The 144,179-nt window shown below is 42.4% G+C and overlaps 6 protein-coding genes across 7 annotated transcripts in view; 5 read left to right on the top strand and 1 right to left on the bottom strand.

Moving 5' to 3' along the window:
* Window positions 1-16,313, bottom strand: part of LOC306966520 (large proline-rich protein BAG6-like) — a 17,380-nt gene extending 1,067 nt beyond the window's left edge. Inside the window, exons 1-24 of one of the 2 annotated variants that reach the window (XM_079561296.1) lie at window positions 16,177-16,313; window positions 14,993-15,080; window positions 14,524-14,641; window positions 14,062-14,276; window positions 13,569-13,640; window positions 12,305-12,427; window positions 11,541-11,707; window positions 10,882-11,014; window positions 10,590-10,802; window positions 9,378-9,600; window positions 8,551-8,601; window positions 7,157-7,464; window positions 6,158-6,230; window positions 5,499-5,806; window positions 5,162-5,420; window positions 4,233-4,402; window positions 4,055-4,108; window positions 3,864-3,972; window positions 2,930-3,054; window positions 2,718-2,852; window positions 2,107-2,151; window positions 1,792-2,034; window positions 744-851; window positions 466-612 (exon numbers count right to left, since the gene is read on the bottom strand). In XM_079561296.1, coding sequence (XP_079417422.1) covers window positions 466-612; window positions 744-851; window positions 1,792-2,034; window positions 2,107-2,151; window positions 2,718-2,852; window positions 2,930-3,054; window positions 3,864-3,972; window positions 4,055-4,108; window positions 4,233-4,402; window positions 5,162-5,420; window positions 5,499-5,806; window positions 6,158-6,230; window positions 7,157-7,464; window positions 8,551-8,601; window positions 9,378-9,600; window positions 10,590-10,802; window positions 10,882-11,014; window positions 11,541-11,707; window positions 12,305-12,427; window positions 13,569-13,640; window positions 14,062-14,276; window positions 14,524-14,641; window positions 14,993-15,073 — 3,480 coding nt within the window. In that variant the 5' untranslated portion in view covers window positions 15,074-15,080; window positions 16,177-16,313. The remainder of the gene's footprint in view (window positions 1-465; window positions 613-743; window positions 852-1,791; window positions 2,035-2,106; window positions 2,152-2,717; window positions 2,853-2,929; window positions 3,055-3,863; window positions 3,973-4,054; window positions 4,109-4,232; window positions 4,403-5,161; window positions 5,421-5,498; window positions 5,807-6,157; window positions 6,231-7,156; window positions 7,465-8,550; window positions 8,602-9,377; window positions 9,601-10,589; window positions 10,803-10,881; window positions 11,015-11,540; window positions 11,708-12,304; window positions 12,428-13,568; window positions 13,641-14,061; window positions 14,277-14,523; window positions 14,642-14,992; window positions 15,081-16,176) is intronic. The other variant, XM_079561297.1, reaches the window with a different exon arrangement.
* glrx3 (glutaredoxin 3) lies at window positions 16,272-21,275 on the top strand. The gene is made up of 2 exons (XM_079561366.1): window positions 16,272-16,653; window positions 20,114-21,275. The coding sequence occupies exons 1-2, from the start codon at window positions 16,348-16,350 to the stop codon at window positions 20,777-20,779; spliced, it is 972 nt and encodes a 323-aa protein (XP_079417492.1). The 5' UTR covers window positions 16,272-16,347; the 3' UTR covers window positions 20,780-21,275.
* A 43,244-nt stretch (window positions 21,276-64,519) lies between these two features.
* Window positions 64,520-73,623, top strand: LOC306966536 (uncharacterized protein). Its single transcript, XM_079561329.1, has 13 exons — window positions 64,520-64,614; window positions 64,849-64,979; window positions 66,780-66,945; window positions 67,064-67,429; window positions 68,810-69,169; window positions 69,247-69,600; window positions 69,757-69,771; window positions 69,867-69,927; window positions 70,218-70,261; window positions 70,622-70,772; window positions 72,638-72,760; window positions 73,389-73,456; window positions 73,530-73,623. The coding sequence occupies exons 1-13, from the start codon at window positions 64,534-64,536 to the stop codon at window positions 73,551-73,553; spliced, it is 1,944 nt and encodes a 647-aa protein (XP_079417455.1). The 5' UTR covers window positions 64,520-64,533; the 3' UTR covers window positions 73,554-73,623.
* A 3,358-nt stretch (window positions 73,624-76,981) lies between these two features.
* LOC306966812 (uncharacterized protein) lies at window positions 76,982-83,155 on the top strand (the record flags this gene model as incomplete). The annotated part of the gene is made up of 8 exons (XM_079561628.1): window positions 76,982-77,068; window positions 77,282-77,412; window positions 79,791-79,956; window positions 80,076-80,441; window positions 80,843-81,253; window positions 82,811-82,825; window positions 82,907-82,967; window positions 83,049-83,155. Exons 1-8 carry the CDS (start codon window positions 76,988-76,990, stop codon window positions 83,153-83,155), a joined length of 1,338 nt encoding a protein of 445 aa, XP_079417754.1. The 5' UTR covers window positions 76,982-76,987.
* A 1,713-nt stretch (window positions 83,156-84,868) lies between these two features.
* LOC306966589 (uncharacterized protein) lies at window positions 84,869-86,813 on the top strand. The gene is made up of 4 exons (XM_079561392.1): window positions 84,869-84,990; window positions 85,100-85,222; window positions 86,619-86,686; window positions 86,761-86,813. Exons 1-4 carry the CDS (start codon window positions 84,882-84,884, stop codon window positions 86,782-86,784), a joined length of 324 nt encoding a protein of 107 aa, XP_079417518.1. The 5' UTR covers window positions 84,869-84,881; the 3' UTR covers window positions 86,785-86,813.
* A 1,747-nt stretch (window positions 86,814-88,560) lies between these two features.
* LOC306966811 (uncharacterized protein) lies at window positions 88,561-137,932 on the top strand (the record flags this gene model as incomplete). The annotated part of the gene is made up of 25 exons (XM_079561627.1): window positions 88,561-88,655; window positions 90,912-91,016; window positions 92,166-92,270; window positions 92,664-92,768; window positions 93,932-94,036; window positions 94,164-94,222; window positions 95,286-97,059; window positions 97,912-98,076; window positions 98,682-98,852; window positions 100,073-100,246; window positions 101,778-101,954; window positions 102,624-102,800; window positions 103,470-103,646; window positions 103,827-104,003; window positions 105,314-105,750; window positions 122,553-123,658; window positions 123,984-124,324; window positions 124,768-124,932; window positions 125,666-125,839; window positions 127,286-127,462; window positions 131,900-132,076; window positions 132,438-132,608; window positions 133,307-133,483; window positions 135,748-135,995; window positions 137,856-137,932. Exons 1-25 carry the CDS (start codon window positions 88,591-88,593, stop codon window positions 137,930-137,932), a joined length of 6,786 nt encoding a protein of 2,261 aa, XP_079417753.1. The 5' UTR covers window positions 88,561-88,590.
* Between the last annotated feature and the right edge of the window lie 6,247 nt (window positions 137,933-144,179).

The raw sequence follows: 144,179 nt of genomic DNA, 5'->3' as shown, positions 1-144,179 counted from the left end.
GCCAAAACCTCTTGCATGTTTATTTAAAAAAAAAAAAAGCATCCACCCACATATATAATGATATACATATTGTATAAAAATTTAATAATACAAAAACTTCATGACGTTGCCGGCTAGTTTTGTAGCATTTCTTATGAAAGTGACCCTGAAAAGTGGCTGTGAACTGAAGAATTGGAACGATACAAATGAGTTTGAAATGAGTTCGGACCACAACTAACATTTGTATGTAGTGGCTTCCTTCGCTTTTTTTTAAATAAAAAAATAAAATAATCAGGTTTAGGGCCGTTACTAGTGGAATGCAGAGACAATCTTCATAATTTAATCTTCATCTTTTTAATGCAAGCAAGAGCTGCCGAGAATAAATGGTTTGCAGGACTTTGGAATTGAAGTGAAGAGGCAGATTATGACTCATGATTCACAGGGAGACACGTGGAGTAGGGTAGGCCTCCAGTGTAATCTCCTCACCTGCTCAGAGTAGGCCTCCCGCAGGTCGTTGGTCTCCAGTTCGTGTTGCAGTCGCTCTGTGGAGGTGATGGGCCTCACTCCCGCGGCGCGAGCGGCCTGAGACACGGCGTCGGAGAGAGACAGGAGGCTGCCACTGCCCTGCCCCGTCTGCAACACAAGAGAAAAACTTAGAACCACTTTTTCTGACATCTGCAGGAACTGGTGCCATCTGGTGGAGTCTCGGCTGTACCGCAGTCTTGTAACTCTCTCTTGTTAGGGATTAAGTGTGGTATGGTTACCTTCCTCCTCTTGGCGGGCATGCCCTGTAGATAGGCGTCGGACATCGGCGGCTGCGACTTCATCTTCCTCTGCGTCATCATGTCACAGCGGATGATGGGCACCCACTCCTGAAACGGCCACACGCAGGGTTTATATGGACATATTTTTGCACCATCATGAGAGTTCACTCTTACGACAGAACAAGTCTCTAAAAACACATCAGATTTGTGTGTAGAAACATTGATAATGCAAAGTTACATCCCTAAAGCAAAGTTACATCCCTAAAGCAAAGTTACATCCCTAAAGCACCCTCACACTGCTGACGGATGCCTAGAGAAGTGCAATTGTCTTGCTTCTGTCAGTCTACCCCAGGGGCTGCTGTGGCTACACTAGTAGCTAACCACCATTGAGTGTATGGTGTGAGTGACTACAGTGGCGTTTTGAGAAAACTTGGTAACACAGGCTTGTAAAGCGAAACACATGTACAAAACAAGTGTAAGTGATTAATATTATTGTCTGCAATAATGTAAACACTTTTGTTCCTTGTTCTGTCAGGCCATTCCTAACGTGTTAGTATTGTATAACAGTAGTATAGTAGTTCATAAAGAGAGCAGCAAGTCAAATCATACTTTTTTATTTTTTATGTGTTATGGGAAGAACATGCAAACTTTCCACACAAAGCCCCCGTCCGGGGATTGAACCCGGGACCTTCTTGCTGTGAAGCACAAGCACTAATCGCTGCTCTTTTAACAACCAAATACTATACTTATAATGCCATAAAGAAAATACTCAAGATTTGAAACTTGCACAAGATTTGGAAACCTTTGAACAAACAGAGGAATGAGGAAACATTTGTATTTGAAGGACTTAGACAGTAAATATAGCCAAGCAAAGTCATTATTTTCAAACAAATGTAGATTTAAAGCCAGTTTGAATCCAATTTAATGCTTTAGTAATGACATTTAAGGCCTTAACTTTGGCACAATGCATCTACAGACCTTCAAGGCGTAGTAGTGTTGTAGTTTAGTAGTAGTGTAGTGTAATGTGTGCTGTAGTGATCCCTCTCACCGGTGGCACGGCGGCGGCCCAGGCCTCCTGCTCCTCTCGGCCTCCCTCTGCTCCGCCAACAGCCCTGTCCCCTCCGAGCGGCGCGGCGCCCCCCAGTGGACCGGCTCCCCCCGACGTGCCCAGGTCGCTCGGTAACTGCCTGTGTTCCCGTGACAACGGTGCTGCAGCAGACATGTTCTCCTCTGTAACGGACATGGCCTCCTCGGCTGTGGTGGCGGCGGCCGGAGACAGGTCGACCTCCGCCTGCAGCAGATGAAGAGAGGAGCGTTAAAGTCACAGAGAGTTCAGTGTCAGAGTCGAGAGGTAAAGTCTCACCGTGGAGCTCTGCACCGGCTCCTCTGACGCTGAAGGCTGATCTCCCTGAAAACATGCAATATTCATGAACATCCAGACACACGAGACGCAACAGCCCAGTGTCAGCGAGAGGGCGGGAGACAGTGTGCCCTCAGGCAAGACACTTAGCGTTTGATGGTTGTCAGAGATGAGTTGAGCAGTTATTTATAATGTTTTTTATCACATTTTTAAATCAATTGAATAACAGCTGCAAAATATATTTCAACATGCAATTGTTATCGCAATAATGGGTCCCACCTTCAGCCTTATCACAAGAAGTGACAGTACTTGTGTGTCAGTGAATCATCAACATCTGAGATGTAAAATGCTTTGATAACATTGCTTAAAACAAAACTAATAATAAATGTTAAAAGATTGTAAAAGTTCAGTTGTAGCCAAGATTTTCTAATTTTGCTCCACTTAAGCCTCGTTTTGGCAAAATCTGATCGCTTATAATACAATGTTCTCTGCTTAGATGGTTTATAATACACCAAATGCTATCGTTATTGCAGTATTGAAGACAGTTATTGAATATTGCATTTGTCCCACTTGTGCCGCTTTCACGGAGCACCATGTTTACACAAATGTCAGACCTGAGTGTGAACGATGTAGGGCTGGATCTGCTCTGCCGGCACTGGGATGTGCTCCAGTATCACCTGCAGCCTCATGGTCATCATACTGGTCATCCAGTTCACCAGGGACGGGCTGATGTCACTGGACATGCGCCTCTGCAAAGCCACACACAAGTTTGACATAACAATATAGTTTGAGGCTATAATTACTATGAGGAGAGAGCAGCACTGACGATGCGGTGGTTGATCACGGCCGTCAGGGCGCGCTGGTCTCCCCTCAGACAGTACAGGTTCAGAGCCAGACACTGGAACAGCGCCTGGTTACACATCTGCAGCAGCCGCGGCCCGAACGAGTCGTCTGCACGAGGAGAGGAAAGAGCTGTTAACAAGCTACAACATAATCACATTTGGCCTCAGTGCTTCTTCAGCAAATAGCCAAAAGGCACTCTCTTTTTGTTTGTCTTTCCTTTCTTCTTTAGTAACTCAAAGGAAACTCGATTTACTCAGTGCCCTGTGCAGGATGTTACAGGATGTGTCTGTAACTGCAGGATGTTACAGGATGTGTCTGTAACTGCAGGATGTTACAGGATGTGTCTGTACCTGTGCAGGATGTTACAGGACATATCTAACTGCAGGATGCTACAGGACCTGTCTAACTGCAGGATGCTACAGGACCTGTCTAACTGCAGGATGTTACAGGACATATCTAACTGCAGGATGCTACAGGACCTGTCTAACTGCAGGATGCTACAGGATGTGTCTGTAACTGTGCAGGATGTAACAGGATGTGTCTGTACCTGTGCAGGATGTTACAGGATGTGTCTGTAACTGCAGGATGTTACAGGATGTGTCTGTACCTGTGCAGGATGTTACAGGATGTGTCTGTAATTGCAGGATGTTACAGGATGTGTCTGTACCTGTGCAGGATGTTACAGGATGTGTCTGTACCTGTGCAGGATGTTACAGGATGTGTCTGTAACTGCAGGATGTTACAGGATGTGTCTGTACCTGTGCAGTGCAGGATGTTACAGGATATGTCTGTAACTGCAAGATACAGACACAGGATGTGTCTGTACCTGTGCAGGATGTTACAGGATGTGTCTGTACCTGTGCAGGATGTTACAGGATGTGTCTGTAACTGCAGGATGTTACAGGATGTGTCTATACCTGTGCAGTGCAGGATGTGCGTAGCAATCTGCCTCAGCTGTTGTCTGAAGAAGGCCATGTTTGTTTGGGTGGCGTCCACTCCCTCCAGCACAGACACTGAAGACTCCCTCTGTGCAGCAATGCATTATGTTGATGGAGCAAATACATCAACACTTTACATAACACTTCTCTTATTAAAATGAATGACTTACAAAGCTCTCCGTGATGTATTCCTCCAGTTCGTTGATTAAACTTTCAGCCGCATCCTGGAAAACACATGACAAACAGTTGCACGTACTGCGAAGTTTGAAAGTTATACAATGTTAGCCACCGCAGGAGTTTTCATATTAGCTTTAGGTTCAGTGATGTTCTATAAGCGGCTGTACGTACTGCGATGTTCTGCTCGGTGGGCTCGCGACCGCTGAGGTAGTTCTGTCGGAAGAACTGTGCGAGCTGTGGCTGGATGCGGCCCAGGGGCTGGTGCTGTCCGTGAAGCAGCAGGACCAGGTCAGACATGGTGAAGGTCTGACACACCAGCATCAGCAGCTCTCCAAAGAAGCCTGTGGACACAAGCAACACAAGGGTCAACAACAACTACAGGCCTTTAAAGACTATGGAGGGCTCACAAGATGAAGTACATTCACCTTTGCAAAAAAATCAACCCACATTCATGCAGTCTTCATGCGTACAAAACCCTGAGCTCTACAAACATGCTCTGAATGCACATGATTCTTGTGTTAGTTAAGCACTTCATCTTCCTGTGCATCTGAATCCTACGACAAAAGCTGTGCAGCTACTGTCAAAAAAGGGGGTGACAAAAAGTCTCATTTGCTAATAGTGAAGCTCAGGCAATTTCTTTGACTGTTGGTTCTGTGCGATGGAAGGACAGGCTTCGCAGGAGATCGGAAGGTGAATAAAGCGTTTGGTGGTTACATAATAACGTGGGAGGAGCTTGGGGTAAACAGGAGGAGCGGGGTATAAGCTGCTGCTTTTGGCTTGACAAATCCTATGATCCACAAAGTACTAAGCTGGACTCACAAAATGTAACCTATATAAGGATTTAGCAGCAGTGCTGTTTTTCATATGACGACGGAGCAGTCTAATGGTTGCTGTGTGCTTGTGATGAGCCATTTAAACGTCTATCAACTGTGTGCAGGTGGGAAATGTAGCAGGATAATGGATCTTGACCCAAATAAAAATGAGATGGGATATTCCTTAAGGACATCACAGTCTACACTTTGAAAACAGCCGATATAAAGACGAAGCATCCTGATATGATGATGGTGTTTATTTTCTAATGGAGGATCAGTTTAAATCACCGGTGGGGTCTTCAGGGCTGATGAAGATGTTGGTGGCCTGGGACAGTCGCTGCATGAACTGCGCGATGCTCTCTGTATCGTTCTGGTTTTGTCCCAAAGAGCCCATCATGGTCCGCAGCACTCCGCCCAGGATCCCTGTGAACAGCTCCGGGTTCAAGGCCTCGGCTCCAGGTCCCTGACCGGGGACACCTCCGGGGGGCGCTGCAGGGGCCGGGCCCGAGGCAGCAGAAGTGGGAGGAGGGGGGAACACCGGTTGGGCCTGCAGAGAGCGAGAACAGAGGATGTGTTTCATGTGACATCGTATTGCAACTAAACTGAGTCTGACTTGGGGTCGTACCTGCTGCATGAACTCGCTGACCCCCTGTAAGAAGGCGGGAACTCCGGACGTGGTCACTGTGATGGAGGGAGCGCCCATGGGCCCTGCGGCTCCTCCGGCCATGCCCATCAGAGAGCCCAGCAGCTGGCCCAGGTCCGGGGGCAGGTCCTGGGGCATAGGTGGTGGCGCAGAGGGGGTGGCGGAGGGTTCGGGCTGGCCCTGAGAAGAGGAAGCGGAGGCGGTGGAAGAAGAGGAAGATGAGGAGGAGGTGAAGGTGGTGGTCGTGGAGAATGAGGTGGGGGTCGAGCTGGAGGTGACGGTTTGACCCGCTGTGGACAAAAGAGACAAGGATTTTCAGATGTAATACAAAATGTGCTGCAGATATAACAAAAAGAACAAAAGGTTTTATGTAATACTGCAGAAAATATTGTAATAACGACAATTCAAGCCAATATTTTCCCCTTATGAGGAAACAACTGCACTATTACAGGAGTCTGCACAAATACAGTCAGGAGATTAACATACAGATCAAGTGCAAAACAGGTATTTACAATATTGAACTGAAATACTGTTCACCTTTCACATATTGAAGTATGTAGTAATTACCTATGGTCGGAATTAGAAGTACTTCAAATAAACTGAAACATACTAAACTCCATAATGGTCTTCATGTTCCTTACCCATTTGTCCGGGCAGCAGCAGCTGTCCCACCAGTCCACTGATCATCTGGTTCAAAGCAGCCGGATTAAAAGCCTGTGGAGATAAAGGCACTGTTCAATATCTGATGACAGGGTCAACATTAGTCTGAAAACCATCTGTTATGTTTTGTGATTGGTATTAGGGATTTGTTAGTAAAAACAAGCTTTAGTTTCTGCAGCAGGAGCCATTTTATTTGGGAGAAAGGATCATATTTGGAAGAGAGATATTTAGATTTCTGAAGAAGTGCATTATATTAGCAAAAAGGGCAAGTTCAACTCCCTGTTTTTCATTTTTAATACTTTTTGTCAGCTTCTTGTCACATGGATCTTAGTTAAGTACTTCTTAGAGCTGGAGTTATCCATCCATCCATCCATCCATCCATCCATCCATGCCTTGTCCCACTAGGACATGCCTGGAACACCTCCTGCGGGAGGCGACCAGAAGGCATCCGGAACAGATGCCCTAGCCACCTCAGCTGGCTCCTTTCGACGTGAAGGAGCAGCGACTCTACTCCGAGCTCCTCACCCAATCTCAAAGGGTGCGCCCAACCACCCTGCGAAGGAAACTCATTTCGGCCGCTTGTATTCGCGATCTTGTCCTTTCGGTCATTACCCACATCTCATGAACATAGGTGAGGGTGGGAGCTGGAGTTATTTTTCAAGCCATTCTTGCATGTCTGAGTAAAATTGCGTAAAGTTGAATCTTTATTGGAGACTATGTAATCCGAGCGTTTTTTCCCTCTTCTTTCTTTTTGAAATCTTTTTTATTGACAGTAACTATGCAGCTTCTGTTGTGAAAAGAAAGGAGGGGCTTAGGGAGTGTGCAGGAAAAGTAGCCGAGGGAGAATGTGTGTAAGCCGTTTCAGATCAGTACTGCATTTTCTAACAAAGTGTAAGATTTTGATCAAGATGTGTTTGAGATTATGATCCAATACCTGAGAAAAGCATTAAAAAACTCTCTTAAAGCAGTTCTAACATTACCTGTCCAGGCTGCTGTCCCGGCATGGCAGCCCTGACGTTGATGGTGGTTCCTCTGGTCCCGAACGGCGGAGGGGGCATGTTGGGAGGGAAGGGTGGTCGTCCGAACACCACCCTGGCCTGAGGCTGTGGTCCCTGGGGGCCGGGTGAAGGAGGTGGAGGGGGTGCGGGGGTGGAGGCGGGAGTGGAGTTGTTCCCTGGAATGCCTGTAGGGGGCACCGCCGGTCCTGTGGCGGCGGAAGTGGCGACGGCGGCGGCGTACTGGCTGATCTGCTGCATCAGGTTTCGCATGAAGTCCTGAGGGACAGGTCCTGGGGAGAGGAGCGCCAAAAGAGACAGAAATTATCACACAACCAGGTCAAAACAGGGATTTAACCAAGCTGACAAGTAAAAGCCTCCTGTTGGATAAAGTACTGCACTTTCAGAAATGGGCCAATTGACCATGTGAAAAACACCAAATGACCAGTTTGGGGGTTGAAAAATAATCGCAATCAATCCGTTATTTCATTTTGTTGACTAAATTCAGACCAAAACTAAATGAAAAGTCATTAATGAGACTAAAACCATGACTAATCTAATCTATCCAGATTTTTAAGCAGTGATGAAATATGTTGCAAGAATATAAATGTAAAGCTGACTAAATCAATTTTGGATTTTTTACACTAAAACATGTTCTTTTTGTTGTTGTTTATTTGGTCGGGACAGTGCATGTTGATGAACATACATGGGTCTCATGCATGTAAACACGCCACACCGGACCATGGGCTAATTTCCACCTGTCGTCCCCCATGCTCACTCTCAAACACACTCTCATTCATCCCGGCCTATTGTACATGTTTTTAGTGGTAGGGGAAACCGGAGTACCCTGAGGAAACCTGCGCAGACACTGGGAGAACATGCAAACTCCACACAGAAAGGCCCCGTCCTGGTGGGAATCGAACCCGGGACCTTCGAGCTGTGAAGCACGAGCACTAACCGCTGTACTACCGAAGTCTTGCCCGAAGTCTTACCTACAACAAAATAACATTGTTGTCAATCGACATTTACATATGTTTTAAAAATTAACACGGTTTCAGATTTTTTTAAAAGCTGAAAGGAAAGCTCTCTTTAAAAAGGTTTTGAAAACAATTCAGTGAATACTAATGAACTTGAGTGTAGGTGCAGCAGCCCGGGGAAAGGGGGAACATGTAGCATAAAAGAAAGACTCGAGGTTTGCGCAGGACAAAAGAGGTCGACAGCTACTGGCTTAGACCTTTAGAGAAATGCTCGCTTCTGGATGTGTTTAAATTCACTGAGAACTGAATCCTGGCTTCAAAAATCCATGTATGAAAAAGAGGTTCTTGATTCCTTGAACTCATCGTTCACAATGTCACAGTGTCAGAAACATGAAAGTTTACCTGGCTGTCCTGGCGCCTGTGGACCTGGTCCCGGCGCGTTCCCACCTGGAGCTGCACAAAGGAAGAGAAAAGGAAGGATTAAAACTCTGAGAGGATTGGCAGGAACACTCAAAGACATTAGATTTTTAACTGTGGTATGGAATGTTTTTTTTTTAACATATTTTTTGAGGGGAAACCTTAGCATCCGGATGAAACTACACAGGAACAGGAAGCACATGTAGCACCACACTGGAAGGCAGAAACTCCTTCTTGCTGAGCTCTATAGTTTGACAAATAGTAACACCAATATTGCTAAGAGCCCCCACACAGAGATTTGATAACTGTGCTTTATGGTCCATTACATTTTTAATTTTTATCAAATTGTGTCAAAACAAGACATTACGAATATTTAATCCGACCAAAACAGGGTACAATGGAAGTGAATTATAAAAATCATGTCAACTCATTGCACATTTTTGCACTTGTGTTTTAACTTTCAGCATTGATAGCAAAAATGTGTGAATCTGTGTCCGATGGAAGACCTCAGGGATGTTGCGAAATATTGAGGCTTCCTGGATATAGCATTGACAACAATGTGGTGATATATTGTGCAGCTCTACTGCACAGAGTTAGAAATGGCCCTGTAAAGATGGTGTGCTGCCTCCTCTTCCTCCACCCACACGCACGCACGCACACACACACAGTGGCTCTGATGTTCTGAGCTACAGGTCACAACAACATTAAACACCATATGGCAATGTAAAAATCTTGGACGACTAAGAGCTAAACTGTAAACACTGTAAAGAGCGTTAAGTTAGTCAGGGCTGGAGCGCCGGCGGACCACACACCGTCCGAGTTCATCTGCATCAGAACCACCGGCACGGCCTGGTGGCTGATCCGGATGACCCGCCCGCCAGCCGGGCCCTGTCCAGCCTGCTGATTCGACGGGGTAGTCTGAGGGGGAGGGACTTGTCCCTGACCTGCCTGCTCCGACTGGCCAGTCCCTGCGGGAGGAGGGGCTTGTCCATCAGTGCTGTTGGAGGCGACAGTCACTGTGGCACCCAAGTTCATCTGCAAAAGAAAAGCACAGGGTGAGGCTGGACAAACATTTCCCTGGAGCAGAGGTTTGTTCCTTTCAAACAGTGGAGGGTAAATTATGTGATGTCACAAATCACATTTGCAATCACTAGCGCATTAAATCCACCCTAAAAGGAGTATCTGAAGGATCCCTAAGGATTTGTTGAGTCATCCCAGGCGGCCAGATAATTCTTTCTGTCATGCTTTATTATGTTCCTATCATAGGTTGATTTTTATACAAGAAAACTGAGCATTTTAGGCTGTGAAAAAGAAAAACTTTCCGAGTTCATTTAGTCAGACACTAAGACACTAAGACACTACTAAGCTTATACGTGGAGTATTTGTCAAAGCATTTTGCTTTGCTTGCTTTGAGGTTAGAAGAGTCAAGATTTAACCTCAGATGCAGAGATGAGAAAGTAATCCCGGCAAGTGTTAATCCGGCAAGAATCCAAATCCGATCTCAACCAATAATGTCCAATTAAAATCTATTTGTCTATATCAATTTGTCAAATAATTTAGTAGGAAATAAACACATCCATAATGTAAATAACTAAGCTGCTTTTAATTTGATTCCATGTTTTTCGATTCCTGTCCGATCCCAAAACTGAGCCAAGACCCAGAGCATGGACACCAAGTACTAGCCCAATACCACGTCAATAACATTAGCTTGCAAAGATGCAAAAGTGCATGGCTACGTATCAATACACAACACTTTATGCCATTTAAAATAATAAATGAAGTCATCAACAGGAAACACAAGTGTATATGCTTTGTGGTTGTAATGTGTAGAGCCTCCAAAGTCATTTTACTTGGCATGTGGTAATGCTTAAATTGTACTGATTCTGGCAAAACAGTTTTAGAGTCACACTGAATAAGATTGTTAGTGACATCTCTATTAAAACAACACCGTTTTTTCTGTTGATCTACAGCATTAAAAACACAGGTGGTTCGTTTTTGCCCGAGTGGAAATGTGTGGTCCGTACTTGCAGCGGGATGTGTGGGTGCATGGCTCCAGGCAGCGGCACGGGCCCGCTGTAGTGACCGCTGTAATGGGAGAAGGGCCGGACCACGTGGAGGTGTCTGGGCACTGGGCTCATCAGGTTCAGTCGGAGGTCGCTCAGAGCCACCAGGGCGTTCCCCAGCAGGCGCAGGCACTCCCAGGTCAACGTGAGCGCCCTCTGGTCCTCCTCCCTCTCCTGCATTGAACACACACAGGGTCCACAGGTAAACAGAGGGGTCGTGTCTGCAGCGTGTTCATGTGAGGAGTGTGCGCACCGTGTTGCTGCTGTACTCTGCATTGGTGGCCGTCTCTAAAATGGTGTGAGCTCTCTGGATGAAGGGCTGCAGCCGCTCCTCCACTCGCCTCAGCTCCGTCAGCATCTCCGCCAGCTCCGCGGGGCTTGGATGGCTACAAAGGGGAGTAGACAGACAGTTGTGACTCAAATTATTACTAGTGGAGCAGACCAGGCAAACAGTGCCTAATTTCACATAAACGATCATCTTTAACACATTGAGTACTGTGCTGTTTTGGGGATTTCGCTTTAGAGTGCCAACAATTCAGACAATTTTTGACTATATTTGTAGCACCACAGCGTATTCTATGTTATAGCTATGGAGTGGACACATGCTACGGTGAGACTCTTAGCTCCCAGTATGTGAAAAGGGTTTAATTCTACATGCCTCTGTTTCTGAGAAATCCTAAGCTAAACAGAGGCTAGTTTTGATCAAAATCACAGTTTTTCCTTCTAGAAACGGAGAAATTGTGTGTTTTATGGAAGACAACTGTCTCCCTCATTTCACTCTCTTCACTGGGCTGTGACTGAAAACAGGGGCTTAAAAGAAGAACATCGACTATTGAGAATGTCTGGGCGGGAGTTTCACCTTGTTTTAAGAGAACATGGAGCTGAAATATTGTGTGAGTGCATGGCTCTTACTTGGGCCCTGGCTGCGGTGTGGGTCCTTCAGAGGCTGCGGTGGATGTGGGGGGAGGAGGGGGGGTGGAGGGCGGAGGAGAGGTGTCCATGGGCTGCACCGACGGCGAAGAGCCTGAGGAGGGCGCTGTGGCTGAGTCTGTCTGAGAGGAGGCGTCGCTGGAGCGGCTCTGAATAAGTCACAATACACAGGACCAGATACAGTTATTTATTTTGGAGAATGATCGTTGTAAATAAGTTTATGATGGCGCTTAACATGTTTGACAGGAAAACTGTTTTCGGCTTCAAGCGGTGTTTGTCCTGTTTTGAAGGTAAATGGAAACGAAAAAGTGTCGCACTGAACCTGATGTAATTAATTTATCAAAAAAAGGCCCAGCCTTTTTAGCATCTTACAAATTTGTTCCCTCGACACAAACCTACCTGGAGACTAGTTGGGGCATGTTCTGACATTAGCTATGCAGGTTTGTTGTAAAGGGGGGCAAGGGAAGGGGGAATAACTAAGGCATACAATAAATTGAATAGGCTTGATCATTGAACTGACTGGACAACACACAATACCCTTTTTAAGTTATACTACAGTAAATGCCAAGGATGAGTAGTATAAAGTGGTTGTAGAAGCCTGAATAATGGATGCTACAGGTCCTTTATTACATATAAATCTAGGAAGAGGTGTTTGGTAAACAGTTGCTTGGTGCTTTGTGTTGTAGAACCTCACACATTGTCCACAGACTGTGTATAAGTCCATGCCAGGTTAAACCCTCTCTCACCTCCATGCGGTTGATCATTTCGTTGACGTCTCGCAGCAGGTTTTCAGCCAGCACCAGCCTCAGCCGTGGCTCGCTTTGCACCGGCTGCTCCATGTCGATGTGCACGTTCACCGAGCCGTTACTCTGGAAACACACACTCAGTTACAGTGTTTTACAACGTCTGAAAAAAGCATCAGACTATCTTCATCCCAGTGTGAGAGCAGCACATTTAACATGTACAGGATAGTAGGGGAAGCGATGCCTCTTAACCTAACCTTTAAAGCAGACCTGGGCAAAGTACGGCCCGCGGGCCACATCCGGCCCGCGAGATGATTCAGTCCGGCCCATAACTTGTAGGGCATAAATTCATAAGCATGTCAAAAAAAAAAGTAAGTCTCTAGCTCATTCCTGTGCGGAGTTATGGTTTTTTTTTTTTTATTACCAGAATGCTCACTCCAGCCACTAGGGGGCAGATTAAATAAGAATAAAAGTAAAGAATTCCACAGGTGTCCAGCAAAGGGCACTGGCATAATAAGATATAAGGATATAAACAACACATTGTGTGACTTGCAAGTGGGATATGGACAGTCTGCCCCTGGGCAGCTGTTGCTACAATAGTAGCTTACTACCACGGAGTGCGGAGTGAATGAATATTGACTACAATGTAGCAGAGACTTGTGACACAGGCTTGTGAAGTGCAATAAGTGTAAGCCGTTTTTATGAGGCCACAGTCCTGCCAGGCTCATCATTATAGATTTATTGAAAAAAAGTCCTCAATGTATTTTCCCAATCAAAACATTTTTTTTATTTTGGAGCTTTTGTTCATGGACCCCGGCGATACACTCCCGATATATTATACTTATATCCCGATATAAGTTTGTGTTATTGTTGGTGCGGCCCTCCGACTCAATTCAGGCTCCTCATGTGGCCCCTTATGAAAATGAATTGCCCACCCCTGCTTTAAAGGGACCATGGAAGTTGTCATTTTTATACTCGCTACTGCCACCTCAGTTTTTACGCGTAACTGCAGTTTCTCTATTAAGCTTGAGCGTGATGGTACTTCGGCCCGAATTAACAACTTTTTGAGTGTTGGGGCAGGCCTTTAGCGGCAGTTGTGGTGAATAAGTCTGGGCTCATTCTACACATGGGACAATACATAATGTTAACATTTTAAAGTCATTTTAACTATTTTGTCTGTGCCTATCTTGAATCAGTTTAAGGAACACCATGATATCTGTATACCAACTCTCCCCGACTAAAAAGAACATTTCCGTGTGGGCTTTACCCCGGTGGAGGTGGTGACTCGGGCGTTCCTGGCGCTCTCCCCCATTCCTGAGACCATCTGCTGCACGGACATCTGGACAAAACACAAACACATCGACAATAATTATACTTAACACACAACCAAAGATCGATAGCCAAAGATCAAATAGAAATCGGAATATATGTATCAGTAACTTATTTTTCAGATTTCTCCTGCTCTAAAACTGTAGAACGCTGAATTAAAAACCGTTGGCCATTGCCCAAACTCGTTTCTAGCTCTCATAAACCAGTGCTTCAGCACTATTGTTCCATGTTTAAGGGTTAGGGTTAGGGATAGAATAAATGTAGATTCCGACAGCTTGAGGAGACCATATTTTTCCAGAAATTGCTGTTTTTTACAATAAAAAAATATTTTACTTGACCAATAAGAAGTGTCTACCTTTGTCCAACTTCTTTCAAGTATCAAATAAATGTCTACTTTCATAAACATGCTTAATCTCTTCCCTTAGGCCCACCTGTATCTGCTGTGGGTCCATGATGTTGACTGGCAGGTTGAACGTCCCAAGCATCACGTAGCTGTTGGCGTTTCGGTCATGAGGAGGACCCTGCGGTGCCCCTGGCTGAGAGGAGGAGGCGCCGCTGTCAACAGGAGAGGCGCCTGAGCCAGAGCCAGGCTGAGAGGCCGGAGGAGGAGCCCGCTCCACCAGGTGAATCACTTTACCCCCGACATCTGAGACACAAATAAAAAATAAGTTGGGACGACTGAGAGATTTTGAAAATAAAAGCCCAGTGACAAGTGCTCAAGACAATTACAGCTCATCCAGCTCACCTATTCTTTGCATTACTGAGCTACTGTGACTAAACTAAGTTCAGTTTCTAAAAATAATGTTTCATCTCAGAAGTATGTCCTGCACTCTCTCTGAAGTGGAGCACAGTACAGGTAGTGTGAGTTCCAGATAAACAGCACATTGACTCACTGTAGTCGCTCAGGGTGCGGTCGTCCTGCAGCACGCGGCCCTGGTAGATCAGCCTCTGTTTGTCGATGGGGATCCCCACAGATGGCGCAATGTGTTCCTTGAACTCCTTGACTGTCAGCTACATAGCAGAGGAAAACCCAACAAATGTAACTATGGTGCCAAGTTTATAATCGGGAAAAAATCTAAAATGATAATGACAGTTTTGCACTAAGTAAAATATAAACTGCTAATTAAAAAAAAAATCAATATAACGTGTCACATACCTAACAACATTTGGCAGCAGTTGTTCTTAGATTGCTTTTTAGCTAATGTAAGTCGATGACCAATTTATACTATTCAATCAAAACATTAAACTCTACTGAGATATGCATTGCTTTTGCAGTGGACGGACAAACAACAGAAAACAAGAAAAAAAATAACGAGAGCCGGCCTTATTTATATAAACAAAGGCATGACAGCGGTTGTTTACCTGTGCTCGGACAGTGTAGGTTCTGCTCTGTGAGTCCAATGTCTTCACGGTCACCTCGATGTCTGTTGGTTGTTCCTCCATTGTGTGTCTAAGAGACAAAAAACGTCTAGTGTGACTATGTAATGACTGTAGCCTCTGTAAGTTAGTAGTTTGACGGTCAATAAACCAATCTTTTTGCTAATTGGGTAAAATCAATGGACAAATGTGATCAAGAAACCAAGCATATGCAGTGAACACTAGAGAGGGTATTAGAAGATGCAGTTGCCTCACACAGCAAGGTTTGATTCCAGGACTGGTCAGTTATTTTCTCTGTGGAGTTTGCATATTGTCTCTGTGTCCCCTACCACAAGATGAATTTGAGAGTGCAAGTGAGATAACAGATGGAAATTAGCCCATGTGTGTTCATTGGCATTTGAACAAAAGAAAAAAGAAAAATCTTTCCCCTGAAGAGCAATTGTTTTATTGTATTTCATTCCTCACCAATTTGCAATGAATACATAATGCACCCCATCCATCACGAATGGTTACTGACACATTATAACCAAAACAAATCAGATTTGTAGATTTGGAGGAAAAGATAAACAAACAAAAACAGAGCCAACGTGACAGAGGTAGAATGTCTGCCTCCATTATGAGACAGAAAAAAAGACCCAGCTTCACTCACCCCAACCAGTGCAAGGTTTATAAACAAAAACCCGATATGTACAATCATTATTTGTTTTTGTTCAGAAGAGCAGAGTGAAATATTACAGAATGCCCCGAAAACGTAGCCAGATATGTTACTATTCATATCTACCTACGTTGTAGTAACGACGCAGAGTTCTGAAAAACGTAGTTATTAACACGATTTTCACATTGATGTAAGGCATAACATCACTACGCTTGATAAAATCACATCACATGATTCTGTCGCTTCAAGTTACCAAACACAACCTACTTTGACAAATAGCGAATACGCACAAATGTAGTTATAAATCTTTGCCAATTCAACAGCAAAGATGTCACTAGTTTGTTATCGCGCATTCATCCATGAGCTTAAACACATGTTTTGAAGTTGTTACAGATGATGCTACCTAGCAGCCGTTAGCTTCCACCGGTTGACGCGCTGAAGCTAACATGAGGCTAATGCTAAAGTATAAAAATGGACACTTATATGAAATATATTGTGTCTTGTCAGTGGTTACCTTGATAGGCTCGTTGTTGTTTGCTGTTATTGTGTTTGCAGCTTGTTCGGATCAAAAACCGAGCAAAAATACGAACATTACTCCCGAGAAGCTAACTGCTAACTACCAGAAGGAGCTAACCGGATGTGACGTCTACCCGGCACCGGAAACAACACAGAGAAGAGGAGGAAAATGGCGAATCTCGTGGAGGCGACGTCCCAGCCGCAGTTTGAGAACATTTTGGCCAAATCTGGAAAATGCCTGACCGTGGTGCACTTCCAGGCGGCGTGGGCTCCTCAATGCGAGCAGATGAACGATGTTATGGCGGTGCTGGCCGGGGAGCACGGCAGCAGCACCTTCGTGAAGCTCGAGGCCGAGGCTGTGCCAGAGGTTTCGGAGAAGTACGAGATCACATCCGTGCCTACGTTCCTGTTCTTCAAAGCGGGGGAGAAAGTGGACCGGTTGGACGGGGCCAACGCTCCGGAGCTCACCAAGAAGGTCCATACACTTCTCAAAGTTAATGAGAGAATCAGACAACAATTGTTGACAAACACTGTCGATTATGCATTATGCCCTAAAAGTTGGCGCTACACTGTGACATTTATTTACCTAGACGTTTGCTATATTGGTCATCTTCATAATTCCAGCCTCTTCTCACATTTTACATTTTAAGTGCATTGTCAGCCAGGTAGCAAACTTTTTGCATACGTCATGATGACTGGACGTGAATAAAGACTAGTTTCTAAAGTATCAAACTATTGCATTGCACACAATCACACTACTACAACATCCAGTACATTAAAAAATATATAGTTATTTGATTGAACTGGCCATGATAAATGATTGCAGGATTATGTGACAAAGGAAGTGAACATAACACACTGTTGCTGTTGTTGTAATAGGGCTGGAGGAGGTGGTACTTTTATTATTATTATTGACCAATCTCGATATAGCCCAGTGTTAATTTCGTCGACTAAATTACTTAGTCATAAATTTAGGGAAAGTCATATTTTTGCTGACTAAAATTAGACTAAAACTAAATTAAAAAAAAATCTGAGACTAAAACTTTAGCTTAAATGTCCAGAGATTTTTGTAGACTAAAATAAGCCTAAGTAAAAATGAAAAGAATTGACTAAAAAAGAAGCTCCATGAAACAGAGAACCTTGTTTAAACACAATTCTAACAAAAATTAAATGACATTTCGTCAATCACTAAAACTAAGTTGATATACGTTGTCAAAATTGACACTGATATAGGTGAGTCAGGAACATAAATAAGACAGACTTTTTACAACAACAAAAAAAACACAGCTAAAAAAACAAAAACAAATGCTTGCCACTTTACTAACCGTCCATAAACCGGAAAAGTACAAAGTGTTGTGACGATTCTTGAGATTGACCAATCTTGAGATTGTGACTTTGATTAAATGTAGAGTAATTGCCCACTGCCTTCAGTTGTAACGTTATCCAACACACATTTTATCTCCCTAGAACAGAGCAGAAGTTCTGTCAGTTGGCTATAGATAAGAAAACAAACATAACAATGTCCTTGGCTCCTTGCTACCTCACGTGTGCAGTATTGTCGTGGCCTTGACCTCACAAGTTCACAATATTTGTATCAGAATTGTACAAAAGCTCTTGGAATAGTAAAAATGCAGGTCTTTCTCTAAAACGCTCTTAAGATGAGTTATTTTTACATGTCGCCTATTTCAGACACTAGGGCTGAATGATATGGACAAAATATCTCGATATTCATGCCAGATATCCCGATATTGATACAATACGATATAACTATTGGTTAGGTGAAAACTAAGTATTTTTCAGAAAAATAAAATCATAATACAAAAGAATGCAGTTTTATTGATTAAAATCCACATCGTTTATATCTTTCTTATTTTAATATTTTGAATGTTCATATCTCGATATCACAATAACAATATATTTTTCTTTTGCAATATTGATATCTTGAATGTTCATGTATCGATATGATAACGATATATCTTTCAGCCCTCTCAGACACACAGCCGGGATCATTATTATTTCTGTAACTTTGATTCATGTATTGTGCTGCTGTGTAGACTTGTATCTTGTCGTAATGCTTTAGTTCAGCATTACAGTTGGAGCTGATCTTAAGTTTATGCTTTGTTTACCCTGGCTCCCTTTTTAGTTCTGATTACCGTATTTTTCGCACCATTAGGCGCACCTGATTATAAGGCGCATTATAAATGATAATGTTTATTTTCATAAATAAGGCGCACCGGAATACAAGGCGCATTACTTAATGCTGCTGGGTTTATGCACAACGACGGCAAGTCACGAATGCCCCTAATGTGAGTGGAATTTGATGACTCGGGTAGAGGTTTCACGCGCCGCCACAAACTGTTGCGACCTGTTACTCTGTTACGATTAAAGGCACGAAATTATTACGCACTGTCACGAATATGCATCCCGCACTGCTGCGTGTCGGAAATCTGTCAAGAATTGGGCGAATGTGGACAAGACCTCCTGCCGCACCTGGGTTGGAGAGCGCTCTCCCCTGACTCATTGGGCTCTTGTCAAATAAAAAAAACAACAAAACCAGCTCAACCCCAAACTACAGTGAAATACCTCTTTGTCCATGATGCCCACTCGTCTGGCCGATCATTAGCTGGAAAAACGTTATCATCCACAAAAACGGGCGTCTGTCTTCACCTGCCCCGCGCCCATCGCCGTACATGTCTAAAGTTGTAAATAAGCCTTAACTTATCCACGGTGCAGCTGCTGTAACCACGCATTGCTGTTTTGGTAAGCGTGGAGATGCATTCAGGGACAGCGGGAAAGGTGCACTTCTTACTGTCCCTTTTTTCCCCCCACAAACGCTGAGAAATCAGGTGGATTCTCCAGCGGGGGGCAATAGGGGTCGCAGGAGTATCTCATTAAAGCCACACCACGTAGAATTTTACCTGATAAATAACATAGAAATTCACACATTTATTTCATGACAGATATTTTCATAATTGAAATATACTTCATAAATGAACAAACAAACATGTGTTTTTGCTGTGAGCGGCTCACCTCTCCAAAGACATGACCTGGGAGTGGGTACGTCTCCAGCTCGTTGCCATGGAGATGTCGACTACAGTCAGCAGAAATGAAGATTTAAACAGGCTCGCTCCTCATCCAGGTCCATTCTTTGCTTACCCACTGCAGTAATAGCATTTTCTGTGTTGAGCTGGTCATAGGAGTATGTTTTATACTGATGGCAACAGCATAGTCCAAAATGTTACACAGTGTCCCTTTAAGATGCATTCAGTCATGTTGCGAACGTCACAAATGATGGAAAAATGCCATTCGTAATCGTGTTTATGCGTAAACCCAGCATAAAAAAAGGCACGATGCAGTAGGAATGAAATTGATACATAGGCAGCACCGGGATATAAGGCGCACTGTTAAAATCAAAGGCTTTTATGTGCACCTTTAAAGGTACACTGCGTAACATTTTGAACTATACTGTTGCGGCAAAACAAAACTTGCTTCTAATGACACAGAAAATGCTGTCACTGCCATGTGTAATAAAAGAATGGACTTGGATGAGAAACTAACCTGTTTAAATCTCAAATTCTACTGCCTTTCGTCACATCTCCATGGAGACGAGCTGGAGACGTACCCACTCCCAGTAAAGTTTACAGTCATATCTTAGGAGGGGTGAGCCACATAAATGTTTGTTTGTACATTTATGAAGTGTTTTTCAATTTTAAAATATCTGTCATAAAATAAATGCTTGTATTTCTATTTTATTTATTGGGTAAAAGTCTACGCAGTGTGGCTTTAATTTGCAAAAAAAATACGATAAATGCATTTCATTGAATGTATTGCGTGGCTTCGGATGGTGACAAATACTACGTGAGACTTTGGATAATGTCAACATTGTTTCAACCTCTTGTGTGACCATGTGCTTGTTTTTTTTCCTTTTACTACAGGTTCAGAAACTGTCGGTTGCCGGCGGCGCCGCAGCTGAACCGGGCCCTGTGGATCTGAACCAGCGGCTGAAGAAACTGCTCAACAGCGCCCCCTGCATGCTGTTCATGAAAGGCGCTCCCCAGGAACCCCGCTGCGGCTTCAGTCGTCAGATTGTGGCACTTTTGAAGGAGCACAGCATCCAGTTCAGCAGCTTCGACATCCTTTCCGACGAGGAGGTGCGGCAAGGCCTGAAAACCTACTCCAACTGGCCCACGTACCCGCAGCTGTACGTGAACGGCGAGCTGGTGGGAGGGCTGGATATCGTCAAAGAACTGGCCGAGTCGGGGGAGCTCGAAACCACGTGCCCCAAAGCGGTTACTTTAGAGCACCGCCTCAAAACCATCATCAACCAAAGCCCGGTGATGCTTTTCATGAAGGGCAACAAGGAAGGGGCGAGGTGCGGCTTCTCTCGGCAGATTCTGGAGATTATGAACGAGGCGGCGGTCGATTACGACACGTTCGACATCCTGCAGGACGAAGAGGTGCGTCAGGGGCTGAAGACGTACTCCAATTGGCCCACGTATCCGCAGGTGTACGTCAAAGGGGAGCTGGTCGGGGGACTGGACATTATCAAAGAGCTGAAGGAAAGCGGAGAGCTAAAGTCAGTGCTGAAAGGAGAGTCATAAAGTGAAAATTATCAAGAGATTGACATGTACATCGTACCGGAAGAAAGACAAGTAGCTACTGATGTGGATTTTGGGACAAGAGGATCAAGCTGTAACCCAAGTGAATTGAAAAGATTTACTATTTGAGACCCAATACAATAATAAAACATGGAAAATTCATAACATTGCGTCTGTCCTGCTTAAAAACCTTCAGGGACATTTGGACTTTAGTTTTGTGCATCGGAAAAGTATGAAGCAGCTAAATGAAACCAAAACTGTTGGTCCAACATGTAAACATCAACATTTATAACACTTGCACAAAATCTTGCACTGATACATTCTGAGAGCTGTGAAAACGGCACAAGTACCTTTTTATGTTTTTAATTTATATGTTTGGACATTTCCATAATTCGGTAGTTTGTTCTCCCGTCGACAACATGATTTGAAGTGTGCCCACTGTTCCAGGGGCACAAAGCAACTAAACTGACTCTAGGAATATCTAATAAAATGTCATGATTATAGCTACCGTTTGTTTGCTCGTTTGTTTATTTGACTTTATCAGACAATAAGAAGAAATATGGAAGTATTAAAGGGATATTTCAGGATTTTTGACATAGGGCCTCACTTCCTAGTTATCCAGAGTGTTGCTGATTTCTGGAGATATGTTTATTGTAATTCATGCAGTTCTTATATTTGAAGAGTTTTGTGGCGCTAGGCTAGTGCAAGGCTAGCACATTTCTATGGTAACAGCTAGCCTGCATTAAAAACAGTCTGACCCGCTCCACAGTGCACCTGAGGCAAATCACTTATAACACCAGACTAACCATATAAATGTTTGTGTCGATAGAGTAATTTGAACCATTTTGCATTTAAAATAACTTATATTTGAGCAGCATCAGCTTTGTGGTTGTATACGATTCGCAGCAGTGGAGTGATCTGCTAGAAAATAGTCCCTCAAAATGCGATCATTCATGTGATGCAAGGTCAGTTATATTCCAAAAATTACTCTACGGACACAAACATTTATATGGTTAGTCTGGCGTTATAAGTGATTTGCCTCAGGTGCTCTGGGGAGCGGGTCAGACTGTTTATAATGCAGGCTAGCTGATACCATAGAAATGTGCTAGCCTAGGACAAGCCTAGCGCCACGTAGCTCTTCAAATATAAGAACTGCATGAATTATTAAAAAAAATATCTCCAGAAATCAACAACACTGGATAACTAGGAAATGAGGCCCTATGTCAAAAATCCTGAAATATCCCTTTAACATCTACTGTGCATAAACAGTAAAAGCATAAACAATATAAAGAGAAAAAATCTTGCTCTGGACACTCGAAGGTTAAACATTGCATTATTAAATTACTCAAAACTCGCCCCCCCAAAAAAATAAAAAGTAAATAAATAATGTGATTTGTTTATAAAAAACTAACTGTGAACTGTAAATACATTTTGGAAATATATATTTATTGTATTTAATTAAAGTACATGAACCTAAACAAAATTGCACGGGGCAGAGAGCTCAAAACATTTTTTTAAAATCAAATCAAATTTTAAATCAAATCAAATTTTTTTCCCAGCCCTACCCTGCAACTAACACCAGCAACATGGGTGACGTGTCTTGCCCAAGGACACAAGGATGACGAACAGGACTGAAAATCACTGTTTAAAAAGGCAGAGAAAGTCTAACAGGAACGTGCAGGTGAAATGAACATTTAAAACTCTGCAAGTGTTCAGGCAAACCAAAGAAAATTGAAATTTAGCTCCAATAACGGCCTATCTAACATTCCTGTTCCGATGATTTCCAGTTGTGCTGCATGTACTTCACTTTAGAATGTCCACCTGCTCACCACTCTGCCACCCTGGAAAATTTCAGTTAAAATGGAAAGCAAAAATATTGGGTTCAGTGTTTATTTTTGTCCCTGACATGCGCAATACTGTCCAAAAAGCAAAAGTGAGATTGTGAAACCGTTGTGGCTACAATGACTTCCCCTCTGGCGCTGTGTGTTGTGCGCTCTATCAGAGGAAGCAATAATTCACTTTCTAAACGTATTTTTTTGCTGGCTTTTCTTTTTGCAATTCACTAGTTCTTGTTCAGACGCGTTTTGTTTTGTCCCACCACCTTTGGACAGTTTATGCTGATTATAAGATTCAAAATAGTAAAAAAAAATGAAGAAAAGCAATTGTTGTACACTCGGGATTTGAGTCTTATTATTGCTAACCTGGCAAACTTTAGCACCGTGAACCATCTGGAAAGACCCTGTTCTCATCTCCAGCTGCACAAAGCGAGCGCTGTGCTCCTCCCAGACGGCACAATTCATACACAAGGCAATTCAAAGTGCTTCACAGTTGCATACCATTACAAGAAAACAGGTCAAATCAATAAAAACATCATCATAAAATGCATCAATTACAGTAAAAGGCAAGAGTGCAGATAAAATGCTTTCAGTTGTCATATGGACTGAACTGTTTTCAGCCTGGATTTGAACATTGTCTCACATCCTCATGAAAAGACTGTTCCAGATTTCAGCTGCATGAAACTGAAAAATTATTGACTCTGGGAACCACCAGGAGGCCCCTCCCTGAAGTTCTCAGGGCCCGAGATGGTTCACACGGCTGTAACATGTCAGAGATTTATTTTAGTGCTAAACCATGAAAAGACTCGTACACAAGCAGAGCTGTTTTAAAGTCTATTCTGTGACAGGAAGCCAGTACAGAGACCGGAGCACTGGACTAATATGGTCATATTTCCTGGTTTCCCTGGATGTTCTGCAGCTCTGACAGTGAGCAGTCGTTACAGTCGTCTAACCTGCTGGAGACAAATGCATGGATAAGTCTCTCTAAGTCTGGTTTTGACACTATTCCTCTGATCTTACCCATGTTTTTCAGATGGTAAAAAGCTGCTGATGTTTTTGCTTTGATGTGGCTGTTGAAGTTCAGGTCTGAGTCCATGATCACTGTGCCAAGATTTCAAACCTGATTTATTGGTTTTAGAGAGAGAGACACAAGGTGACTGATAACACTTTGTCTTTGTGTCTGTGGGCCAAAAGCAATGATCTCAGTTTGTATATTATATTTAACGCCCACACAATAGAGTTGGTGGAATTTGTTTTCGGTAAAGCACATGATGCTCACATCTCCTGAGTCAGTCAGATAGACAAACAATGCAACATTACTACATTTAGTGTCTCTTTGGCAACGGGGAAAAAACTAGTAAATAGTAGACTAATGGGAATTGATGAGTCTCGAAAGTGTGTCTGAGGAAAGTTGCCTTTCACTTTTACAAATGTCAAATAACAGTGAGTTAATAAGGAAAGTGATGAGTGAGCAAATTTGAGGAACATCCAATAACAAAGAAATAATGAAACTAAAATGAAGATGTAAAACTACACATAAAGTCCCTAGGGTGCTCTGGGGGTTAATTTACATTCACCAGACATGCACTTTCTTCGTACTTTACTGATGGTTTTCCAAGATATTTCATTATTATTGTTATCGAGAGGGTCCCAAAACATATTGAGATATTCAGTTTTGAATTTATCATTGTGCGTGCTGCTCCATCTCTCGAGGACCTGTTCATCTCCAGGACCCAGAGGCATGTAGTTCGGGTCACAGCTGGCCCTTCTCACCTGGGACATGGACTATTCAGCCCTATCCCTTCAGGCAGGTGGCTATGGCCATGGAGACCCAATACCATTATTCTTTGTGTCTGAGGAATGTTACCTTTCACTTTTGCAAATGTCAGTAACAGTGAGTTAATAAGGAACACTTGCACACTTGCTCATGTTTTTGAAGGAACGTGGGAGCCAAACCCGATGACTGCACCCTCCGCTAAACAGTAAGAGTACAGGAATTCTTTTAAGTTGGAAAGCAATTAAGTCATGCCAAAATTCCCCCCACACATTGCACAAATAAACGGTAGCAATTTCATGCGATGACTATAACAATGTGCCCTGTCCCAAAAGTTAAGGTGAATCCCATTCAGTGCAAAAACCTGTTCTGCCTGAGTCTGAAGCCACCTGTACACGGGCTATAGGTGGGTGTAACTACTAATGCAGAACATATTACAATTTTAAAGTAAGTTTCCCGACACAAAAAGCCCCTATGGTGCAGCTGGAAGGTCCCAGGTTTGATTCCCACCTGCACAGGGCCTTTCTGTGTGGAGTTTGCATGTTCTCCCTGTGTCTGCGTAGTCTTCCTCCGGGTACTCCGGATTCCCCTTCCACTAAAAACATGTACAATAGGCCAGGATGAATACCAGTGTGATTGAGCATGCAAGGATTCATGCACTGTCCCTACCAAATAAACCAATAAATAAATAAACACTGCACCTCATCAAATTCACACAATACGAATTTGTATATTTCTATATTGTGTAGGTTTTAGCACAGCGACTTGAATACTTGTGTTGAAGAAATTCTCTTTTCCATCCATCCATCCATCCATCCATCCATCCATCCATCCATCCATCCATCCATCCATCCATCCATCCATCCATCCATCCATCCATCCATCCATCCATCCATCCATCCATCTTCTTTAACTTTTCCGTTGCCGGGTCGTGGGGGCAGCCGTCGGAACTGCCCAAATCACATTGCACCAGCCCCTTATGGCTCCTCCTGCAGGTGGTGGGTCCACAGAAGGACGGCCTCACGATTAACCGGGCCTGTTGGTCTCTCATAAAGAGGGTCTGAACTGCTCTTTGTCAGACCCTTCACCTAGGACCTGTTTGCCATGGGAGACCCTATCAGGGGCACGAAGCCCTGACAACAGAGCCCCCAGGATCATTCAGGTGCTCAAACACTCTCCACCACGTTAAGGTGGCGGTTCCAGGGGAGATTTTCTCAGTCTTTACTTTTGTAATACCATGTGGTACCCCAGTGCTACAGACTGGGACAAGCAGGCCCATCTTAATGTACCCATAGGTACACAAAGACCCTAATGCTGCTACTACATGTATCAAAATAAATGTTAAATGACATCTTGCAATGTGTATCAAAATCTTCCAGTCAGAGAATTCTACACTGGAAAAAGCTGACTTATCTGTTTTGTGCATGAAACAGTCTGACTATTGAACTGGCGTTCTACCGCAGACACATCAGCGTCCTTTTTTTGGCAGCATTCTGGTCCCATTTTGGCCCAATATGTACAGACATTTCTTAATTCTGATAGGCCCTTGACTATGGTAGGCCCATGGGCCGGCAAAAGACAGTGAATCAACGGTATGAAATGCATGGGTGTGATGAATGAATGTCTGGACACTGGTGTCGGTAGAGAATGATGTCTCAGGCGGCCGGTCGATGACGTGCCTCGATGAGCGGAGCCCTTTTTGCTGGAATCCACCTCCACTCCTGAACTAGGAACTACTGCTCTTCGTGACCCCCACAATATGCTTCCCAAATTATCCTCCTCAAATGATTTCACTTGATCCAAATAGAGTTACATTATGGGTGCTGTTTTTATAGATTGCTGCAAAGCTTTTGACATGGTCCATCATCAGAATTGGAATCAGAATAGGTTTTATTGCCATTTTTTAAGAACAGGTTTACAAACTAGGAATTTTTCTTGGTGCAGACGTGCCTCATAAAACTCACAACACAGAATTCAGATAAGAATAAGCTATACAATTTTAAACTATAAGGCTATGGGGCATACGTAAAGAATATTAAAATAAATAGATAGATAGGTAGAAGATAAAAAGTAAAATATGGTAAGACGAGCAATGAACAATTTGACACAGAACAACAGCAAGATTGTATTTGCAGATGTGTAGGTGTATAAAGTGATAAAGTGATGAAGTGATATAAAGTGATCACAGAAGCGTGGACACACCACACGGTGCAACAGAGCAGATTACATCTATGAGTCTGTAACTAAGCTATTGGGTCTTGTCAAATTATCCGAAATAAACTTCACTCCCTAAACATTTCTTTACACGCAACTGCTCTAATCAGCTCCTATCTTAAGTGTTATTATTTTAACCTATGGGATTTTCTATGGAAGTCCCACAATGTTGTTTCTCATGTATAGTGTTTCTCATATAAATACAATGGGAACCGGATGTTTTCACACATTAAATACAAAGACACATTGGCCATATTTTTTTTCTCAGTGTCTGACATGAAACCAGAATTAACTTTTTCTTTTTTGGTCAATTAGAATTTTCTAAATTCTTTCTATTTGCTAAATTCCAGGATTTTCCATACACTAAGATTACTATACATTTAAACAGTTTGTTAAAGCTCAGATGATGATGTCATGACCTTCGAAGCACAAGTCTGGTTCATACTTGGGTGCACTATTTCAGGACACTTCAGGTTCAGGTTCATTGATTAAAACAATGATGGAAATGACCAGCTATCATACAGAGCGGAAAGAAGGCGGGTTCTGTGTCCCAGAGATGAACGTGCTGTGTCTGAAATGTGAATATCAACCCAAGAACAGATGCAAAAGACCTGGTGAAGTGAGGGGTGAAGAGTTTGTCATTATCCACAGTGAAACAAGTCCTGTACTGACATGGGCTGAGAGGGAACTCTGCCTGGAAGAACCTGTTACTGGAGTTTGCATATACATATCCTGACATATCCTGTGATTTTTTTTACTTTTTTGCCATAATGATTGTTGTCACGTTTGGAGGAAAAAGGGGAAATCCATCCAGCCTGAGAACACCATCCCAACTTTGAAATATGGGGGAGCAGCATCATGCTGTGGGGTTGTTTTGCTGAGGGAGGGATTGGTATCATGAAGAAAGAACACTGTGTGGAAATATTGGAGCCAGTACAGCAGATCTTCGTCCTGCGTTTTATTAAGTGCTGGTCCCTTCCTCTGAGACAAATCTATCTCTACATCGTTCTAGTCCTACCACTAATTTCTCCTACACGGTAATGCATACGTGCTACAAACATCTCAAGACATTAGCCAGGAAGTTAAAGTTTGGGCACAGACGGGTCTTCCAAATGGACAATGACCCAAAGCCAAATGGCCAAACAGGTTACAAAGTGGCTTAAGGAAAACAAAGTCAATGTTTTGAAGTGGTCATCACAAAGTCCTGATCTCAATCCCTTTGAAAATGTATGGGCAGGGCTGAAAAGGCATGTGAGTGCAAGGTGGCCTACAAGTGTATCTCAGGTACATCAGTTTAGTTTGGATGAATGGGCCAAAATTCTTGCCAACTATTGTAAGAAGCTTGTTGAAGGAAGTCCAAAATATGTAAAGTTTTGGTTTTGTATGAAGTAATTAAATTTTTAAATTCTAATTGACCTAAAAAAGTAAAGGATAATTCTGGTTTCATGTCAGACAATGAATAAAAATGTGTGTATTTTTACATAGAGTATGTAAACATCTGGTTCCCACTGCAAATGATCTCTCACTTGCGGTTAGTAAGTCCCGAGCACTGCAAGACGCGCTCAACTTTGCACGGGAGACTGCAAGACAACAATTTCACCATCAGAAGAATGCATGTTGCCACTCGCCACAATTACTCCTGTTTCCCATCCTCTTGCCATGTCAAATAGAAACTTGTCAGTATGATCAAGCATGCTTGGGGGTAAACTCGACTCACACCTCACATAAGGTGTTCAAGTGCAAAACCTAAGAAGCTAAATCAAAAACGGCTTGTTTACAGCAAAGTAAGCCAGCATCGGCCATAGTTTCAAAAAGATTCTCGCCATTAAATATATTGTTATGTATATTGTACTGTGTTCCTGTTTGGGTGCTGACAAGGAAGGAAGGAAGGAAGGAAGCGCCTTTCACAGACACGGCCACAAAGCGCTTTACACGGGACAAGTTCACATCCACTCCATACTCAAAGAAGGTGAGGCTGTACAACAGATACAAGACCCACCCTGTTTGAGAAATTAACAATGGTGTTCGTGAGGATAGATGAAAAATAGGCAGCATGGATGTCTTACGCAGATGTAGTAATCTACAGTGCACAGGTGCCAGAATAAACTGACGGAGGCTGTGCTACGTTTAAGTCAATTTATTTCATTTGTTTTAAGTGTTTAAAACGTTGGGTGAAGTGCAATAGTTATGTTTGCGTACAGTTAAAAGACAGTACTGTTGAAGGGACCAAATAACAAAAGAATTCAATTCGTAAATCAAACAGTGCACAGCAAACACAGCAACAAAAATATAACCGCCCAAAACAGTACCTCTGTTTCATTAACAGTATAACTAACCAATTTCACAACCCATTTAAAGTGCTTAAGTGATCTTAAAAGTTGGGGCCCAACCTAATGAGTTCATATGGGAAAATGACAACAACCTGGAATTACAGAACATGTTAAGTCTCTCATAGAAGGCCTAAATAAAAATAAATACTAATCACTGGATGTGGATACCTTTTTCAAACGTAGACCTTCACGATTGTGACGTTTATAGATCGTTCAGGACCGCCGCTAAATGGATGACAATTCTAATTAAGAAGATGCATGTAAATAAACAAACAACTGTCCATTGCCAGACGGACAGTTATGGAGGCAAAACATTCAGAGTTTGGACTCTGTTAAACGGCTCGTTAGATTGTTTGATTCACAAGATGTGCTCCGAGTGACAGAGAGGCAAAGGGAGGTGCGTCATCACCCCCCGGAAAATAAATGAATTGATCCTAGTACACAGAAGTTTATTTACCATCGGTGCGGGACCCGGAGACTCGAGACATTGCGCTAATCCTACCATTCATGTCTGTCTATGCTTCCACAGAAAAGGGATAAATACCATCTCAGAGCGTCACACTGACACGCAAGCAAACAGTCAGTGGCTGAGAGTCTGAGCACCACAGTCAAGGCTACGACAGAGATAGTACCACTGCACAGCCTGACCCAGTATGATAAGTAGCGATTTAACACACCCCAGCCTCCCGGTGGGACCCACCACTGCACCTTGCCTTAACTTTCCCGAACTATGCTCTTAGTCATGGGATCAAGCTCTAATTCCATCTGCTGAGCAACTGCCCATCAGTCTCACTGTCTGCTCCGGTTCCCAGACCCAGCTCTGGGACTGAGCGCACGACAGATCCACCACAAACAGAATCTTTACCATACTACACTTCAGAAACAACTACGGTGAGAACTCCCTTTGCTGTGAGCTTACCAGGGCCTGGGACGGGTTTCCCCTGACCATAAGAACTATATAGCCAAGGACTTTTCAAAAAGTCTTGTGAAGTACCTTACTGCGACCACGGGCGCTGAGGCCTCATGCCAGCGCGATCCTCTTTGTGTGCACCTGTGTGTCGTACGTAGTGTGTTGACCTGCTGTGTTTGTTGTTTGTGTTTGCTGCTGAGCTAAATGCAGTTTAATAAAATGATCCCCAGGTTGTCCTCTGCTGTATAGTTATAATGTAAGGAGTAGTTTCCACACGTGAAGCCCCTGCTGAAAAAAAACAACCCCCAGACTCTCGGCGACTGAAGGCGGGCAAAGAGTTATGAGTCAAAGGGACCAAACTGACCACAATGTTTCCTCCTGTAACCTACTAACACCACTGAAGCTTCAGCTGTAAACACAGTGGTGAAAGGAAGTAAACGTGCTCGGCTACTTTTGCTGACTTGTTTGAGTAGGTAACTTTACAACTGTTTATTGCTTTAATCCTGTTTCATTCCTTTTTCATTTCATTTATTCATTTATTCAAATGTGACAGTGCATATATTAATGAACAGAAAACTAGTGCTGTAAATATGCTGGATTTAGCTCAAGGCTAATTTCCATCCACAGTCACATGAGGTAAAAAAAACAAGACAAGAACATACAAAATGTAAAACACATAAACCACAACACACAGCAGTGCATTACAGACAAAACAGGCAACAACTACACAATACATAAACACTTCCCTCGTCCCTCCCACTCACACACCTGTACCTACAAATATTGAAACATATGTTCCAGTCTAATGCCTCTTAATGGTAACACCTTTGTTGGACAAAGAAGCCATTCTTTCAGTTGTCTCTTTAATGAGACGTAGGTGGTAGCTGTAGGTAGCTGTCATAGGAAAGTGTTCCAACTAGAACAAGCCTTAATGGAAAGTACGTTTTCAGAAAACTGAAACTGTACTTCACAGTCCCCCCTGACTGTTGATCGAGTGCTGGTCTCACAATTTCTTCTTTTAATGAATTCCTTAAAGGGGCTAGATGCAAGTTAGCCATTTTATACACACTACTGCCTCCTCAGGTCATACGTGTAACTGCAGCCTCTATATTAAGCTCATGCATGACGGCACTTCGGACCCAATTAACACCTTTTTGAGTGACAGTGCAGGATTTTAGAGGCAGTTGTGGTGAATATGTCTGGGTTCATTCCACACTTTAGGACATTGTTGGAACATGTGGGGGGAGGAAAATACTTAATTTAAACATTTTTAAACTTTGTAGAGTCCCTTTAAAGGCCCTACACCTGATTTTTTATTGCAAACAATGAAAGGGGGAGCCACTAAATTAAAATGTTAGTTGTGGTCCAAACTCATTCATAGCTTTCCTAATGTATTTGTAGTATCCAAGTTCTTTTCAGGGACAAGTTTATAGGCAAATTTCACAACTTGCAGGGTCACTTTCACAAAAATGCTGCAAAAATAGCCTGAAAGTTCATGAAATTGATACAAATGTTTTATAATTTGATGCACGTTGTTTTCCCCACAAACATTTGAGTTTACAATACACTAAAAGAGGATAAAATAATTTTCATCCCATTTCTATAAGTAAAATCAGGTATAGCTCCTTTAAGAGGAGGCGGGGCCAGGTCATGTAGCGCTCTATAAACAAGACAATTCATTTTAAAACATTTTACATTTTCAAAATTTAAAAATGTATATTTGTTAATTAGAGCATATATGTGAAAAGACTCCTTTCCGTTGTCCCTGTGGGGGTAATACAAGTGTTAATGGGATGATTGGAGGGTATTTCATCTCCCCCTGGTGTCTCTGGCCATAAAACCATGTTTGCAACTTTACTGCCACCGGACCGGAGCCACCAATACACACTGAAAGAATCACAAAGAAGAAGCTAACAGGCTAACGGGCGAAGCTAACTGCGGGCCAGCCAAGTTTGAGTGAAAAAAATGATTTCCATTCAATAATTGGATGTACAATATCCCTCTCTCCCTTCGCCTTTTCTGTCAGCGTAGTATTTACTCTCCAAGACAATTCATAGGTTAAAAAATCGCAACTTGCTACGACACCTGCATTTGCGCTTATGGCCTCTAGGGGAAAGAGTTACTTAGTACTGCTTTAATCGCTGTTTTGCGTGGCTTCATGGAAACTGGACTCGAGAAATGTTGTCTAATTGAGCCATTCTGCACTCAAACGATTTTATTAGATGCCCAACTCATATCATAATTATGCAAATATTCTCTTGAACTATTTTACTTGCCCAACAATTCAAGCTGGCTGACTTACACTTGTTTTCCATAATATACAACCATCACTAAAAGTACTCAAAATGATTTTTAAAAAGCCAGAATAAAGAACCTGAAGCACAGAAATGCGGTTCTCCTTCAGTGCAGTCCCAATGGGGGAATTTGACATGTGAAACTGGCAATGTGGAAGAAGGTTTGTGACATTTGTAGGATCCTGTTTGTGTCCTGCCGAGAGCTGTGGGGGCTGTCCCCGAGCTCAGTCCACTGTCCCAGACCCAAACTTTCACTACTTGTTTTTATCATGAAAACAACACCCGTGGAACATGATTCAGTTCGTGAAGAGCGCGGGTCAGCGTGGTCAGGGTGAGAGGGCTGTGGTTAGAAAAAAAAGATTTTGAAAGATTCCCACAGGCGTTTGTACATTTACATCACTGATCTGTTGATTTTAAATGTCCTATTCAAGGTCCTGTCGAATGATAATAACAAAACTTGTAAATGATTGTCAGTGTGTTTAAGATATTTTTGTTTTACTAATGAAAATTGGATTGTTGATGGCACAGGCATATTTCAAGGTGACAATGCAAAGATTCATCAGGCTCACAGTGTGAAAGAGTGGTTCAGGGAGCGCCACCGAGTCCAAATCTTAAAGAAACAGGCCACCGTTTTTCCATACTAAGATATGTTCTGGTCTTTGTGCCCGTGGAAGAGCTTGGTCGCTTCTAACTTCACCCCCGTTTGGAGCTATAGGAAAATGCTGGGAGAGGCCAAATGCTAACAACATCTTTGGTCTTTCTGCGTTACTGAGGGCACCCAGTTCTTCCATACTGAGATATGTTCTTACCTGAGCTTAGACGAGTTGATACGTACCTGTCTGGTCTTGGTGCCCGTGGAAGAGCTTGGTCTCTTCTAACTTGGAGCTATAGCAATACATTGGGAGAGGCCAAATGCTAACAACATCTTTGGTCGTTGTTCTTGACTGAGGGCACGCATAAAGACCAGACAGGTACACATCAACTCGTCTAAGAACATATCTCAGTATGTAAAAACGGTGGCCTGTTCCTTTAGCCCCATTAAGAATCTTTGGGATGTGCTGGAGGAGGCTTTGCACAGTGGTCACAGTCTCAAAAAGCAATGCAACATGGGATCTTTTGACATTGGAGAAGTTTATTGAAACTACACCAAAGTGAATGTAATCAAAGCTAAAGCTCTGACCAAAGATTAGAGCGTGTGACCTGTTGGCCAGGCAGCATAAAGACCTTGACGTAATCCAATCCAAGGCCCTTTTGCTGTGAATACTAAATTCTTTGCCACAGTGTAATTGATGACGGTGACAGTTCCTGTTTGTCTGATGAGGGAAACATCACTGTCCTACACTTCATGCTTTTGATGCTTCCTCTCCTCTCACTCTGCTCTGCAATAAAAGTCCCCTGTGCTGGTGGCTGTTGCTTCACTTTGACCTATAAACGTGGGAATTCACACTCTTGTGTGGCTTTTGTACCAATACAATTAATACAATGTACAATGAACACTGTGTAAGTATGTTCTTCACCCACTGTCAGGGCGATGTAACACATACATCACCGGCTGAATACACTGGTGTGTGAATGAGAGGGTGAATGGGTGACTGGTTCCTTGCTGTAAAGCGCTTTTGGCCTGATCAAGGTAGAAAAGCGTTATATAAGTTCATTTACCATTTAATTAGCAAAACTTCTAAAACTGACATGCCCATAAACCTATTTATTTCTTCTCAAAAGGCTCAAATACAAACAAGACGGTTCCACAAACAGTTTCCTCAAGATACAGCACCAGATGTTTAACCACTCCTACAGGGTCAATACACAGGCAAAGCGGATATAACAGGAGCGTCAGCGAAACAGCCACACTCCAAAATATTACTGACCCATCAGAGGTTGTGAGTAACTGTTGGAAATGTTTGATGTTTTCCAGAGATGTTTTGCAAAGAGAGGCAGGAGACACTGAGACGCTGGATGTCTGACAAAGGAGAAATGTATGAACAAATCAGAACAGGATCCGGAGACACGAACATGGTCTAAGCAAGCTTCCACAGAAGAGGGTTTAATAAGTCCCAGAAGTGGCGTCAAAAGAGAGTCATGAGGCTTGTACGAGACAACTTGGCCAAGTCACTGATTACGTGTAGAAGGCGTCTGTAAGGCTATGTTTTTATAAACACACAAAGATGACGGCGGGCATAGATTGAGTTATTAATGAGGAGTGCCAACAACGGGCACTCCTCATTAATAAGAAATACCTGTTGTTGGTTGTGCAGGAGCTAGAAAATAGTCTAACAGTAACTCTTTCAGATAATCATGATTCTAAAAACAGTTGCCCTGTGTGGTGATAAGATACTTTATGTGATCTCTCAAAGTGTTATGTTAACTTATAAATACACTGTACAAAAAAATATTGAATTAGGGAAGGAAAGGACGTCACTGTGTTTGCACAGCGTCTGTCGCAGACAAAGAGCGGATCTGTGCACCGTGCAATCCATTAATGTGGATGTTGTGGCTGTAGCAAAAACACTAAAGAGCAAAGTAGTTCTTAGAGCCTTTATTTACACAAGAGGACAGCGTGATGACAGTCGCAGGAGAGTTTGCGGGTTTAAAGGAACAGGCCACCGTTTTTGCACACTGAGATATGTTCTTACCTGACTTAGACGAGTTGATGCGTACCTGTCTGGTCTTTGTTGCGTGCTCGTGGAAGAGCATGGTTACTTCAAACTTTACCCTGTTTGGAGCTATAGAAAAATACTGGGAGAGGCCAATGCTAACAACATCTTTGGTCGTTTTGCGTGACTGAGGGCACACTCAAAGACCAGACAGGTACGTATCAACTCATCTAAGCTCAGGTAAGAACATATCTCAGTATGTAAAAACGGTGGCCTGTTCCTTTAACACCCAGCTTATACACCACAGAGGCTGGTTTGCTGGTTTATTAGGTCTACAACAAAGCATTTCACCAGGACACCAAATAGATGTCTTTAAACAGATGCCATGCATACAGCTGTAGCAAGTATACGACTGCAATTGTCTAGCCTGGCATGAGCCAGACTGATCCTCCATGTTAAGAGAGATACAGTCTGGAATTGTGCAATTTGACTCTCGCTGACTTCAGCCAAGCACGGGAGGCGGGAATTAATGGTGCGTCATCTTTCGCACTAGGATTTCCCATCAAACAGGGTTCCTCCGTAACTAAACAGTGAAGATGGCAACAGCAACACAACAATCTTGGACCAGTGCCCTTTCTTCTGTTTTAAATGAACTTGAAACTTAAACTTAAATGAAACTTAAAGCCACCGCAGGGAGCTCGTTCAAACTGCGATCGTTAGCCCCGCCTCCAGTCTCGTTTTGGAAATTGCATCCTATTACAACAATTCCAGACTGTCTTTTATATGTATTTATAAATACATAAATAAAGTCAGTCTGGCTTTATGCCTGCCGAGCAATTATCTGGCTTAGTTTGGTCACTCATGAGATTGTAAACGGACAACTATTATTTTTACACATTAACGAAATATTTACTTCAGTTAGAGCAATGTTACTCAAAAAAAAGTAAAAGGTAGTGAAAGTAGTGAAGTAGTGAAATATGCATTCTCTCAAGTAAAAGTAAAAAAGCAGTTGACGAAACTACTTAAAGGCCCTGTACCTGAATTCTGCAAAATAAATGTAGTGAGGGACGACTGAAATAGGAACTACAAACCTATTAGACAGAGAGATAGGAAGATTTTAGACCTGTATGTTGCCTGTATGTAACTTGTGAACAATGAAAGCATACTTTTAATTTAATTGCACTTCATTTTTCAACATAATGTTAAAGGGACTAAATGGAGTTTAAAAATGGTAAAATCATCTAATTTCCTCCCCTAAATGTTCCAACAATGTCCTAAGGTGTAGAATGAGCCCGGACCTGTTCACCACAACTGCCTCTAAAATCCTGCACTTTCCCTCAAAAAGTTGTCACTTCTGGTCCGAATTGCCGTCATGCACGCGCTTAATATAGAAGGTGCAGTTACACATATGACCTGAGGCGGCAGTAGTGAGTATAAAAGAGCAAACTTGCATCTAGCCCCTTTAAGGAAATGTACAAATGCTTTTGCTTTCATGTTATGTCGAAGAGGATTTTGAAGAAACGAAGCTCTTCGATTCCTCTCATATATTTTAAGCGACTTTCCCCTCCTCTGCTGAAACGAGTGGGCCGCTTTTGTCTCAACCACATCAAACAGTTTCAGACGAAAAGAGCCACTGCATAGATGAAAGTAAGGCGCTAAAAATATAAATAAAACTGTCAGCATTTCGATTTCAAAACACTATGACTCAAACTCATCTCAGGTTTGTCTTTCCATACGTTGTTCCCGAGGGCATTCTGACGCTCCGGGCAACCTCTGTTCCCAAGATTCCGGAGAAAACGAAATGAGTAACTCAATTTGCCGCTCATGATGACGTGTCTAATCAAAAAAAATAAAAAACAACAACCTCTACTTGCAATTGAACTCTAGCAGATGTAGTGTGAAAGATGCACGTTGGATGTGACTCCCTGTCCTTCAATCTCAAAAGGATTATTTTATAGCTGTAATCCAGTAATTTTCCTGCGGTTTGGAATGGAAGCTTTTCACACGACCCCAGTCACCCAAAGCGCATCACGGTGTAGGGGATTTGTCTTCATTCACTCCAAACACTATGGCGGTAAGCCCCTGGGGTAGACGGACTTCATTCTGGCCTGTTGTACATGTTTTTAGTGGTAGGTGTAGTAAAGTGGTATTTTAATAATTAATTTTACCAATCGACCTTGAATGCACCACGCTGCACAGGTGCTGCAAACAGGGAAAGCCTATACAGGTGTGAGTCTACATGGCAGGTGGCATTGTCTGGGGCTGAATAGCGTGCGCAAGTGCTATTTTTAGAGCGCAAGGCCGCGTGACGTCAACAACGTAAACCGGAAGTTATGACTCATGCTAGAACTGCTAGTGTTCTGCCGGTTATCGCTCAGATAATAACATGCCGAGTAAACACTGCTGCTATAGAACTTGCAGCAACGACTCCGGACACTATGAACGTCCACATATGAAGGATGTTTGGAAGCGCTTTAGAATACAGCCCGCGAGTTCCAGGTGTAAGTACGGGTAACAAGAAAGTAATTACACATGTAAGTACAGGTACTCTTACAACGTGCTACAAGGTGGAACAATGTGTGACATGGAAGTACAAAGTGTTACAAGGGGGGACAATGTGTAACAAGGAAGTTAAGGGGCCCGATCTTGTGTCTCAAAACGCAGATGATAGCGTGACATTTTGCGCTCAGTCGGAGCGCACTTTGTGATCTTGCCACTCCAGACTTAGCGCACTTAAGTGGGTGGAGACACACATTTTCCTCCAACCAGATCGACTCCGCGTCCAGGAGAGTGGTTGTGTGGGAGTGGGGGGTGAACATGTGCTTTTGTTTTGCTTCGCGTTCACGCCAAGCGCGGGCCGATCCACGCCACAGCGGACACTGTAGCTCTTTTTCTCTCGAGACATCGTTTAGCTCACGAAGGGGTAAATAAAGTTTTTAGTTTGACCTGTGAGAGCCTAAGGCTTAAGAAAGAACGCAAGACAGCGCAATGTGGTCATACCGCCTTTGCGATGCCCAATCCCATCAGACCTTGGAAGCTAAGCAGGGAAGGGCCTGGTCGGTACTTGGATGGGAGACCGTTTAGTAACACCAGGAAGCCTAGCGAATGTAGTGCGTGAGTGAGTGGTTGGTGGTGGTCGGAGGGGCCCATGGCACAGACTGGTTGCCTCGCTTCCGTCAGTCTACCCCAGGGCAGCTGTGGCTACAATAGTAGCTTACCACCATCGGGTATGGAGTGAATGAATAATGCAATGTAAAGCGTCTTTGAGTGTCCAGAAAAGCACTATATAAAACCGATGCATTATTATTATAAACGAGGAAGTGAATGTCAGCCGTGTTTCCATCAGTGCAGTCACCTCCTCTTGTGATGCCCCCTCACAGGTGGCGGAGGCGAATGGCACATATAGCTCTGCCACTCGGAAAATAATTCGCCAAGAGCCTGCGCCCCTCCATGCGCCGCCACAAGATCTGGCTCACAAAGTGTGTTACAATGTGTGTAACATGGAAGTACAAAGTGTTACAAGGTGAACAATGTGTAACAAGGTAGTATAACGTGCTACAAGGGGGAACAATGTGTAACAAGGTAGTATAACGTACTACAAGGGGGATGTGTAACAAGGAAGTACAAAGTTACACATTGTTCCCCCTTGTAACACTTTGTACTTCCTTGTTGCACATTGTTCCCCCCTTGTTACACATTGTTCCCCCTTGTTACACATAGTTTCCCCTTGTGACACTGTGTACTTCTTTGTTACATATTGTTCCCCCTTGTAGCACTTTGTACTTCTTTGTTACATAGCCTATTGTTCCCCCTTGTAACACTTTGTAAGAGTACCTGTACTTACATGTGTAATTACTTTCCTGTTACCTGTACTTACACCTGGAACTCGCGGGCTGTTTTTCTAAAGCATCACCGGATGTTTTCTTTATTCGTTTCCCGAAACCAAAAAACCCAGAGGGATAAATGTGAACGATGGGTCAACTTCCAAAAGACCAGTTCTACTACAGTTCTACATAGAGCTACTTTGTTAAAACACTCTTATTTAAATATGTAAGACAAGTTCAGCCTCCGGCTTTTTCTAGCAAGCCTGTTCATGCCTACAGGTAGATCCAACAGATTTACTTTCTGTAGTTAGGAAACAGCCTTAGGGGAAGGGTAAAATAATTGAGACAATTGAGATTTGATATTAATTAAAAGTGGAGTGTTGTTGGTTGTGACCAAGTAGCATTAGCGATCGCTAAACATAAAATAAAGAAAGAAAGAATAATGATATAAATAACCCCCAACAACTGTCAGACGTAAGACAACCGCAGGACATAATATATATGACAGACAGGACGTAGGCTGATAAAATATAGCTTGTTGAAACTGCAAAATGTCACTATCAGAGGCGTACGCTGATGTTTTTTGGGGGGAAAATGTTGTTGATAACAATCTACCTCTGGATCAGGTCGGTTCTTTTCCCCGTTTTTTCAGCCCTCTACACTCAAGCCATCTCTTTAATTGAACATTTGTATGTTCTTCTACTTCTATACCAGTGAATCTGGCACCGGGGACAGCATTCTCAGACAGAGTTAGAAGGTTTAGCTCAGTAGACATCTCGTCCGTAAACTATTTACATTCTTCTAGCATGAGTGACAGGCGCGAGTTTGACCCCCCTAGCAACCGTTGCTAGCTTAATGAATATTAATGAGGAAAGGTGATGTATATCGTACGGCATGCTATTAGCATACCGCACGATATATGTCAGTAGTTTGGCATCCGCACAGTAAAGTGAAGATATTACTGCGCGGATTTCGCAATACTCCTGGCATTATTACGCCTTACAATATAGTCCCCCCTTTTATCCGCATAGAAAATCCACATTGTTTAATTATGTGTAATTATACTTTGTAGTGTAACAATTCACGTAACCATATTTTAATATGGAAAACGTGGAAGAGCTTGGTAGCTTCTATCTTGACCTGTTTTGGAGCTATAGTGGAGAGGGGGAGAGGCTAAATGCTAACGCCGTCTGCGCTGTGTTTACGTGATAGAAGGCACGGGGGAAGATCAGACAGGTCCTAAAGAACTCGTCAAAGCTAAGGTAAGAACATATTGCAGTAAGTAAAAACGGCCTATTTCTTTAACACTCGAACTCCCAAAGCCGTCATTTTGACTGTTCTCAATCTTTGATGTGTAATTACTCTGTTTACGTAGATCAATGGTGTTCCCAGCCTTTTGACTTGTCTTGTCCAACTAAGTTAATGTAATAATAAACATTATTCCTTTAACTCCCACACCCCCGTCCCCGGGTTTCCCATAGCAAACAACATTCCACGACGCCATTGGAGAGAAGTTAGAAATAGCCTAGATACATCACACAGCAGGTACTAGAAATGTTACACCAGAGATCTCCAACCTATATGTCTCCAGACCTTTTTTGGTCACGCGCTACATAAGTCACATTTTAAATGTATCTGCTTTTTGTTCTGAACATTTTGAACAGAATCTGCACCAATTTGGCAAATAAAGTAACAGATAGGGACCTGATTTCTCCTCGATTTCACATTTCCTGTCTATTTTGCCCCCAAGAGTTTCTTGAGAGCTGACGGAACAAGTGAATTTCTCCAATGTGAGAGCTGCAAAGTCTTATCTTAAAATTCAAGTCATTTTCTCTCATTTTATTGATATATCTTGGCTACAAACTCTCCAGAGTGTTCGCCTCCCAAGTCGCATGACCAGCAGATTCACATGTGCGCCCCCAGCGGCCAAAGTCCTGCTAAAGTCCCAATTTTTGGAAGAAAATCCTACGGGAGGCCCATGTGAATTTAGATATTGTTACAAGTGTCTTCGACGCATGAGTAGCTCTCTGATGGTTTTGGTGTGTAAAAGTAGCTCAACATATTAAAAAGGTTGGAGACCCCTGTGTTACACAATGTGAGAGAGGCAGATTCGGGATGACGGATGATGATGATGACTGGTCACTGAATGGATCATCTGATTCAGACAGTGACACCAAGAAAGAGCAGCAGCCCCCACTAAGAGGAGCCGTGTTGTCCGCTCCTCAAGAAAAAGCGGTTAGTAATCATTTTAAAGAATGATGTCATTGCCAGAGCGCAACAAGTTAAATTGACTGCTCTGGGAGTTCGAGTAGGGGGGAGAACATTTGCTCCCCTCGAGCTGAGCTAGAATTAGACAGTAAAATTCACAAATTTCCCATTAATTCAGGATGTATCCCAGCTATGGAAATGATTAGCATGTCTTGGTCATGTGTCTCACTTTGGCCCACCCGCGGGGTAAACTGAGACAAACAAGAGAAATCAACGGGGTAAAGTGAATCACTTTAGAAATACCATAATGACAAATGTTGTAACAATAAAAGCTAGACTGACAACCACACATTCCCAGACTAATGTTGGCCTGGTAGCAGAACCATGGGGATTGGTCAAGTAAGCATTTTTTAATCAGAACTAGCCAGTACAGTCTGGGGCCCAGAACATAGGAGCATCAGAACCAGCTAGAAGAGCCTGGGACTCAGGACACAGGCTGGACCCACCTGGATTAGAACATTAGCCTTATACTCTACATGGCCTTCTCTACATCCCAGCCCTCAATGTTACAGGGAAAGGTGAAGAGTTTCTCTCTCCGTGTGGTTCCTCAAGCCCTATTTGGTTGAGGCAGCTTCTTCACCACATCCCCTTTTGGAACATCATGTGCCACAACATTTTCTTTTATAGCAAACAACTCTGGAAACAAGGAGGAACTGTGTGAGTTTTTCATCATCCTCAACTTTCTCAACGTAACAGAGACACGTGCGTTTGGTTTGCAAAGTTAAATAGGACAAAGTCACCCACGTTCAGATCTGTGAGACCTTTTCTCACTTTACCCCATAGCATTTGTCTCACTTTACCCCACAGCCACCAGAAAGAACAACATCTCTACCAATTCAGGCTAATCTTTAACGAGTTTTCATGTTGGAAGTTCATCAACATGTGTGATATAAGTTTTTCTACTAACGTTCTCATACAGGTTGGACAGTGATACAGGTTGGACGTGCCTCTCTCTCTCTCGTGATCATGGCGAGTGTGGGGGTGTGAGGTGTGAGCAGAGTTCAGGGGAATCCCTTCATAAGTAACCACACCAGCTCTTCATTCATTTCACCAGAGCAGAGAGGAGAGAGGAGCAGGCAGCAGCATGGAAAGGTCAGTCCTGAAACACAAGACCACATCACACAAGAAAAAAACTATAGATTTGCTTGCTTTGTAATGTTGATTTAAATTATACATTAGATGAAGTTGATTCATGTGGTTTTAGTTTTAGAGCTGGTTTAGTCCTAGCTCTGCAGTCTAGCCCTGATTGAGTCCAGGTTTAGTCTTGGTTTAGTCTTATTTGAGTCCTGGTGTTCAGCTTTTCCCAAATCTATAAGCTCTTAAAGTCTATAGCTCACTTCTACGCCTCATTTGAAAGCTAAGACCTGCAAAACTGATGGAAACGTTTTTTTTCCCCTCAAATTGTTGCTGTGTTGTCTTTTTTTTTTAATCAAAGAAGTTTCATTGCTTTATTGTCCCCTCTTTTGTGGCTTTTTTGTAACTTTTATTGTCACTTTTTCTGTGCTTTTTCGACACGTTTTTGTCACACGTTTTTGTTGCCTCTTTTCTCAAGAAGCCTTTAGATTTGGGTAAAGCCAAACTGGAGAAAATGTGCTCAGTTCACGGCCGACTTACTCCTGTCATACTTTTGTCCTGGTTTAGCCTTGTTTTAGCGCTGATTCTGCCCTTTTTCAGTCCTTTATTTAATCCTAGTTGTCTCCTTTAGTGCGGGTTGAGTCCTGGTTTAGTCTTTGTCTTCGCTTTGTCCCCCTGCTCGCCTTTTTGTATAATTTTCCGTGTGTCTTTGCATTATTTTTGGGTTTAGTTTGTTCTCTGTGCTCCTTTTTATCATACGGTACTTTCACTTCTTCTTGAGTAAAACTACAATGAAGTATCTGTACTCTTACTCGACTAAATCAATCGGTCACTCTACCAAAATCCAACTCAATAATATATCAAAGAAGAGGAATGAAAAAGAAAGAATGAATAATGATTTGGATGTTTGAACCACTGAAATAGCTGTCAAAATTAATAGGGAAGCCAGGCGCAATATTGAAGTATGGCGAGGTGTGTTTTGTCAGTTTCTTGGCATTTATATAAGCTCTGTGGTTTATATATTATCTACTCTGGTGTATGAATGAGAGTGTGAGTGGGTGACTGGTTCCTTACTGTAAAGTGCTTTGATTGCCTAATGTAGGTGAGACCGTTTACCATTTATATAATTGCTGTGGTTTAACTGTATATCAGTAATGGGGGAAAAGGCAGAATATGATTCAGTATTTGGCTCGTGTTGGACACTTGTATTATGCTAATTTGTATTTTAAGTAAAATCCCAAAAGGTCTGTACACTCATTATTGATTTCTGACTACACTTTTACATCACCCGTGTTAATTTTGATAAGACATTTTAATTTGGTAGGTCATTTTATTTAGTCATTTGATTATGTATGTTATTGATTAAATTATTGGCCTTTCCCAAAAGGCCCACCCACGCAGTTACCGTCGATGCTGGAGTGACTTGTGTGTTCACGTTTTAGAATGTGATGATGTCATAATGTCAGATGGAGGGCAGCGCCAATAGATACAGACGGCATCTCTGTAATCACCCATATATGGTCATGTTTGAAATCAGTTAAGGGGGAAAACAATTTGGAGAAAAATCTAAACTTTCTCTAATTATTCAAAAACTACTTTAGCAAATGCTTAATCATGGTTATAGTTTTCTACTAAATAAAGATACAAATACATGGGGAGGAGCAAAGTGGTTCAACAGCCCATAAATACATAAATGACAGAGAATGCTCACTTAATGCTACATGTTAGCATCAGGCTAATGCTAACGGTTAGCTTGCGCTAGCTACGACTGCCGTTTTTTCACTTTTACTGAACAATCTGCTGTGAGAAAATATCCATATGGGCTCGATTTACACTTGACTTTATTTATGTGTGATAAATAAATTCATATTCCACCAGAAAAAGGCAAAAAACTGTGGAAAATTGTGTTACTCTAAAGATTCTATTTTCCCCTCGGCAAAGCCACGCCCCCTTCTATGACGAGATGCCGTCTGTATCTATGGGATACCGGTCTGATAGCTGCGTGCTGACACCACCGTGTGCTGAAACTTTAGCCATGTAGTCGACTTCCTTCATTTTTTAAAGTAACCCGGAGGTCTAGCAATCTACTCTTACTGAACTTTTTACGCACTAAAGTGGACACACTTGCTTTTCAACTCCAGCTCCTCAACTGCAAGGAAATCAACACATGTCTTGCTACAACGCCAGATGAAAGAGAAACGGAGGAGAAGCAAAGGGAAGCCCGACCACCGACAGCCACAAAACCCACCAAACCCAGGTGAGAGCCCGGAGACGAGAAGCCGGGATACGGTGGAGGTATTCAGGGGAAAATGGCCCTTTCACTTGATCAAGTCCACGAAGACATTATTAAGACACTCAATGCGTGCACTGACAGTCTACTTTCCAAAATGGAAAAGAACGCAGAATCAATTAAAGATGTGGATGAGAAACTGAAGCGCTTGTTTGCCGACATGGATGAAATGAAAGAGAATGTTCCAAGCTATTAAACTTGACGCTACTGAGCAGGAAAAACGCATTTGCAACCCTGGAACCTGCGCTTGTGTGGCGTAAAAGAAGAGCAAGGAGAGACACGGGAAACTGTGAAACGTCAGGTTATTGACATCCGTGGCGCTGTGGCACCGGAGGAAGCCCGCACACCGCACATCCACCTGGACGCACACTGCACATCCACCTGGACGCGCACTGCACATCCACCTGGACGCGCACTGCACATCCACCTGGACGCACACCGCACATCCACCTGGACGCACACCGCACATCCACCTGGACGCACACCGCACATCCACCTGGACGCACACTGCACATCCACCTGGACGCACACTGCACATCCACCTGGACGCACACTGCACATCCACCTGGACGCACACTGCACATCCACCTGGACGCGCACCGCACATCCACCTGGACGCACACTGCACATCCACCTGGACGCGCACTGCACATCCACCTGGACGCACACTGCACATCCACCTGGACGCACACTGCACATCCACCGCACATCCACCTGGACGCGCACCGCACATCCACCTGGACGCACACTGCACATCCACCTGGACGCACACTGCACATCCAGCTGGACGCACACTGCACATCCACCTGGACGTCTGCCACAGAGTCGGGATCCGCCAGGAGGGGAGAACCAGGCCGATAATCATCCGCTTCTGCTCCAGGGACGTGAAGGAGGCGACATGGAGCGCTACAAAAGACTCAGACTTTTTGCAAGCCCGGAGATTCCGATTCGCCCTTGACTTGACCACGAAAGACAAGGAGACGCGCGTGATTCTGTGGCCTCAAGTCGCTGCTGCGAGGAAGGCAGGTAAAAGAGCCTTCTTTGTCGGTCATGTATGTGGTTGTGATAATGTGTAACCCAAGCTTCATCTAAGAGCTCTGACGGAGCTTAAATGTGATGAAAGGAAAAGAAGAAAAAGATAACGAGAAAGTTTAATTTAGTTTATTCTAAATACAATTAAATAAAGTACTGCTATTGTTCAGCACTCTTTGTTTTTTGTTTTGTAGGTTTACTCTAAATTCCCAGTTGTTTTTTCTTCAGCCTTAATTTCAAAATTGATATAAACTTTGGTTCTTTGAGACTTATTTCTTGAAATGTACGAGGCATAAGAGATACTACAAAGAGGAAATCTGTTTTTCTATTTAGCAGAAGGCAAAATGATGAAATAATTTCCTACAAGAGACACACGCGAGGACAGTGTTGGGAAAGTTCATTTTCTACATGAACTAGTTCAAAGTTCAGTTCACAAATTTCAAAATGAACTAGTTCGTTCATAGTTCATAATTGTTTATAGTAAATAGTTCGTTCATAGTTCCAAAAATGAACTAGTTCATAGGTCTTTTTTTTAATTTATTTTTTTGCGAGCTATTATTCAGGCATGAAAACGGATCAAGGGTGAAAAAGGTAAGAAGTTATTTCCCCTCTCAGGGAAATATTTCTAAATTCCATATCTTAAAGAAACAGTCTGATGTATTTTGAGATGTATTTTTGCCAACCTTGGGAGAGCTGGAGAAAGTTGACTTCAGCCACGAGTCAAAAATATTATGGCCTCCTCACTTATATGCAGCTCTTTCATGTCAGCCTGTCACTTAGTGGAAAATGAAGCTACGAATACTCAATTGCGTTTGTGTTAATTTGGTAAATTAATCATGTGAATAAAATTGTTTTAGGAGCTATTTTGAAGCCTGGTTAAAAATCTCCACATTTTATGCAAATGAGTGGCACCGCGGAGCAGAGGAGTTTGGAGCGTGACACGGGGGAAACTCGCTTCTTAACCTCACTCTGTGGCTGCTGCGGGTACCGTGTGGACCCCGCTGGTTGCCGGTTTGCCAGGGCCGTAAACAGCAGAGTTCACCGCCACATACCTGGACACAGTCGGGCCGTTGGCGCGGGGGCAGAGCGGAGCTCGCGCGAGCTACACCCTGGACCCACCAGAGTTTAGTATAAAGCAGCTGGTAAACTGACGGCGCAGCGAGGGTTTATAATTACATTCCCTGATCCGCGGTCTTACCTTAGTCATAAAACAAGGCAACCATACTTATATTACTTGCAATCTTTATAGTTATAATAACATCCCTCTTGCGAGAAATTTGTTTGTGCAACTTTGCTCCAAAATTGAACAGTATCAGACCAAATTCCCAAGCTCTTCTGTAGTTATTGGAGGAGACTTCAACGATGCACCAGACGACCTGATGGATAGAGTCCCACCTAAAGCCAACCCACAATCTAGATTTAAAAGTACACTCTACACTATAGGTAAATTGAATGTTATAGATGTTTGGCGGTTCCTAAACCCCAATTGTAGCGAATTCACCTGGAGTAATGTCAACAAATCTCTCTGCTTTTCACAACTTGTAAGGGCACTTTCACAAAAATGCAAGACAGATAGCCCCAAAGTTCATAAAATGTAAATGTTTTTTAATTAGATGCACCGTGTTTTCCCCCACACATGTTTCAGGAGAAAACACATTTTGTTCCATTTCTAGAAATAAAATCAGGTATAGTGGCTTTAAGTTGTAAACTTTACGTCATAACATTTATTATAATCATATTTAATCGAGGTCATCTACTTTGTGGAGCTTCTCTCACATGAACAAAGAACACAGCTGTGAATTTAAATATGAGGCTCTTTCAAACATCATTGGATGTTTGGATGATTTCAGTCTCTTCTGTTTACTTTTGCTTAGTCATATTTTTGTCAGGACATATCTGGACATTTCAGTCATAATTTTCGTCTCATGCACAACTTTTGATTTCGTTTTAGTCAGCAACAAGCTATGACTAAAATAATAAACTGAACACATTACCGTCGGGTTGACAACAGCGGAAAACATCTGGATCATCTGGGCCAATGGAATGCGCAGCAGCCTTTTGACCTCCATTGATTGTGCTAAATAGAATAAAATCACTGCGGCCAACAAACACAAACAAAGGAAGGAGAGGAGAATGCAGTTTCAGAGTTCAATCGTATTAAACAGAAAAAATGCAACAGCTAACAGCATTAGGATGAGACTGAATGATTGAGTTTCCTCGCTTTACGTTATTAGAGAGCAAAACATATATATCTGCTCCACAACATAGTTAACACGATTATATTTAAGATTTTGCTAAAGACTGTACACAGCTTTCTTTAGTTTGGCCATTTTTGTGATGTTTATAGTTTCACTTCCTTATTCACCTTATTCCGCCCCGCCCACTTTTGCCACTTTTTGCGTTGTCTCGGCACCTCGTTTTCCAGACACTTCCGGTCGAGCGCGAAGCCGAGGGGAAATATTCTCCGCTCAAATCTGATGTTTAGTCGATTGATTTGTGTAAAATGGCCAATGTTCATTTGCACCAACATGTCGACACTGCAGCGGTTCTCTGCGCGGCCTGAAAACAGCTTTGAATTCATGTAGTGACTGATTTTATCTGGACTTCTCCAGTCCCATGTTAACTGATAGGAGAAAAGAGGTGGGCACAATTCATGGCAGCGCCCACGCGAGCCTCCGGAATAAGGTGAGCACGTTTGTTAAGTGGTGACTGTAGGAGCCTAAATTATGTTTTGTTCTGTAAATAGTTTCAATCAGTTTAAGACATAATTATTTTTGTTTGGTAACTTTATGGTTAACTTTTGGTTTATTTACTTTTCTTCATTTTGGTATTTGGTAATTGGTTTTTTGTCACATTTTGTTTGGTCAGGCTATAGGTGTCGCTATATCATGACGCCGCACAGTGTCGCATTGGTGGGGATGGCACAGAATGGAGCCAAACAGTTTTTAGACCACTGCTACCCCTTTTTTGTAATCCCCTGTCTGTCTGTCATGTAATGTATGTTTTTTCTCACTAAAGAGTTTTTTAACTGCACTTCTTGACTCCATGGATTTTATTATTGACGGTGTTGGATTACTTTACGACATGCTAAGGGCGCAGCGAGTCATGCTGGCTTCATATAATTTTAGAACCTACATTTAGTCTAAAAACTCGCTCCAAATGGACTACTGGACAGTGGAAATACCCGACAATCAGATGAGTACAAGTGGATCATGAACTTGTGTGCCAAAACGGTGATTGAAGACGAAAACGCCGAAGCACTAGCCTCTCTTTGTTTGCTGCTGCTAACCTGGACCACGCCGTGGCGCGGCTATTACGCACGAGTGAATACCTTGGATAAAAGCCGTTTTCGTGGATATTCTGGACATTTCTGTGGATTATTCGTTCCTTCCTAATTCGTGGATTATTATTGTGGAAAAAGAACGATCAAAATGTCGGAAGATCTGGAGCAAATTGGAGAAAAACGGACAATAAAGTTGACCGAGCGGGCTATGGAGGACTACAAAACAAGGTACCTAAATGCACGCAAACAAAAGTTGTCTCAAATATCAAGAATGATTAATCACCTTGATGAATTAATGAAAACGGATGAAAATGCAGATGTTGTCAAAAACAAAGTACGTGTGGATTATCACAGTTTGCATCAAGAGTTCTGTGAAATAAATGCGGGGCTTAAGAACTATATGTCCGAAGAGGATTATGTGGAGGATCAAAATACGTGGTTTGAACCTAAAAACAAGCACATAAATGACTACTTTTGGAAATGTGAGAACTGGATGAAGAATGTTTTGAAACCTGCGGCACAAACTGAGCAAGAAGCGGTGGGTGTGCTTGGCGCAAAGGCACCTGCACCAGCGCCCATGGTCGAGGTCAGATCTTTACGCGCTGACCAAGTGGACAATAAGTCAACAAGGAGCGGAACGCAAAGTCGGCGTTCGGGCTCATCTCATGGAAGCCGTAGTTCAACATCATCGATCAGGATAAAGGCAGAGCTGGAACGCGCGTCATTACAAGTTAAAGCTGCTGCGCTACAGGAAAAGCTGGCTATCGAAAAAGAACACGCTGAAATAATGGCACAAGAAAAGCTGAGAGCCGTGGAGTCTGAGACGCATCAAAAACGACTTGAGGCGGAAATTAAAGCAAAGAAAGAAATGCATGACATTCAAACCGCACTGGCTGAGTCGGAGGCTAAAATGGAGGTGTTGCAAAAATACAGCTCACAGTGCGTCCAGGCTCGTTCTGACTTTAGCAGTGATGGCGGTGATAATGAGGATGGTGATGGTGGTGTGAACAACGATGCTGATGGAGATGTATTGGACATTGATTATTCAGAGGCGCAACCATTGGAAAGGCAACAGCCGCTGCCATCTGCTGGATCAGAAATGAACAACATGCACAGAGAACTACCACCTGTATCCCAATTTTCATCTCGGCATGTTTGGCCAGCACCTAATGTTTCATCAGCACCCAATCCTAGAAACAAAACACCACTGCCAACAGTCATGCCACCAAGAGCCTCAACAGCCCTTAACCTGGAATTAGCTGACGGGCCAGCCTTTGACAGCTTGTGCAAAGCCATAAATCAACAGGCCAGTGTTACTGACTATTTGGTGAAAAATCACAAGGCTACTCTACTTCCTGAAATAAAAATTTCAACGTTTAGCGGTGACCCACTTCAATTTCAGACCTTCATCAGATCTATTGAACACAGCATTGAGGGCCGCACAAGTGATGCATGCGACCGATTGCAGTTTCTTTTGCAATACACCAGTGGTCAACCACATGAACTGGTAAAAAGTTGCATTCATATGGAGCCGACCGCTGGATATACTAAGGCAAAGACTTTGCTAAAAGAGTTTTTTGGAGACGATTTTAAAATTGCAGATGCCTATATGAAAGAAATAATGGACTGGCCAACAATTAGGTCAGAAGATGGCGCTGCACTACACTCTTTTGCACTGTTTCTCACTGGATGCTCCAATGCCATGTCAGATATCACTTACCTGGAAGATTTGGACAACACTACAAACATCAAGTTGCTGGTAAGCAAAGTTCCTTACAAACTTAAAGAAACTTGGAGAAAATGTGCATGTGACTTACAAGAAAGAACAAAACGGAGAGTAAAATTTAAGGATTTTGTCGATTTTATTACAAAACAAGCCAAATACATGGTACATCCACTTTATGGAAGCATAAAAGAAACAAATAGTGACTTTGTACCCTTCCACCAAAGATCAAAATCAAGGGTCCAAGATCCACCAAAGTCCAAGAAAGTCTTCAGCACAGCAGTTGTTTCTTCCTTGGTGGAAAACAAAGATGATACATCACAAAATCAGAAAGTGTCATACATACCTGTGGATGCAAACGCTAAACCTTGTGCTTACTGTAAAGGAGAGCATCACAGTCTTGCTGTCTGTAGGAAGCTCAAAGCCAAGTCGCACAAAGAAAAAATTGACTTTTTGAGACGCAGAGGTTTATGTTTTGCTTGTTTGAAACACGGACATATGGGCAATAGTTGTAAAGAAAAGGCAACTTGTCAAGAGTGTTCAGGACCACACCCAACTTTGCTGCACATGAATTTTAAACCAAAACAATCTACAAATGAAAACCATGAGCAACAAACAGTGTCAAGTGCTCTGGTACAGACTATGGAGACTCATCGTCACACAGGGGCCGGTAGAGAAGATTGCACACTCTCTATTGTGCCGGTGTGTGTGAAAGCTGTGAAAGGGACTAAAGTAGTAAATACCTATGCATTTCTGGATCCAGGAAGCACAGCTACTTTTGCCACAGAGTCACTGATAAATGAACTGAATATGAATGGACATAACACAAGTATTTTGCTCAGGACAATGGGAAGAGAATCTGTTGTGAACACTTGTATTGTGAACGGACTGGAAATCAGCAGTTTGGATAGTGAGCACTTCATCCAGTTGTCTGAAGTTTACTCACAAAGGTCGATTCCAGTAAGCAAAGAGAACATCCCTCGCCAAGAAGATGTGAATAATTGGTCCCACCTGAAAGAAGTGAAAATCCCTGTTATCCAAGCCAACATTGGATTGCTCATCGGAGCAAATGTACCCAAAGCTATGGAACCACTTCAAGTGGTAAAAAGTGTGGATAACGGACCATACGCTGTGAGGACAATACTAGGCTGGACAATAAACGGGCCGCTGCGAGGTGGAGGAGAGACCAAACAGGATGATGCATGGACTAAAGTGACTGTAAACAGGATTTCAGTTGCCAGGTTGGATGAGTTGTGGCAGCTTCAGTTTAAACAGGACTTTCCTGATGCTGGACAAACTGAGGAGCTTGAGATGTCAAAGGATGATCATCAGTTTATTTCCATGGTGTCTCGATCTGCAGAGCTGAAAAATGGACATTACAGTGTTTGTCTCCCAATCAAAAATGAATTTCTGCAAATGCCAAAAAATCGATCAGTGGCAGAGCAACGTGCACTGAATCTAAAGAGAAGATTTTCCAAAGATGACAGCTACTACAAGGAATATGTGGCATTTATGGACAACATTTTGGAGAAAGGCTATGCAGTGGAGATAACAAACGCTGAAAATGCAACATCTGCTGGTCGAAAATGGTACTTACCTCATCACGGAGTCAGACATCCTGTTAAACAAAAGCTGCGCGTTGTCTTTGATTCTGGAGCCAGTTTTCAAGGAACATCTCTGAATCAAGAACTACTGCAAGGACCAGATCTGACAAGCTCATTAGTTGGAGTGCTTTTGAGATTTCGTCAGGAGATTGTTGCCATGATGGCTGATGTGGAGGCCATGTTTTATCAAGTACGAGTGAGTGATGGTGATACAGACCTCCTCAGATTTCTCTGGTGGCCTCATGGCGATTACAGTAAAGAGCTGGTGGATCACAAGATGTTGGTACACATTTTTGGAGCTACGTCATCACCAAGTGTAGCTACTTTTGCAATGCAAAAATGTGCAACTGATTTTGGAGCTGAGTTCGGCCAAGAAGCAACAAAAACAGTCTTCAAGAACTTTTATGTGGATGACTGTATTAAGTCTGTCAAGGATGAAGACAGTGCTGTTTTACTTGCTGCTGCTCTGACGGAAATGCTGGCAAAAGGAGGCTTCAAGCTGACAAAGTGGTCCAGTAACAGCCGAACACTGCTCAATACCATACCAGTAAATGAACGAGCTACTGGATTTCAAGATTTGGATTTGGACAAAGATTACCTACCAGTGGAGAGAGCTCTGGGAATACAGTGGTGTGCTGAAATGGATCAGTTCAAGTTCAAACTCAATCTCAAAGAGCGTCCGCACACCAGAAGAGGATTGCTTTCCCTGGTTAGTTCCATTTTTGATCCACTGGGTTTGCTCGCTCCTGTCATTTTACCAGCGAAGAGACTTCTTCAGGAGTTGTGTCGTCTGAAATATTCCTGGGATGAAGAGCTACCAGATAACATCATCAAAAGTTGGAAAAAGTGGCTTTCTGGCTTCAAGTTGCTGGAAGGATTTGGAGTGGCCAGATGCATCAAAACTAAGCAATTTGGTAAACCAGTCTCTGCACAGCTTCACCATTTTGCTGATGCGAGTGAAGATGCTTATGGCACGACAAGCTACCTGGTGCTGCATAATGACACTGGTGATGCACAGTCCACTCTGCTGATGGCCAGAGCCAGAGTCGCACCTCTGAAGACGCCCACTATCCCAAGGCTGGAGCTCACAGCTGCTACAGTGGCCGTGAAGATGGACACGCTGTTGAGAAAGGAGCTGGAGTTGGAGCTAAAAGACTCAGTATTTTGGTCTGACAGTACAGCAGTCATTAAGTACTTGAACAGTGAAACGTCAAGATTCAAAACCTTTGTGGCGAACCGTGTTACAGCCATTCTGCAGCACTCACAACCGTGTCAGTGGAGGTATGTGAATTCCATCTCTAACCCTGCAGATTGTGCCTCCAGAGGGCTCACGGCAGAGACCTTCCTGCAGAGTGAAAATTGGCTGTCTGGACCGAACTTTATTCTCCAGTCACCTGATCTGTGGCCCACCAATCCAGATCCCACAGTTTTGGTTTGTGAAGACCTGGAGGTGAAGAGAGTGGCTCAAATACACGCGGTTCAGGTACAACTCAGCAATGCGACAGGCAAGTTAATGCTTCATTTTTCTTCCTGGATCAAGTTGAAGCGAGCTGTTGCTTGGTTTCTCAAGCTGAAAACGCTGTTGATGGAGCTGAGGATGAAAAGAAAGGAGATGTTGACTTCAAATAATGATCACAAAATGATGGATGTGAAATCAAAATTCAAAGGAGTTGATTTGACTTATGCTGATTTGGATGAAGCTGAAACAGAAATTGTGAAATATTTCCAAATGCAGTACTTTCAAGAGGACATAATGACGTTAAAGGAACACAACAGAGTCAAGAGAAGTAGCCCACTACACAAATTAAGTCCGGTGTTTCAAGACGGAGTGATGAGAGTGGGTGGAAGATTGAGTCGATCAGCCATGCCAGCTGAACTCAAGCAGCCAGTTATTCTACCGAAGCAGTCACATGTTGCCTCTCTTGTGCTGAGAAACGTTCATGAAGTTACAGCTCATGCAGGCAGAAATCACATGTTGGCTAAATTAAGAGAAAAGTTTTGGATTTCTGGGGCCGGTGGAGCTATCCGGAAGTTGCTCTCAAAATGCATTGTCTGCAGAAGGCTCCATGGCTCTACTGGGAAACAATTAATGGCTGACTTACCTGAATGTAGGCTGCTACCTGACGATCCGCCTTTTACCAGAGTTGGGATGGATTACTTTGGTCCTTTCCTGGTGCGAAGAGGAAGAGCCCAAGTAAAAAGATATGGAGTCATCTTCACATGTCTTGCTGTGAGAGCTGTCCACCTGGAAGTTGCATCTTCGTTGGACACGGATGCATGTCTTAATGCAATAAGGAGGTTTGCTGCAAGACGAGGACAAGTGAAGGAGATGTACTCTGACAATGGCACCAACCTGAAAGCAGCGGATGCGGAGTTGAAGCAAGCTATTCAGCAATGGAACAGCAGCCAAATTGCAAAAAATCTGCAACAAAAGGGAGTTGCATGGCATTTCAACCCACCAGCAGGCTCGCACCATGGTGGCTGCTGGGAACGATTGATACGCTCTGTAAGAAAGATACTGAATGTGACATTGAAAGAGCAAGTTTTGGAAGAAGAAGGCCTACATACGCTGTTATGTGAAGCAGAAGCGGTCATTAACAGCAGACCTATTACAAGAGCGTCTTCAGATTTGCATGATTTGGAGGCCCTAACGCCTAATCACTTGCTTTTGCTCAAAACTAAACCATTGTTGCCCCCTGGTGTTTTCAATAAGGAGGATCAATATGCCAGGAGAAGATGGAAACAAGTCCAGTACCTGGCAGATATCTTCTGGAAGCGCTGGTGTAAAGAATACCTCACACAGCTACAGGAACGCCAGAGGTGGTCCACAACTGGAAGAAATCTTCACGTGGGAGATATAGTGATGATCGTGGATGAGAGCTCACCCAGAAACTCATGGCCACTTGGAAGAGTGGTAGAGACTTTTCCCGACAGAAAAGGTCTCGTCCGTCAAGTCAAAGTCAGGACCAAAAGCTCTGAGCTGTTGCGGCCAGTGACAAAGCTGTGTCTACTACAAGAAGCTGAAGAGACATGAGTTCTATAACCTGATTAGACTCCTTGAACCATCTATGTTTGAGGCTCCCTTTAATGAATTAATCTGTTGGTAATTGTTACGTAAACTTGCTAACAATTAGGGGCCGGTAATGTAGGAGCCTAAATTATGTTTTGTTCTGTAAATAGTTTCAATCAGTTTAAGACATAATTATTTTTGTTTGGTAACTTTATGGTTAACTTTTGGTTTATTTACTTTTCTTCATTTTGGTATTTGGTAATTGGTTTTTTGTCACATTTTGTTTGGTCAGGCTATAGGTGTCGCTATATCATGACGCCGCACAGTGTCGCATTGGTGGGGATGGCACAGAATGGAGCCAAACAGTTTTTAGACCACTGCTACCCCTTTTTTGTAATCCCCTGTCTGTCTGTCATGTAATGTATGTTTTTTCTCACTAAAGAGTTTTTTAACTGCACTTCTTGACTCCATGGATTTTATTATTGACGGTGTTGGATTACTTTACGACATGCTAAGGGCGCAGCGAGTCATGCTGGCTTCATATAATTTTAGAACCTACAGTGACGTCACAGCTCTACTTCCGGGTCCGCATATATTGCGAGAAACTACAAAAAACTCTTCAATACCACAATCAATATTTCTGAAACTCAACAGAGAGTTACTGAACATATCTATTTATCAGGACCATTAGCCAAAAATGCTGTGCCTACTGTTATAAAAGTATTATTTACCATAATCGGTACATCCGGGTTAGCGGAGATAAATGCTAACGGCGCAGCAGCTACGTTAACCACGGAAGTAGCAACTTTAGTAAATATTACTTTTTTAGCAGTAGGTGCGGCATCTTTGGCTAATGAGTCTGAGAAATAAGAATGTTCAGTAACTCTCCGTTGAGTTTCAGAAATATTGATATATTGATGGAAGCTGGAATCGGAGGTCGTGACATCACACTTAACGTATTTGACACTGACAGGAAGTGACACAGATAGAGACAAAGAATTTTGAACTGTTGCCGTGCCAACCACGTTAAGTCAATGGGCAATGAGTCAAACTGCTCTGGAACCTCTATCTATGTCACTTAAAAAAAAGAATAAAAAAAACTCAACAACAACATTTCTTAATTGAAATTGCTGCTTCACTGAAGTTTGCAACTGATGTCATCCTTCTGAATTTCAAAAGCATTTAAACCTGTCATATGCACTTTATGTATAGGGCTATGGACCGTTAAACCATGCCATGCCATCAAGTGATTTCAATGAGTCACCTCTTCTACTTTCACTTTGCTGGCTGGTGTGTCAGACGACTGTAGCTACTGCCGATGGATGTCTTAAAATGATTGATGATGATGATTACAGATAAACACATTCTCTCACATCCACCTCCTCCCACAAATACAAACACATTGTCGCATTCACACCCTCCCCAACCACCACTCAAGGTGTGTCTCCGGGGAGGTGAGATGACACACCACACAAGCACATCACACACACTCAAGGTAAAACGATGGACATAAGGCTGACATAAGGCTGGGTACAGATAAACCAGGTAAGGAAACACCATCCAGGAGCCATCTGTATTGGGAGTGGCACCTCTGCTGCAGCCACAGGGCACCAACACAGGGTGCCCGGAGAAGGCGCGGTAGAAACACCACACCTCCATCCAGACACCCATCATATTAAAGAGGTTTTGAGTGGGTTGTTTTGATTGTGAAAGTAAGCTTTTTGCCCCTCAGCGTACTGTGCCAGTGCGGGATAACTGACAGTAAACAAAAACATTCAACATGTGTATTATAGGGAGAATACATTGAGCCGACTGAACGGCTACTTCTCCTTTTTATTTCTATGGTTTGAACCAGTTGCACCGCCAGGATCTAGTTTGTAGGTGGGCAGCGAGAAAATTGGGCGGGCTGTTAAAACTTTGCAGGGGGTGTCCTCCACCTGTTTACGCTTGTTACTCACGTGCTACGGTTGTCAAATGCTGCGACCGAGGCCACTGTGATGGATTGGCATTGAACAGTATTTATGCCGCTGTTTCATTAGTGCAGTTTGTTTTCATGTCCTAACAAGAAGGAGCTCTCTCGACTGCAATCAGTGCAAAACTCTGCAGCAAGAATTCTGACCCGCACAAACAGGAGGACCCACATATCCCCTATTTTAAAACAGCTTCATTGGCTGCCAGTGTCCTATAGGATCAAGTTTAAAGTTCTGGTACTAGCTTTCCTTCTTGTTTCATCTGCTAAAGGCTCCACATACGAGTTTTCGTACTAGAGGTGACCGATCCTTCCAGGCTGTTGCTCCCAGGCTCTGGAATGATCCTCTTTGTGCTCTATTGACTCTGTTGATTCTTTCAAAAGCAGCCCTAAGACACATTTATTTGTTCAAGCTTTTAATTAGCTACTTTTGTGCTGCTATGATTTCTGTGTTGTCTTGACCCTTTTTATATTGTATCTAATTTCTGCTTATTAACTGTGTTGTGAAGCACTTTGTGGCCTTTGTCTGGGAAAGGCACTATATAAATAAATATTACTTACTTACTTACTTGTATTTGATGAGAACAATCAGGAAAAGGAGCAAAAGACACATGTCGCCCCCGGGGGACTTCACACATGGACATCGTGCACGAACTTTCTGTTCATTCATCAGGCAAAACCTAAAACAGTCATCAGAACAAATAAATTCAGATGCCCTTACAGAAAGTTAGCGAGTGGTCGTGTTCTCTGAAGCCGGTCCAGGCAGAGAGAGAAATAAATACATTTTAGTATAATAACAACTGTGTGTGTGTTCTCTGGCCTTATGGAGAGGAACCAGGGCTCGCTCTCAGACCCTGCACCAGAGCCTCAATTAGCAGGGATTGTGCGCTCCCAAAGTTAAAAAAAAAAAACGTCTAGCTTCTCATTCAGAGGGGCTACACGGTGGAACTCTCTCCCCACTGGACTGAAACTGCAGACTAGCATTAACATCTTTCCCAGAGAGCTCAAACAGTGGCTGAAATTGGGCCAAAGTTGCTCCCATGTGCCTTGTTTGGTTTAATAATATGTGATATTGATTTGATTGCTGTTGATCAAACAATCAGAAAGTTTCACAATCATCTCAAATCCTTTTTCCTCCTCCCTTTCCAGACTGGTTTTACTTTTGCTGATCTGGTGTGGGGCTCTTACTGCGGCCGTCATCATTATCTCTGCACTGAAAACATCAGCAAACTACCCGAATCCATCTCAGGTACGTATCCCAATGCCTGCCTGTCAGTAAGTATACCATAGTACTATAGAAGCCGTAATAATGATGCTTTCTTTTATATTCAGAAGGAATTCACTACAATGAGTCCACACATCAGTCCAGAAGGTGAAAGTACTATTTGGATAGTCATTATGTTGTTGTAACGCACTTCTTATTAATGGGTTACTCTTACATGTGTTGCAGGCCGACATGCTCCTACAACCATCAAGAAACCGTCTTCAAGCACATCAGGCTCTTCACTGTCCTTCATCCAGCTCATCCCTAAAAGTAAGAGTAAATCCTGGTTTATCCCCAGTTCAGTTCAGTTCAGTTCAGCTCAGTAAACTTTATTTGTCCCACATGGGGCAATTCCTTTAGAGCAGAAAACATAAAATATAAAAACAGCCACACAAACCACAAACAACCAAGCAAGCAAGTGGAGCTCACACATAGATACAGTCTGTCAGGCCTGGTTTACAGCACTGGCTCAAGAATAAACTGACAGACAGTGTATCAGAGTTGGCAAGGGAAACAAATAGAGATCTTCTGCAATAAAATACATTGTGATGCAACTAAACCTAAGGGTGCAAACATTTCAAAATAAGATGGTAATGCATCCTTTTGTGCCTACGGCGGGAACCATATGTTTACAGACACTTCATTTGCATTTTTTTCTCACTGTCTGACATGAAACTAGAATTTATTATTATTTTTTATTAGTACTATTTTTTGGTCAAGTACAATTTTATAAATTATTTCCATTCGTCTAATGACAGAAGAATGAGAGATAGAATGTTTTAGAAAAAAAAATTGTGTTACTTTTTGCTAACTCAGAAGTTTACATACATTAAGATTACTATACTGTATATTGTATTTTTGTTTAATTGATTTTGACGTAGTTATTATGCCTTGTTTGTATTTGTATTCATAGTTTTTATCATCTGTTTGTGTTGTGAAGCACTTTGGGCAGCCGTGGTTGTTGTAAATGTGCTATAGAAATAAACTTGACTTGACTTGACTTGACTATACCTTTAAACAGTTTGGAAAAGCCCAAATGACGATGTCATGTCCTTTAAAGCACAAGTCTGGTTCATCCTTGGGTGCAATTTCAAGACACTTGAAAGTGTCAGGTTCAATGGTTAAAACAATGATGGAAATGTCCAGTCATCATCCAGATCAGAAAGACTTTAATTTTTTTTTGAGACTTTCTCTGTGGTCTGATGGGTGAAAAAATCTATAGTATATTTTCGCCACACTGACCATCGTTGCATTTGGAGGAAAAAGGTGGAATCTGTCAAGCCTGAGAACACCATCCCAACCTTGAAATACGAGGTGGCAGCATCATGCTATGGGGTTGTTTTGCTGCGATTACAAAATGGCTTAAGGAAAACAAAGTCAATGTTGAAGTGGTCATCACAAAGTCCAGATCTCACTCCGGTTGTAAATGTATGAGCAGAGCTGAAAAGACATGTACAAGCAAGATGGCTACAAATGTGTCTCACTTACACCAGTTCTGTTTGAAGGAATGGACCAAATTCCTCCCAGCTATTGTGAGAAGCTTGTGGAAGGAAATCCAAAATGTTTGAAACAAAATAAACAGTTTAAAGGCAATGTTAAGAAATATAAATGAAATGTGTGTAAACTGTTGGTTTGGTAAAAAGTAATAAAACATTGTATAGAAATTTCTAACTGTCATTCTTCTGGCATTTGACCTTGACCTAAGAAAAATAAAAGTTAATTCTGGTTTCATGTCAGTAGGAAAAACATGCAAATGTGTCTTTTTATAAAGTGTATGTATAGAAGAGAAACTTCGTACATCAGTTACTAGAGGCAGATGCGTAGGAGATGAGGGAAAATCCCAGCGTACATAAGTAGGCCGTGTGCGGGAAGTATTATTATTTTTTTACTTATATAAAGTGTAGGTAGACATATGGTTCCCGCTGTAGATCCCAACCACACATCTGGGTCAGATTTCATACTAGGTACTGTAGATATGGTTAAGATTTGGTTAATCCTGCTTTAGTCAAACATAATTTGCAGTAGTTTAGTCATGGTTCAGTCCTGCATCAACCTTTTGTACTAAGTTAACCATATTTATGACTTTTGCATTGCACTTTACAAGCAGAGACGGGAGAACAGGCAAACTCCACATCGACTTGCCGGTTTATAATAAGTCATATACTATGTGGTCATCATCTTATTATAAAACATTTTGTCTGTCCCAACCGTTGATGATTTTGTGACAGTAAACTTTGCTTCATATGTGCACATTTATGCATGTTAAGAATTGGGATGCCCCCCTGGTTAGTTCAAAATCCCAAAGCAGCCCTTGCTACAAAATGTTTACCCATACCTGGCTTAAAAATACGGTGTAGTGGAATTTAAAATGTATCTTTGAACTATTTTACATGTAAAATAGCAATGCCAAAACACATGGACATTTTATTCCACCTATGAAAAGCGATTCTGAAATATGTGGGACTATCAAGGATAAATAAAGGTAAACTAAAATGGCTGTCCTGACTCATTCTTGTTTTTTTGTCCTTGCAGATCAGAACTCGTGGATCTTGGACAATTCCTTGCCTCAGGACCTCTGCGGTCAGTGTTCTCTGCTCCTCCAAAACAACTCCATCCACTGCTATGTGGCGGGGCTGTTCCTGATTTACGCCCAGGTCTCCTTCAGCCCGAGCAACCAGTCGAACCGCAGCGTGACCCTCCAGACAGACACTGTGGCAAACTGGTTTCAAGCCAGGCGTTTGGTGAAGGCCTCGGTTTCGCAATCCCAGGATGCGGTTTCTGTAATGAAAATAGTCCATCTGAAGAAAGGAGCCATTGTTAAAATAAGCATTGAAGGGAACATTTATAATGATGGAAGTTACTGGGGGATTGTGCAGCTACCAATAACATTGATCAAATGATTAAGACCAAGGTTGAGATACACGTCGCTCTAAAGCTCTTTTTCAGGGACAAACCATGCATATAGCCGTTATGCTATAGGATGGTATTCTTTGTTAGCTAAAAATGACTGCTTGTATAATTTTTTTATGTACAATTCTTGCTACTGCCAGGGTGTTCTTGCTGACGGAGGTGTTTTCCAGATACATTGTTTGATGTTTGAAAGTATAGCTATCATAATTTTTTTTCAGGGTCAGAAAAGCCGGTTTATAAGCCGCAGTTAAAGGCGCATTATGCAACTTTTTATGTGAAAAATATAAAAAGTTGTATAATGGACCTTTAAGTTATCCATCAAATCAGAAAAGGTCACATGCTCTAATATTTGGTTGGACTTTAGCTTCGATCACGGCATGCAGTCAGTGTAGCATAGTTTCAATAAGCTTCTGCAATGTCAAAAGATCCAGGGTTGCATTCATATTTCACCAAGATCTTGTTTCAGTGATGGGAGAATGTGACCAATGCACAAAGCCTTCTCCAGCACATCCCAAAGATTCTCAATGGGGTCAAGATCCGGACTCTGTGGCGGCCAATCGATGTGAAAATGATGTCTCATGCTCGCTGAGACATCGCAATGTGAGTTTGATGAATCCTGGCATTGTCATCTTGCAGCAACCCCAGATCAGAAGAGATAGTTAATCCAGGTGTATAAAATAAAAGTTGACGTTATTTTATGATGGATAGAGCCTCCAGCGCATGGTGCCCTCTCCTCAAAGCTCTCAGCCTGTTCAGTTTGCTGCCTTCGGGGTGGAGACTACGCTGTGTCCAGGTCAGGTCCACCAGACTGAAGAGAAACTCCATCCACCAGGCTGTGAGGAAGCTGAACTCTCTCTCTTCTGCTTCCAAACACATTTCCAGTAAAAGACACAGTGCCATGACCTTTTGGAGTTGCCTTGTGTATGAAATGCACAGTACAAATAAAGTTGCCTTGCCTACTGCTGTATAGTCCTATTCTATATTCGGTTCTATTTTTTTATTATTTATTTATATGTATTTTTGCCTTTTCAAAGTTTTTATATCAATTGTATATAAGATACCACTACTTGCTATTACTTGATTGCTCATTTCCTGTCTATTTGCAGCCCCTGAGTGTTTCTTGAAAGCTGATGTAAGAAGTGAATATCTCCATTTATTGTGGATCAATAAAGTAATATCTTATTTAACTTATTGTTTTCATCAAAGCTTTGAGAGTAACGCAATTTCATCTGTCTGTATGTGCGCTACAATAAAGTTGGCTTTGAACCTTGAAGGGTCAAGTATTTCAATGATCTTAAATAGGGCTTAGTTGTGTCACTTTTACATGGCCTGATTTAATCGAAATCTTGTACACAAAGTACACGCCAGGACATATTTCGAAATGGAACTATAGCTGTTCCGTATATATTAGTTAAATGTGTGTAGAATATTGCAATAACTATAGTTTATTTACTTTTTGTGTGCAGAATCCCCCTTTTAAAAGCATATATCGGAAAAAGAAAAGGTTTTGTTCACGTTTGGTCATTTTAACATTATAATGTGTTGCACAGGCTATAATCTGACTGGCCTCCTAGTTAGAGCTTGACTTAGAGGTGAAAGCACCGGGCCAGGGCCGAGAAGCCGAGGAGCTCATGTGAGTGTGCGATGATATGAGCCAGCTAGTGTTACGGTCATTTTCCCTACTTTTATGTTACAGGCTTTTAATTTGTAGGTCAAGGTTTGGTCACGTCTGATTTTTGTTCTCCTGCTGCCTTGTTTTGCCAATGGACCTTTGTGTTACTGGAAACGACTGTAAAAGAACATTTGTGAACTGAACGACACATCTGAAATCAAAATATTGGAAATGTGCCCATTTACATTCGTTGCAAAGGTAGCTATGTAATACAGTTGTTCTCAAGTTTATTTATGCAGTAGCACAACAATAACAATGCCCGTATATATGTGCATAAAGGTGTGTGTGTGTGTGTGTACGTGTATATATGTGTGTGTGGATATGTGTATGTACATATGCATATATATAGGGATATGTATTTTTATATGCATATACATTATATATAAAATGTATACAAATATTATATATAATATAATACAAATATATATGATAACGCAAATTTTGTTGGTTGTTAAAATCATGCAAATTATAATTATTGCAATGAAGAAGATCTTTATTTATATAGCGCCTTTCACAGACAGCGCTTTACATGAGACAATTGTACATTCACTCCATACTCAGTGGTGGAAAGCTACTTTTGTAGCTTCAGTTTCCCCTGGGGGAGACTGTCAGAGGCGCTTTCGCGACTACACACGTCAGCGCCAACGGACCCTCTGACCACCACCATACATTCACTCACACACACATCATTCATCCTGGCCTATTGTGCATGTTTTTAGTGGTGAACATACAAACTCCACACAGAAAGGCCCCGTTCCTGGTGGGAATCGAACCCGGACCTTCTAGCTGTGAAGCGAGAGCACTAACCGCTGCGCTACCGTGCCGCCATATGTATTTTAATATACATATTGGTGATAACCAATATGTATATTAAAAAAGAAACCCTTTGGAGCCAGGCTTTTAAGCAGTGCACACGATTTCCAAAGCTACATATGAATCCAGTTTACCAAGTGTCTTTTGGAGTTGCCCCTGGCTACCAGGGGGCGGTATTACAACAATGTCAGCTTCTCGCCATGAGGACCAAAGAAAAGTGCTTTTGTCATCCATTGGGCTAGACACTGCCCCTGCACCGGAGTATAAAGTTGATTTAGACTTGATTTAACCCTGGTTCATTAACTCCTAACTTATGGTTCGTCCTGGTTTAGTTCAGGTTTCCTGCTTAGGTCAGCATGGTTTGGTGCTCCATCTTTTTGATTCAGCTCACTAAAAAATCAGTTTAAAGAAATCTTTGGCAGTCCTGACTCCTCCAATCAGGAGCGCTCAGAGTCTAATACCAGCCTGATCCCAAACTCTGATCAAATAACAACAGTATTTTTCTCTCTATAAGTTATTGACCTCAAGTCGATTGTCAAGAAGTGTGTTATTTTAGTTTTTCAGGAATAGTCCTGGGCACGTTCTTTGGCATAATCTAAAACACATGTTAAACATTTTCTCCTGCCTCCCGCTGAGCTCCTCTTGGATCAATTTCGTTCCTTTTCTTCAAAAACATGTCTAAATGTGCTTTTACTCCTAGTTTTCCATTTGTCGAAACCCACTCCACCTCCTGGAAACTTATGCAAGAATTTTCTGAAAGTTTAACACTCTCAAACCAGGACATAGACCAGAGATGAACCAGGACTAAAGAAGATCCTAAGTGGGACTAAAGCAGGACCGAAACCACGACTGAATCAGGACTAAACTCCAGGTAAATGAGGACTTTAAATGACTCAAACTAGCCTGCAGACGTTATGACAAAAACAGAATTAAACATGATCTTAACATAAGACATCCAGGACTAATCTTCAGGTAAACCAAGACTAAACACAAACCAGGACTAAATCAAGACTTAAACCAGGACTGAACCAGGACAAGAGTAAATAATCACTTCCAAACCTCTCTCAGTCATGACGCCTGTGATTATCGCCTTCGTCTGGCTGAGTCTGACCCACGTCTCTGAAGCCAAGCTGAGCTGCAGACCGCTCCAGGTCAGTGTTCATTTTGTCCAAGGATTTTGTTCAGTTTTAGTAAAGACTTTGTTAAATAGTTCTTTCTTTACTCCACTGTCTTTGAAATGATCATTATTCATAGGCTATTGCTGTGGTTTTGAAACGTTTCACACAATGTACCATCTAAGGAAAAAGTGAAAACTCCCTGAGCACCACCAGACAGTTCACATTGCAATGAAAATAATGCATGATCTGAAACAAACATTGCTTCAGGTGAACTTCTGTGGGACGGTGGGCTACACGACCAGCAGCAGCCCCAGTGGAGTGTCGGGGTACAGTACGCGGGACATCGGGCAGATCATAGAGACGGCGTGCTCTCCCGACGTGGCCACGCTCATGTGCAGGTACCAGGGCTGTTATTTTAGGTCTACTTTTGTTTTTTCTGAAAAGCATACACCTGTGTTAATACTACAATCTTTATATTTTACACATTGGTAGGAGAATCATCAGTCAGAATCAGAATACGTTTTATTGTCATAGCAACACAAACTACGAAGATACAATACTGCCCCTCAGGGAGTAAAGGAAGTAAAGGACTTTAGCGCTTTACATGGGACAATCTCACATTCACTCCGAAGGCTTCCACTGAAAAGGCATCGACTTGCTGCATGTATTCTATATATAGGCAGAGTAAACCAACTGAATGTGTGAGATCACCTTCAAATTGACTTTTTATTATCACTGAAAAAGAATCTTGAGTCATTTGCTTTTGTCTGCGGTCATTGGTCCGGTTAGATTTGGCCAAAGGGAATTCCAGTTGCCAGAGGTGGGAGACTCGAGTCACATGACTAAGACTCGAGTCGCAATTTTCGGGACTTGAGACTTACTTGACCAAAGCTCCAAAAAGACTTGACTTGGGACTTGCTGTTTGTGACTCGAGACTTAACTTGGACTTGAGGCCAATGACTCTTAATGACTTGCTGAGACTTTATAGTTATTATTTATTTGAGTGAAACTGTGGAAAGATCAGGATTCATTGCGTAGAAGCGGCACATCTTTGTTTACATACAGTATGGTAACGCCACATGCGTGTTCGGTTTCCAGACGGAGCGTCAATCCAGCGCGAAAAGGCAGGAGGAAATACGACGTGTTTCTTTGGATGCATTAAACGTTTTCTAAAGACAGTGAAGAGGTGGAGATTTACGGACAAGAAAATGTTTGACACAAAACAAAAATAAAAAATATTGTTTGATATTTATATTTCACACTACAAGGAAAAGCAGCTCATGTTTAAAAGACTTTTTTTCAAGTCGGCCCCTTCCTTAAAATGCTGTCCCAGTTATTTTGTACATAGACTGGAGCATTTAAAATATATTTGGTCAAATTTTTTGGTGATTAAATATTAATTAGACTTTAAATCCAAAATTTTAAATTTTAAAAAGTTTGATTTTAGCCTAAATTTTCAAAATTGCTATATCTTGAGAAAGCACTTGTAATTTTCAAGATTAAACACATTTTTAAAAGTAGACACGCTGGCGTTTGTGACTTGAGGTGACTTGCCGGCTTAAACAAGACGTGACTTGACTTGACAAAAGCTATGACTTGACTTGACCCCACGACCGATTGACTTGGACTTACTTGGGACTTGGACCTTCACGACTTGGACTTGACTCGAGACTTGCATTTAGTGACTTACTCCCACCTCTGCCAGTTGCTAATTTCACAGTGTCCTTTTATTGTAGACAGCCTATTCAATTGGTCTAATCAGCCTCGATATGCCACAACTGCAAAGGAGAAGTGGGAGGGTAGGGCCTCATAAGTTATTATTAACTTCTTGTTACTCCTTTTGAGCAGCACTAATGCTTCTTATGTTGTGAATAATTTCTGTAAATTATATGTGTTTGCATCTGTTGCTCAAATAAACGAAACTAAACTATCCAGTATTGCTAGGGCTGCTCGAGTATCTACACCAGCTGCCCACTGCTCCGACAGGATGCTCCAGCAGCATTAATAATGGGACAAATGCAGAGAACAAATTTCCCTACGGGGATTAATAAAGTATAACTTAACTTAAGCTCTTATCAACCGCCTTAATCGAGTGGATTTTCTCCAGTTTGGCTGTACATGTTTTGTCTTCCCTGATTGTTTGGATGAGGATGACTTGAGTTCTTGGAGCTTGGGGTTAAGGCCATGCCGGTGTGCAGGGTGGTGGTGCCTGAGTGTGGAGCAGAGGACGACGCCCGTATGAAGCCGTGCAGGAGTCTGTGTGAGCGGGTGAAGAGCGCATGTGAGGCGCCGCTGAAGGCCAAGCGGATCTACTGGCCGACCCGCCTGAGGTGCGACAGCCTGCCAGAGAACAACTGCGTACAGGTGGGACACTGCCCTGCACTGAGAGTGGGCAAATGAACCTGCTTCTGGGCACCACAACATGCATATTTCACGTTTATATATATAGTAATTCTTATGCAGGTGTTTCTTGTTACCCCAGGGCTCGATGGGCGGGCTCAGACGCACAGGCGGCCAGGCCTGTGAGCCAATCACGATGCCCCTCTGCAGCGATTTGGCCTATAACGTCACAGTGATGCCCAACATACTGGGGCACCAGAGGCAGGATGACGCGGGTCTGGATCTGCATCAGTTCTATCCTCTGGTCAAAGTGGAGTGCAGCCCGGCACTGAAGCACTTCCTCTGCTCCGTCTACGCTCCAGAGTGCGTCAATGGGAACGCCCGCGCCCCCTGCAGGAGCATGTGTGAGCGTGCACGGGCCGGCTGCGAGCCCCTCATGAATAAGTTTGGATTCTTGTGGCCTCAAAGCATGAACTGTGAGCTATTCAAAAACGACACCTGTGATCCGGTGAGTGATCAATTCAAGTCTCCCACTAGCCTGGCCAGCCAGACTTCACACTTTTCCTTCTCTTTACAAAGACCTGTGGTCTGGGACTTGGCATTATCTCTGTAAGTTCTGAAGAGAGTTATTGACAGGCAGATTCACCAATCAGATGCATGGTCCGCACATATCGGCTTACACATGCTCGAAAAATGATAAAAATAACAAATCCAATCACAAAATGGAGATTAAGAAACAGCACCATCTTCTGCCAATTCTACAGCCGAAAAGCTAAACTCTTTTAAGAGCAGGTGAGAGAGGTTAGTACAGAGTGATGTAGAATTTGAGTGTCTTTCACATTTGTCCCATAGATATAGTAACTAGAGATACATTATCACCATTCCACTGAATTCATGGTAATGGGCCCATATGGTCATTAATCAAAAAACAGACAATTTTTAATTAAGGATGATGATAACGTTTCGACATAGCCTTCATCGGATCATTCTTTTTTCATCTTTGAACCACAGTGTATGTGGAGTGGACCAGCCCTGGTGGCTTAGATCTTCTCCAAAGAGTAGGTGGTGCCCATCAATCAGGAGGCCACACCCAGTGCAGCCATTTTCTACAAAAACAAAAATAGTTAAAATATATAATGTGCCCCTTATGGTAACACGCCGCATCAGAGGATGTTACTTCAAAGGGGAAAAAGGCAGGAAGCTTTGTCTGCAATGTGAGGGGCAACGAGCCTCCACAGTTCTCCAGGGCCTGTCAATCAAAAACCCAAGCTAAAACATTAAAGTTCCAGAGAACAAAAAACAGCATTATTAAAAGCAACCATGACACCTTAGAAAAAAGTAAACCATTGGAACTATGCCCATTCCATGTTTTAGTAAACCTTCTGAGTCACCCCTTGCCTCTAGGGGGTGGTAACGCAGCAATGTCAGCATTTCACCATGAGGACCAAAGAGATGTGCTATCCTCACCCACTGATTTGTGCATCCTCTGACTGGATCGATTAAAAACACAGCAGTAATTGATTGGCTACGAGCAGAGTCCCAGACGCTGTTGATCAGTAGCAGCAGAGGCCGGCTGGTCAGGCTAATTTCCTTAATGTTCATTTGCACAGAGCAGTGTACCTCTGGTGGTTCTTATGCTTCTTCTGGTGGTACTCGGTCACCTGCACTGGCAAAACCAGCTGTGCCCTTCTACCCTTGTTTTACTGCATTTCAACTTAGCTCCAGGTATCGATGGCCGAACCTTTTTGACTCTCTCCTCCCCCCTCAAGCCGAAGCACTAGAGAACTATCGTGTACTGTGTCCTAAACCGTGCTGGGTACCATGACATGGAAAAACGACATGAACGTCACAGACCCTGGGTTCTATAATGTATGTCTCTGTTTCCCAGGAGCCGGCCCCCACAGCCGCCCCCACTCAGCCCCCTCGGTGTGAGCCCATCTCGGTGCCCATGTGCACGGACTTGCCCTACACTCAGACAATCCTTCCTAACTCTTTGGGACTCCGCTCACAGCAGGAGATCAACCAGGAACTGTTCCAACACTTTTTCTCCCTGATCCAAATGAACTGCTCCCCTGCCCTGAAGCCTTTCCTGTGCTCGGTCTACACCCCTGAGTGTGTGGAGGGAAAGGCTCGCCGGCCTTGCAGGACCCTGTGTGAGGAAGCTCGAACCTCCTGTGAGCCGCTGCTGAAGAGGAGCATGAGCTGGATGCTGAACTGTGACGCGTATGACACCGAGTCCTGTGCACATGTGAGTCCGAGAGAAAAAAGCCTGGGCACATCATTGATTTTGACTTTTGCTGTCTGTTAAATTGTGTCCGTCATCAGTTCGGCGTGGGCAGCGGCGGGGGCATCTGCCAGCCCATCACAGTGCCCATGTGCCAGGGCCTGTACTACAGCGAGACCATGGTCCCAAACCTCCTGGGCCACAGCAGCCAGCGAGAAGCCTCCATCCAGATGTCCTTCTTCAACTCCATCGTGCAGACCTTCTGCGTGGTGGACATCAGGCTCTTCCTGTGCAACGTGTACGCCCCCAAGTGTGAGCGCGGGGAAGTGCGGCACCCGTGTCGCTCCTTCTGTCGCCGAGCGAAGGAGGGGTGCGGGCACCTGATGGAGCGGCTCAACGTGCCCTGGCCCCAAGAGCTGCGCTGCGAGAACTTCCCCACAGAGAACTGCATCACGGTGAGGAGGCAGTGGGTTTAACACACATTTACATTGGTTTTATTGCTTTGTGATAATAAATTCCACTGGACGATAGAAACTTGGGGCAAAAAACATGTATAATGATTACCAAAGTGCATTTCCCACCCTGACATGATGCATTTATTTATTTTTCAGGACGGTGATGCTGAGGTACGTCGATGGCATTTCAACTAAACACAAAGCTAATATTTTCATGACCAATTTTTTAAAGTCTCATGAGCGAAACATTGTTTTTTTCCCCTCAGTCCAACGCCAAACAGATCCTGGAGCGGCTTAACACCGGCGGATTCTCTGTCTACGGAAACAGTCAGTTTATGTCGATATTCACAAACATCTCTCTCTTCATCTGTTATTAATGTACAGTGAGGCTATAGAGCGGGTCGTCTCATGATCGGAAGGTTGAGGGTTCGAATCCCGCCTCCTGCAGGTGCACACTGTTGTTGTGTCTTCACCCACCTTGCCTCCCGTGTCTGCATACATTGGTGCCTGAATGAGAGTGTGAATGGTTCCTTGATGTAAAGGAAGTGTCTATCGGTGGAAAAGCGCTATATAAGTTGAGACCATTTGCCTTTACAATGACTTTGTGTCTTTCGCAGGTCTAACTCTGAGGACGGCCTACCTGCTGCTCACTCTCGCGGACGTATCCTTTTAGACCTGTTGAGTCCTGGGTTAGTCCTGGTTAGAGGCAGAGTAGCCAAAATATTCAATGATATACTGTAATATCAAGTAACAGTAATGCTACGTTACAAGAATTACACCTATTCATTTTTACCTTTTGAAAAACTAAACAAGATATGAGTATCTAATGTAGGTGGAAAAGCACTTTATAGATTGATGCCATTCACTAGATCCATCTCCCTAAAACCTGTACATTAAATCTGATTTGTGAAAGAGAACATGCAAGACATTATTTCCACATATTTATATTGGTAATCTACAGGAAAAGAATATCCCTCAGTCTTTCCAACGTTTTGCTGTGAGTTTCCCTCAGCGTGCACAGGCAGATAAGTCCGGAGGCCTGAGCTCGGTGGAGTACTTCAAGATGGAGCACTTTGTGGCCGCCGTGAGGAGAGAGTATGTGGAACTGAACCAGGGACGGACTCCGCCCATAGTGACCAAGGACAACCTCCTGACGATGCTGTTCAGACGCGGTAAAGGGATATGACTATTTAGTAAAGTCTAGGGCTGTGCTATGGTTGTATTACAGCGAGGAATACAGCATGCTATTACTATTACTCAAACAAAATCTACCTCTCAGCTTTTAGTCATGTTGTAATGTTGTTTCCTCATCAAAAGCATGCACTGGATTTCAATGTGTGCTTATTACAGCGCCATTGATTTGCAAACGTCTGTTAGTTTAAACTGAAATGTATCATTTAAAAGGGGGGTATTATGCAAAATAGACTTTTTCAAGCTTTACATCATGTTATTATGTCATTCCCTCATTAAAAACATGCCTGAAGTGTTGCCTTGGCACATTCACGTATTTTTGAGTAATCTGTAAAAACTCTGATGGCGGCCATTTTAGGGATAGGTTTGCCTGAGTCCTCCTAGGAACGCCCCCACCTCCTGGAGACGCCTCCGAGCTTTCGTCACCAGCCGAGTAACCAACCACTGCTCCTAAGCAGAACCCCCTCCCCACTGATGCCACAGACAGAGTGTGGAGGGGGCGTGTCGGGAAGGGTCAGAGGTTCTTAAAGAGACAGAGGCCTATTTCAAGACAATCACTACAGCCATTTTGAGAGAGCAATTTTATACAAGGCAGTTATTCTAAGTAACTGCATTTACAGACCAACAGAAGGTTTGGTCATCATTGTAGTGTGATATAGACTGGTGCTATGTGATTGAAAAAATCATAATACCCCCTCTTTAAAAAAAAAAAAAAGGTTTATTTGGTCGGGACAGTGCATGTTAATGAACACACATGGGTCTCATGCATGTAAACAAGCCACACCGGATTGTAGCCATGGCTAATTTCCATCCGTCGTCCCCCATTCGCACTCTCAAACACACTCTCATTCATCCTGGCCTATTGTGCATGTTTTTAGTGGTAGGGGAAACCGAAGTACGGGGAGGAAACCGACGCAGACACGGGGAGAACATGCAAACTCCACACAGAAAGGCCCCGTCCAGATGGGAATCGAACCCCGACCTTCTGTGAAGCACGAGCACTAACCGCTGCGCTACCATGCTGCCTATAGCTTTTGGTTTCTCATTTCCCAATGCTGCCTGCAGAGGGAGCTCCAGGCCAATCCAAAACACACCCAGGAGGTGCACCATTTCAGAGGAGCACTGAAGGCAGCCAGCCAGGTTTCCTCTGGGTGCTACGGTTTCCTCCAGCGCGGCTCAGTGGCAGCGGCTAAGGACTAACACCTGAGCACTATTTTGTTGTAAATAAAGCACTTACTTACTTACTTAAAGAGGGGGTATTATGTTTTTTTCAATCACAGAGCACCAGTCTATAGCACACTGCAATGATGCCAAAACCTTCTGTTGGTCTGTAAATGCAGTAAATTAGAATAACTGCCTTGTATAAAATTGCTCTCTCAAAATGGCTGTAGCGAATGTCTTGAAATAGGCCTCTGTCTCTTTAAGAACCTCTGACCCTTTCCGACACGCTGTCTGTGGCATCAGTGGGGAGGGGGTTCTGCTGAGGAGCAGTGGTTGGTTACTCGGCTGGTGACAAAGGCTCGGAGGCGTCTCCAGGAGGTGGGGGCGTTCCTAGGAGGACTCAGGCAAACCTATCCCTAAAATGGCTGCCATCAGAGTTTTTACAGATTACTCAAAAATATGTGAATGTGCCAAGGCAACACTTTAGGCATGTTTTTAATGAGGGAGTGACATAATAACATGATGTAAAGCTTGAAAAAGTCGATTTTGCGTAATACCCCCCCTTTAAGTAAAGCAGACAACGTACAGGTGGGGTATGTTGTAGCTCGTTTTGTAGATATTTCATGAACAGGATCTATTTGATATAAGAGTGTGTCGTACCAACTTTACCGTCATCTTTTGACAGCTCTGATCGCCATGAACATGGACATGCTGGAGCCAATATGGCGCCTCTACAAGAACAAGAACGGAAACAGCGTCGACTTTGATGACTTTGTGGCTGTGGTCACCAGGCTGCATGTCCTCAAAGGTAACTCCAAACCAAGTTATTTGTTCCTGTCACAGCTTAGAATTCTGTGTACAAATGAGTCCAATGTTTCAAACTGTCATTACTACAGATGTTTTACCTGGATCAACAAACTAAAGTAGGATCATCTTCTTATTATAGTGCACTATTCAACCTTACATTAATATTACATTAAACCAGGGGAAGGGCTAGAGACTTCCTTTTTTTTTTGGGACATACTCTGGAATTTATGCTCTACAGGGCACTGAGAAGATTAAACCCCTCACTTCGCTCTCTGACTCCACAAGACTAACTGGCTTTCTATCAAATTGGATAGAAAGTTTGCAATGTGATCTGCACATTACGTTCTTACATTCTACTGAGAGATGAGAGAGTGAGAGAGGCATGGAACCAGACCGAGCGAAGCCAGAATGGACTGAAATGACTGTCGATACAGAGTCCAGCTCAAAACCACTGTCTTAATAATGGCTTGGGTTACTTGGGTTGTCCTCAGCTGCACTACTCATCCTGCAATGGCAAAACATGGGACTTGATTGGGGATAAGTGCTGTGGAAGCATAAGCAAAGATCTTGAGTTCTTCTTCCACCAGTGACTGTAACCTCAGATCTCTCATTTATTTCTCTCCCCACAGATCGTTTTGAGGCCAGTTTACTGAATATTCCCTGTGAGTGCCAAGTGGCCAGCTTCTCTTACATACAGGTGAGTGGGAGATTGATGTTCCTGTTGAACTTTATCAAACCTATAAGGGTCTCTCTCCCTCTTTTGCTTTCAGTTCATTAACGCTGCGATACTCTGAAGAGAACTGCTCTGCCCACTGTCCACAGCTGAGCAGGACTGGGGGGATATGAACAGCTCTGTTAAAGATGATGCTATAAACAGCTAGACATTTTTGCGGAATCGTACGCTACTAATGCAGACATTGTGAAAAAATGCCATAAAAATCCCTATTTAGATGTATCATTCTGCATTTATTGTGAACATCCCAATTTAGTTGCATTATACTGCTTTACATGCAAAAATCCCTATTAACTTGCATTATACTGCTTTACATGTCTCTATTGAGTTGGATTATTAAATCCTAAATGGTATAAACTCTTAAGTTACATAAACCGTTTAAAATGCATAAACTTTTTAAATTCCATAAACTGGTCAATTTGCATAAATTACTAATATTGCATAAACTTTTTAAATTCCATAAACTGGTCAAACTGTTGAAATGGCCTCAGTGCTTAATTGGCAGAAGCTGCACAAATGGCTGAAAGGCCTGGAGTCGCCCCATTGGCTGGATTCCCCCATACACACTAATGGGCCAGGTCCCACATACACACCAATGCAAAAATTCAAATTCACGTAGAAAAAAAATGAAAAACTGCAGACGGACAATTTTTTCTCAAAACCCACAAGTTGCAGAAGCTGAACATGCACAAAGTGCAGAACTTGCAAAAAAAAAAAATGGAAAAAGAACGTTTTGATGTGTAACTTGTGGAAATCGCTGAAACTGTGAAAGTTGCAGAAAAACTGGAAAAAGACGGAATAATTATAATAAAGAACGTGAAAACCATTGAACTCCGCAGTCAATATCAATATCAATATCTGACACAAATATTGAATATTTTGAGCGTGTAAGAAATGGGGACACTTACTGGGAAGAGAAAAATAGCTTGTGGCATTAGCTAAACCAATGAATAAATAAATGTAAAAAAAATGCAAGGTTCACTCACACCAATGGCATCAAATTAGCTTTTTCTCAGCTCAGTTTGCTAGAGATTTTATAGGCAAATTAGCGAGTAGGACATCGCGGGGTAAAATCGTACAGGTACAGGTGTGTCTCCAAACCACCCCGTGTGCAGGGCCCGGGGCAGGGCCCGGGGCAGGGCTCCAGGCAGCTGTAGTGTACCTCACTCTGTGGCTGCTGTCGTGGGCAGCACCGCCGTGCACCTGCATTTAGGTTGTTTTTTCAGCTCAACGGTCTGGGCTCAAGTGTTCTGTGTCGGGACACTCTCCTCCAAGGACGGGAGCGCTGTGGCCTCAGAGCTCAGGCCTGCTGATGAAATTAATGGGAGCTGCTGGTTTTGGAAACTGGTCAGGAACTGTGTTGTCTTCAGAAGTATGTCTTCATATTTTTTAAGCTACAAAAAGGCTTTAACTGAAGAAATGAAAAGAAGTACTTTGACCACCTCTACTTGTCCATCATAGATTACATTTTGCAATCTATCAAATTTGGTCTATAGTTGTAAAAGTCTCCTCGGGCATCGTCAGAGGGCTCCTCTGCCATCCAACACCGTGCTCCTCCGCTGCCCACATCAGCGGGCTCTTCTGCTTCTGGCGCCTACAACACTATGCTCCTCAGCCGTTGTTGTTTCTCAAGGAGCTCCTCCTGCAAACGGAAGTTGCTTTCCTCCAGAGTCTCACAGAAAGCCTGGACAGACACCAGCGTTAACAAACAGGAGGTCCGGTCGGTGATGCTGAAATTAGTCTCCCAGGTTGAATTGACGCCTAGGCTTAAATCCATCCATCCATTTTCTTCCGCTTTATCCGGGCCGGGTCGCGGGGGCAGCAGTCTCAGCAGAGATCCCCAAACTTCCCGGTTTACGCACACATCCTCCAGCTGTTCTGGGAGGACCCCGAGGCGACACCAGGCCAGCTCGGAGACATAGTCCCACCAGCGTGCCTCTTCCCACTAGGACATGCCTGGAACACACCTAGGCCTCATTATCATAAATATTATAAATGCAGAGTCAACAAAATTTGTCTTGAAATTTAGTCAACTAAATGTACATGGAATTTTAGTCAACTAGACTAAAATTGAAGAGAATCTTTTGACTAAATCTCAACAAAAATTAAAATAAGTTTTCGTCAAAAGACTAAAACTACATTGAAGTATGTACAACAGGGGCCCTTTCGCACAGCCCAATGGGATCCTCCAAGAATAAGACTTTATTTATTATTTAGTTCTGATGTATATTTGCATGTTATTATGGTTTATAGGGGAATAATAATCATTACATGTTAAATAGCACTAGAAATGACCCCTTCAAGCAATTTATGGCCAGTTCATGCTTTTGCAGTTAATCTTCGCATTGCTTTATTGTTCGCATTAGTAGAAATGTTTCTACTTTGCCTAAACCTTCGCACCCCGCATAAGTTCTAAAGTTCCCGATGCCTGTTTTAATGTTATTTGAGAATAAAAGCATTTTTTTCTGCGTTCTTGTCACGCACAACAAACAACCAACTGGGATTGGACTGTCCTAAAATAGGACAGTGGAACGGTTTGGTAAACTGTTAACCTTTACTTTCTAATATGTCAATTTGGAAGGGAGCCGTTGTGCACAAGATTCTTGTTCCTGCCAACTCCTTTTGGGCATCATACCTGTTATTTGTTTTTTTCTTTGTCATGTCATCTGTTGAAAACTCAGCAGCTCAAATAAAAAAAAGATGAATGAATGGTTACATTGAGTCAGTCTCATTAACCTTTCCATCGTTCTGAGCTGGGGGCGACACCCTTAGGTCCCATTTGTATTAACAGGGCCCCGCTGTGTCTGTGATCTAGATCTGAACAGCCTATTGTACGGGAGGAAAACAAATCTGTTTGAAGATGGAAATCTTTATGGCAGTCCCGACCCAGAGTTTAATACCAGCCTGATCCCAAAGTCTGAACAATACTGTCTTCTACAATCTACAATTTATTGACCTCAAGTTGATTGTCAAGTGTGTTATTTAAGTTTTTCCAGAACTAGTCATTGGCACTTTCTTTGGCCTGATCTAAAACACATGTTGATTTTTACCCTGCCTGCTGTGGGCCTCCTGGATTGATTTCTTCCCTTTTCTAAAAATACACATCTAAAAGTGCTTTTTACCCCTAGTTTTTCCATTTGTCAAAACCCACTCCACCTCCTGGGAACTTATGCAAGAGGACTTTGACCTCTCAAACCAGGTCAAAGACCAGAGATGAACCAGGACTAAAGCAGAACTGAGACCAAGGCTAAATCAAGGCTAAACAAAGACTACAGGTAAATAAGGACTTAAAATGACTAAAATCAGACTTTAAACATTCTAAGCAAAAACGGGACTCTACCAGATCTTAACGTAAGACTTATCCGGGACTAATGTAGAGGTAAATCCTGACCAAACATAAACCAGGCCCTGGACTTAATCAAGACTTGAGCTAGGACTGAACCAGGACAAGAGTAATTAATCCTGTGCTAAACAGTTTCACTTCCTCTCTCAGTCATGACGCCTGTGATTATCGCCTTCGTCTGGCTGAGTCTGACCCACGTCTCTGAAGCCAAGCCGAAGTGCAGACCGCTCCAGGTCAGTGTTCATTTTGATAACTCTCCATTTAGACATTGTCCTAGACCTTTGTTTAATTTTAGCAAAGTTTTAGTCTATTGTCTTTGAAATGTCGTGTAATTGTTAGTATTTGTTGGCTACCCCAGTGGTTCTCAAACCTTTCACACTATGTAAGAAACGACAGCTCACATTGCAATGAAAACAATAAATTATCTGAAACAAACATTGCTTCAGGTGAACTTCTGTGGGACGGTGGGCTACACGAGCAGCAGCAGCCCCAGTGGAGTGTCGGGGTACTGGATGCCTGACATCAGGCGGATCACAGAGACGGCGTGCTCTCCCGACGTGGCCACGCTCATGTGCAGGTACCCAGGCTGATACTATAGTTCTACTTTTGGTTTTATGAGAAGCATATCACTTTTTAATATTACATTATGTACTTTATACACTGGTAGAAGACTCATTATGTTAGTTATAGGTCAGAATCAGAATAAAAACCCTATAGGGCTCATAAACTCGGAATTTGTTTTGATGGAATGGTGTAACTTGAAACACAGATTAACAATGATGATAAGATTAGGGCTGGGCATTGGTTCAGATTTCCCAGGGGGGCCCATATTTCATGGCTAGCCCAGAGGCCTATGGGTAGGTTAAGGCGGCCCTGGGAGAGCTACAGAGATGAGTTAGCATTCAAAATGAAGAACGGATTAATTAAACCCAGCCCTAAAGAAAATTATGAAATTATACATGAAACGAATTAAACTCCAAATCCATAAAGTCACCACAACCTATAGGCCAGTGTAATGCCTCAATTGAAAGCTAAGGCCTTCAAAACTAATTTTAACGGAGCTTTTTCCTCGCGTTGTTGCTGCATTGTCGTTTTTTTCTACTTTTTTTCCCCATTGCTTTCTTATTGGGTTTTCGTTACATTTAGCCACATTTTCATTGCTTTTCTGACTAATTTTTGTCACTATTTTGACACTTTTTTCAAGAAGCCTTTAGATTTGGGTAAAGCTAAACTGGGGAAAATGTGTTCAGTTCAGGTGGGGATTAAGAGGTTAAGGACCCACGGTAACACAGGTGACCACCATCTAAATGCTCTGGAAAGATCCTAATAGAACATTAATCTTCAATTGAACCATCGAAGTACCAGAGTGACATCCAGTAGCATACTGGAGAAGTCATGTGACCGCAAATGAATTCTTGTCCCCATAACATCACTTGCAAAATGGTGGTTTGCCAAATGAGCACTTGTTAGCAAACAAGCTAATTTTACAAAGCCCTTTTTTCGACTGCAAAAGTATGTTGAACCTATGTAACAATGGTAATCATGAAATAACATGTCCAAGATCACTTTAAACTGTTCTGAGCACATTCATCAACACAAATTGAAATAAAAAGTGTAAACAAAAATCACTGATGTATGTTTTGTGCTTTCATGAACCACAGTAGAAAAATAAAACATATGTCAACTTCAAAATACTTATCACATTCAAAGCACTTCATAACCTGGCCCTTCTGTACATATCTGACCTCCTCCACATCGCACCTCCTGCACACACTCTCCGCTCCTCCTCCACGCTCAAACTCTCCGTCCCACCGGCCACACTCGTCACCACGGGGCACAGAGCCTTCAGCCGCTCTGCTCCCCAGCTCTGGAACTCTCTCCCCTCCGACCTCCGTACCATAGACTCCCTGCCACTTTTCAAATCCAAACTCAAAACTCACCTGTTCAGACAGTCCTACACCACCAACGTGCTCACCTTCTCCATGTTTGTGCTATGTTTTATTCTGTTGCTCATGTTTTTAATGTTTTTAATGTGTCCATTGTACAGTGTCCTTGGGTGTTCTGAAAGGCGCTTTTAAAGGAATAGGCCACCATTTTTACATACTGAGATATGTTCTTACCTTAGCTTTGACGAGTTCTTTAGGACCTGTCTGGTCTTCACCCGTGCCTTCTATCACGTAAACACAACGCAGACGGCGTTAGCATTTAGTCTCTCCCCCTCTCCTCTATAGCTCCAAAACTGGTCAAGATAGAAGCTACAAAGCTCTTCCACGTTTTATGGTTACGTGAAGTGTTCCACTACATAGTATAATTACACTAAATTAAACAATGTGGATTTTCTAAGCGGATAAAAAAAAGCGGCCAAACTCGCAAAATATAGGCTACATGTAGGGAAAGCACATGTGACTTGGTGGCTTTACAAATATATATATTATTAAAACATTTTCAGAGTCCTTTTATTGTAGACAGCCTGAGCTGTGCAATATTCATGAGCTCTAATCAGCCTGGTATGGATGCTCTCGGCAAAGGAGAAGTGCACTAACACAGATTTGGACTGATCTGTGAACAATCTATCAAAGAAATGGGTCTATTGTGAATGTAGAAAAAGTTTTATGTCTGAGTTCACCCCATGAAAAATGAGACAAAAAACAGAAGAGTTGCATTAAAATCTTTGATGAGTATATACTGTATATGCAACTTATTTGTTCTTAGCCAGTCTGGACCGTTTCAATGTTTTTTGGGGGGTTATAGCAAATGAAAATATATTTATGATTCATGAATTACCCTCACTCATGAAATTAAATAGGTAATTCCATATATAATATAACTATATAACTGCTCTAAAAATGCACATCTTGGAGACACCAATGGCCTTTTGCCTCTGCTTCCCTGATTGTTTGGATGAGGATGACTTGAGTTCTTGGAGCTTGGGGTTAAGGCCATGCTGGTGTGCAGGGTGGTGGTGCCTGAGTGTGGAGCAGAGGAAGACGCCCGTATGAAGCCGTGCAGGAGTCTGTGTGAGCGGGTGAAGAGCGCGTGTCAGGGGGAGCTGATGTCCAAGCAAATCATCTGGCCGAGCCGCCTGAGGTGCGACCGCCTGCCAGAGAACAACTGCGTACAGGTGGGACACTGCCCTGCACTGAGAGTGGGCAAATGAACCTGCTTCTGGGCACCACAACATGCATATTTCACGTTTATATTTTTAAAACAGTCTTATGCAGCTGTTTCTTGTTACCCCAGGGCTCGATGGGCGGGCTCAGACGCACAGGCGGCCAGGCCTGTGAGCCAATCACGATGCGCCTCTGCAGCGATTTGGCCTATAACGTCACAGTGATGCCCAACATGCTGGGGCACCAGAGGCAGGATGACGCGGGTCTGGATCTGCATCAGCTCTATCCTCTGGTCAAAGTGGAGTGCAGCCCGGTACTGAAGCAGTTCCTCTGCTCCGTCTACGCTCCTGAGTGCGTCAATGGGAACGCCCGCGCCCCCTGCAGGAGAATGTGTGAGCGTGCACGGGCCGACTGCGAGTCCCTCATGAATAAGTTTGGATTCTCGTGGCCTCAAAGCTTGAATTGTGAGATATTCAAAAACGACACCTGCGATCCGGTGAGTGATCAGTTCAAGTCTCCTTCTAACCTGGCCAGCCAGACTTCACACTTTTCCTCAGCGTTATCTCCTCGAAGTCTGAAGAGCATTATTGACAAGTAAATTCACCAATCAAAGAAATGCATAGTCTGAAATATGAAAAAGTAAGAGCATGACGGTGGCACTGGTGGTACTCAGTAATCGCGAAACTTTATTAAGCTTAATTAATTTCATTAACATATTTATTTCATTTACTAATGTTTTTTTTTTATAAACAGAGTTTATAAACAGTGTCCTTCACAGGGGGCTGGGCATAGGCCAGAGAAAAGTGAAGGCTCCGTCACTTGGAAAGTTTGGAAAGTGTTAAACATTTGGCTTGTGGGCTAATGTGTATGGCCCTGTGTTCTGATTGATGTTCCCAGGAGCCCCCTCGGTGTGAGCCCATCTCGGTGCCCATGTGCTCGGACTTGCCCTACAACCAGACAATTCTTCCTAACTCCCTGGGACACAGCTCACAGCAGGAGATCAACCAGAAACTGACCCAACACTTTTCGTCCCTGGTCCAAATGAACTGCTCCCCTGCCCTGAAGCCTTTCCTGTGCTCGGTCTACACCCCTGAGTGTGTGGAGGGAAAGGCTCGCCCGCCCTGCAGGGCCCTGTGTGAGGAGGCTCGAGCCTCCTGTGAGCCGCTGCTGAAGAGAGTTGTAGCCGAGACCGTTAGGTCCATCTGTCACCGAGTGGAAAATGGCTGTGGGAATTTGATAGAGCGACTCAATGTGTCCTGGCCCCAAGAGCTACACTGTGAGAACTTCCCCACAGAGAACTGCATCACGGTGAGGAGAGAGTTGTTTTTTTCCCCCATTTTTTTTATATGAAAGTCCAGTCGGCACGGTGGCGCAGTTATCGCTCGTGCTCCACAGCTACAAAGTCCTGGGTTTGACCCCCAGACAAAGTGTTTCTGTGTTTGCATGTTCTCCCCGTGTCAACTCCTGTCTTCCCTACCACTAAAAACATGTACAATAGGCCAGACAGAATGATGTCTGTGTGTGTGAATGAATAGTGGTCAGACTAAAGTGAAAAAAAATCCTGAGCCTGAACATTCTGTGGCTCAACCAGGATTTTTATCGATACTCCTTATCGATCCGGTACTTTAATGGTTCTCTTATCGGTACTTTAAAAAAGAAAAGAAAAAAAGAAAACGTTAAAAAAAGGCTACTGTATATAGGCAATGTAGCCTAGGCCAATATTTTTCATTAAACTTTTTTATTACACATTTACTCTGCATTTGGTCCTAATGTATTTCCGATCTGTGCAAACATTTAATATATGGGAGGTAAAATACAAGTATAGACCAAAATGTAGTGTAATATTTTTCAAAATAATCTAGAAAGTAAAGAATTAAGTGTCATTCATACTTCACAAAATGAAGTAACTTTGTGAAGTATGAATGAGCCTTAAGTGTCATTCATGTTTGTTAATCAGGCTGTTGGTTAAATTTGCTGGAGCTATTGGGACTGAGCCTAAAGGAAAACTGCTGTAAAATAATGACCTGGAGTCACTTACAGCTTGTGTCCAGTGGGTCAACACTGGCTGCACAGACACGTGTGCGCGTTCACGCCACTGTGTGCTCCGTTTGCGGAACAAATAGACTCCACTTACTTTTTAGTCTATAGACTCCACTCGAATCGGGTATTTGTGACAGTGCGTTGAGTTACGTTGGGGGGGGGGGGGGTTTACGCAGCATGTCGTTCCCGTGCACACCTGTCTCACCGTGCACACCTGTCTCACCGCGCGCACGGCTGCAGGAGGAGGCGCGGAGCGGGGCAGGTCCGACACCGCGCTCTCGTGCGGGGCTTTTAGTGCTTATTTTTAGCGCGGGTGATAGGACCCCGTTAGCCCGACTGTACTCACAGAATAAGTAAATAAACTCACTGTGGATTAGACGTAGAACCTGCTGCTCTTCGCCTCTTTATCCGATTCTCACTCGTCTGGTCATAGCGTCCATTTGGCAAAACTTAATCCATAACAAAAGTAGCTCCAGCATCCGCGTGGCAGTTGTTTTGGTTTTAGAGGAATCACGTAACAGCGAGGCTGCGCGTGAGATGCATTCATGGACCGTAAGAAGTGCGGGAAACGGGAGTTTTTCACAAATGCGCGGAAAAAACGGACAAATAATTTGCAGTCTGATACACTTTGCTTGCGCAAGAGGCCTCAAGCCGGAAATCCGGCCCCCGGCCGGAATACTTTAAGCCCTGACCATTGCCGCAGATGTTTGTAGTCGCGCTTCTGTCAGTCTAGGGGGAAAAATGTGGCTTCTTGGGAAGCTTGCCACCACCGAGTGTGGATGCATATAATTTCCCACCCTAACATGATACATTTGTTTTTTTCAGGATGGCAATGCTGAGGTACGTCGATGACATTTCGGTTCAGCGCCGCTAACGCCTGCCGTTCAAGTCTTATGAGCGAAATCATATTTTTCCCCTCAGTCCAACGCCGAACAGATCCTGGAGCGGCTTAACACCGGCGGATTCTCTGTTTACGGAAACAGTCAGTTTATGATTATATCCATCTCTCTCTTCATTTCTTATTAATACACAGCATTATATAATTACCTTGTGTCTTCTAAAGGTCTGACTCTGAGGACGGCCGACCTGCTGCTCACTCTCACAGACGTATCCTTTAGCGCTGAGTTAGAGCAACTAGATTATTCAAATACAGTATATGATGTCAAGTAACAGTAACACAATAATCTACTCATAATTATTTACCTTTTTAATAACTAAACAAGATATCCAGAATCCATCTGACAATGTCTTTGAGTCGAATGTGTCAACAAAACAAATCCATACAATTTGTTGAAAAAAATTATGGAAAAAACTTGCCCATATTTACCACTCCTGGAACCGCCACCTTAATGTGGTGTAGGGGTTTGAGCACCCAAATGATCCTGGAGCTCTGTTGACGGGGGCTTCGTGCCCCTGGTAGGGTCTCCCATGGCAAACAGATCCTAGGTGACGGGTCAGAAGCCCTATATGAGAGACCCCGTTAGAACCATGAGGCCGTCCTCCTGTGGACCCACCACCTGCAGGAGGAGCCATAAGGGGCTGGTGCAAAGTGATTTGGGCAGGTCCAACAGCTGCACCACGACCCGGGAACGGACAAGTGGAAGAAAATGGATGGATGGATGGATGGATTTACAGATGGATGGATGGATGGATGGATGGATGGATGGATGGATGGATGGATAGATAGATGGATTCATGGATGGATGGATGGATGGATAGATGGATGGATGGATGGATGGATGGATGGATGGATAGATAGATGGATTCATGGATGGATGGATGGATGGATGGATGGATGGATAGATAGATGGATAGATGGATTTATGGATGGATGGATGGATGGATGAATGGATGGATGGATGGATGGATGGATGGATTCATGGATGGATGGATGGATTCATGGATGGATTCATGGATGGATGGATGGATGGATGGATTCATGGATGGATGGATGGATGGATGGATGGATGGATGGATGCCCATATCTATTTTAGTTATCTGAAAGGTTTCAAATGAATATAAGTTGTATTGTTCCCCGTTGATGTAATGGGACAGACAAAACAGACATAAACAATAACCTAAACATGTGGATTATTTCCAAAACGTACATCATATAATTTGGATAATACAAATAATTACAAATGCAAAAACAGATCAAATGAAAGGTGAAAATCGGCCACAGCCTGAAACAACAGCTTGGGCTGCGGTGGGTAAGTAGCACTTCCTGTTGCAATGACAAAGTGGGTCGATAAAAAGGCAACGTATTAAATATTAGCAGAAGGAATTCATAAATATTGCTTTATACAGTGAACCCATAACCAACAACGATGAAAAAATAAAGTGCTTAAGTGCAGCACAACAGCAATGAGCAGAGAATGGGCTGCATCCACATGAAGCTCTTCTCTTTTATATACTCGCAACAAAAAGAGTGACCAAACACAAGTAGGAGTACTGTTGTACAAGTAGAAAGAAAAAAGCAGTAATGATAAGTCTACTTGTTGTTATCAAGGCTATGTGCAGTTTAAAGTGAGAGTTCACAAAAATGAGGAGAGAGAGAACAATTAAAAATAAACAATCAAGCTCCCTCCCCCTCCTGATTGGATATGAAAGCCCCTCCCCTTCACAGGAAAGCTTGTGTCATTGGTCAAAGTTATGACAACAGGACGTTACATCAAACTGCAGGCCCGTGTGAATGTGAATTATGTATGCAACCTATTAATTTGTTAAACATTAAACTTACAAACTATCACTTTAATCCTGAAAAGTTTGAAATACTTCCGCAGATTTCAGTGCTTTTCAGTGCTTTTCAGTCTTTCCCACGTGTTTTGCTGTGAGTTTCCCTCAGCGCGCACAGGCAGATAAGTCCGGAGGCCTAAACTCGGTGGAGTACTTCAAAATGCAGAACTTAGTTGCCGCTCTGAGGAGAGAGTACATGGAGCTGAACCAGGGACGGACTCCGCCCATAGTGACCAAGGACAACCTCATGAGGACGCTGGTCAGACGCGGTAAAGGAATATAATTATGTGGTAAAGTCTAGGGCTGTGCTATGGAACTGATTGTATTACAGCCACCAATACAACATACTACACTACTTGATATAAGAGTGTGTGACAGGTCTGATTGCCTTGAACTGGGACATGTTTGAGCCAATATGGCGCCTCTACAAGAACAAAGACGGAAACGGCATCGACTTTGACGATTTTGTGGCTGTGATCACCAGGCTGCAGGTCCTCAAAGGTAACTCCAAACCAAGTTATTCCTTTCACAGCTAAGAGCTCTGTGTACACATGTGCTGTCATATTGCAGATGTTTTGACTGGCAAAGTGACATCTGGATTGACAAGCAAAGTGAAAGGATTTTCTTATATATTAGTGCATGATTTTTAGTAGGTTTCATTTTGAAATCTCCATAAGATCGGACATGTGTACATTGGTCCACTGAGGAGGCTGCCGTTGGTGGTGCCAAACTACTGGTACAACAAGACTGTAAAGTAACATGTGCAATAGCCCCCTTTGCACAACTACGTGCAATATTCTTTTTGCAGCGCCACAATTCACTTATTGACTGTAAACTTTGCCCTGCCAATGCTGACCTTGATATTCGGCTCTTTATATTCTTTTCTAATTTTATTATATTCTTTTTTCCTCATTGTTTATATTTCTGCCCTTTGCTCATTGTACATAAGATACCTCTTTTTTTTTTTTTTTTACTACTGAACTGACATTTTCTGTCTATTTTGCACACCTATCTATTTTGCACAGTGATCTTATTGAGTGCCAAATATAACAAGTGAATTTCTCCATTGTGAGATCATCCATCCACCCATCCATCCATCCATCCATCCATCCATCCATCCATCCATCCATCCATCCATCCATCCATCCATCCATCCATCCATCCATCCATCCATCCATCCCACATGTCACCAGCCCCTCCTGCAGGTGTTGGGTCCACAGAAGGACGGTCTCAGGATTCTAACCGGGCCTGTTGGTCTCTCATGAGGGGCTTCTGAACCACTCTTTGTCTGGCCCGTCACCTAGGACCTGTTTGCCCTGGGAGACCCTACCAGGGGCACGAAGCCCCCGACAACAGAGCTCCCAGGATCATTCAGGCGCTCAAACCCCTCCACCACGTTAAGGTGGCGGTTCCAGGAGGGGATTGTGAGATCAATAAAGGATTATCTTATCTTATGTCACCTGTCTCCGTGTTATAGGCAAGAATTACCAGACGCTATTATGTCATTACACCATTGGTCCAATTCTGACGGCATGGAGAGTTTGACATAAGTCATCCATTTTTGCCACAAGTAGAAGTAAAACGTTTCAATGAGCGGTACGGGCTGGTTCCTTTGTTGAGGGCCCCCTAAGAGAGACATGGAGCTAAACTAAGCAAAACCAGTATACCGTCGATACAGAGTCCACCTTCAATTACTGTAGGCTGCACTCGCAATAAATGTGACTCTATTGGGGACAAGGGCTGAGATCGTGGAAGCAGGATTGAGTCCCTTCATGTTTTCTAAGATGAATTTATTATACTGTTACTTAAGCAAAGATCTGGAGCACTTCCTTCACCTCTGACTGTAACCTCAGATCTCTCATTTAACCAGAAAACAAATTTTTTTCTCTCCCCACAGATCGTTTTGATGCCAGATTACTAAACATTGACTGTGATTGCCAAGTCGCCAGCTTTTCTCTCATACAGGTGAGTGGGAGATGAATATTTGTGCTGAACTGATTCAAACCTATAAGTGGTCGGTCTCCCTCTTGTGCTTCCAGTTCATTAACGCTGCGATACTCTGAAGAGGAGCGTGTAATAGGTAACAGGTTCTGCTGTTTTCAATCAAGAACGATTTCAAATATGCTAACCACTATTTTTATTTTTTATATCTTGAAATCATCTTGTGACCCTCAGCCCAGCTCCCCGTGACCCCCACATTGGGAACCACCGCACTAATCTATAAATATGTAAGCGTTGTCTTACAGGCTGCTTCCAGTTTTGTTGTGTTCAGGTTTTCTTTTAAGTTGTGACAAAGAAACATATAACTTGAAATGTTCAGCTGTGGCTTTTAAATGATGTAATAAATAATGAACAATTTTCCTCCTTGCAATTTTGCATTAACCGTCACATCCATCCATCCATCCATCCATCCATCCATCCATCCATCCATCCATCCATCCATCCATCCATTCATCCATCCATCCATTCATCCATGTTTTAGACCAGTTTAGGACTAACTTAGTTTTATGTCTAGTCTTAGTGGTTCTGAGCAATTGCAAAATAGAGATGGCGCCAATGAGGTTACTATCATGCGTCATCCCAGCGGTGATGTTCCCGAACGGCCTCCAGGTGGCAGCAGACAACCAAGGAATAGAGTTGTTTTAACTTTTGCACTTTAGTACGCCAAACCTATCCCTTTAGTTTTCCAGTCGGGCCACTTTCATGCAAGCAGTGTTAATTTCGTCGACTAAATTATTTAGTCTTAATTTTAGTCAAAGTGATATTTTTGACGACTAAAATTGGACTAAAACTAAATTAAGTTTTTCATGAGACTAAAAGTATGACTAAAATGTCCAGATATTTTAGTCGACTAAAATTACATTACATTTTAGTCAAAAACTAAATTAAAATGTGTTGACAAAATTAACACTGCATGCAAGTCTGAACGTGAAGTATTCAGTGTGTGTGGGCGCGTGCACTGACAGCATGAGGAGGGGAAGAGGAGGGGAATCGAAAGTGAAAGTCAAAGCTCCATTTTGATTCAAAGCGCAGTGCTGATGCTCTACTACTCCGTTATTGTTGTTTTGTGGCTTAATGTTTTGGTGAGTATTTTCTGTCTATTACGCAGTCGTTACGCAGGCAAATGGAAGAAGGCGACGTTTATAACATCACGCAGGGTTCAGTACTTTTGTGTAGGGAGTGCCATCCTATGGGTGCCACATTACAGGAGAAATATCACGGGCGTGTCACCACTAGATATTTCTACTACCACAACTGATAGTTCTACTTTTTTACCATTTAGTACAATGTTTGTGCTTGTAAACTTAATTCACTCTGCAATTGCATTACATTTCCCCACTGATAGCGGACTCGGGTAGGACCTGTAGTTGTTTTTACAAAGCACATCATTGTTTGTGCACAAATCCATATCGCTCTCCTCAATTGTGGTATTTATTGAAGTAAAGTGCATTTTTTACATTTGGTTTTATTTGACACTTCAAGTCAAACTATCCTCCCCGGGAGTAGGCCTACCTTTGCCACAGATTGACTCTCCCTGAACTATTTGTTATTCTGTATTCAGTGCTTGCAACAACAGGTATGTTGGCCTTATCTGCCCTCCCCTCTGGCCCTACAGAATATTTTGAAAAAAATGACTGCATACAACACAGCTCCACATAGGCTAGTTGTTAAGATACTCGAAAAAACAACTTCCAGGCAGAGGACTTGGTTTTGTTTTGTTTAAGAGGAAAATATACTATTTGTAGAGTTACATATAGATTGAGTTTTTGCCACAGTGGAAGCTCGACCCTCTATCGTTTGACAAGGAAAACTTGCTGAACCTTGCAGTACTCTCCTATTGCTTTTACTTTTCAGAGTAAGTTCAAAATATGGACCCTGGGACAGAAGAAATGAATACGAAGGAGGAGCCAACAGGTCACAGCGGGACATCACAGTGAGTGCAGCATTGATAACATGCTGAATGTTATAATTATACATTTATATAAATATATGCACACATGTTTATATGTACATTTGCATTGTTCTATCTTAATTAAATGAATTGATAAACTATAATGCATATGAATCAACATGTTAGCCCTCAGGAGAGAGCATGAACATAAACATGCTGGAATAGTGACAACAGCTATTTTATTAAGTGGCCCTTTATTTCTTTTGAACATTCAACTTTCAACAAGACAAAATACAAAGAATACTTATACACATGTGGTCATTACAGCAAAAATGTGTCACAATAAGCAGGTCTCAGAGGTTAAAAGTGGGGACAACAGGAGCAATTAGCCCTGTGCTCTTCTGTTTACGGGACAATTTTTTATAAAAATGTTTTTATAAAATTTATAAAATAAAATCCATTACAGATGGGGGACCAAGCCTGTTTAAAACTGTAAAAATAAGGCAAGGATCCAAAAATATAATATAATAAAATATAATATTCCAAAATGTTATACAAAATGTTACAATGGATTTTCAGTGACAGTTTTTGTGTTTGTGCTGCAAAACCAATTGCCCCATCGGGGATATGAATTAAAATGAAGTGAAGTGAAGTGTTATTTATGCCTTATTATGACTCTGTTAAAATTATGACAAAAATCGTTTTTAGGTAATAAACAGGCTAATGCAGCAGTATTTCAGACAGTAGTTCAGTTTGTGCTGTGGAAAATGTTGTTTAACTTGAAAGTTAACACCACTTCCTTTTTAAAGGGGGGGGGGGGGGGGGGTATTATGCATTTATCAAGCTTTACATCATGTTATTATGTCACTCCCTCATTAAAAACATACCTGAAGTGTTGCCTTGGCACATTCACGTATTTTTGAGTAATCTGTAAAAACTCTGGTCGGCCGACTCAGTTTCCCACAAATCAAGAAGGTTTTTTTTTTAAATTGGTGATTTTCGCTTTTTTTGCATATTCTTTTAGTTGAGATCACGAATAAGCCTCAACATGTTTTAGATAACAGTACTGGTATATTTTGATATTTTTTGTCCTTATTGTGCGTTTCTCTTGTCCTCAGAGCTCAGATCTCCGATACTGTGTTCCAGTCGTCAGCAAGTCATTTTATAATCCCGAACATTGTGGTTATATTCAGATCTAGTATTTAGTGTGACTAATCAATGAGAGTGTGTCTCTTGTCATTAGTCTGCGGTGGACACATTACAGAGGGCACCGCCACGTTGTTTTCTCTAACTTGGCACAAGAGATTCAACCCGCCTTTCCAAGAATGAATTACATGTCAGAAGTGTGTTCCATTTGAAATTTACAGGTTGACGCTTGGAAAATATTACAGAGGATAAAGCTCGACATGTCCAGGCCCAACCTTTGCCAGGGTTACACTGGCCCTGGATGTATAAAGGAACAGGGAGGGCTAGACTGAAAAAGTTAAACCCCTAGAAACCCCTAAAAAACTTCCCCGCCATGAAAAGATCCCTTGCGTTAACGTGATATACATAATAGCATGCAATATTTCTCAACTCAATCAACTCATTTTATAGTGTATATGTGAGACCTGCAGGCTTTCTAGTGGTTATACCAGGGGTCACCAACCTTATTTCAGCTGAGGGCTAATTTAAGAGCGTTAAGTTGTTCGAGGGCTACCTGTTAAAAACAAATCCTAAAGACTTAAACGTACACTGTTCACTTATAGGATATTGACCCCATATTATATTAAAATAGCTTTATTTTAAACTCATACTGAGTCACAAGAACCGAAATAACTGTAATTTTAAGAATTAGATTCAAGAAAATGAAGTGTTTTACACTTTAGAAAAAGTCCCAAGGGCTACTGGACATGCCCCAAAGGGCCCCTAGGTGCCCGCGGGCACCACGTTGGTGACCCCTCGGTTATACTGTGTCAACTGAATACAAAACAGTAGAAAGCTAAAGTTTTATTCAACCTAGAAATACGACTTGTGTGTGTGTTCATGTGCTGTGTTTTTAAGATCACTTTGTTTTTCCTCAAAGGCAGGTGGTAAAATCTCTAGTCCCCAGCTGTTTGTTTGTGAAGAGTGACTGGTCTATGGAAAAACCACCAGAATTTAGTGTTGAACCTGGGCTTTCATTGTCCTTTAATAATCCTAAACATTGTCGCAAGCAGAAAATAACAAAAAAGTGTTATGTCAAAGGTGTTTGATAGATCGTTGCTGTTTAAAATTATGTAGCATTTTGTGTATGTTACAAATCTGATTTTGTTTTAGAAAAAGAGCAGCATCTCCTGTTCCCAGCTGTGTGTCTCTGAAGAGTAACATGTCTAAGCTGGGTCCTCCAGACTTTAGCATTGAGCCTGGACCTTCAGAAACACTGTAAGTCTCCTTTATGTTGTTTAAAAGCTCACTGAGGGCCTGAACAGCAACAGCGTGATGCCCAAAGTGGGGCCCCAATTAGGTGGGCCCGCCAGAGAGTGACATACTTTTGCGCTGCATTGGGTTAATACTAACTCCCATTCATTCTCAATGGCAAATATAGATGCAGTACACTTGGCCACCAGCGTCAAATTGTGGGCGCTGTTTCACTCCTTTCGCAAAGTTAAGGAAACACTGTTCTGGTGTCTTGTTATAGAGCTTCGTAGCATCAACTTCCCAACTTTTTCCAAATTTTAATGCAAAGGTCATTGACATATATGACTTATAAAATAATTTATGCTGAACTGACACTTTCAAATTGGTCTAATATGGCATTTTCTTTGACTTAAAGACATGAATGAGGTAAAGTCACTGTAGGTAGTGCAGGTACAGGTGGTGTTGTTGCACTATATTGCTACAATAATTGATTTTGTTCTACTAAAACTTGGCTTTTGTAGCATACTATTTGCAGAGATAGAATTAAATACAAATGTATATCAAAAAAAAAAAAAGTAACTATTATTATTTGTAGTTATATGTGTCTCACCCTGACATCGCTGTGTTTGGCCCGTGACCCTTAAGCTCTTTTTCATTATGTCCCTAGGAGACAAAAAGTTTGGGCACCCCTGCTCTAGACGGCTAGATGTTGATATCTTGCATACAAACAGTGATGTGCCAGGGCTTTCGCCTGAGGGTCCGTCACTTAGGGAAAAAAGGGTGCGGCTGAGGCATGGTGAGCTACAAGCAGAGCTAAAACTATTTCTGGTAGTATTATCAGTATTAAGGAGTGGAGGGCAAACTCCACACCGCAAAAACGTGATTAAAACACATGCAGGTTTTTGCATGTGCTCCCATCGCCACCCACAGTAGCAGAAAATATTCCAGTCTGGTACAGTCTGTAGAAGGTAGAGCTCAGGGAAGGACCACTGCTGTACATAACATCGCCATGGGAGTCTGTCCAGCCCCTGTCCAGCTACTGCTCTAGGTGTGCGTCAGCGCAAAAAGTCTAGTCTATAGTGTACGTTTAGAAGCACAAGATCGGGCCCAGTATGTCTGATGTAGTATTTTTTTGTATTTTCTGCATTGATGTCAAATCTGGTTTTGTTTTAGAGAAAGAGCAGCGTCTCCTGTGCCCAGCTGTGTGTCTCTGAAGAGTAACTGGTCCAAGCTGGGTCCTCCAGACTTTAGCATTGAGCCTGGTCCTTCAGAAACACTGTAAGTCTCCTTTATGTTGTTATATAATTATTAAGCTCACTGAGTTAAATACTGTCCATGTCCAGAATATATCGATGGATCCTGCTCTCCCGCCAGTATTAAAGGGATAGGCCACCGTTTTTACATACTGAGATTCTTACCTCAGCTTAGACGAGTTCATTTGTACCCGTCTGATCTTCACGCGTGCCCTCAGTCACGTAGTCACAGCACATGCGGCTTTATATTGCCATGGGAGTCTGTCCAGCCACTTGCTCTGCTAGGTGTGCGTCAGTGCAAAAAGTCTATAGTCTATAGTCTACGTTTAGAAACACAAGATCAGGCCCAGTATGTCTTATGCAGCATTGTCTGTATGTTACTACTAATGCATTGATGTCAAATCTGATTTTGTTTTAGCAAAGGAGCAGCATCTCCTGTGCCCAGCTGTGTGTCTCTGAAGAGTAACATGTCTAAGCTGGGTCCTCCAGACTTTAGCATTGAGCCTGGACCTTCAGAAACACTGTAAGTTTCCTTTATGTTTTTATGTGATTCCTAAGCTCACTGAGGGCCAGAAACTTCTGCCACGCAAGATGTTGGTTAGAAGTTGATATCTTACATACAAACAATGATGCGCCAGTGCTTTTGCCGGTAGCCTGAGGGCGTTACACCGGAAAAAAAGGGTGAAGCTGAGGCGCGGTGAGCTACAAGCAGAGCTGACAACAAGCGCTTTGCTGCTTCCTCTTCGCTGTCTTCTTCATGTCAGGAATAGGCCACCGTTTTTGCATACGGAGACATGTTCTTACCTTAGCTTTGACGAGTTGATGCGTACATGTCTGGTCTTTACGCGTGCGCTCAGTCACAGAAAAAGACTGAAGATGTTGTTAGCATTTAGCCTCTCCTCCTCTCCTCTGTGGGGCCAAACAGGGGTGAAGTTAGAAGCTACCAAGCTCTACCACGTTTTTCCCTATTTAAATGCGGTTTCATGAGTAGTTACACAATCCAAGTCACACAAAATTAAACATGTCGATTTCCTGAGCGGATAAAAAGAGGTCCTATATTGTAAGGCGTAATAATACCTTAGGAATACTTTGACTTTCCTGCGCGGGTGTCGAAGGTATTATTACGCCGCCTTACAATATAGAACCCCTTTTTATCCGAAAATCGACATGTTTAATTTCACAACACATCTTAGTATGGCGCATCTTCTTAGGCTCTCGAAAGGACAAACCACAAACTCTTTCTCCCACGTTGAGTTAAATACTGTCCTTGTCCCGCATATATCAATGGACCCCGCTCTAGCACCAGGATAAAGGAGTGCGGGGGCAAACACCATGCTGCAGAAACGTAATCAAAACATGTGCACGTAAACAGGGGCGGCACGGTCGTACAGCGGTTAGCGCTCGTGCTTCACAGCTAGAAGGTCCTGGTTTCGATACCCACCTGGACGGGGCCTTTCTGTTTTTTTTTCTTCCTTTTTTCCGTCATGGCGACGTGAAAACAGGCAACAACCTCCCTCTCTCTTGCTACAGCTGCACTTACTTACTTGTACTGCGCTAGGTATGCGTCAGCGCAAAAGTCTTGTCTAAAGTCTGCATTTAGAAACACAAGAACAGGCCCAGTATGTCTTATGTAGCATTTTCAGTATTTAAAAAAATGCATTGATGTCACATCCGGTTTTGTTTCAGAGAAAAAGCAGCATCTCCTGTTCCCAGCTGTGTGTCTCTGAAAAGTAACTGGTCCAAGCTGGGTCCTCCAGACTTTAGCATTGAGCCTGGGCCTTCAGAAACACTGTAAGCCTCCTTTATGTTGTCATACTTCTTAAGCTCACTGAATGTTTTTGAAGGTCTTGTTTTCGCCTGTGATTGTTCCACATGCTTAAAAAGCAAATCTTGCTCTTTCTGATATGTATATTTACAGAGAGAGAGGACTGCTTGAAGATGATGATTCAGAAGTGGTTCATGAACTCTGTCCTTTATGTAAGACCAAATTGAGTGATCCTGCCTGGACCAACTGTGGGCATTGGTTCAATAGACCTTGTGTTATATAATGATGAGAACTGACCGCAAACTTTTTTTTACAAGTTTGCATGTTTATCAAGCTCCACATGAAGTGCTCTGTACACTCAGATAGAAAAATAGAAAAAGGCAAAGACTAATAGAGTAAGAAAACGGAATCAGGGAGAGAGAGATAAAGGAGGTGAAAAACCTGTGCACGAGGAATTAACCTGCTGTTTACACAAAATCAAGATCTCTACTTAACTCTAGCTTAAACTAATCCATAAATGTTGTCGGCGCATCTTTATCGATAGATAGATTTACAAGTGCAGTGGCGATTTGTCGCTATTGACAGAAATTCTTCCAAATTGCCGCCTGTCGCTTTGGTTACAGCTTTACACTTTTAACATTTCCTCAGTGAGCTTCACGATGTCATCACAGAAATGGTTTGTTCTTCTCAAACGTGTTGAAAAGTATCTCTGAAGACGACCTTATGAAGCTCATGGAGAAAATGCCAAGAATTAAGGGCGGCAATTTTGAAGAATTTAGCATAAAAAACATATCTGGAGTTATTTCATTAATAATGTTGAAAATAAAGAAAATCCAAGATGTAAAGAGTCTGTCCAAACTTTTGGCCTGTACTGTATATGAAATCAATACCAGCTTTAAAAGTGTGTGTTGCTTGAATAAACAATGGTTCCAACACCTCGAGAAATCAACTTTGATTCCTGAAGACAACAACAGAGACCACTATAAATCATTATCACATTATTACCGCAGTGAATAAAGACATTTTTCTGTTCCTTTTAATTTTTTTTATTTTTTATAATGGTTGTTGTTTTGTGCAGGGAGTAGTAGAAAAGCTCATTTATCAAGGCATTAATCAAAATACTTGGCAGAGCTTTATGCTCAACAATAAACTGAAGAAATTGTGTGAATTAATTTAATCCAATCAGATACAATTAACATATGAACAAGAAAATCAATTCCAATTGTAACATGTACATGTCTAAATTTAACAAATGCTTGTAATCTTTCTGTCTAGATGAACATAAGCAGAGTATGAAGCGGAGGTGTGAGAATGTGACTGAAGGAATCGACAGAGAAGCTCCTCAAACTCTTTTAAACAGCGTCTACACAGAGCTGTACATCACAGAGGGGCAGAGGCCGGAGGCTAATGTCCAACACGAGCTGAACTGGCTGGAGACCGTTACAGAGAAGGACACTCTCTCAGACTCCCTGACCATCAAGTGCAGCGACATCTTTAAAGCCCTTCCTGAAGAGCAGCGTCCCATTCGGAGGGTGCTGACCTGTGGAGTGGCCGGAGTGGGGAAGACCTTCTCCATACAAAAGTTCACTCTGGACTGGGCTCAGGGCTCAGAGAACCAGCAGCTGGACCTGGTGGTGCCGCTGTCCTTCAGAGAACTGAACCTGTTCAGCAGGGAGTGCTACAGTCTACTAGAGCTCATACATTTGTTCCATCCAGCGCTGAAGGAGCTCACAGCTCACACTCTGGCCAACAGTAAAGCCGTGTTTATCTTTGATGGCCTCGATGAGAGCCGCCTGCCTCTTGACTTCAGCTGTGAGGTCATCTCTGAGGTCAAACAGGGGTCAGAGATCGGCACCCTGTTAGTAAACCTCATCAGAGGTGATCTGCTTCCTGCTGCCCAAATATGGATCACCTCCCGACCAGCAGCAGCCAGTCAGATTCCAGCAAAGTATATCGACCGCGTCACAGAGGTGCGGGGCTTCATCACTGACCAGCAGAAAGAGCAGTACTTCACAAAGAGGTTCACTGACCAACATCAGTGTAAGACAGTCCTGTCCCACATCAGGACGTCCCACAGCCTTTACGCCATGTGCCAGGTCCCAATCTTCAGCTGGCTCACAGCCACCGTCCTGGATCACATGTTGAGATCCGAGCAGCAGGAGGAGCTCCCTCAGACCCTCACTGACCTGTACGCTCACTTTCTGATAGTGCAAACCCAGAGGGGGAGACTCAAGTACCCACAGAAACTGTCAGAGGAGTTCTCTGAAGAAGGCAGGGGACTGACAGGGGCAGACAGAGACCGGCTGCTGAAGCTGGGCCGACTGGCCTTTGAGCAGCTAGAGAAAGGAAACATCATGTTTTATGATGAAGATCTGGAGCAGGTGGGTCTGAACGTCACCGATGCAGTGGTTCAGGCTGGAGTTTGTTCAGAAATCTTCAAAAGAGACTGTGTCATCTTCAATAAATCCATCTACTGCTTCATTCACCTCAGCGTTCAAGAGTTTCTGGTTGCAGTTTATTTGATGCAAAGTTTCATGAACTCAGAAGTCATGAAATGGTTTCTGGGAAGTAAGAGTCAGCGTGCAGCAGTCAACATTTTTCTCAGAAAAGTATTAAAAAAATCTCTTGTGAGTAAGAATGGCCACCTGGACCTGGTTGTGCGGTTCCTCCATGGTCTCTGTCTGGACTCCAACCTGAAACTCCTACAGAGTCTGCTGGGTCCAGTGGAAATCGACCAGGAAATGAGAGAGAAGATGATCAATAATCTGAAGGAAATGAATGTGAAGGATGTTTCCGCTGACAGAAACATAAACCTCATCCACTGTCTGATGGAGATGAGATACAACAACCTTCAAGAGGAGATCCAGGTGATCTTAAAGTCCAAGAGGGACTCATCAAAGAAGCTCTCCGATATCCAGTGCTCAGCCTTGGCCTACATGCTGCAGACATCAGAGGAGGTTATTGATGAGTTAGACATGAGGAGTTACGATGTTTCTCAGCACGGGAGAGAGAGACTAGTACCTGCTGTGAGGAACTGCAGAAAGGCAGTGTAAGTACCATGAGGCTTGCTTTCTGTGTGATGTCAATATTTAAAACAGTGGTTAAAATGTGGTGACCTAGAGACCCTTTCTAGCCAAACAGAGATATTTGTACATGAGTTAATTTCAGTGATTTGAAAGTGAGTAATATCGACTGTCACCCTCATTAGGACTATCTAGTTAATATGCTTAGTTCAGGGTTCCCTCAGTTATGTGCAGGGGTTAAAGTGAGCGGGAACGGGCTGGAACGGCGTTCCGCACATAGATATAATAAAAATGGACTCTGGAAGAGTGAGGAGTGGTGTGGAGCAGGTTATGCGCAGGAGCAGCAGCAACACAGGCTATCAGTGTCCCTCCTGCCGTCTCTCTCTTCTCCTCCTCCTCATTGTTCATAAACATCGCGCTGCATTTACAATAGCCTACTTTTTACATATAAACAGGAACCAAACTGCTTATTTAGCCCCTGTAAGTTAAACGCTGTCCTAAGATGAAGAGTGAATAGCAATGTTTTCTGTGTAGCACCAGTATCAAAGCCTGGCCATGCTCCTGCAATTTGACCACCACCAGTGTGCCTGCCCCCCCACACCACCTCCCTCCCCTCCAAGCGCCACAGGAATAAGTATAGTCATATTGTGTATCCAATAGTCTAAGCCTATAGTTTAGATTATTATTATAGATTATAAGGACATTAACAAAAACAAATAAAAAATTAAAACCCGACCCAAACCACACTGTCATGCATGACATCTCGGCCCGAGCCAAAAATCTTCTCTCTTTAGAGCAGACACCCCTGTTTTTTGTGTTTTGCTTCGGATGGACCTTTCTGTAATGAATACTAGTATGTTATATTTGTGCTTTTGCAGATTGACCCATGGCTTGTCACAAGTAAACTGTGAGATCGTGGCGTCTGCTCTGAAGTCTGATCCCTCTCATCTACAAGAGCTGGAGATGATCTCCCTCGACGAGTCAGTGCTGAAGATTCTGTGTTCTGGACTGGAGAGTCCCAACTGCAGACTGGAGGCTCTGAGGTCGGATTTTTTCTTTTTCTATTAATTTGTGTAAAATTTCGTGTGTTTGTGACTTCATGCAGGGCAGCTCACTGTAAACACTGCACTATACCCAGATTAACAGAAATGGGCACAGCATATTCTTGGGCCCCTTGTTTAGCTGGTGGATAGCACCTCTGTAACCGTCCAAGAACCTTTTAAAAACAGAAACATAAACTTCTTTTTGGTAATGGAGCATCTAAAGATAATACAGTCAGCATTTGGAGAGCTTTTATTTGAGGCATGAGCTGCATCAGCATTTCAATTTGGTGTTATATTATTGTGTGTGTGATCAGTCAGTCCAGGACAGTTCTTAACTCTTCTCATTTCTGCCCTATAGCATTATCATTAGGTAAGGAAAAAAAGAACAGGCGGTGTCCAGAGTAGGCTAGAAAGGAGGTCCTTCTTCACAACTTTGGGGCAAACTTTGTTCAGACGCTCAGGGGGTATGTTGCACAGGACGTCAACATCACATGATATGACTGTGGTTGAGCAATTTTTAGAATATTCCTACGGTTTTTTTTATTACTTTATCATTTCATATTATAATATTATAATTGAGTCTAATTGTTGCTTTCTTGTTTTAGACTGACGTGGAGCCAGTCAGAGACCAACATAACACCGCTAGTTTCAGTTCTGAAGATCAACCCTTCACATCTCAGAGAGCTGAGTCTAACTCTGACAAACCTGAAGGATTCAGGAGCGGAGCCTCTGTGTGAGTCCATACAGAGTCCAGACTGTTCCCTGGAAAAGCTCAGGTAGGTTCACTGTTTGTGGATGTTGGTGGAAGCAGAGGGAGCGAGGGCTGAGAAGGGAGAGCTTTCTAAATAAGAGAGACATTGACTATTTAGACTCACAACATTTTAAAAACACAATGTTCACCTTAAATCTATGTGAATATGGACATGCTGCACCTCATTATGAAACTCTGAACCTGGAGATTTCAATCACTTCAGAAACATGCTTTTTATTGCAAAAGCAGCAGTATGCTAATGCTAGCAACAACTAATCAAGGCTGGGGCAGAAATCAGAGGGTCATCTAAAGTAATAAAATAATATCGGCCACTGCTGGAGCACTGCGGTGTCGGATATTGTTAGATACTCAAACCCCCAGTTTCAGGGTCGAAAGAAAAAAACTGGATCATGCATCTCTGTTATTTGTTCAAATTCCCACTGTCATGCATTCCATAATTATACATTTGCAACTGTAGCAAGTTGAAAAGATTTTGACAAGTGCACATCACAGCAGACTCCACACAACATGTAATCAAATAATAATTATGGCCTTAATTCACATTTAGTCATTGTGCTAAAAAGAAAAGATACAGTGCCATCTGAAAACCAACAGAAGTCAATCAACTACTTTGGTTGTTAATCGAAAATGCTGTGATTGAAGAAAATTAACATAATGTGCAACCCTACGTGACAAGTGTAGTGTCAATTTTCGAGATTGCTCTATTTGCCCTGGAGTAAAATTTGTCTTGAAATTTGTTTGAACAAGCATTTGCATATGTATCTCCATATGCAAATATTGTTCAAAGATGCTCTGTCTGTTCAGAGCCAAGACACAGTATTTATACAGTACATATAGACTGCATGAGCACTTTTAGGAAGACGTGGACCAATGGGGTAAAAGGTCAGAGTAGTCTTAAGTCAAGATGCAAAGATGAAATGAACAGATACAGCAGATACAGGAAGATGACTGGTTATCTTGAAGGAACAGATGATGTAATGGCAGCTGTATGCTGCATAGGTCACTGTATGTAATACTCAGAAGTAAAGCACATGTAGCTTAATGAGAGGAATAAATGGTTCATATTTCTTAACAACATTTCTTTGGCAAAATTTTGCCTGTAAAAGTGGGTCAAAAACATGGCAACCATATACATTTAGGCCTCCATCCTACGCATCCATCTGTATTCATGTGAGTCTCTTTCTTTTTTGTGCAATGTAATAAGCAATACTTTGTTTATTTCAGGTTGATTAACTGCTTTTTATCAGAGATGAGCTGCTCATTCCTGGCCTCAGCTCTGCAGTCTAACCCTGCTCATGTGAAAGAGCTGGATCTTAGCAGGAACAACCTGCCTGACTCAGGGGTGGAGCTGCTGTGTGGATATCTACAGAGCCCAGGCTGTCACTTGGAGATACTCCGGTCAGTTCTGTGATGCCTGCTTTAGTATCAGTATTTATTTATTTCGCTGATCGCTGATTTCGGCTAAATATGTCCATAATAGACGAGCAAAACTTCCAGGAAGGTTTCGTGTTTTGAAGTACAACTTACACTGTTTATTGTTCCACCAAAAGACGGAAAAGCAGTTCCGCCTTGACGTTAATGTTAAACCTAGGCAATTATCTTCAGTCGAGCACATGGCTCATTATGCAGGTTAAACAAAGTACTGCGCTGTAGAAAAAAAACATTGATAATGTTCTGGGGTCTGTCAAAAATAAAATAGCTTTAGTTTTGACATAAAAAGTTGCATAGTTCACCTTTAATACGTCTTTTTCCCATAATAATGACATGTTTGGTCTGGTCAAGTTAAAGCCACACTGTGTAGAATTTTACCCGATAAATAAAATTGAAACACAAGCATTTATTTTATGACAGATGTTTTCATATTGAAAAATGCTTCCTAAATGTACAAACAAGGGGAGGGCGGGTCATAACTCGACACCAGTGGTACCTGTTAGCTGGATATTTAGTTTCAGCTGTTTTAGATCTACATAGCCTTTTCTAACCAATAAAGTGTAAGATTTATTTATTTATTTTAAGTTTATTTGAATAGGGACAAGTATGTCACATAAACTCATGTTACATACTACAACATAGATTGATTGATTGATTTGATTTATTTGAGTCATTATATTTACATTATTTACATTATTTACATTACTTTACAGAACAGAAAAACTCAAAGGGAGTAGGCCGAAGCAAGAAAGCTTATAGGTGCCTACCCCGAATTCAAGATTAGTTTTACTTTCCAGCTGCAGTCCCCAATGGGGTGATAATAATAGTGTTACAACACACATTACAACACATTATTACTTAGGTTGTTATTGTTATTATTGTTTTCATGTTTCTTTCCCATTCACGAAATACCATAACCAGTCATTACTTATAAAACCCTGTCACCATTCTATTGATTTACATCATTCTTTCAAGTATTGCATTTCTTATATTTTTTTATAATATACATATATGTGTGCATACATACATAGACATATATACACACACACATATACATACATACATCACTGATGCCTTGTATTTTACTATTTTCACCATCACCTTAACAATGATGATGATGATTGCATTTTCCAAAATATCATGTTTCTTCTTGCTGTCATTCCCATTACCACATTGCCATTGCAATAGTGGTTTATCTACTTATTTATTTGTTATTATAATTATTATCATTATTACTTTAACTTGTTTTAGATAGATAGTGGTAAAGATGTGTTTAAGATTACTTCCAACCTGCAAATACCATAATTCCTGTCTTTAATGTTTGTCTGTCTGTTGCTGTCCAGTGGTCCTGGATAGGGGATTGGTTTCTTTACTGTACATATGTACATTGTGTATTTACCTTTACTGAAACAAATATTATATTTTGGGTGTAATTTTCTCTTTAGTGAGAGAAACAGTGGCAAGTCCTTGTTCCAGTAAGTGTTTCTTATTCTTTCAGACTGGAAGAGTGCAATTTGTCAGAGTCCAGCTGTTCCTCTCTGGCGACGGCTCTGGAGTCCAACCCCTCACACCTGAGGAAACTACACCTGAGTGGAAACGGCAACATAAAGGACTCAGGAGTGAAGTTTCTTTGTAAATATCTGAAGACTCGAGTCTGTCGACTGAAAACCCTCAGGTGATTGTAAACATTTCCTCTGCTTTTATAGGGCATAATGCAATCAGTAGAGCCACATCACAATATTTGACAATAGCAATTTGACTCATTACCTCACATCAGATTTAGTACATATTTCCCGTAAACTTTAAAGGGGCTAGATGCAAGTTAGCCATTTTATACTCAATACTGCCACCTCAGGTCATACGTGTTACTGCACCTTCTATATTAAGCTCGTGCGTGACGGCACTTCGGACCCAAATTAACACCTTTTTGAACAGGTCTGGGCTCATTCTACACATTAGGACATTGTTGGAACATGTAGGGGGAGGAAAATACATAATTTTTACATTTTTAAACTCTGTATTGTCCCTTTAAGAAAATCATCAGGAGTTATTTCCAGATGCTCTTGGCCTCTGACTAGTTTGCAACCTTTACGGTGACTTTTGTCAATGTAAGTTTGCATAACTGATAACTTTGCTCAAGATTCCTGTTAAGCAATTATATACTACTCTGCTACACGGATGTCGTTAGATCATTGTGGAAAGTGACCCCTTCTCTCCGTGGTCAGTTTGAGTAATGTGGTGCAGTAACACAGTAGAAATGGCTCCGTTGTTAGGTTAGTGTTAAAAAAGAAACAGATTCTGCATACAATTACTCTAACATGAGGTTCTGTCACATTTATTACAGTGTGAAGTCCTGCAGTTTGTCAGAGTCCAGTTGTTCCTCTCTTGCCTCGGTTCTGATGAACAAACCCTCACTCCTAAGTGAACTTGAGCTGACGAACAACGGCGACATAAAGGACTCAGGAATAGAATTTCTTTGTGGATATCTGCAGAGTCCACACTGCCGACTGGAGACTCTCAGGTCTGTGCAATGTCAAAATGTTCCTGGTTGAAAAAAGACAGCTCAAGAAAAACTTGTTGAAGAAGGTGTTGAATACAACATTGTGAATAAGTGCAATGTCAGTAGTGGGTAGGAGTCATGCAAAGTCAAAGCAATGAATTATGTGAAGTTAGCATTGTAGTATTTAATCCAGTGATCAGTGAGGCTTCGTCTTAGTTTTGCTGGACCCTCAGTGCTACCTTTAACTTCGTGGGTCACGGGGCCACAGAGTTAACTGTTTCAAATTGACTTATCTTTTAGGGTTCCACAGGGCTAAATCTTGGGACCCCTTTTGTTCAATCCGTACATGCATTAGGTCAATTAACAAGTGTTTTTGCACATAAAAGAATATAGCTTTGTTATGTTTTTGGCAAATGAATTTCGACATGACCAAGCAATGTGCATTATTTGGCTGTTTAGAAATACCCCAGCCTTGGCCTTTCTCGTAATAATGACTGTACAAATCACAGGCCTACTCTCTGTGCATACACAAATATTTACTTCCACCAGTATGAAGTGCATGAAATTACTATAAATCAACTTTACTCACAGTGTAGCCACTCAATGACTTTAAATGTATTGTTTCTGTGCAGGCAGGGGAGAATGGATTGTGTTCCGTTTGAAAGTAAATGTATATTTTGTTCTACTCAGACTGGGAGGATGCTGTTTGTCAGAGTCCAGCTGCTCCTCTCTGGCCCTGGCTCTGAAGTCCAACCCCTCACACCTGAGAGAACTAGAGCTGAGTAAAAACCGGGACATAAAGGACTCCGGAGTGGAGCTTCTGTGTGCATCTCTGCAGAACCCAGACTGTCGACTGAAAAAGCTCAGGTATTTTGATGTTGGGCTACTTGTCTAATCTAAACAAAGCAAAACAGATACTAGACCAACACTTCATAAAACGCCTGTGCAAGTAATACCATTTTTCAATACATTTTAATTACTACAGCCAACAATTCCAAAAATTATACTATTGAGAAAAGTTATTCCTGAATAATTTGTTTTATCCAGGCTGGAAGAATGCAGTGTGTCGGAGTCTGGCTGCTCCGCTCTGGCCTCGGCTCTGAACTCCAACCCCTCACACCTGAGAGAACTAGAGCTGACAAACAACAGTGACATAAAGGACTCTGGAGTAGAGCTTCTTTGTGGATATCTGCGGAGTCCAAAGTGTCGACTGAAAAGGCTCAGGTATGTCTAACCAGTGGCGGTGCTGGAAACTCCTTTTATTACTTAGACAGGGCCTCTTACCAGCTGCCTTAAGCTAACAATACACTGGAGGACAATCTCTCTTTTTACATAGGGCTGCCACACATGATTTGCAAGAGTATGAAAAGTGCTGTATAAATAAAGTTTTGAATGATTGATAAGACATTTAGACTGAGCTTCATTACATCAAAAGTAGTTCTCGGTCTGTGGCAAGGCAAGTTTATTTGTAGAGCACAATTACACAATAAAGTCAATGCAAAGTGCTTCACAGTTGCACAAAATTACACAAAAAGAGATCAGATCAAATCAATCCATATAACATAAAAATTAATTAATTACAGTAGAAGAGCAAGAGTGCTGATATAATTCTTTCAGTTGTCATATACACGGGTAAAAACAGTTTTCAGCCTGGATTTGAACATTGTCAGAGTTGAGGCCTGTCTCACATCCTCGTGAAAACTGTTCCAGATTTTAGCTGCGTGAAACTGAAACACCCTCACAGTGTTTATTATTGACTCTGGGAACCAGCAAAAGACCCCACCCTGAACTTCTCAGAGTCCGCAATGGTTCATCTGGTTCACGGGCACTATGTATGTGTTTTTTTAGGGCCGGAACTTTTTTCGATGAATTCCAATTAATTAATTACATAAGGTTTAGTGCGATTAAATATATGAATTGAAATTAATCGCAGTGAACTTTCAGATGAGTTCAAATGCAGGAAAATACAAAGAAGCATCTAAAATATGCCTCTAAAAAATAAATACAACCTCTAAATACAACCTCTAAATAAATAAATGTGATTAATTACAAAGGCTGTAAGTAACTTGATTTAAAAAATTTAATCAAATCCCACCACTAGTTTTTAGTTTTTTGGTGATATGAGGTTTGTGACCGAATCAGCTCTTTAGAACGGCTCCTTTTGCCACAAGTGAAAGTTTTTTTTTTAAATGTCTTGTCAAGGCAGTAGTAACCTCTTTTCATTAACCGTGGGTGGCACAACTTTTTATTTACATTTTATTTACATACACATTTACAATTACATTTTTATTTACACCCATTTCAAAGGTTCGAATGAATCGTGTTATAAGCATTAATAATCGATCTATTCTAAAGGAGGTTGATAGGAAGCATACTTGCCCTACCTCCTTCGTCACTGATGGGACTATTCAGACCCAGGGTGGTGCTGGTACTCGGGCATTGATCACATGACCCCCTATATCCTGGGATAGTAAAATGTATAAAATGCAAAGGGTTGATGTTTAACATATTAAATTCTGCCTTCCCTCTTTTAGACTGGATGGGTGCAGTATGTCGAGGTCAAGTTACTCCTCTATTACATCGATTCTGAAGTCTGGGTCAACATCCCTGAAAGAGCTGAGTGCGACTGTCACTGGAAATGCATTCTCTGAAGACCTGGATCAGATTGGGAACTGTCATCTGGACGTTACTTTTAAACCACTTATGGTCTATGGTGCAGCCTACAGTGATGAACATGATGAATACCCTGATGATGACTATGATCATAGTGATGACTATGATGCTGACCATGGTGATGATCTTGGTGATGACCAAGATGCTGACCTTGATGATAACTATGATGCTGACCTTGGTTATGACCAAGATGCTGACCTTGGTGATGACTACGGTGATGACTACGGTCATGACTACGGTCATGACTACGGTGATGACTACGGTCATGACTACGGTGATGACTACGGTTATGACTATGGTGATGATTAAGGTGATGATTAAGGTGTTTAGGGGTTTAACAGCACACTCGGATGTATTGAACCGTTTCAGTTTAGCACTTTCAATTCAGTCCGTTTTGATAAAATCTTAGTCCATGTATTTACTATCACAAGCTTAAAGGGGACATCTTATGCAAAATTGACTTTTGTGAGCTTTTTAGCTGGTTAGGGTGGTTTACCTGTGTAGTTAGGGTACTTGGAGTGGTGCCTTTGTGTGCAATCTGGAAATCTTTGTGCACCTATCTAGACAACAGAGGTTCCGCTAGACTTTTTTTTTGTCGGCCACTTTGGCCGGCTGGGTCGTAAAATGTCGGCCATTCGCAAGAATTACCGGCCATTAAAAAATATATACATAATGAACGTGGCTTATTATGAATAACAATCTACATTTAGACAGAGCGCTACACGAGTGCATTAGTGGGTCCCAAAACACGGCTATTTCTAATTAAAGACTGACATGAGAAAAATGTAGCAACAGCGAAAATCCAATCATGAAGTTGTGCGCGTGGAGACGGTGGAGAGCAGCAGGTGTTGCTCGGATATACACCACTCATATGCACTTCAACTCAGACAGAAAGTAGCCGATATCTACGACCCTAACGCTGTCCTTATCCAGGTCTGACCAGCTGCACAGCGAGGGCTGGGCTGCAGATGCCCTTCCGCGCTTTTACGTGGCTTCAGGTGTAAAATAGTGATTAAATCCCTCACCACTGAAATATTGTGGAGAGACAAATCGACAGCACTAAAGTCACAAAAGTCAGTCTCGAGCGATTCAAAACGGACCCAGCGCTTTAGAGCGGCTCCGAACACCGGTAACTAAGCCGAGGCGTCTGCGCAGACCGACCGAGGGAAGCACCTCCAAACCCGACCACTCTCCCAGGAAGAGCTGCTGTGAGACAGCGCGTCAGTCTGACTGAACACATGCGCGTTTCAAGAATATCCTAATCAAACGTATTAGCTGCTGAGTTCTTAACACACTTACAGTGCCTCTCGAAAGTATTCATACACCTTGAACTTTTGCACATTTTGTCATGTTTAAACCCTAAACATTAAGATTTTATTTCGATTTTTTTACTGAACGTTCACACACAAGAAACAGACAACTGTGAAGTGAAAGCAAATTGATACATGATTCTGTTATTTTTTTTAAAAATAGAAAACCGAAAAGTGGGGCGTGCATACGTATTCATACAGATGAATGAATACTTTGTGAACCCCCTTTTACTGCAATAACAGCAGCAAGTCTTTTGGGTCTGACTCTACAAGATTTGCACATGTAGAGACTGACATTTTAGCCCATTCCTCTTTATAAAACAACTCAAGCTCTGTCACATTAGAAGGAGAGCGTTAGTGAACAGCAGTTTTCAGATCTTTCCACAGATTTTCAATAGGATTTAGGTCAGGACTTTGACTTGGCCATTCTAACACATTAATATGTTTTTATTGAACCATTCCATTGTAGATTTATCTTTGTGTTTGGGTCATTGTCCTGCTGGAAGGTGAATCTCCGCCCCAGCCTCAGTTCTCTTGCTGACTCCAGCAGGTTGTCCGCCTAAATGTCCCCGTATTTGGCTCCATCCCTCTTCCCCACTATTCTAACAATCTCCCCAGTCCCTGCTGAGGAAAAGCAGCCCCACAGCGTGATGCTCCCCCCACCATATTTGACACTGGGGATGGTGCACTCAGGACGATGAGCAGTGTTAGGTTTGCTCCATATATAACGTTTTGCATTTGGGCCAAAAAGTTACATTTTTCTCTCATCTGACCAAAGTTCCTTCTTCCACATGGAGCTGTGTCCTCCATATGACTTCTAGCAAACTTCAAACGGGATTTCTTATGGCCTCCTTTCAATAATGGCTTTCTTCTTCCACTCGTTCATGAAGGCCAGATTTGTGTAGATACTACTTATAGTTAACCTGGCTAACGCCAGGCTGCTGTGTGCGCTCGAATTATTTCGAACTGCACAACAGCCTGGGGACCATGGCCGACATCTCCGGTGGATTTGGGAACCAATCACAGAGCGAGGAGGGACGGCAAGACGATGACGCGCTATTCGAGATATGGAAGCTTGTAGTTTATTTACGGATAATAAAAAAAAAAGTTTATTTACGGATCCAACGTGACAGCAGCAGACACGATGGTATTTTTTGATCAAGCTTTAGACCTTGTTCTAAATAGTTTATATTCAAAAGTTTACAGCGGGTACGTCATACGTCATCTCATACGATGATACGATTGGCCATGGCTACGTGCAGACGCAAGAGACTTTTTTTTTTTTCGTATCGCCCAATAAACGAGTATGGACGATCGTAAACCACACCTCTCCTACGAGAAAATGAATTGGTGGTCCCCAGACTAAATATCACTTGTGATTTTAGTCTGGTGTTAGCCAGGCTAACTTATAGTTGTCCCACGTACAGATTCCCCCAGCTCAGCGGCAGGACTTCACAGCTGCTCCAGAGTTATCTTGGGGCACTTGGTTACATTTCTTACCAGTGTTCTCCTTGTTCAGTTTGTTAGTTTACGTGAATGGCCATGTCTTGGTAAGTTGGCAGTGGTGCTATACTCTTTCCATTTCTGAATGATGGATTGTACAGTTGCTCCGGGAGATGTTTAAATCTTGGGAAATGTTTGTATAACTTAATGCTGCTTTAAACTTCTCCACAGCTTTATCCCTGACCTCTCTGGTGCTCCTTGGCCTTCATGATGTTGTTTAGTGACCAATACACTCCGACCACAGCTCTGAGGGCCTAAAAGAACAGCTGAAATTATACTGAGAGTAGATTACACACAGGTGGCCTCTATTTAACCGTTAGGCCAAGGTGTGAACATTCTGGAGTCATTAGGAATGTTATAAAGGCAATTTAATGCACTCAGAAAATGCTGTATGAATACTTATGCAAGCCCCATTTTTCACTTTTCTATTTTTTGAAAAATAACGGAATCATGGATCAATTTGCTTTCACTTCAGAGTTGTCTGTTACTTGTGTGTGAACGTTCAGTAAAAAAATCAAAATAAAATCTTTATGTTTAGGGTTGTAAACATGACAAAATGTGCAAAAGTTCAAGGTGTATGAATACTTTCGAGACGCACTGTATATAAAAGTAAATGTACCTGTAGTTTTCTTGGAAAATGTGACGAAGCACGAAGAAAAAGCGTTACGTATCCAGACAGCGATGATGGCGCTTCGACTGCGCTTTGTAAAACGGGCTAAAGGCGTAAATCAAAACCTTTTTGATAGAAATATTGAACCTTTTTTAATATTTAGGCCTGTCTCGAAAACACTTTGTTATGTTAGTCACTGACTTAGGTGACATGTTTAATATATTTTTCTATATTCTCTCTCCATATTTTTTTTACTGTCGGCCAATTTGGCCGATGGACATAATTTTTACCGGCCATTTGCTTTTCAAACCAGCCAAAAGCTAACGGAAACCCTGCTAGACATATAGCCCTGCCCCGGGCCTGCCTACCCAAGACTTGCTCTCACGTAAATTATCTTTTGAAAATGTGTTCATGATGTTATAGTGCGCATCTAATGTATGTGTGGAATGGATGATCACAAAATTACATAATGTGTCCTTTAAGTGCAGTGGAACAAACACTAACACTACTGAGTGATACACTGTTCCAAGCTCATTTTTGGTTATCAGCGCTATATCAAAGTCAAGTAATAACCTATGGTAACAAACTGCTTCCATTTTGCCTTTTACACAAGAAAGGTCACTGTATGTTATCGCTTTAGTAAGACTCTTATTGTGAAAGGGTCAGACAGCGACAGAGCGTCACATCACAACAGCTTTGTTTGTATACTTTATTGTCCCTGTAGGGAAATTTGTCCTCTGCATTTAACCCATCCTTCGATGCCACTGGGGCAACCCGTAAGGAGCAGTGGTCGACGGCCGTGCCGCGCCCGGGGACCCATCTCCATGATGTGGAGCCAGGCTGATGGTCAGAATCACCTGGCTGGAGGATTCACCTATTCACCTATTGCACATGTTTTTAGTGGTAGGGGAAACCGGAGTACCCGGAGGAAACCTACGCAGACACGGGGAGAACATGCAAACTCCACACAGAAAGGCCGGGACCTTCTAGCTGTGAAGCGGAGGCGCTAACCGCTGTGCTACCGTGCCGCCCAGCAGCTTGACAACAGACATTAACAACAAGCCTTTACCAAACTTAGTGTTACTATTTTACTTTTACTTTCTGGAGCTTTGTTGTGTTTTTTAATGTATAAAGTTAGTTTGCTGAAGTTCTAAGTCTATTTTTGCTGTGTTGATTATCACAAAGTTGAATGAAGTAGTATATTCATTTAATATTTTTTTCTTCAGTGAGAAGATCCAACCATGCATAGACCATCTTTCAACTTGTCTTAAACTTTTGATCAGGACTGTGCAAGGATTATGGACCATGCAAAGTAATTTTACACTTCTTAATGCAAATTATTAAAAAATGTAGTGAAATGTTAGCCCTTTACGGTGCTACTCTTTTCGCATTCATGGAAAAGCCCGTCTTCAAATGCACTTTTTTTTCACTACACATTTTTCGCTATTTTCATAAAAAAAATCAGCTTAAAGCAGAGTTTGCATCTTAATTTGGGCGCAATGAATTAATGTGTTTGTCAAAGAGGTCCTTGGATGGTTTCATATCTGAAGCGCAAATGAAGAAAAATAACAACATTAACAATGCATGTTGTGGTGTTCTGGATGTGGTGCTTTAAATCTGTATACGATGCTCCTTCTTTATATATAATCTGCATTTTATTTCCTTTTTGAACAAGCTATCAACATGATGTTTCATGTTTACAGTTTGCCAATGCATCCTCGTCCTGTTGTGCTCTGACTGTCATCACTTTAATCAAATGATATGCATTTGTTCTGTTTCATGATGTTATATTTTTTTAGCTTGAAAGACGAAGTGAAGTACTTCAAGTGTCATACACAATTGTACATGCAGCTAAAATCTGGAACAGTCTTCATGAGAGACAGGCCTCAACTCTGACACATCCAGGCTGAAAACAGTTCTTTTTACCCGTTATTTTTATGTTGATGTTTTATGGAATGATTTTTATCTGCTTTCTTGTAATTTTATGCAACCGTGAAGCACTTTGAATTGCCTTGTTTATGAATTGTGCTCTACAAATAAACTTGACTTGCCTTGTCAACAAAATTAGATCAGACCTAGTCCTTAACCACTGTGACTCTCCGAGTGCTTTTTGGAGGCAGGGGAAAACGCAAAAGAGATAGACCCCGCAAAATCAAAAGTTGCAACGTTAAGGATAAGTCACTGATAAATGTAACATTTAAAGAAGAACTAAGCAACATGTTTAACTTAAATCCTTTTCATTGTCCCTCCATACAAATGTTGCTGGGATGACGGGGGGGTCTTTCATCTCCCCCTGGTGTCTCTGGCCAGAAATCCACAATTACAACTTTACTGCCTCCGGCTCGGAGCCTCCAATACACACTAATAGAATCACGAAGAAGCTATCAGGCTAACGGGCAAAGCTAACTGCGGGCTAGCACCACTTAAACAGTATTTACAGCCAAGTTTGAGTGAATAAAATGATCTCCATTGTGTAGTGGGTGTATAATATCTCTCTCTCCCGTTGTATTTTTACTTAGTTCTGCTTTCAGCAAAGATCTTGAGCACAATTCCTACACCACTGACTGTAACCTCAGATCTCTCATTTAACCAGAAAACCCTAGGGCTATATTTCTCTCTCCACAGATCGTTTTGAGGCCAGTTTACTGAATATTCCCTGTGAGTGTCGAGTGGCCAGCTTCTCTTACATACAGGTGAGTGGGAGATTAATATTTGAGTTGAACTGCGATACTCTGAAGTGGAGCTCTGAGTGCAGACCAGAATACAAAGGCAAACGGTTCATTATGTTATTTAACTGCAAGCTAAAAGGGCATTATCGCAAAAATATATCTTGCAAAGAAGTCACCATCTGGATCTGGTGTAATGGGTTCTCCTTTCTGTTATTTCAATGTATTTTTAAAAGCGATTATCCATCACTGGACCCCAATATGAGCTGTTGTATTGGTCATGGTGTCATCCATGACATAGGCTAAAAGTGACAGCTTGAAAAGTGGAAAAAAAAAAGCCTGTACACTGACTCAAATTAACTGCGATTTTGTGAAAATGTTTCTGATCTTCCTCAGAGCATACTTTCACTGAGTACGCCACTCCCATGATTGGTGGACTTATGCAGAAGGGAGAAGAAGGAGTTTGGCGCATGTGTGAATGGCCATTACATTTATCAGCATAAGGGAAAGTATGTCTATTTACATTTGTTCCACATCGGAGAAAAAACTTTGTATCACAGTGTTGATTCAGGCCAGTTGGCGTTAAAGTTTGAAGCTTGAGCAGGAGTTTCCAAACTTAGACTTACAGATGGAAATGAGCACGGCGCTAAATCTGGTGCAGCCATCTTTTAATGCAGGCATGTCCAAAGTGCGGCCCTCAGACCAGTTTTTTCCTTGTTTTATTGGCACACATCACCAGAGATGGCTTTTGTTTTTACTGCAATCTTGATGATTTCACACAATTAAAACCTCATAAGGCAACATTTACTGTGAGACAAAGCTAACATTATGGTTCCAAGTCTAAATAAAGGTGTGGGGAATGGTTTAAATCTCTATTAAATACACCCAGTTGGATGTTTGAATGCACTGACCACCGATGTGTGGCCCTCTGTGAAAAAAGTTTGGACACCCCTGTTTTAATGCAACTGCACATTGTCCCTCATCCATCCATTCATGCATCCATCCATCCATCCATCCATCCATCCATCCATCCATCCATCCATCCATCCATCCATCCATCCATCCATCCATCCATCCATCCATCCATCCATCCATCCATCCATCCAGGAGGCATCCGAAACAGATGCCCGAGCCACCTCAGCTGGCTCCTTTCGACGTGGAGGAGCAGCGACTCTACTCCGAGCTCCTCCCGGGTAACTGAGCTCCCCACCCGATCTCGGAGGCCACCCCCCTGATTGTCCCTCAAACAAATAAATAAAATACAATAAACTTTTCAGGCCGCGACCCCCAAAATGTCCATGCAATCCGGGATCCTCACTGTAAAAAACTAAGACCATAGATCAAAGCAAGTAAAAAAAAAAGCAAAACATGTGTAATATGCGCAGGCACAGTGTCCCCACGTGAGTTCTTCCTGGACAATAAGATCGGCGCTGTACTTCCTGTCTCCTGTCTTTTATATTTCTATTTTGTATATCTTGAAATCATCTTGTGACCCCCAGCTCAATCCCTGTGACCCACACTTTAGGAACCACTGCACTAATGCATAAATATGTAAGCGCTGTCTTTGTAGGAGCCATTTGTTGAAGTTTCCTCCTCTGCTTGTTATAAGTTTATGTTGTAAATGCTAAATCCATATATCATTCTAGACCCGTGCGCTGCTACTGTATAGCTATCGTAACCTCATGACTAAATCCACAGCGGGATTTTAGAAGATAAATGACATTCTTCGTTGAACATGCATTAAGTGGACAAAATACAGGCTGTTTCCAGTTTGGTTCAGATGAGTTTTTCTTTTAAATTGTGACAAGGAAACATATAACTTGAAATGTTCATCTGTGACTTTTAACCTCTTACCACCCGCCAAAACCAAATCCATTCTCTCCTCTTTGCCATTGTCGTCACTTTTTATTTCCCTTATGTGTTTTTGTCACTTTTGAATTACTTTTTTGCTGCTCTTTTGTCACTTTTTTGCTGGATTTTTGTCTTTTTTTGCTGGATTTTTGTCACTTTTTTGCTGTATTTTTTTTTTTTTTGCTGTATTTTTTTTTTTTTTTTCTGCTGGATTTTTGTCTTATTTGCTGGATTTTTGTCCCTTTTTTTGCTGGATTTTTGCCTTTTTTGCTGGATTTTTGTCCTTTTTTTTGCTGGCTTTTTGTCACTTTTTTTGTTGAGTTTTTGTCATTTTTGTCGCTTTTTTTCGTCACTTTTTTAGCTTTTTTTGTTGCGTTTACATCCTCATTTTCATCTCGTTTTTTGCCTCTGTTTTGAAGAAGCTTTTAGATTTGGAGAATTTGGAGAAAACATGTTCAGGTGGGAGTTAAGAGGTTAAATGATGTAAAAAAAAAAAAAAAAAATCCTCTGCTTGTTTTATTCCTTGCAATCTTGCATTAACCCTCACATCCACAAGAAAACCCACATAGTTTTAGTTTTATGCTTCAGTTATGCATCTTGTTCTCGCAGGTTTAGTCACGTTCAGGTTCAGGTCTATTTTGTCCTTGTTTGAGACCATTTTGGGACTAATTTAGTTTTATGTCTTGTCTTAGTGGTTCTGAGCAATTGCAAAAATAGAGATGGCGCCGTTGAGGTTACTATCATGCATCATCCCAGCTGTGATGCTCCAGAACAGCCTCCAGGTGGCAGCAGACAACACAGGAATAGACTTTTCTGGAGAATCGAAACTGAAAGTCAAAACCCCATTTTGATTCTTGGCGCAGTGATGCTGCTGCTCTTCTACTACTCCGTGATAGTTGTTTTGATTTAATGTTTTTGGTAAGTATTTTCTTCCTCTACTCCGCAACTTTAATGCAGGCAAATGAAAGAAGGCAACTTTTAATGCACCATAACCTGCAGCAGAGTTCAGTAACCTTTCTTGGAGTGCCGTCATTATTTTCTTATGGGTGTCACTTAGTCTTAGAGGAGAAATCACTGGTGTGTCACTGTCACCACTATATGATATTTCTTCAACCATAACCGATAGGTCAACTTATTTACCATTTATTGCAAATTCCTATGTTGTTGTTGTTGTTGTTGTTGTTGTTGTTGTTGTTGTTGTTGTTGTTTTTGTTGTTGCAATAGCTCCCTCTGCACATCATTGTTTGTGCACAAATCCATATCGCTCTCCTCAATGTATTTTTTTTTAGATTTGGTTTTATTTGACACTTCAACTCAAAAAGCAACGCAGATATCTGGTTTATCAGACGAAGTGACTGATTCATTATAAACTATTAATATTCATTATAAACTTTGTGCTATACCAATATTCTCTCCGAGAGAACCTGTGCCACGGTTTGCCTATCCCTGAACTGTTGGTTATTCTGTATTCCATTGGTTTGCAACATCAGGTCTGTTGGCCTAATCTGCCCCTATATCTTCTGGCCCTACAGAATATTAAGAAAATTATGACTGCACACACAACACAGGTCAAAATAGCTGAGTTACTCGAATAAAAGAACTTCTAGGCAGAGTTTTGGCCACAGTGGAGCCTAACTCAATGTACATTTTTACCCTTACCCTTACATTTACAGTACTCTTTAGGGCTTGCTTTTTACTTTTCAGAGTAAGTTCAAAATATGGACCCTGGGACAGAAGAAATGAATACGAAGGAGGAGCCAACAGGTCACAGCGGGACATCACAGTGAGTGCAGCATTTATAACATGATGAATAATTATTTATTCATAATATCTGCACATATGTTCATACATATGCATTGTTCTATCTTAATTAAACAAATTAATCAACATATGAATCAACATGTTAGCCCTCAGGAGAGAGTATGAATATAAATATGCTGGAATAGTGACAGCTATTTTACTAGTGGCCCTTTATTCCATTTAAATTTCAACAAGACAAAATACAAATAAAACTTATAATACACATGTGGCCATTGCAGCAACAATGTGTAATTACAATAAGCAGGTCTCAGAGGTTAAAAGTGGGGACAACGGGAGCAATTAGCCCTGTGCTCTTCTGTTTACAGTACTTCAGATTTTTTTATTTATAGAATAAAATCCATCACAGATGGGGGACCAAGGCTGTTTAAACTGTTAAAATTAAAGCAAGGATCCAAAAATATGTTTACTTAAAGGAATAGGCCACCGTTTTTACATACTGAGATATGTTCTTACCTTAGCTTTGACGAGTTCTTTAGGACCTGTCTGATCTTCACCCGTGCCTTCAGTCACGTAAACACAGCGCAGACGGCGTTAGCATTTAGCCTCTCCCCCTCTCCTCTATAGCTCCAAAACAGGTCAAGATAGAAGCTACCAAGCTCTTCCACGTTTTCCCTATTTAAATATGGTTACGTCAAGTGTTACACTACAAAGTATAATTACACTAAGTTAAACCAGGAGTAGTTCGAAATCCGCGCAGTAATCTTCACTTTACTGTGCGGATGCCAAATGACTCCTGGTATTATTACGTCTTACAATATAGTTCCCCTTTTATCCGCTTAGAAAATCCACATTGTTTATTTTTGTGTAATTAATTGACTGCGGAATTCTTCCGCAGTCAATTATTGGTTTTCATGTTCTTTATTATTATTCCTCTTCCATCTTTTTCCCGATTTTCTCCAGCTTTCAGCACCTTCATGCTTTGGGCAATTTATGCAAGTTATGCATCAAAATGTTCCGCATGTTGAGGAGAAGGGCGCTATTACTTTTGGGACTTCTGCAATTTACGTTTTTTCCGCAATCGGCCGAAATTTCTGCATTTTATGCAATTTCTGCACTTTGTGCATGTTCAGCTTCTGCAACTTGTGGGTTTTGATAAAAAATTGGCCTTCTGCAGTTTTCCAGTTTTTTTATACGGGAGTTTGAAATTTTTGCATTAGTGTGTATGGGGGAATCCAGCCAATGGGGAGACTCCAGGCCTTTCAGCCATTTGTGCAGCTTCTGCCAATCAAGCACTGAGGCCATTTCAACAGTTTGACCAGTTTAAAAAGTGTATGCAATATTAACAATTTATGCAAATTAACCACTTTATGGGATTTAACCAGTTAATGCATTTTAAAGCGTTTATGCAACGTGATATTTTATGCATTTTACCAGTTTATGCAAATATACAATTTGAAGAGTTTATGCAATTTTTGCATTAGCTTCCTGCATTTCCGCAGTCAATCGCAATGGCGCAGCCATTGCATTTTTAGTTATACTTTGTAGTGTAACACTTCACGTAACCATATTTAAATAGGGAAAACGTGGAAGAGCTTGGTAGCTTCTATCTTGACCTGTTTTGGAGCTATAGAGGAGAGAGGGAGAGGCTAAATGCTAACGCCGTCTGCGCTGTGTTTACGTGACTGAAGGCACGGGTGAAGATCAGACCGGTCCTAAAGAACTCGTCAAAGCTAAGGTAAGAACATATCTCAGTATGTAAAAACGGTGGCCTATTCCTGTAAGATGCTACAATTAACTTTTCAGTAGCAGCTTTTCGGGGTTTCTTGAAGAGAAACTTAAGTGGTTTCAAAGTGACCTGTAAAGTATGACAGGAGTACCAAAACTTTTTGGGTTGGGAAAAAATGGACTCGTTAACAACTCGGGACGCCCTTGTACAAAGTTATTGCCTCCTATGCTACTTTGGGGCAGAAAAACAATTTAAAATCAAGTTAATAACTGTTTATGTTTATTATTTGAATGGATTGCACTAATTATAGGCTGTTTTACTCTCAAAAATGTACTAAAAACATCTTGAAATCATCTGGGGACCCCACTTTAAAAATGATAAAACGTATTTTCCCCCTACATGTTCCAGCCAAGTCCTAATGTGTACAATGAACTTTCACCACAACTGCCTCTAAGGTGTTAATTCGGGTCCGAAGTGCCTTCATGCACAAGCTTAATATAGAAGGTGCAGTTATGCATAAGACCAGAGGTGACAGTAGTGAGTATAAAATGACTAACTTGCATCTCGCCCCTTTAAGGCCTCACACCCCCCGAGGGGTCCCGACCCCCACTCCGGGAACCACTGAAGTATGAGATCATGTCAAAGTTTATTTATATGACACATTTAAAACAGACGACTGCCCCAAAGTGCTCTCCACATTCAACGCAAAATAGAAATAACACACAGAAACCTACTGAATGGAAGAATAGAATAGGAATCCGACAGTAGAGACCTGCAGCCAGATTAAAATGTTTTTTCTCAACTTGAATTAAAAGCTAATGCGAAGATGTGTGTTTTGAACAGTGACAGAGGAGGCAGCTCTCACTTCCAGAAAAGTTAAACCCCTAGTTTCTGAAACAAAACCAAAAACTTCCTGGCCATGAAATCCCTTGTGTCATGGTGATATTCATAATAGGCACCATGCATGCAATATTCATTAACTCAATCAACTCAATTAATAGTGTATGTGTGAGACCTGCAGGCTTTCTAATGGTTATACTGTGTCAACTGAATACAAAACAGCAGAAAGCTAAAGTTTGATTCAACTTGGAAATAAGTAATTGTGTGTGTGTGTTCATGTGCTGTGTTGTTTTTAAGATCACATTGTTTTCCTCAAAGGCAGGTGGTAAAATCTCTACTCCCCAGCTGTTTGTCTGTGAAGAGCGACTGGTCTATGGAGAATCCACCGGAATTTAGTGTTGAGCCTGGGCTTTCAAACACTTTGTTACACTTTTTTAAGACCAACCAACCACAATTACAAATAAGTCTTATGTCAAAGGTGTTTGACAGATCGTTGCTGCTTAAAACTATGTAGCATATTTCTGCATGATAGTTGCAAAGCATTGATTTCAAATCTGATTTTGTTTAAGCAAAAGAGCAGCATCTCCTGTTCCCAGCTGTGTGTCTCTGAAGAGTAACATGTCTAAGCTGGGTCCTCCAGACTTTAGCATTGAGCCTGGACCTTCAGAAACACCGTAAGTCTCCTTTATATTGTTGTATGTTTCCTAAGCTCATTGATCTTCCACCAGGCGCAACAACAGTGTTGCTTAGGAAGAAGTTAGTATCTTGCGTACAGACAATGGTGCGCCCTCAGGCTGGTAGTTTCTTCTTAGGAAGTAAAAGGGGTCAGCTGAGGCGTGGTGTACTACAAGCAGCTCTGACAACGACAAGTGCTTTTCTGCTTCCTCTTCCCTGTCCTCTTCTTTACATTGACATTATTGCGCACAGCCTCGCGCATCTTATTAGGCTCTCGCAGGACAAACCACAAACGATTTCACCCACTGTGAGTTAAACACTGTCCTTTCCCGAATATATCGATGGGTCCCACTTTAGCGCCGGGATTAATGAGCATGAAGCAAACTCCACACCGCAGAAACGTAATCAGAACGTTTCCAGTCTGGAAAATATTCCAGAAAATATTCCAGAAAATATTCCAGACTGGTACAGTCTGTAGAGGGAAAAGCTTGGGGAGAAACATCGCCATTGGGTGTCTCTCCAGCCCACTTACTACGCCAGGCATGAATCTGAAGACTTCAGATCGCACCCATCAGCACAAAAGTCTAGTCTATAGTCTACGTTTAGAAGCACAAGATCGGGCCCAGTATTTCTTATAGCATTTTCTGTACTGTATGTTGCAAGCAATTAATGCATTAATGTCAAATCTGGTTCTGTTTTAGAGAAAGAGCAGCATCTCCTGTGCCCAGCTGTGTCTCTCTGAAGAGTAACATGTCTAAGCTGAGTCCTCCAGACTTTAGCATTGAGCCTAGGCCTTCAGAAACACTGTGAGTCTCCTTTATGTTGTTGTTGATTTTCGATTAGATTTTTTTGTTTAAACAAAAAAAAAACAATAAATGTGGTCTTTCCTGGACGAGCATGTAAAGAGATGCTGCGGCCAAACTGAAAACTGCAGCTAACTCAGCAGCAAAAACAAGCTCTACACGTCTAGCGTCACAGAACAACATACATCCCCTCACAACAACACACAGGCATCTGCAAAGGAGACGCAAAAAAGTGTAATGTTTGACGCGCGCATGTTTGTTTGACCGCGGGGCCTTTAAAGGCCACGACGTCACAGAGTGAAGCGCTAACAACTTAATGTGTACATAAAGAAATGCGTAAACAGCGCATTTATTAGTAAAAAACACAATGAAATTTACAATTCACTGTTGGAAGTCCAGCTCATCCACCGCTGCAGCCTCAAAACAAAACCACATGATCCAAATAGTGATCGATAGTTTATTCCTTTAGTTTATACTTCATCCCCGTGTGCACGTCCTGTTCCTCTGGCAGCTCTGCGCAAGTTTTAGTTTTGCCCATTAGACGAGTTAACGCAACTTTGTAGCTGATTTTACACGTAAAATCACCAGGTCCTCTCCTGTGGCTGCCGCATGTGCCATCCTGTGCCTCCTGTTTGTTTGGGCCAAGTATCCCAGGAACTGACCTGACAGGCGTTGCAGCTGCGCCGTCCATATTTTTTCCAGACAGGACTGGCCAATTCTCCTCGATTAAAGCGCACCACGCAATTATAGTGATCGACCTATTTTAAAATCATGATTAGATTCAAATTCGATTAATTGCGCAGCCCTAATGTCTTGTATAGCATTTTCTGTACATTGCTAGCAAAGCCCTGATGTAAAATCTGATTTTGTTTTAGAGAAAGAGCAGCATCTCCTGTGCCCAGCTGTGTGTCTCTGAAGAGTAATATGTCTAAGCTGGGTCCTCCAGACTTTAGCATTGAGCCTGGACCTTCAGAAACACTGTAAGTCTCCTTTATGTTGTTGTATATGATTCCTAAGCTCACTGAGGGCTCGATCTTTCACCTGGCGCAACAACAGCGTTGCTCAAGAATTTAGTATCTTGCTCACAGACAATGGTGCGCCCTCAGGCTGGTAGTTTCTTCTGTGTACTACAAGCAGCTCTGACAACGATAATCGCTTTGCTGCTTCCTCTTCCCTGTCCTCTTCTTTACATTGACATTGGAGCACAGCCTCGCGCATCTTATTAGGCTCTCGAAGGACAAACCACAAACTATTTCACCCACTGTGAGTTACACACTGTCCTTGTCCCGAATATATCTATGGGCCTCGTGTTGCAGAAACGTAATCAGAACACCAGCACTTGCGCCCCCCCCTCCCACACAGTATCGGAAAACATTCCAGACTGGTGCAGTCTGTAGAGGGAAAAGCTTGAGGAGAAACATCGCCATTGGGTGTCTGTCCAGCCCCTGTCCAGCCCACTTACCGCGCCAGGTACGGTATGCATCTGAAGATTTCAGATCGCGCCTCCCATCAGCACAAAAGTCTAGTCTATAGTCTGCGTTTAGAAGCACAAGATCGGGCCCAGTATTTCTTATAGCATTTTCTGTACTGTATGTTACGAGCAATTAATGCATTGATGTCAAATCTGTTTCTGTTTTAGAGAAAGAGCAGAATCTCCTGTGCCCAGCTGTGTCTCTCTGAAGAGTAACATGTCTAAGCTGGGTCCTCCAGACTTTAGCATTGAGCCTGGACCTTCAGAAACACTGTAAATCGCCTTTATGTTGTTGTATATGTTTCCTAAGCTCATTGATCTTCCGCCTGGCACAACAACAGCGTTGCTTAAGATGAATTTGGTATCTTGCGTACAAACAACGATGCACCAGTGCTTTCACTGGTAGTCTGAGGGTGTCACTTATAGGGATGGGTACCGGAACCCGGTATCATAACGGCCCCGGGGCCCTATCGGTCTTCTTAACGGGGCCGCTGCATTGATGCACTAATCACGCGTGCTCAAATAAACACAATAGGATGTGGATGCATTCCTGCATCAGATCTATTCATCCCCATTATCCACACGAGAGTGCACGGTGTCAGAACATCCCCTCTACAGCCCTCCACACGGCGATCACTTGTAAAACATTCTAGACTTGCTTATTAAACCCCCCGAGCTGCTGCTGCCGCTAACCCGCTGTAAAAAGCACACGGCGGTATGTGCATGCACACGTGTGCGCCCAGAAAGTACCGATGAGAGTACCGTTAAAGTACCGGGTCGATAAGGAGTATCGATAAGAGTAGTAGTATCGATAATTCCTTAACGATACCCATCCCTAGTCACTTAAAAAAAAAGTCAAAGTCAAAAAAGGGGGCGGCTGAGACATGGGTGTGCTACTAATCGCACTGACGACAACAAAAGTGTGGCTGCTTCCTCTTTGCTCTCCTCTTCTTTACATTAACATTATCGTGTTGCCATTATTAGATGCTAAACTATCTCTCCCACTGTGAGTTAAATACTGTCCATGTCCCGAATACATCGATGGGTCCCGCTTTAGCACCAGTATTAAAGAGCCCCCCACACCCACTGCCACCCACTGTAGTGGAAAATAGTCTGGTATGGTCTGAAAAGCTTGGGTATGATCCACTGTTGTGCATCGCCATGGGTTTCTGTCCAAACACTTACTGCCAGGGTATAAAGCTGCTCACCTGCGCTTAGAAACACAAGATCGGGCCTGTTTTGCATAATAATAATGCATAATAATGCATAATAATGCATTGATGTCAAATCTGGTTTTGTTTTAGAAAAAGAGCAGCACCTCCTGTTCCCAGCTGTGAGTCTCTGAAGAGTAAAAGGTCCAAGCTGGATCCTCCAGACTTAAGCATTGAGCCTGGGCCTTCAGAAACACTGTAAGACTTCTTTATGTTGTTTTATGCTTCCTAAGGTCACTGAATGTTTTCGCCTGTGATCCACATGCTTAAAAGGTTAATCTCGCTCTTTCTGATTTATGTGTTTACAGAGAGAGAAGACTGCTTGATGATGATTCAGTAGTGGAACTGTGTCCTTTATGTAAGACCAAAGGGAGTGATCCTGTCTATCCCAACTGTTGTCCTTCAATCAAACCAATCAATCAAACTTTATTTCAAAGGCGCTTTTCATACCGAAAGGTATGTTCAATGGACCTAATGGTACATAGTGCCAGTGTTTCCCTGCAGGACTCCTGTTCAAAAAGGGATTCACATAAAATTTCTTCAAATCTCTTTAAGAAATAGGGTTTCGATGCTTCTGTTTGTTTTTAGCTTTTCAGAAGGTATGCTTTCAAAACAACAATGGGATTGTATGAAAATCAGACAATCATGAGACGTTTTTAATCTTTCTGTCTAGATGAACATAAGCAGAGTATGAAGAGGAGGTGTGAGAGTGTGACTGAAGGAATCGACAGAGAAGCTCCTCAAACTCTTTTAAACAGCGTCTACACAGAGCTGTACATCACAGAGGGGCAGAGGCCGGAGGCTAATGTCCAACACGAGCTGAACTGGCTGGAGACCGTTACAGAGAAGGACACTCTCTCAGACTCCCTGACCATCAAGTGCAGCGACATCTTTAAAGCCCTTCCTGAAGAGCAGCGTCCCATTCGGAGGGTGCTGACCTGTGGAGTGGCCGGAGTGGGGAAGACCTTCTCAATACAAAAGTTCACTCTGGACTGGGCTCAGGGCTCAGAGAACCAGCAGCTGGACCTGGTGGTGCCGCTGTCCTTCAGAGAACTGAACCTGTTCAGCAGGGAGTGCTACAGTCTACTAGAGCTCATACATTTGTTCCATCCAGCGCTGAAGGAGCTCACAGCTCACACTCTGGCCAACAGTAAAGCCGTGCTTATCTTTGATGGCCTCGATGAGAGCCGCCTGCCTCTTGACTTCAGCTGTGAGGTCATCTCTGAGGTCAAACAGGGGTCAGAGATCGGCACCCTGTTAGTAAACCTCATCAGAGGTAATCTGCTTCCTGCTGCCCAAATATGGATCACCTCCCGACCAGCAGCAGCCAGTCAGATTCCAGCAACGTATATAGACCGCGTCACAGAGGTGCGGGGCTTCATCACTGACCAGCAGAAAGAGCAGTACTTCACAAAGAGGTTCACTGACCAACATCAGTGTAAGACAGTCCTGTCCCACATCAGGACGTCCCACAGCCTTTACGCCATGTGCCAGGTCCCAATCTTCAGCTGGCTCACAGCCACCGTCCTGGATCACATGTTGAGATCCGAGCAGCAGGAGGAGCTCCCTCAGACCCTCACTGACCTGTACGCTCACTTTCTGATAGTGCAAACCCAGAGGGGGAGACTCAAGTACCCACAGAAACTGTCAGAGGAGTTCTCTGAAGAAGGCAGGGGACTGACAGGGGCAGACAGAGACCGGCTGCTGAAGCTGGGCCGACTGGCCTTTGAGCAGCTAGAGAAAGGAAACATCATGTTTTATGATGAAGATCTGGAGCAGGTGGGTCTGAACGTCACTGATGCAGTGGTTCAGGCTGGAGTTTGTTCAGAAATCTTCAAGAGACTGTGTCATCTTCAATAAATCCATCTACTGCTTCATTCACCTCAGCGTTCAAGAGTTTCTGGCTGCAGTTTATTTGATGCAAAGTTTCATGAACTCAGAAGTCATGAAATGGGTTCTGGGAAGTAAGAGTCAGCGTGCGGCAGTTAACATTTTTCTCAGAAAAGTATTAAAAAAATCTCTTGTGAGTAAGAATGGCCACCTGGACCTGGTTGTGCGGTTCCTCCATGGTCTCTGTCTGGACTCCAACCTGAAACTCCTACAGAGTTTGCTGGGTCCAGTGGAAATCGACCAGGAAATGAGAGAGAAGATGATTAATAATCTGAAGGAAATGAATGTGAAGGATGTCTCTGCTGACAGAAACATAAACCTCATCCACTGTCTGATGGAGATGAGATACAACAACCCACAAGAGGAGATCCAGGTGATCTTAAAGTCTAAGAGGGACTCATCAAAGAAGCTCTCCGATATCCAGTGCTCAGCCTTGGCCTACATGCTGCAGACATCAGAGGAGGTCATTGATGAGTTAGACATGAGGAGTTACGATGTTTCTCAGCACGGGAGAGAGAGACTAGTACCTGCTGTGAGGAACTGCAGAAAGGCAGTGTAAGTACCATGAGGCTTGCTTTCTGTGTGATTTCAATAGTTAAATCAATTCAATAGTTTTCAGTGGTTAAAATGTGGTGACCAAGAGACCCTATGCATGGGTTAATGCCAGTGATTTGAAATTGGATAAGATCTCACAGATCAACCCCCACCGTCGCTAGGACTGTCGATATATTCTTACTTAAGGGTTCTTTTAGTTATGGGGACCATAAAAGGTTCCTATAAAATGTAAGTCATAATATCCATGCAGATTAATATTTTATCTATTTTCGATGTGCTGGAGGCTCCTTCGGAAGGTGATACTGCAGTATTCTAGTTACTTGTGTTTGGTTATGTTCTTGTGGGACTAAAGTTGATGAAATGTATATAGGATTTGTTTGGTTCTGTGTTTTAGTTAGAATGGACCTTTCTGGAAGGAATACTATGTTGTTGTGCTTTTGCAGATTGACCCATGGCTTGTCACAAGTAAACTGTGAGATCGTGGCGTCTGCTCTGAAGTCTGATCCCTCTCATCTACAAGAGCTGGAGATGATCTCCCTTGATGAGTCAGTGCTGAAGATTCTGTGTTCTGGACTGGAGAGTCCCAACTGCAGACTGGAAGCTCTGAGGTTGCATCTCTTTCTTTTCTATTATTTCAAGTTTTAGGGTGACTTCATAGGGCAGCTCACTGTAAGCACTGCACCATGCCTAGATAAACAGACTTTTGAGCTCTGTGCACAGCTCATTCTTGGGCCCCTTGTTTAGTTACTTCCACTTCCAAGTTTAGTTAGGGATGAAACTGCATTTGTTCACTTTTTTTAATCAAGATAATACTGTCAGCTCAGGAGATTTGAGGCATGAGCTGCAGCAGAATTTCTAGTTGGTGTTATATTATTGTGTGTGTCTAGAACAGCTCTTAACTCTTCTCATTTCTGCACTCTATACGCGCAAGACCTGAGGTGGCAGTAGCAAGTAAAATTTTTATTTTTTCTTGACCTTTATTTAACCAGGATAGTACCACTGAGATTAAGAATCTCAAAAAATGACAACTTCCGTCTAGTCCCTTGAAGACAATTTACGAGAGACTGAAATTTCATTCCTTCGTTGTAGTTTCCTCGGTGCATATTGGCGGGGGGTGAGGGTCTGGTGGTTATCATTATCTGGAAAGGATCAGGTTAAATTTCCATGATTGTGCATCTGACTTCAAAATTGCTGTGCGATCACAATTCGTGCTAAAGTCATGGTAAAAATCGCACAGGGTAAGCCCAGCATTACAAAAAATATATGTACTGATATATCTCTTTTCTACAATGTAATAAGCGATACCTTGTTTGTTTGTTTGTTTGTTTGTTTGTTTTTCAGATTGATTAACTGCTTTTTGTCAGAGATGAGCTGTTTATTCCTGGCCTCAGCTCTGAAGTCTAACCCCGCTCGCGTGAAAGAGCTGGATCTTAGCAGGAACAACTTGCCAGACGTAGGGGTGGAGCTGCTATGTGGATTTCTACAGAGGCCAGACTGTCATTTGAAGAGTCTGCGGTCAGTTTACTGATCCCTACTTTAGTGTCAGTATTTTACTATTTTTAGTGGTGGGACTCGATAAAAAATGTTTTATCGAGTTAATTATGGGTCTGTAATGAATTAATCGCAATTAATCGCATTTTAATTGAAAACCAAAAACAACAATTTTTTAGCACCGAAATTATTCAATAATTAGATTTATTATTGTTAATCTGTATAGTTATTAAGTAACAGAGGCATTTATAGATATTTAGCTTTAAGTGTTTTAGGAACTCTGATCACTCATGTAACTTGTAGAGTTCATTAAACAGTAATAGTTAAAAAAAAATAATAAAGCAAAAGGGCCATAAAACAGCATCTTTAAGCGTTTAACAATCGCTGTAAACCGAAATCAGTGGGAAATACGATTAAAAAAATTAAATAAAATCTTTGTAATTAATTAATCGAAATAAGCACGTTTTAAGTCCCTCCCCTAATTGTTTTATTGTATTTTGTCTCTTATCCTGATCATTTGGGACTGTTAGCTTTACGTTAGCTTTGCTAAAACAAGCTAAAGCGCCTGATTCACTAAGCGTTTGAGTGGGAGATTTGCGTCTCTTAAAAATGCTAAAAGGCCTCCGTGCAAAAAGGCGTGATTTTCCCACAATGCGCCAAATTTGGCAACAGACACAAATAACAGGAAGTAGCCCAGGCCAGTGGTTTCCAAACTGTGGTACACGTACGCTCCAGGGGGTACGCAAAGAATCTTTTGATTTTCCTAATTCAGACGTGCATGTGCTCGTTCTGGACCTAAATGCCGGCCACTCCGGAACCGGCCCTCAAGAGGTCAGCTTTGGACCCCCAGAGTGCGTAAAACTCCACAGACCAGGACCCCTCAAAACAACAGCAGCTCCTTTAAATGAAACTCTGATCGAGTAATGTTTTTACTCCCTGTCATTAAAAGAGAGGAGCGTGTGCCATCTGAGTAGTGGGAGACTTCAATTTGCAACACATCACATATCTGTGACATACATTTAATTTACAAGTTGATGCCTCAAAGTCGCTCAGTCTGGCGTAAGAACAGCAGCACTTTTACGCTGTCTCTGCTCACACAGTAAACTCATTTACATGTCAGGTTTTAAAGTGAGTGAAAGTGAGTCTGTAACATTGCAAAAGGAGGAGAGATAAATGAATTTGGGGCTTCATTTTACAGAGAAATGCTTACAGTGTATGAACCAAACAAATGAATATAATTTGAACATTAAATTCTAATGTCATAATTTATGTCAGAATGTTTTGGACAATATGTGTTTGCAGACATCATTTGAACTTTGCTGTCTGTTTCTGAAGAAGAGAAACAGATGGCTCGGATTGGATTATTTACATTTATTTACCTTCACTGAAACAAATATTATATTTTGGGTATATTTTTGTCTTTGGTGAGAAACAGTGGCTTGTTCCAGTGAATGTTTTTTATTCTTTCAGACTGGAAGAGTGCAATTTGTCAGAGTTCAGCTGTTCCTCTCTGGCGACGGCTCTGAAGTCCAACCCCTCACACCTGAGGAAACTACACCTGAGTGGAAACGGCAACATAAAAGACTCAGGAGTGGAATTACTTTGCAAATATCTGCAGACTCCTAGCTGTCGACTGAAAACCCTCAGGTGATTGGAAACATTTCCACTGCTTTTATAGGGCATAATGCAATCAGTAGAGCCACATCTTTTAGAAAAATGGTCCACACAGGAATTGGAGTTCCCACAAAGATTTTTAATCAGTAGTTACACCGAACCATTCTAAGTTCTATTTAACATCCCAATCTTTGCTACTCGGACTTTGCCTCAAATTTGAATGTTTTGTTCCCCTTTTCAGTTTGTCCGAATTGTTATTAGATAAAGAAAAAAGTGAAATCTTAGTTTCAATCTGTGACTCAGTTTTGACCCTAGACCAGGTTTAGATCTGGTGTTACTATGAGAGCAAAATAATTTCTTAGATGGTCCTTGTTGTGAACAGATTCTGTTCTGTCTGTTACCCTCCTTCTCATAAAAATACTTGAGTGAGAATCTGTATTTCTCCCCTCGCAGGTTAAACACATGCAGAGTCTGATCAGTCGGTTTGATCATAGCAAAACATGCAGTGCAGTGAATTGACTTTCTCAATTGTTGCTATAATTAGTTAGTTATTTATGCAACATAAAGCAGCTCTGTTGCTCTCCTTACAAAGTTTAATTGTTCTGTATGTGTACAATCTAGATGCTCTGTGTTTTTATTTTGTTGTGGTCTGCTGTTTTGTTCTATTTGCAGGCCCGCCTTAACCTACCCATAGGCCCCGGGGCTTGAACAGAATTGTAGGCCCCCCCTCAGCGCAAACCCTAACCCTAAATCCCATGAAAAACCCAACCTGCAACTCCTACATGTGTCAAAAATAAATGTTAAATGACATCTTGCAATGTGTATCAAAATCTCTATCTTTAATGCAAATTTTTTTTTTAAACTACAACTTAACTAAAACAGACTGTCTCTTGCAAACAGAAAACATGCTTCAAAAATATAAGATAAGATGGTACTTTATTGATCTCACAGATGGAGAAATTGCATAAATATGGCAGAAATAATAAAAATGAGCATAGCTATACATCTTAAAAAGGTATTTTTCTTGACTTTCTGGCTGAGAAGTCTTTAATTATGTCCGTAAAGTCCAAGTCACGAACGATGTCATTTTCAAGTGACATCAGTGAAAGATGGCTAAGTCTCTCTTTGTGCATCCCTGACCTCAGGCGAGATTTTACCAATGAAAGCTTTGAAAAGGACCGCTCCCCAGCCATCGAACAGGGTCTGAGTTAAAAGGGTCCACAATGTTCGAGTCCTCTTCCACTCCTCCTCCTGTTGCGGGAGGAGTGTCTGCTTCAGCGGCGTCTTTTTCCTTCTCTGCTCCTAACTGGTCCGCGCTCTCCCCCCCGACTCGTCTGGGCGTAGCGGTGAAATGGCAGCTGCATAGCTACTGGTTGAAGGCTGGGTTGGCTATACGGGGAAGGCAGTGGCACCTCCTCTAGCAGCTCCTCCTCACCGGATTGAGAGCCAACAGTCTCCTCTTCGCTCTCGCTGTCAGCTGCGCGGCCTGCGCCTCCCGTGTCAGGGGCGCTGGCTGCAGCGGCTGCGGGTGCCAGTTCGCCGAGGCTTGTGGAGGTGCCTGCGTCCGCGGCGCTGGTTCCACCTCTGGATGTTGATTTTAAAAAGCCCGTTAGCTTCGGCATATGGCTCATCAGCTCTTTATCACGACGCTCCTTCTCCTTTTGCGTCTTTCTTTTCTGTGCACCGCTCTCAAACTTTTCCTTCACTGACATTTCTGTTCCTCGCTACGAGTCGCCATCAAGAAGTGTGAAAGTGAATAGATGCTTTACGTAGCCTACATAAGTTACGTCTTTCTATGCGCTTGGATTGGTTAGAATTTGTCATAGTATCAATGCGATGCGATGACAAATTCTAGCCAATTGGTCAGTTGACGCTGCAGTATGTGATTGACAGGTAAAACAAACAAATTACAATATTATGGAATTCGATTATATCTGATAGGCCCTCTGGGCCAAGAAGGGCGGGCCTACTCCAGGTACACACAGCGTGAAGTGAAGTGATTGCCATGGAAATCGACGAATCATCTTTTCTTTTTCCTTTTTTCTTTAATTCTGATAGGCCCTTGACAATAGTAGGCCCCTGGGCTCCAGCCCCTGCTAGCCCGTTGGATAAGGCGGGCCTGTCTATTTGTTATAAACATTTGTGAAAAAATGAAAAAAAAAAATACAAAGATGATGGTACAACATCAACCAGCTCCATCTGTTGCTGCAGGTGGAGCTGCCTGAAGATAGTTGCTTTAAACATCTACAACTGAACTGCCTTATGTTAAGCCTGGAGTTTTTAATAATAATATTTCTGAATTGAAAACACATCTGATTATTGGTTTACCTGCATACTCAAGTTATCTGAGGGAACTTATGGAAATACCTCTCATGTGGATCCACATTAACTTGAAAACACAGAATGATTGACGGTGAAAACACTATTTAACACAAACCGGACCAGGCCCGGCTACAGCAAAGCAACAATCAGTCATCAACATCTATTCTGCACATACACCCATTCACTCACTCACAAAGTCCTAAAACCCCTCTCAAACCTGTACCCATCACACCACCCAACCAACCTACCCATACCCAGACACTTTCCACCCGCACCTGCCCACCTTCCACATACCCATACACTTTCCACCCGCACCTGCCCACCTTCCACATACCCATACACTTTCCACCCGCACCTGCCCACCTTCCACATACCCATACACTTTCCACCCGCACCCGCCCGCCTTCCACATACCCATACACTTTCCACCCGCACCCTCCCACCTTCTCCATACCCATACACTTTCCACCTGCACCCGCCCACCTTCTCCATACCTATACACTTTCCACCTGCACCCGCCCACCTTCTCCATACCCATACACTTTCCACCTGCACCCGCCCACCTTCCACATACCCAGACACTTTCCACCTGCACCCGCCCACCTTCCACATACCCAGACACTTTCCACTTGCACCCGCCCACCTTCCACATACCCAGACACTTTCCACCCGCACCCGCCCACCTTCCACATACCCAGACACTTTCCACTTGCACCCGCCCGCCTTCCACATACCCAGACACTTTCCACCCGCACCCGCCCGCCTTCCACATACCCAGACACTTTCCACCCGCACCCGCCCGCCTTCCACATACCCAGACACTTTCCACCCGCACCCGCCCACCTTCCACATACCCAGACACTTTCCACCTGCACCCGCCCACCTTCCACATACCCAGACACTTTCCACCCGCACCCGCCCACCTTCCACATACCCAGACACTTTCCACCTGCACCCGCCCACCTTCCACATACCCAGACACTTTCCACCCGCACCCGCCCGCCTTCCACATACCCAGACACTTTCCACCCGCACCCGCCCACCTTCCACATACCCAGACACTTTCCACCCGCACCCGCCCACCTTCCACATACCCAGACACTTTCCACCTGCACCCGCCCACCTTCCACATACCCAGACACTTTCCACCCGCACCCGCCCGCCTTCCACATACCCAGACACTTTCCACCCGCACCCGCCCACCTTCCACATACCCAGACACTTTCCACCTGCACCCGCCCACCTTCCACATACCCAGACACTTTCCACCCGCACCTGCCCACCTTCCACATACCCATACACTTTCCACCCGCACCTGCCCACCTTCTCCATACCCATACACTTTCCACCTGCACCCGCCCACCTTCTCCATACCCATACACTTTCCACCCGCACCTGCCCACCTTCCACATACCCATACACTTTCCACCCGCACCTGCCCACCTTCCACATACCCAGACACTTTCCACCTGCACCCGCCCGCCTTTCTCCATACCTATACACTTTCCACCCGCACCTTCCCACATTCCACATACCCATACACTTTCCACACGCACCTACCCACCTTCTCCATACCCATACACTTTCCACCCGCACCTGCCCACCTTCTCCATACCTATACACTTTCCACCCGCACCTGCCCACATTCCACATACCCAGACACTTTCCACCTGCACCCGCCCACCTTCCACATACCCAGACACTTTCCACCCGCACCTACCCACCTTCTCCATACCCATACACTTTCCACCTGCACCCGCCCACCTTCTCCATACCCATACACTTTCCACCTGCACCCGCCCACCTTCCACATACCCAGACACTTTCCACCCGCACCTACCCACCTTCTCCATACCCATACACTTTCCACCTGCACCCGCCCACCTTCTCCATACCCAGACACTTTCCACCTGCACCCGCCCACCTTCCACATACCCAGACACTTTCCACCCGCACCTACCCACCTTCTCCATACCCATACACTTTCCACCTGCACCCGCCCACCTTCCACATACCCAGACACTTTCCACCCGCACCCGCCCACCTTCCACATACCCAGACACTTTCCACCCGCACCCGCCCACCTTCTCTTTCTGCACACGTAATTTTCTAACATGAGGTTCTGTCACTTTTATTTTATTTTAACAGTGTGAAGTCCTGCAATTTGTCAGAGTCCAGTTGTTCCTCTCTTGCCTCAGCTCTGACGAACAAGCCCTCACGCCTAAGTGAACTTGAGCTGACGAACAACGGCGACATAAAGGACTCAGGAATAGAATTTCTTTGTGGATATCTGCAGAGTCCAAACTGCCGACTGGAGACTCTCAGGTCTGTGCAATGTCAAAATGTTCCTGGTTGAAGAAGTTGTTACAGTAAAACGTTTTAAAAATAACATAATTGTCACGTGCAGTTTTTTACCACACGTGTGCACACAGTAATCACCACGCGCACCTGCCACAGTTTCCATTTTTTTGGCAGTTTAGAAATACTGGCCACTCCAACTTTGGCTTTTCTCATTTATATTGACTGTATAAATTACAACATTACTTTATTACTACATTAATACAAATCAACTTTTCTGACAGTGTAGCATCCACACTCCAATGATTAGAATATATTGTTTCTGTGCAGGCAGGGGAGAATGAATTGTGTTCTGTTTGAAAATAAATGTATAATATGTTGTGTTCAGACTGGGAGGATGCAGTTTGTCAGAGTCCAGCTGCTCCTCTCTGGCCTTGGCTCTGAAGTCCTCACACCTGAGAGAACTAGAGCTGAGTAAAAACCGTAACATAAAGGACTCCGGAGTGGAGCTTCTGTGTGCATCTCTGCAGAATCCAGACTGTCGACTGAAAAAGCTCAGGTATTTCTAACATTTTCTTCGTTAATAACAACTCATGCTGTCTTGGTGCTCAAAAAGTATTTGTCTAATTCAAGTAATAACATTTGTCAACGCATTTTGATTACATACAGTTTTATTACAGGCAAAAATTACAAAAATGATACTAATTATGATTGAAATTAATTCATGTGTATACATTCTAGTAACCCTAATCATATAGGGCTCGATCTTTAACTGTGTTGGAGCAGAAGAGAGTGACATTTTGCGTACAAACAAGTGGTGCTTGCGTGGCCAAAGCGTGGGGGCGTGGCTTAGAAAGAAAGAGTCGACTCAGAGGTGTAATGAACAAGCACTGCATAATGTTAAACATTGGCATTATGAGGTGACACAGGCTTAGTTTGATCAGCCGTATCACACTGCCATATGATAAAAGTACATGCTCTACCAATCATTCCCAATGTCCAGAGCATTGTTATAGAGATCCGAACGTCCCACTGAGCTATAAGAATTCATTGATTTCAAGTGAATATGTCCTGTTTTTGTCATAATTCTCAATTGCACTGGTAACAAGGTAGTAAATGTACAACTGAGAAGACAGTGCACCAGAAAGGAACGTTAACCTGCCTTCCAAACAACGGCGCAGGCTATTGTTTTGATTTTATGAAGAACGTCACATGAAAAAAAAAAAAGAAAAGAAATGTGTGACTTGTTTTATCCAGGCTGGAAGAATGCAGTTTGTCGGAGTCTGGGTGCTCGTCTCTGGCCTTGGCTCTGAAGTCCAACCCCTCACACCTGAGAGAATTAGAGCTGACAAACAACAGTGACATAAAGGACTCTGGAGTAGAGCTTCTTTGTGGATATCTTCAGATTCCAAAGTGTCGACTGAAAAAGCTCAGGTATGTCTAACCAGTGGCAGTGCTGGAACCTCATTTCTACTCTGGAGTTTTATCATTTAGACAGGGCGCCTTATCTGCTGCCTGAGGCAAACACAAGAGGACAATCTGTCTTTTTACATAGGGCTGCCACACACAAAATCTGGGTCTGATACATCTCCACAGTCAGCAGCATCCTCCATTTAGACTGAGTTTCATTTGGGAAAAGAAGCAGTTCTTCTCCTCAGGTGGGCATAGAGCGGTCTATGACGCTGTGTCTGTGCTGTGTTTTTGTTTGTTTTTTGTGATATGAGGTTCGCTGGAGGAACCATGTCTCTGAGCTGGAACAACTGGAGGAAGTGTGTGTGGATAGGGAAGTCTGGGCATCTCTGCTCAGGCGGCTGCCTCCACGACCCAGCCCTGGATAAGGTGTCAGAAAATATATGGATGAGGTTCGTGACCGAATCGGCTCTTTAGAACGGCCCTTCTGTCATTTTTTAATGCAGTTTTGCCACAAGTTAAAGTGTTTTTGCACCAAAAAATGACTTGTCAATGTAATTTTAACCTCTTTTCATTAATCTTATGCCTGGGTACCGTTTTTTGTGCCCAATACCACTACTTTAACAATATCTGCTTTCCGGTACTGGTGCCTCAGTGCTACTTTTTTCAGTACCTGTGATATTTTAAATAAATTAAATTAAAATAGCGTGTATAAAAAAAGTTCAGGATGTCACAAAACAGCACAACAGGAAGAACACAGGCCGCATCAGCGTCATCTGTAACTTCATGTTTTGGGCAGAATTCACACTTAAGCAGCGATAAAAAGAGAGAAAGGGCATTATTACCTCCTGAGCTGCAGGGACAGACCAGATCCACATCATGGCACGGTTTCTTTCAGCTAAACCTTTCGAAACATGAGCTGTGCTGTTTGATAACAAAACGAAAGTACTTAACACGTCAACGATTTTTACATGGTGCGAGCGAATCGATGTCTTTCTTGTTGTCACTGCTATGTTATGCTTTTCAATTTAGATAGATAGGTAGATAGATAGAGAGAGAGATAGATAGATAGAGAGAGAGAGCGCGAGAGAGAGAGAGAGCGCGAGAGAGAGAGAGAGAGAGAGAGAGAGAGAGAGTTGACTTTCTTCAGAGTGAGACTTTAGGTCAGACACCATGAGTGACAGTAACATGACGCTAAATACAGTGAGCTCTTTGTTTCCAGTAAAAAGTCAGAGGCCTCATTGCTCTTCAGTCACAGACTAAGAAGTGAAGAAGGAAGTCATGGAGCTTCTGCTTTAGACAGTACTTCAGACTTCTGCTGCATGTAAGAGTCATATCATATTCTGAAACTCAAATATGTAGTAAAAACATAATATATGGAAAATTATTATTACAATTACAAAAAGAAAAATAGTTGAAAATCTAATCTTTTTTTTTTTTTTTGTGTGATTTACTCTCATTCTAAAAAAAAAACCCAAACAAACCCTAACCCTAACTGTCTGAGCTAAAGTCTCACTCTGAAGAAAGTCAACTCACATTTACACTGAGAAGGTTGGAAGGGCGCCCCCTTGTGTCACCTTGCATCCAAATGCCCGGAACATGTGCAGTAGATCAACGCGCACACCCCTAACACTAAAACAACAGTTTTCCATAAACCACACATGCCTTCAAGTGCCACAGCACCACACATAATCTGCATTTTAAGGTGACATTTACAACATGTGTAAGTGCACTGTGCTGCGTTTACCTCCCGATGAATGAAGAGCATCAGCGATTGGTTGGTCACAAGCCTCGTGTTTCCTTTTTACATTGATGCTCCTCGTGTACAGCTCAGTCTAAAAAAAAGGATTGCATTTCACAAACAGGGCGCACAGCAAACGTTTTTTTTTCAATTCAGCCGCTATAATAATCCTGTGACTGCAGCACAACTATTCCAATAAGCTACAATTTTCTTGCAACTACAGCATAACTCTGCAACTCCTCCGCAGCCGATATGACAGTTTCTGATCAATTAATTAATGGTAAATTTATGCATTCGAGCGGTGTCCAATGCCGCCATCGGCAGTAGTGGTCTGGGAAAAGCATGGGAAGCACCATATCATCGCAATGCGAGTCTGTCCACCCCCCGTCCTGCCGACGTTTTGTGCCAGGTGTGACACTGATGATTGCAGGGAGCGCCACCCGTCTGCACAACCGTCTGCTAAACAGCTTGAGCTGTGAACTGCAAGATCCAGCGCGAAGAGTTGATGTTTAATAGTATTAAATAAATTGTACCTTCCCTCTTTTAGACTAGATGGGTGCAGTATGTCGAGGTCAAGTTACTCCTCTATTACATCGATTCTGAAGTCTGGATCATCCTTCCTGAAAGAGCTGAGTGCGACTGTCACTGGAAATGCATTCTCTGAAGACCTGGATCAGATTGGTAAATGTCATCTGGACGTTACTTTTAAACCACTTATGGTCTATAGTGGTGACTACAATGATGAATATGATTATGACTATGATGACTATGATGATGATGAGGAGGATGAGGATGGTGATGATGATGATTATGATGACAATGATGATAACCTTCTTGATGGCTATGATGACAATGATGATTGTGATAATGATGATGATTATGATGATGATGACAATGATGATGATAATGATGACAATGGTGATGACTATAATGCTGACATATTTGATCTCTGTGGTGACAATGATAATGAGGATGATGAGGATGACTATGATGATGATGACGATGATGATAACGATGATGATGATAACGATGATGATGGCTCTGATGATTATGGTTTTTAAGGGTGCAACAGCACACGTGGGTGTATTGAACCGTTTCAGTTTAGCACTTTCGGTTCAGTCTGTTTGGATTCGACCTTAATCCGTACATTTACAAGCACAAGCTAAAGCGCAGGGGAACAAATGCTTCACACTAACACTTTTGAGTGACACATTGTTCCGAGCTCGTTTGTTGGTGTATCAGTGCTGCCTTTTGAGTGGTGAATACTGTCCCGATCCAAAGTTTAAGACCAGTAGTAAGATGTCAAACATTAACATTTTGCGTGGTTGAATCTTAACAAGGTTCTAAGTAAAACTTCAATAAGCAACAAGAGGAAATGTGAGTCAGAGAAAAAGAAAATATTGGAACTTGGAAATTTGAATAGATCCAACCTTGCATGGACTATTTTTCAACTTGTCTTAATCCGTTGATCAGGGCTGCCTTAATCAATATTATCCAAAGTATTTTTTGCACTTCTTAATGCAAATTAAAAAAAACAATTCATCAAATGTTAGCCCTTTACAGCACCACGTTTTTGCATTCGTGGAAAATCCCGTTTTCAAATGCACTTGTACACAGGTACCTTGACTAGGAACTGGGGAACACATGAGCCTTACCTCAGCTACAGTTGAAACTAGGGTTTCTTGTTTTTACATTGGAGTAATTATATATATTTTCTTTACCACAGTGGTATGCAGTGCTGTCAGAATTTGCACTCCTTTTCTCCTCCAGCTGAGGTTTCTGACAGTGTAACATAACCTCAGTTTTTATTGAATATTAAGAGCACATTGTATTTAGTGTCATGTTATTGTCACTCAGGGTCTTATGTAAATAGTAAAACTGAAGACGGTAACTATAGTTACTCCGAGCAGATAGAGATCATGGGGGTCATTGACTAAACATTTGCTCATGTGCAAAACATGTAGCATGTACTCCTGGGTAATATATAATCTGCATTTTATGTACCCTTTTTTTGTAATCAACATTATTCATGTTTACAGTGCGCCAATGCATCCTCGCCCTGTTGCTGTTGTTATGCTCTGACTGTCATCAATTCAATCTTATGATATGCATTTGTTCTGTTTCATGATGTTATATTTTTTAATCAATAAAGTTTGAAAGATGAAATAAAGTACACACGAAACAAAAAGTGTTGTGATGATGAACGTCCTCTCTGAAAATTGTGAAATATTGGTGGGTACTTATCCCTGCCAGGCCAACGTTGGTGGGAACATGTCCACACCAGACCATGTCCATATGATTTCAAGATTAAATAAAAAGTAAACTGCTATTGTTTTTTATGATTTTTTGTGTGTGTGAAACAGCATATAATTTGTGAAATCTTTTCAAATATCCAAAATAGACAGTTTTAAACTTATTACATTGATTTAAAGGGATAAAGGGATAATGTATAGAACGCTGGTCATTATCGGGGTCCGGTTCGCCCTGTTGGTACTTATTTTCCCGATAATGACCAGCGTTCTATACATACATCCCTTACATAATTATGCCCTGAAGTAGCGTAAGAGTGTCACGTGGGTCCCGAGTTCTTTACGTGTCAATTTTTGGGGTCCCGGAACCCCTGTGCTAGGCGACTACTCTAGTGTATTATTTCAGATCTCCTCCAGGTGGCGCCAAAGTCCAGTGGATTGGACGAGTTTGAGCGTCAGTCTAAAGTTGCCCCGTACAGTTGACGTGGCACGTGAGTCTATCCATGGTCTATGGAATGGGATACTTTACGTGGAAGCTGCGTGGCTCGTTGGTCTAGGGGTATGATTCTCGCTTAGGGTGCGAGAGGTCCCGGGTTCAAATCCCGGACGAGCCCTGAGTGTTGTTTTCCTCAAATGTTGGTATCAATTTACAATACAGATTTTAATTTTGATGATCACTAAGATGCTTTTCTACAACTAAACTAAACTTGGTAAGTCCTTTTGCATCGAATAGTAGTTGTGGGACATGTTTTGCAGTGTTGGGCCAGACTTTAGAAATTATTATAAGAGATATACATCTAAGCAATTAAAGCCACACTGTGTAGCATTGTGCAAAGAGCAGCAATGTTTAACCTGGAATTTTCCATATTATGGCTTTACTTTGTTTTCCTTCTTTTTTTTCCAGCCCCAAAACACAACGGGAGCAAAGGTTGACAGAAATTTCCCATGACACTCAATATTTTACATGTCATGGGAAGATTATGAATATTGTGTTATTCTCTGTTTGAATCTAACTTTATTCAACTTTGAAAAAGTGTGATAGTGCCTTATTTGGTGGGACAGGGGTGCAGTACAAAAGTGGGACTGGTGTTTTTTCTACTTCATTAACTTCTTGCTGTTTCTACTGCAAAGCCACATAGATTAAAGTTAAAACATACTTATAACTATATTTATGGCCTAACTCAACTTTGTGTGTTTGTACTTGTTCTTATAGCAGCCTCCAGACCAAACATGCATCAAAAATATATTTTAAAAAAACAAGTCATCATTAATTTCAGAACCTTTGGCACTCGAGATGATATTGAGAAATATTTGTATGCAAATAAGAGATCAAATACCTTTTAAAGTACTGAAAACAGGTGGGAATGCTGTCAGTGTTTTTTCAAATTTCCTGACAGAACATCCCACTAGGTCATAATGCAAAACAATGGCATTTCCAGAAAATGGCTCATGGGTTCCCCTTGGTGTTTTGAAAATCGGCCTCCCCCTGTGCTAGAAGCTAAAACATCCGTAATGTCAACTATTGCTGAGATTAATACCTGTATTATATGGAGGAAGTTTATTATTATGTCATTTCAAAAGCAGAGTTTATGCAGTTTCCTAATGAATGCCCAAGTAGAGTACTTTGAATACTACAAACAAAACAAATCTAAGCAACAAATCTCACTGCCATTGTGTCCTTGGGCAAGACACTTCACCCACCTAGCCTCCAGTGTCGTACATTGGTGTATGAATGGGTGAGTGATTCCATGTTGTAAAGCGCTTTGGGCCTAATGAAGGTTAAACTTTTTTTTTTTTTTTTTTTAAAGCACTACATAAGTTGAGACAATTTACCATTTAAAGGGACTATACTGAGTTTAAAAATGCTCAAATTAAGTATTTTCCTCCCCCTACATGTTCCAACAATGTCCTAATGTGAATGAGCCCAGACCTGTTCACCACAACTGCCTCTAAAATCCTGCACTGTCGCTCAAAAAGGTGTTAATTCGGTGCGAAGTGCCGTCATGCACAAGCTTAATATAGAAGCTGCAGTTACACATATGGCCTGAGGTGGCAGTGGTGAGTATAAAATGGCTAACTTGCATCTAGCCCCTTTAAAACAACAAAAAAATGAATCGCAGACATAAATTTTAACCCAAGAATGATCAAAACATGTAATCGAATGTGTTTTGGACAATATTTGATGTATTTTTAAATAAACTTATGGAGAACAAAGACAATATCAAAGAACATGACAGTTTTTGCTTGTGAGAATCAGATTCACTGCTTTTATAATGACATTTAATCACTTTTATGAGGGCACAGAGCTGCTCAGGAGCTATTTTTAGGCCCATGTGTTTGAAGCGGGTCACAGGGGAAGAGGGCAGCAGCATTACATCACCTCTACTTCCTCTTTCAGAATGACTCAAGCTGCGGTTTCATTAGAGAAAACTCAGCCCGAGGCAGCATCAGCGGCTTCAGTGGTTAGTCTTGCCTCATCGATGTCCCGTCAGAGCTCCTATAATGGGGTCAAGTGCAGGAGAAAAATGCCTTTGCTGGGACTATTAATGATCGCTAAAAAGTAAAAACATTGAAGTTGTATTGTAGGTATTTCACACTGTTTGTATCAATTGCACTGACATAATTCCTTCTGGTGGTTTTTCTGGTTTAACAATACGGACATGTCTGGAGAAATGAGGATGTCTGGTCACCTGAACAATCCTCGCGTCTTGAACTTAAAGGGGGCCTATTATGCAAAATCGACTTTTTCAAGCTTTACATCATGTTATTAAGTCATTCCCTCATTAAAACCATGCCTGAAGTGTTGCCTTGGCACATTCACGTATTTTCGAGTAATCTGTAGAAACTCTGATGGCGGCCATTTTAGGGATAAAACGCCTGATTCCTTCAGGAAACGCCCTCGACCTCCAGGATACGCCTCCGACCTTTCGTCACCAGCCGAGTAACCAACCACTGCTCCTCAGCAGAACCCCCTCCCTGCAGTGTCTAGCCCTAAGATGTAAACAGAGTCATCATGGAGGATTAGCTTCATGTGTTGTGAACCGGAGCCACAGTAGACTTTTACAAAGACACACATCAGTGTTTCTGTTACCTAAACACCCAGGATTAAAACCGGTGACAGGAACACTTATTTCAGTGTCTGGTTCTGCGCTGGGCCTTGATGATGCACAGAGCCTCCGGAGAAAGCTAATGCTAAGCTAAACCTCGAGTCATCACGTGAAAACGAGAAATATGCACAAATAAAGTCAATAAAACCACCACACACATAAAGAACCGTTTAACAATGATCACACACGGAGCCAGGCTTGTTGATTTGGAAGTTTATTGCTCACATTTCATCTACAATGGGTCATAGCCGAGTGGTTTTCTCCCGGAGCTAACAAGCTAGCCGCGATAAGCTAACGGGAAAATTCACTGAATACAAGCAGCATATTATGCATTGAAAACGTCACTAAAACAGGCAACTGCTTGAAGCAGCCTTTATGATGATCACACACGGAGCCAGGCTTGTTGATTGTGTAGTTTATTGCTCACATTTCATCTACAGTGAGTCTTAGCCGAGTGGTTTCTCCCGGAGCTAAGGCACTATTAGCCGCGACAAGCTAACAACCTTCACCTTCACAACATTCATTGAAAACAGGCAGCATATTATGCACAAATAACGTCAATAAAGCCGGCAACTACTCGAAGCAGCCTTTACGATGAGCACACAATGAGCCTGGCTTTACACATTTGTGGTTTATTACAGACTTTTCATCAACAATGAGCTGTAGTCGATTATAACAAGCTAACGGGGTAACCTCGAAAAACCATTGTCCACCTGCGGAGATAATGTCCGTCTTTGAATCGTATGGGCTCCTGCAGATCCTGGTGTCGTCCATGGGGGTATAGTTAGAGATCCATAGGGCATGGCAGTAGCAAAGAGAGAGCCTCCAAACAGCAGTTATTTTTCAGGCAAGAGCCCCTTCCAAGCGTCCGGTGTGGAAGGTTCGTTTCCAAATAATATCCTGCGTGGCCATTGTTCACAAAGTGATAAACAGTAGGTCCTTTCCAACAATAAAAATTAAAATGCACCGATCGTAGTTTCAATACTGTCGAGACAACGAGCGCAGTGTTGACAGCGTGTAGAGGGGGCGTGTCGGAAAGGGTCAGAGGTTCTTAAAGAGACAGGGGCCTATTTCAAGTCATTTGCTACCTCCATTTTGAAAGAGCAATTTTATACAAGGCAGTTATTCTAATTTACTGCATTGACAGACCAACAGAAGGTTTCGTCATCATTGTAGTGTGCTATAGACTGGTGCTATGTGGCTGAAAAAAGCATAATACCCCCTCTTTAAAGGTTAAACAAAAGGTTCCCACTTTTTCTTCTGTTTCTATTTTGACTGAACATAAGTCTGTGAAACCCCGCACTTCTGCTTTAGGCCTGTCTTTATCCACCACATCTGCCTGAGAAGATGGCCACGTCTCCTTTGATGAACAAAAAGGGGGCAGCTGACTGATTCAACCTCTTAACCCCCACCTGAACCCAGCACATTTGCTCCAGTTTGGCTTTACCCAAATCTAAAGGCTTCCAGGAAATAAGTGTCAAAGTAGCGACAAAATGAGATGAAAACAAGGGTGAAAATTCAACAAAAGAGTAACAGAAAAGTGATGAAAATGTGGGGAAGAAATTGACAAAATGGCAACAAAAAAGCAATAAAAAAAAAACATGAAGGAAAAAGATTCATTTAAATGTATTGTAGGTCTTAGCTTTCAAATGAGGCGTTAAAAAAAGAAGCTGAAGAAAAAAAACAGAATTGGGAATCGTTTCTACACTTTTTCAACAGGTTGCGTTCACGTGACATCACATTAAAACGATATTGTGGTAACCGTGGTAACGCTCAAAATGCAGATTACTAATTCCTGGGCCTAATCACAAAGTTCTAAGTCATCTCCTCCAGCACATGTGGACTATGGTGTCATTATTTCCTCTTTAATATTGGAGACAATATTCAAAAACATGAGTGTGATGTTGGTCAATAGAAAGAGACATGAAAATAATGTGGCAGGTTTGTGAATCCAATCACTGTCAAATAACGATCAGGGAAAACATTGGGATGTTATAAACTGTTTCTCTCCCATAGAGTTGTATTAGCACCTGCCATCTCTTAATGTGAAGCCAGGCTGATGGTCAGAATCACCTGGTTGGAGGATTCACCTGTTATCAGTGTTAATTTCGTCGACATGCAATTTTAGTCGACTAAAACTAGACTAAAATTGAAAAGATTTTTTTGACTAAATCTCGACTGAAATTAAATTACATTTTAGTCAAAAGACTAAGACTAAAACTAAATTAAAATATGTTGTCAAAATTAACACTGCCTATTATACATGTTTTTAAAGGTATCCACACAGAAAGGCTCAGTCCAGGCCTCCCCCTTCAGCTTTGAACGTGATCATTAGGTGGTTGTGGGTGAAACCTCAACCACTGAGCCACTGCAGCTGCACTTTAAATGTTGGGGGACCGGGCTTGACATAACATTTGAAGAACGCTGTATGTTTTAGTTTTAGTTTTTTTTTTTTTTCTGATCTGTACAGGAAGTGAGATCAGGGAAACAGGAAGCTCTAAACCCGACGCACAGGCTGCAAAAATATCAGAGAAAATGGGCAACCTTTCCACTGGCATTCGCTTAAAGGTCCTGTGCAGTCGTCCAAGTTTTTTTTAAGTTCACCTCGGCATTAGTGCTTCATAAGGAATTCTGGCCTAAATACCACAGTCGCTGGATGACGAACTGGAGTCACTATAGCAGACATGTTTGTTGGAGGCAATTTGAGCAATAAAAAAACCTTAACAGTAAAAGTGCTGATAAAGGAGCATCAGATTTACTTCCGAAAAAGTATCAGATGTGAATAAGGAAAAGCTATAAAAGGTGGTTAAAAGGTGTGGTTAAAGGGACTATACAGAGTTTAAAACTGCCTCTAAAATGCACTGTCACTCACATAAAGGTGTCACTTCGGGTCCGAGGTGCCGTCATGCACGAGCTTAAAGGGATATTTCAGGATTTTTGACATAGGGCCTCATTTCCTAGTTATCCAGAGTGTTGCTGATTTCAGTTCTAATATTTGAAGAGTTTCGTGGTGCTAGGCTAGTGCAAGGCTAGTGCATTTCTATGGTAGCTAGCCTGCATTAAAAACAGTCTGACCCGCTCTGAGGCAAATCACTTATAACACCAGACTAACCATATAAATGTCTGTGTCGATAGAATATTTTTTGGAATATAACTGACCTTGCAGCACATGAATAGCTTATACAAACACGAAGCTGCTCAAATATAAGGTATTTTAAATGCAGAATGGTTAAAATGATTCTATCGACACAGACATTTATATGATTTGCCTCAGGTGCTCTGTGGAGCGGGTCAGACTGTTTTTAAAGCAGGCTAACTGATACCATAGAAATGCTAGGCATTAGCCTAGCACCACGAAACTCTTCAAATATAAAAACTGCATGAATTACAAAAAAAAATATCTCCAGAAATCAGCAACACTCTGGATAACTAGGAAATGAGGCCCTATGTCAAAAATACTGAAAGATCCCTTTAATATGGAAGGTGCAGTTACACGTATGACCTGAGGTGGCAGTAGTGAGTATAAAATGGCCAACTTGCATCTAGCCCCTTTAAAGCAAAAGATTCTAAAAGTATTGAAAGCATGAGTGAGCACCAGGGCCGGTCCGAGCCAATTTTGTGCC

This window comes from Gobius niger (genome assembly GCF_951799975.1).
Source record: "Gobius niger genome assembly, chromosome: 8".
Classification (NCBI taxonomy): Eukaryota; Metazoa; Chordata; class Actinopteri; order Gobiiformes; family Gobiidae; genus Gobius; species Gobius niger.
The sequence above is the reverse complement of the archived record's forward strand: the minus strand, read 5'-3'. Positions and strand labels throughout refer to the sequence as shown.

What these genes read in the sequence shown, in the direction of transcription:
- glrx3 (XM_079561366.1), top strand. Translation starts at nt 16,348, where the DNA reads ATGGCGAATCTCGTGGAGGCGACGTCCCAGCCGCAGTTTGAGAACATT. An exon ending in CTCCGGAGCTCACCAAGAAG is followed by an intron (nt 16,654 to 20,113) that starts GTCCATACACTT and finishes CTTTTACTACAG; the next exon opens with GTTCAGAAACTGTCGGTTGC.
- LOC306966536 (XM_079561329.1), top strand. Translation starts at nt 64,534, where the DNA reads ATGACGCCTGTGATTATCGCCTTCGTCTGGCTGAGTCTGACCCACGTC. An exon ending in AAAACGACACCTGTGATCCG is followed by an intron (nt 67,430 to 68,809) that starts GTGAGTGATCAA and finishes TCTGTTTCCCAG; the next exon opens with GAGCCGGCCCCCACAGCCGC. An exon ending in ATTCTCTGTCTACGGAAACA is followed by an intron (nt 69,928 to 70,217) that starts GTCAGTTTATGT and finishes TGTCTTTCGCAG; the next exon opens with GTCTAACTCTGAGGACGGCC.
- LOC306966589 (XM_079561392.1), top strand. Translation starts at nt 84,882, where the DNA reads ATGCAGAACTTAGTTGCCGCTCTGAGGAGAGAGTACATGGAGCTGAAC. An exon ending in CAGGCTGCAGGTCCTCAAAG is followed by an intron (nt 85,223 to 86,618) that starts GTAACTCCAAAC and finishes CTCTCCCCACAG; the next exon opens with ATCGTTTTGATGCCAGATTA. An exon ending in CCAGCTTTTCTCTCATACAG is followed by an intron (nt 86,687 to 86,760) that starts GTGAGTGGGAGA and finishes TTGTGCTTCCAG; the next exon opens with TTCATTAACGCTGCGATACT.